Source organism: Syzygium oleosum, unplaced genomic scaffold (genome assembly GCF_021117445.2).
Source record: "Syzygium oleosum isolate NSW1041296 unplaced genomic scaffold, Sole_v2.1 Sole_v2.23, whole genome shotgun sequence".
NCBI classification, from domain to species: domain Eukaryota; kingdom Viridiplantae; phylum Streptophyta; class Magnoliopsida; order Myrtales; family Myrtaceae; genus Syzygium; species Syzygium oleosum.
The window spans coordinates 2736937-2862088 of NW_026607507.1; the positions used below are offsets into that span (position 1 = coordinate 2736937).

Consider the following 125152-nt stretch of genomic DNA (forward strand, 5'->3'; position numbering starts at 1 on the left):
TAAAAAAATATTTTCATTATCGACAGGTCGTTCATTTTTAGGAAAATATTTTTTTGAATCATTTATTATTCCAAAGCAAATAGAGCCTCGAACGTGGGTTTTTGTTGTACTGACGCCTTCAATCTAAAGAAATGTTTCCATCGTAATAGAATTTTTTTGCGAGAGAACCTTCAAATATATATGAAGGCACAATCTCTGAAACTATTCGAAATTATCCACATAAACCCTCTTTTTTAATTTTGAAATATGAAAAGGCTTAGATAGTTCACGACAATACGTTGATTGTACTTGTTAAACATATGAAATTCATTACGTGAGGTATGATATTACTTATATTCTTTACTGAGATATTTATTATCAAAAAGAATTGTATAATAAATTTATAATTGGTTAAGGAACATGTCTAAGCAAATCTATAATTGGTCGTTTACAAATATAGATATCACCGAGATTTATTTTTGGCAGAGTTTGCATGCATAAAAATGCTTCGCATCAGTGGAATGGCCGGAGGATGTCCATATTTATAACTTATGAATAAGTAATTAAGAGGAATGTTCTCCAATTAAGGATTAGGAAAGCATGACCAATTAAGATTGGAGAATTCGAGTTGTGAAGGCCTAGTGCTTAAAATGGACGCTACATTTCTCTATTCAGAATTCATGGAAGCTTTGTCCAATTAAGATTCCGATCCATGTGCTGTAAGTTGTGAATGATGGCCACAAGTAAATTTCTCCCAAAGTAATCCATAGGCATTTCTTTATAAGAAGAAATAAGATATAGAATTAATACGTCGAAAAATCTCAAACTGACACACTTATGACAATTTTATCCAAAACTAAATCTTTGACTATAAAAAATCCTAAATTGATACATTTATAATAAATTTACTTCAAATTAATTTTTTGACCATCAAGAACCCACAGCTAGTACATCTGTGATAAATTTATCCTCTATTAATTATGGATACACCTATAGGAGTAAACTCTAAATTGATACATCTGTAATTATCATGTGTCATTAAATTTAATAATGTGATGGTAAAATTTATGTCAAGTGTAATTGTTTGTGGTCTTTCACGATGTTATTAATAAAATATAACTTCCCAAGCTTGGCGACGTGTCTTGAGCAACTCCCCACCAAAAACCTAATCACCGAGCTGCCCCCACGTGTACCAGTGGGAACTTGGGGACCCGACAAGCGAGTGTGGGCCACCTGCAGACGTGACGTGGAGGGGAGAGGGTGGTGGGGGTGGGGTGTCAAAGGAGGTAATCGATGGGATGGACGACAATCGCTGTTTTTTCACTTTCTTTTTTCTAACATGAGGAATGAACAGTTCGTGCGATGATACCGAGACAAGGACACCAAGCCCCAAAAACCAATATGCTCCCTCCCGCCCTCCAGCAACTTGCACGTCAAGAGGTTAAAGGCTGAAACCCAATTTAGCCAGAAGAAAACCACCCCCCAAGAAATTGCGTTGCCCTTCAGACAACGAGACTGTTGTCTCCTCTCTCTCTCTCTCTCTCTCTCTCTCTCTCTCTTGCGCAGTGACAGTTCCAAGAAGGATTTGATCATATCCGACTCCTTTCGATTAGGCATCATAACATATCCAGCAATGGATACGAAGGCTGCAAGCAATGTGTGGTGTCGGTCTCTCTAGAGAGAGAGAGAGAGACCAGGCGAACATCAAGGTCGAAGAGTGAAGGGTCTCGAGCGCACGGCGTGCGTCGAAGAGATGAGTGACCCACGAGATTGATTTGAGTTCACTCGGGGATTAAGAATACGCGGGCGTTCTTGATTTCTGCATGTGTTTTCCATGACTAGGGTGCTCCATAAAGGCGTGGCAAAAGAGAAACCCTTCCGGCGTCGAGTCGGGCGCGATCTGCGTATGCGCGTGCAGTGAATTTAGGCATTCCCCGAACTGGAATCCGTGACTTTGCGGGTGGACGGCGGCGGCGGCAATGGTGATATGCAATTCCGGTTCGAAAGAGTCAGTTACGTATCTGAAGATGACGATCCTTCAGGCTCCGATGCTTTATGATTGTCTTTATTGAGCTCCCACCTTCTTTTTTACTTGTGGATGTTCTCTAGATCATCCATTTTGCTTAAAAACTGTCCTTTTTTCGAGAAGAAACATCTACTTCAACCAATGTAATTAATAACTAGATAATATGGTATCACGCAATTCGACGTTAAACCCCCTGAGGCTCGGGTGACATCCATTATCACCATCGATGGCGGGCACCGGAACATTTGCATTATGGAATGTGAATTTATAGACCAGCGTTTCATCTTCTTAGTCCCTTCTCCGTTCAAGGTCTTGATCATTCATGGAGTAACGAGAAAACAATCAAACTAGGCCTCAGCCTCTGACCTGATAGATGGAAATTTACAAGTTGTTGGCCTTCTCTTTCCCATGGATGTTCGATCTGTAGACAATTTTTGTTGCCTAAAAACCTGTCCTTTTGTGGAGAAGGAACACGGACACGAGCAGAGAATAATATGGCGACATAACAAAGATCATATGCATCTGTGTGCTGTGCGCGCGCGCGCGTGTTTGTGTGTGTGTGTGTGTGAGAGAGAGAGAGAGAGAGCGAGAGAGAGAGGGGTGGGGGCTAAGGAATGGACAAAAGTTAGTGTGGGTTTGACTCCTGAGAAGAAGCTAGAACTTGTAAAAGCGTGAAGAAGCATGCAGACCCCAATCCAAAGCCTCATTTGTCGCAATGCTTCACGATGCTTTATGCATAGGAAATGATATGTCCCCCGCGCTCCCCAGAAAGCATGGGTTCCCTTTCCCTTCCATTATCTTAATCCACCAACACGAACAGTAATCTTTTATGATTACTCCACGCACAGTTGGCTTAGGTTCAGAGCACTTTGCCAACACACTGGAGCGCGTTTCGACATCTGTGTCTTGCTTCGATCATGCACAGACCCATGCTCAATTACAAGAACACCCAGGAGGGGTTCCACTTCGCAGAGCAGTACCATAATTAGCTTGATCTGAGATGATGATGAAAGAAAAGTCCATTAAAGGACCTTGGAAATGCCAACTGTTTCGTGAATTCCTAGATTTAACTGTTCCGAAGAGATGGTTTCGAAGTGGGGGTTTGCGTTTGCAATTGCCAGTGGAGGGAACGAGGTTGTTCTGCCATCCTAACTAGACTCCTATAGCTGTGTACTTTAGTTCCTTCGCCATTTATTATTTCTGAAGCCATCGGGTTTAACTTAATTAATGATCCGTACGCTGCCCAGATTCCCGCCAAAAGCATGTGTTTATGGAATGCATAACAGATGATATCAAGATACGGAGCACACGAGAGGGCAAACATATATGTGAATGTGTGCTTGTATTTTGCTGATTGAAAAGTACATACAGAGAGAAACTATTTCACAGAACATTGGCAAAATAAGTCTAGACTGAATATATACCGCACTCCGAAAATATCATGACGTAAAATCTCGACATGCAAATGCATGGCAGGTCAACCCGTTATTATTTCGTGTCTTGTGACTTTTACTATTTAGAAATGTAACAAAGAATTCTCGTGGGAAATAAAAAAAAATTATCAAAACTAATTGTTCAAAAGGAAAGGAAATTTTAGTTAGGCTCATCTCGTGGACAAAGCGGTGGATAAAATCAACCACAATATTGAATTTTTGCGAGAATTTATGTCTGTTTTTGTTGAATTGATGTGAATCCCACCCAATTTTTTTTTTCAGATGTTGTTGATGTAGTCTAATAAATTCAGACTACCCAATAACTTCTCGAATACATTCACTCGGTGACGTGTCAAAATGAATAGTATGAGTATCCCAGCATCAAGATCGTTTGAGACCATGATCAAGTGCTTAAATTCTATATTAACCAGCCAAGCAATTAGCCATCAATCTACAATCGTATTTAAATGGTAGATATAATAAAAGTGTTTTACAAAATTAGGATGCTAAAGTGATGTGCCAAACTTCGATTAGTATCAGATATGCACCATTTGTTTAAATATTCACTTGTAGTTTTGCCACAACGCTCAATACATCAATTTTGTAAACCAGTCCAATAGATTCGGCATTACTCTATTCTAAAATTATGACGAGTTTTCTTTGTGATCCCAGTGCAATTAGGGCGTTTCAGCAATTTATAATCTAAAAAGTTTAATTATGCATATGCACGCACGCTTGTACATATATATGCATTGTCCCTAAACATATATATACCCAATGAAGTGAAATTAGGGTTTGGTTTTGCCTGGCTATATACTTCGTGGTCATCTTAATGTCGCATACCACATCATGAGCATCTTGAATAGGTTGGAAGTTTGGGATGATGCTCTTTTACATCTCTCAAAGTGATTTCTCCTTGCTCATGGGGTAAAAAAGGTTGAATTCCCTCTTCTCTAGATGGTCAAAGAAAAGCACCTCCTTTGATGGTCCTACGGGGACAGCCCATCCTTCCTAAATTCTGTACTTGACAATTGACCCATTCCTTAAAGTCAACCATATCATTTGACTTTCTGGTGAAAAAAAAAAACCATTTTCTCATTGATATTTCTTTCTTGATATAGTCATCCTTCCGCTCATGACATGAAGCAATGAGATGCTTATGTGTTTTCTTGTGACAATTGGAGGGAAACTTCCTCTTTTGACTAGGGGAAGGACCGGTTGGACTTGTGGAGGAATCCAAATGTATATCCTGTAAAATCTGCTTACCTTAGTCAATTCAACAATGGAAGCCAGATAAGAGACAATGCATGATGCACATTGATCTCTCAACAAAAATAAGCTCCTTGATTTGAACGTGTAATATATATTGATGGCGTATGAAGTGCTTAGTATGTACAATGGGTGACTTTGATTTGGTGATGCAATTTGTATCAAATTTGAATTATATCAGTTAACTTATATGTTAATTCAAATTAGGGCTGTTCGTCTAGATTTATCAAAAGTCGAAGGTAACTTTTTTCACTTTTCCGTCAAATCTTAAATATTATGTACATTTTAACAGATCAAGAAACAATTATAGGTCAATATCCATGTCTAAATTTTTCTATAACGAAAAAATTGAAATACAAGCCAATGTTTGATTTCCCATCTTTTTTGTTCTTTTTTGTTTAGACCTTACATAATTGACACAAATTGTACATCAATTTGAACCTAATAAGATATGCTTACTGTATCAAAGAAATAACACATTTTTCGAAGAATATACTTGTTTCATTTCTTTTATGGATAAAACGTTGAGAGCAGAGGCTAACTCAAATACTCTATACCGGGATTGGTATAAGTCTTTTGCATCAGTAATGCATGATTTGAGTCATAAATATCATCTATTAGGACTGTGAAGGTTTGAAGTTGACAAGCTTGTAATCACAGTTCAAAAGACAAAAAAAATGAACACCCTGTAAAACTTATCAAGAATGCATATTTTTTATTGATAAATTAGATAGATCCCAACTCTGTCCAAGCCCCATTTAGGAGAAAAACGATTATTAAAGTTGTGTTGATATGCAACCGGTTGATTTTCGTATTTAGTTTTATCTTTCCTTTCTTCTTTTTGATCTTTGATCTTTTCTTTTTTGGTACTAACAGTCGTTTCATATAAGGTCCAGCTGCACTGCCCCAATTTTCTCTGCAACTGGATGTATACAAGTCGTTAGGTTTGGGTGGAATAATTGCGTGGTTGAGATGGGCACGTCACTTTTTGAGATGGACGGTACCATCCTCTTCTCATTTCCCTTTCTGAATTTATGTCGAATGTGCATAGAGTTCGATTTAGCATGAAAGGAAATGATCGGAGCTCAATCATATGAAATGCTCGATTCGTAACAAGAACCTATCTCGACCAATGTGAATGTTCGATTTAGAATGAAATGATGATGTTCGATGAGTGGCGAATTGAGAGCGACGTGCCTTCCTATGTGTTGAACGTCATTGTCTTTTCTTATTCTTATCCTTATTCTTATGTCAAATGTCATTTTCTTCGTTTTCCTCTCAATTGGGTTATTGCCTAACTCTCCAAACAGTGAGAGCGAGTTTCACTTTCTGCTAGCAAAGCATCGGGCAATGATGCTTCAGTTAGGTAAAAGCGTCTCCTTTCATACGATCTCCAGCTTTTCTTAAAGATCGAAGAGACAGCAAAGATAGAATATATATAATGCCTCTAACTTTAACGACCAATCTTTCGAAATGGAAAAAGAAAAATAATCTCTCGCTTAACAAACTTCACCTAACTAGGTTTAAGGTACTTTAATGCCTAGCTGAAACAAAAGCCTTGATGGAGATGGAGGAACTTCAGATCCGCGACAAGAGTATGGCTCTTAAAAGATACAAGGTCTTCAATGGTATGTGCTGCATAATCGACTGATTGAGATGGAAGGACTTTTTTGTGAAAAATTAAGTACTACATGCGACGATCGGTAGAGATTAGTATGTACTAATTTAGAGAAATCATCGTTGGAAAGCACACACGCTAAGGCTACGATCATATCGGATTGGCGCCATGGAGAGATTGAAAAGTTGGTGCAAATGTTACCATGTTGGTCATCATTAGGTTAGAGAAAAAGTGTGGTATATTGGATAGTCTTTTTTTTTTAATAATCAAGAGAGATGGATGTGTAGATCTGACTACCTGAATGCCCATTAACCTTCAAAGAGAGACAATTGGGAAAGCTCTAAATCTCCGGAATGAGATTAGAGGTTAATGTACTCGGTATTTAACTGTACAAGCAGAGAAGCATCAGGAGTGTCTTGCTCCATTTGTTGCACCATATGCCTAAACTAGAGGAATTTAAACAATAAACAAAATGGGTAAGGTACCAACAATTTCCTAACAGACCAACCCACCCAATCCCACTTTTATTTTGGAGTTGCCATGGAAGATCTTTCCTACTTAGCAGCTTGCAAACCCATGAACAGGTTAAATATAAATCTTTAATCCATGCAAACAACCGTAACTCAAAGTAATTTGCATATAGTTAGTCAGATTCGAACGGGTGATATTCAATTTTTGGGTTGGAATTCCCTGCCCCAACCAATAACGCCCACTCCCAAAGTTAAGATAGTCTTGTTTTTCAGTCCGGCAAGCGAATAAGGTTTCTATTCTTGACAAATGCCGCTTGGCTACTTGGAATGCGAAATTTAAGGAGAAATAGATCGAAACGAGAATTGGGTACGCTAGAAAATGATACAAGACCCAAAAGACCAATCTAAGTATATATATAAAAAAAAGACCTGTTCAAATTATATGTATATTTAACAGCTAACTCCTAAATAATCGTGTTGGGTCCATTTTGCATTGGGGGCTATACATGTATAAGATCTGAGATGGATGATGTACTTCAGTCCATATATAATTTATTGCCCTACTTTACATAATACCTGCCTGAGCTTATAAAAAAAAGAATAGACGGTATATTTGAAAAGGACAGGACCTAAGTCATGGCTGCCTTATCAACGCACAAAAAACAAATTATATATTAATTAACCTTCGTAATCAGATCAATTAATAACTCTTTATTGTCACATCACACCTCCTTTTAAATAAAGTTTCTTCTTTTTAATTATGTGGCAATTCTGGTTTAAGAGTTAATTATTACAGTTTCCTTGGCCAAAGAGAATTCTGATTAGTAGGTCAGGTAAGATTGCTAACAGTCCTTTCAATAAAGAACCTTTTCACCTTTTCGTTCCCCTCAAAAAAGTTCTAGTGCCACCACTTGCTTTCAGTTTTCACCTATGCTTTGCCTAGGAATCTAGTATGCTAGACAGCCACTAAATGTCATTAAGTTCTAATTTTATCCCTCTTTTAGTTGTTAAGGGCTTGGAGGCAATTCTCGAATCATGATTTGTCAAACCAACATCACCCGTTAGCTTTAATAAAGCTTAAAGACGACGCATGTCGATCGTTCATGAGTTACGAGATTATTAGAAAACTTACATACTCATATAGATACTTGGTGTATTTGCTCACAAGTTAATTACACGTTGGGAGAATAATCGAGAGAGCTTTCTTTTGAAAAGTTGTGAATCAATTCGATCAATCGAGCTGCTTAATCATGTAAGATATGTCATCTAACCTGGTTAGGAGTTATGGAAGCTATTCATCTGTAGGAGTTATGAAACCAAGCTACACAGTTTGAACTCTCGATATGATATATACCTCGATCGAGGGTCGGTATGGCGATTGTATCGGTCAACCAAGTAACCTAATGGAAAGATCAATCTCTTTGAACGTTGATTATTAGTAAGGTCTAGATGACGATTGAGTTTGAGTCGCGTCAGCCTCGAATGAATTAAGCAATTTATTTGGTCAACCTTAAAAATCAAGTGTGTTGAGGCTTGATTTAGGGAAACCCATTTTAATAAATACTACCATAAGGTGACTCGACTTAGGTCATTCCTCCACATGTTGCGTAATTTACTACGCTTGAATATTTAAACTTGAAAAGGAACTTTCTAATATAATAACTATATCCTCCATACATGTTCATGTTGCTTTAGTTCTTTTTTCTTTTTAGTTCACATCACTATTATTTACTTTGCTCGTACATATTGAGCTAGAGAATTAAGGGTACTCAGGACCAATCTATCGATTCAACTTGATAAGTCCTTTGTGAAATTTATATTCTCAATGTGAATGGGCATGCCTTTCGAATCGGAGACCGGAGGGCACCATCCGGATCACAAAACCAACGAGAAGTAACGAGAACACATGCCGAATTCTTCTTTGCTAATGACTTTTTTTCGTTAAGTGATGCTATCAAAATACCTTGTTGGTCGTGGACCTATTTGTTTACACTCGAGCAAAAGCAAAAAAATGCCAAAACGTAACATTGTATTGTTTAGATTTTGGAATATTATGAAAAAACCATACATGAATTTACATGTCATGCGAACGTTTGGGGAGTTTCATATATAAAAATAGTCAAAGTGCACGGGTTGAAAGAGTTTTTTTTTTTTTTTGGTTAGAGTATTGTTTTTTGGTCGGTTGTCAGAAGGTATTTTTCTTGGTCGTAGTTAGAGGGTTGAAAGAGTTACATTAAGCAACAAGTAGGAAGTGAAAAATCAATCCAGACAAGCGGTTGGGAGTTACACTTTTTAGAGTACTCATCTCGACCATGTACTTCTTTAGTGCTCCCGTGCATCGCACGTTGGGCTAATTAGCATTTCTCCGGCATCGCGACATTTCCCTTTTTTATCTGAGTAATGCTAAAGATATAAAGATCGATTTCTGATTAATGTGATAAATTCTTGTAGAGTACATATATATGTCCACTAAATCAAATTTATCACGTTGCTCTGTACAATCATTCTCATCCTTAATCCTTATGCTGAAGTTTTCTTTTTTCTCCATACAGGATCGGCCCGGCCCACCCACCACATAGGTGATTTGGGCCTTGCTCGACATTGACAATCAAAAGCCCATTGGCCCTTCAAGCCCATTGGGCTTTCAATGTCAATGCTATTTTCGCCTTCACCACGTGAAGAGGTCGCCGACCACAATTGAATGAACGAACAGAGAAAACCCTGAACTTCGTGGTGGGTTTAAACATTACAAGGGTGAAATCACATTACAAAATATCGAGCTGAGCTAATAAGGACAATCCCGATACGTATCGATTGACCGAGAACACCTCACGAAACAAATGTTCCATATCTGCACGGCCGTATCTACGGCGCTGATACCGTGAAAGCAAGGATCGAGACGCGAGTTGCGAACCCGATCGGGATCGTGACTGAATCCGTACTTCCAATAAGCTGAGATCTTTCTTTTCCCGTGATTTAGGAAATAGGAAGAAGGGAAGAGGAGGACGACTCTTGTTCAATTCACAAATGAGCAATCTTCCAATCATATAACTCGAAGGCTGGAATTTACATGTTAAAGAAAACTTTCCAAGTCGATTACATGGCAAAAAGAAAAAGGGCAAAAAAAATAAAACATCGTCAAAGGACAAAAAAAAGTTCGATCAGTACAAGAAAAGAAAAAGAAAAAGAAAAAATAAATAAAAGAAAGCAATAAAAAGCCCAATAATTAAAAAATTATGTCTCTCTCTCTGTCTCTCTCTCTCCCAGTAGTTAGGGTTTCTCTGCATCTCTCTTCCCTCTAAGCTTCCCCCTCTCTCTACAGTCTCGGCTTCATCATCACATCGCTTCAATCTCTCTGCTTCGTGCATCATTAGGTTCACCCTCTCTCTCTCCAGGTACCTCTCTCTCTCTCTCTCTCTCGTGTGTGTGTGTGTGTGGTCATCTCCGTCGACGAAGTCTTGAGCAGTCCACGCGCTGCTGCGGTGCGCCGTCGTGAAAGGTGATGTTATCGGGTTGCTGAACTAGATTGAAGGACGGCGGGGATGTTAGTTGGAGCGTGTTTTTTCGCATGCCCTGTCGTCTCCGCAAGGTCGTGTTTCCCGTATTCCTCCTTGCCTTCCGCAAGCAGCCGAAGAAGGGCGCGCGCGCTGTTATGTAGCTCGCCGAGCTGAGGGGGAAGGCGGGGAAATTTCGAGCTTGAGGGTATTCCCATTGGAGGATGCCCTGTGATATTGTGATGATTCTGGAAAACCCATTTGGTCTTTCGTTTAAATTTTTCGACTTTCGGGTGTTGTTGTCGATCGTGGATTGTTTACGCGAATATTTGAACATGGTTGGTCGCTTAAACTGTTTACTTATGTGGTTAGAGTCTGGAAATGGAGATATGCACTGGTCAGTTTAGGCCAATTTTGGTGGAAAACTATGCGTTACTTACCTTCGGGATCAACTGACACGTGTTTCTGCTCGAACATTTTACGCATAACAATAAGTGTAGTATCTGTGATTTAATTCATCCAACCGAAATTGATTCACTTGTCATATTTTCTTTCGAGTAGATGCTGAGGAAATTATAGCACGAACTCGTTGCGGCTTATTAAGTGGGTAAGTATAAGCTATTTCTCATCATTGACTCACAGAGCAGATGGAGTGGGGGAAAGGATCGTAATTGACACTGCATTCATTAGCTGCGTGCTTTCCGTCTTTACATAGGACGAAGAATACTTTGCCCAATATGGAAACTCAAAATTCAATCGTTGCAAGAGCCGAAGAACTCAAACTTCAAGCGAATGAAGCATTCAAGGGTAGGCATTTGCGCTTGCATTTCGCTTTACTTCTATCGATAATATCTGTATACGGAGATTTGTGTATTATGTTGGGTTGCCAGTAGTAATTGTGGTTTTCTGCCTTGAACGGAATGTATCCGAATAAATTTTACGCGTCTTTCGCATTTATTATTGATTCTAACGCTAAAGAAAGTATTGAGGATGAAGTAATAGATAGAACGGGTACTAACTGGAAGAGAAAGGAGTTTTCACTTATAAAGAAAGCTGGAAGAAAATAATTCTTATGCTAGTAGAACCTTATACGAGTTTTATACCTTCCTCAAGTTTTGAAACTTATTTTTCCTCACACAATTATTAACTTGTATTCTTTGAATAAGTCAGAAGTTGCTTCTATTTTTTCTCTACTTATACTGACCTGTGCCAACTTCTTTAAACATGTAGCCCACAAATATGCACAAGCTATTGATCTGTATAGCCAAGCAATTGATTCGAATGGTGAGAATGCTGTATACTGGGCCAACAGGGCATTTGCTCATTCTAAACTGGAGGAGTATGGAAGTGCCATACAAGATGCTTCCAAGGCTATTGAAATCGACCCTGGATATTCAAAGGTGTGCATCAATCGAAGAATTTGGTGTTCTCCCCCTGCTATTGCACATGTTGTTGTTCTCTCTGCTGATGGCTTCATGTACTTTTAGGGCTATTACAGGCGGGGTGCGGCTTATCTTGCCATGGGGAAATTCAAAGAAGCGCTCAAGGATTTTCAGCAGGTATTTTACTCTTGTCAACTTTACTTTTCCATACCTCTTTTCATGTTGGGAATGTTGCAGTTGAATGCGTTATAGGTTCTTTCTCAACGATATATTAGTTCGGTAGATGGTTGTTTGTACTCTTTGGCTTGATTTTGTTGTAACTGATTGGTTCTTCATTTTTTTTTTTAATTGTGAAGAACGGAGGTGCTTTCTATGCTGCCTTTTTATAGATTATAGTTATTTATGACACATCCTGTCTTGGAACAGGTTATCCAGCAACCCTCATGCACAATCAATGACTTGATGAAAAATTGCATCACTACAAATTTTTGGAGCGTTTGTGATATATATGTGATTGATGGATCTTATCGTAAAATAATTTCTGACAGTTGAAGGTCATCTTTATATTCAAGATAGGATGAGTGACCCTCAACAATGATCCTTTGTTGAAGCTTTTGTTCACCTTGTTGATATCATCAGGATTAATGACCTATATATTGTTTCTTCTGTCGTGCATTTATTAACAAATTTTTTTCTTAGGTTAAAAGACTCTGTCCAAATGATCCTGATGCAAGCAAGAAATTAAAGGAATGCGAAAAGGCAGTAATGAAACTCAAATTTGAAGAGGCAATTGCTGTACCAGAATCTGCGAGGCACTCCGTAGCAGATTCAATTGATTATGATTCTATAGGTACTTTTCTTATTGAAAAACGAATTACTCTATATATACATTCGTATTTTTATCCCATTGTTTTTATTCTCTTCCTTCTGCTGAATTTGTCTGCGCATGTTTAATTTCGCAAGAAGTAGGCCTTTTCTTACGGTTAAGTTTCCTTGAAAATTGCATAGAGGCTTGCAAAGTTAAATTGGGCTTTTTCTATGGTCAAGCCCTCTGGATATTCATACCGGTTTGAATATTTGAATGCATCTTGCATATTGAAAAGATATAATATGTTTGTGATGCTGCTTGCCATCTGAAGGCGTTACTGAATTCTAAAAAGTAGGGATCCATTGCAATGGAGAGATATTAGGAATAATTGGTTGTCCTTTTTTAGTGATTGGTATAGTTTTGTGAGCAAGAGAAAATTTTGATGAGGAGCAGGGTTAAATTGGGGGAGTTTGAAGTTTCTCCTGAAAAATCACTTATGTAGAAGTCTGCCTTGTGTACTGTTAGCTGAATCTTTGACTCTTAGGAGAGAAGATTAGTTGGCTTGGTAGTTTAAGTTTAATACATTCTTATTTCCCTCCTTTCCCATTGAAGCCCAGTAAAGATTCTTCGGGACAAAAGAAGTAGATGAAGTAAACGTTCCTCTGATATTTCATTGAAAAGGTCATCTTTTTAGGTGTCATTTGACAAGTTAAGAGGTGAAAGGCACCATTAAAGTTATTTTGATCTACAAATGGATGCTGCACTACTTTACGGGTATGATCCTGCTATTTGGCCCAAAAAAGGGGCTTTGAGAGGGTTAGGTCTTTAGAATTGTGTATGAAGCAATTTCAGAACCTCTATGGTTTAGAAGTTGTCGAGAATTATGCTAAGTTTCTCTGAAGGTATGAGGAATGCATCAAGGTTATCGTTGGGAGTTTCACATTTTGGGTTTGCTGGAACACATTGTGGTGGCATAGTAGTGACATTTTTAAAGTTCTCACCGCCTACCAATGTCATTCTGTTTCTATCAGAATCATATTTTGTTTAAAGATTGAATCTTCGATAACATGGGGAATCATAGCTTTCCCTGTCAAGAAATATTGGGGAAGCACCCTATCTTGGTCAAGATCATCTAAGAGCAAAGCTTATTTAAAATTGTGGAATTCTTGGATGAATAATGGATGGTCAACATCTATTCTGGGAAACTTAGTATCAAGGAGACCATAAATAAAGCTTTCCTTAATTCGATGATGAAATATTTATTTAGTTGTTAAATCGCATTAAGGAGTACCACTAAAATATTTTAAATATTTTTATCATTATAGGAACGGTCCCCAATTCATCGTCTTTGCCCACCCAAGCGGCTGTAGCTTCTGTAGCAGTTGCAACTGTGGCGGCAGTGGTAGTGTTGGTGGGAACTGCAGCAGCTGCAGTTGTTCTGATGCTGCTGGTGTGTCTAGGGGCCTATTGGTGGGGTTATGGTGGTGGCCTCTTTTCTAGGAGTTCAGATGTTGACCTAGGTTTGGGTCCATTGAATTTTGAAAATACCTGATCTGTCATTCTTCTAACAGAAATATCGGCATATTTTTATGTTAATTGGAGGATAAAAGAGCGTTCTTTGAAATTAGCAAATGGAAATTCTCTTGTATGTTTCCTGTTTTTCAGTTTTTAGGCTTCTGATGTGATCATACTTTGAGAGGGATGATATGCTTTATACTAGATAGTTATGATAATTAGTGTCTTTTTGTGAAGCAAACAAGATACTTGTTTTATGTAAAGTGGTTTTCTATGCTTAGTTACAGTATGGAGAGGTTAGTGTCTGAGTAAATGATTCTTAATACCAAAGTAGAAATGCATATGAAAGGAGATTCGGGACATTCATAGTTTTTATTTTTATTTTTATTTTTTAGCTGCTTCTTGCTCCCAGGTAGCGCAAATAACAATTATTTTATTGGTTTTCTTTTCTTCCTTCCTTTCCTTTTGAAGAGACACTCCATCAATTCAGCCTCAAAGTTTGATATTGGCGAGGATTTCTGGAAAGTTGGAATGGTTCATTGTGAATGTGAATTTAGTCCTTCCAAAATCTTAGTTATGCTGTTGATGTTTCTGTATATGTAAACTTCTGTAATTTTTTAACATGAAATTGTCTTTTTAAATGTATTTCCTTTCCTGACTTTCTCACATTATGCAACTTTTAAGATATGACTGGCTGTAGTGTCTCGAGTTTTTGCAAAATATGCTGGATATGCAATTATCATGAATCCTATGTCCTAAGCAATTTACTTGGCAAATTAATTTTTTCATGGATGCAGACTTTAGCAACTCTTTTACTATCATTCTACATAACAAGTGTAATTTCTTCACTTTTCTTTTTTTGTTTGTTCTAATGCAGATGTGGAGCCACAGTATTCTGGTGCAAGAATAGAGGGAGATGTCGTTACGTTGGATTTTGTGAAAAAGATGATTGAAGATTTTAAAAGTCAAAAGTGCTTACACAAGAGGTATGTTTGGCGACAATAAATCGCTAGTCAAAATTGTTTCGGTATTTCCTGGGCTCAGCATATTGCAATGCTGCAGATATGCGTTCCAGATTGTCTTGCAAACAAGAGAGATGTTGCGGGCATTGCCTTCTCTTGTTGATATAAATGTTCCTCATGGAAAACACTTCACCGTTTGTGGTGATGTACATGGTCAGGTAATTTTCCTTTACATCAGCTTCCTTAACCTTAAGAATTGGCACTTGCTAAACCTAAGCATTATGCAGAAGTACTGGTGGCATGCCAGGTGGTTACTTTATGATGAGAATGCTCATATATTGAATGTGATTAGCTGCCGAGGTATTAGCCTTTCATGCGTAAAAACTACATCTCAGAGTTAGTGCTGGAGCTCTTTGTCCAGAATTGCTGTCAATTTACTGGCTTAAATTGTAATCTTCTTGATTTCACCAATGCCGCAATGAAGCCTGGATGAACAAACTATGATATATTTTCCCATAATTCATCATTATTGTTAGTATTACAGGGACGTCAAATTTGAAAATACAAATCACTGACAGAAAGGATCAATATAGTGCACTGTAGCAAGAACGCCTACTCTATTGAACTTTGGAGTTAATGACAGCCTAGTGAGAACTGTCGTTATGCTGAGTTATTAATTCGCTGTTCTTTGTGCTTGGTTGATTGAATTAATTGAACAAAATAATTACTGAGTTTTATATGGGTCAACAGCACAAGGGTTTTTCTTGTTTTACTGGTAGATTTGATGGGCCGAAACTGTATACAAAAAGTTAGCGTACAAGGTGGAGTTCATGAATATTTTTTTGGCCAGTAGAGCATTCATAAACATACTTTGGCAACTTTACTCCTGAGCAGGCAAGGGAGAGAAGAGCTGGGGTGGTGTTTCTGATGTCTCATTTACCTAACGGATGCAGTTCTGTGCCAGTGAACGAACCTCATCATGCCTCTGTTGGCATGAATTGCTTGGTCGCTGAAGTTTGCTGCGCTGCACGCACTGTCTTCCTTTCTGACATTTCTTAATGGTGGTGATGTTGACAGTGAGTAGGACATATAGGAATTTCTGACAGTAGACTGGTAGAGAAAAGTCACTTGCAGGAGAATGTAGGTGCTTGGTGAACCAAATGGATAGAAATAGGCATGTAGGGAATAAGTTTACAGTGTACTCAAATGGCCATTAGAAAGGATATGGAGATAATGTTTATATATCATTACCTGCTTTGGGGAACAGGTTTCTGATGCCTTATAAACCATTGAGCTTTATTATTCCACCCAAGTTGGTACTTATGTCGAGTGGAGATGATAGTTGATTGTGCACAGTGTGTAAGATTGATTCAGCACTCTATTGGCTTTTGCATTAGAAGGTTTCATCTACCCCCCTTTTCCTCTCCTTTGCTCTCTTCTTCTGCAGTTGGAAGCTTCATCCCTTTTTTTTAGTGGGGGATTTTGCCCCTCGTTATAGTGGCTTGAGTGCCGTAACATCTTCAAGATAATGTCTTTGATATCTTTATGTTGAACATTGTGTTGTAAGTCTCATTACTAGATTGTACCAAGTTACTGTTCATTTACCATCGTAAGTTAAATTGTACATTGAGTAAATATAGATATTTTATTCTCTTTTTCTGTGATCGCTCATACTTCTGGAATTGCCTGTGTTGCTCCTTGCTGAAAATTGTACTTCTACTTGGTTTACCAGTGCTAATTCATTCTTCATATGCAGTTCTACGATCTTTTGAATATCTTTGAGTTGAATGGACTTCCCTCAGAAGAGAATCCTTACCTATTTAATGGTGACTTTGTGGACCGAGGATCATTTTCTGTGGAGGTGATCCTTACCTTGTTTGCTTTCAAGTGCATGTCTCCATCAGGTAAATTCTCCCTAGTCATGCTTTCAATTTATAATAGTATCATTTTCTCTGAAAGAGTAGCTATGTCATTTCGTTTCTGTTCACAAAAGCACCTTCTTATGGACTCACACTTTCATGTTTTCTTCGTTTCCTGTCACCCATTGTATTAGTCTATGCATCTTAACCTCTATTGAAGCCTGTTATAACCAGTGCAAACTGCAAGGCATGTTCCTTTTGGTTGTCTTTAAGATCTAAGACTTTTTGAACTTTTTCAGCTATATATCTTGCCCGAGGAAATCACGAGAGCAAGAGCATGAACAAAATTTATGGCTTCGAGGGAGAAGTTCGATCCAAGTTGAGTGAAACATTCGTCGAGCTCTTTGCAGAAGTGTTCTGTTGTCTTCCTTTGGCGCATGTGATAAATGAGAAGATTTTCGTGGTTCATGGAGGTCTTTTTAGTGTTGACGGGGTGAAGCTTGCCGACATCAGGTCAATCGATCGGTTCTGTGAGCCTCCTGAGGAAGGTGAGTTGGCACATTTCATTACCTTTAATAGCCAGTAACAATCCTGTGTGCTGGGATTGTCTGTCACAGCCCCAGATCTCTCTCTGTCTCAGTGCCTGTCCCTCCTCACTGTCCCCCAGCCATCATTACCCAGCGTCTTCTATTTCACATGTAGAATAGGAGGTGTTTCAGATGGACCGTGCCATTTAGATTCCTTCTTGCTTTATATGTTATTATCTGATTTTGTCAGGTTTGATGTGTGAATTGCTTTGGAGCGATCCCCAACCATTACCTGGAAGAGGTCCTAGCAAGCGAGGCGTGGGTCTTTCTTTTGGTGGAGATGTCACCAAAAAGTTTTTACAAGAAAACAACTTAGGTATTATTTACCGTGCTTCAGATTTCTGTTTTCCTTGTCTGCTCGTGTGTCCTACTTGCTAAGCTTATCAAATTTATCTTATCATTTTAGTGACTTGACTGCCAATCTCCTCAACAGATTTAGTTGTGCGATCACATGAAGTGAAGGACGAAGGCTATGAGATTGAGCATGATGGAAAACTTATTACCGTATTTTCTGCTCCAAATTATTGTGATCAGGTACTTGGATATTCCGAATTGTTACGCTTTGTTCTGTTTGCAACAGTGGAGTATATGAACGGCAGTCCCATCTTTCTAGTACTGCCATAACTAATCGTTGAATCATTGTGCCTTTCTCTATCTGTTGATTTTCCAAAAAGGAAGAAAGTGTCTGTCTCGGTTTGTCATATGTAGTTATACATGTTATTAACCGTTGATTCGAATTTCTATCAGATGGGTAACAAAGGCGCTTTTATTCGATTTGAAGCCCCTGACATGAAGCCCAACATTGTCACATTTTCTGCAGTGGTCAGTTACTTATTTGACTTCCCCTTCTGTGGATTTTTGTCTTTTTCACCAGTGCATAGCTGGCTCGAGAAAGATTAGGTGCCCCAAGTTATTAATCTGAAAAGAAATCGAGATTGTTTTCACTAATTTGTTGGATTGCTTTGAAAAAAATTGCAGCCGCACCCTGATGTGAAGCCGATGGCATATGCAAACAACTTCCTCCGTATGTTCTCATAGTCTACGCATCTGATTGATTGATAAATGCAAGATCACTGCGAGTGGGACAGTATGAATCTGTATAAGCAGTAGTGCTCCTTGTTCTGGGTATATGAGGTGCGATTCATTTAGGCTGACCGGATGAAGAGATAGGTGCTATATTGGAAGCAGTTGTAGCTTGATGCGTTGACAAATTTTGCGCCCCCTTTTTTACATTTTTTTGAAACTCTCCCGGAGTCCCCGAGGCGGGTTTGGTGGAAAAAAAAGTCGGTGTACTGATGATGGCTGTCTCTTGTAAATTATATGGCTTCATTTTGGTCTTTACTGCCCAACAATTTGTGCTATCATCATGTTCTCTTTACTTTGGTCGTTTGAATGGGAAAATCGAATAAAGTTGCTATTCTTTGCTGGGTCGATGTTGTATTTTGTCCCCACAAGCGATTTTGTCTTCTCTTTGCTTAGGATTTGGACAGCGAGGAAACTGTGCAGAGTTATGATTTCCCTCGTCCAATGCAGCATCGGCTTGTGCTCGGGAGAGATTGTACATCGGCTCCTGGTTATCGTTAATGCAAGAACGAATCTCGGGGGGAATAGGAAGTCCAACATCAGGTCGGTCTAGCCGGTCGATGATGTTTGCATGGATCGAGAACATTGCGAATAATGAGGATAGCGTCTCCGTGATCTTAATGCATCGCAAGAGAGCATCATGTTTCGCCACGAACTGCAACGATACCGAGCACGCGGTTACTTACTATCGACGGATGAAATCCATCTCTTGGTCCGGTAAATTATCAAATCCCAAAGAATATTGTCAAGAAAATCGAAAGGCATTTGCAATTCGATGGCGCCTGCTTTCTTCCAAGTTTCGCATAATCGAATTGCCCCCCCCACAACGGCACAAATGTATGCGCTCAGCACCTCAATCAAGGGCACCCCGGACTTTTCACCCTAATCCGGACCCGGGTTGTCGTCGGATCTTTTGGGTCGGGCCGCACCCGAATCTGGACCCGTGGGCCTGCGCCCCCCGGGGGGGGTGGGGGGATCAGCAAGGCCCCAGTCGCATCGCTCCACGTGTAGCCCTCGGCATAAGCGAACCGTAATCCCGGTCCGCACCCGATCAAAAAGGGTCTCCTCCATCGTCGTCGTTTTGGAGGAAGTCGGGGGGCTTTTGGTTTTGGGGTGTTTCTCTCTCTTGCCTTCCCTGCTGCGCTCCTCGTCCATGGTTATAGCGAGCGAGGACCGGTGCGGCCCTTCTCCGTCGTCGTTTTTAGAAAAAAAAAGAACTCCCCCTCTTACATCATTCGATTCCAGCCAGGTAATCCCCTTTTTCGCCCTTTTTCTATTTTACTCCTTCGTCGCCGTCGTCGTTTTTGCGTTGGAATCTCTTCGCTTCGCACCTCTTCCCTCCCTCGCGCTGCGTCCTGTCTGTCTTGGCTTAGTTAGGGTTTCTGCAGATTTTTGGGGGGAGGTGGGGGGGGGGGCACAAAAACGATGGACGCTCGAATTGAGCCCTCCCCGAAAGCTCGGTTTTTTTTTTTATCAGGGGCTTGGGGACCTTAAGGCATAGCAATCCCTCGAAATGGGCTGGTCGATGAAGTAATTTTTGGGTTTTTAAGGACTTCATGTTGATACGGTGATTGTTGGGGATTCTGGTGAATTTCCATCCGGATGATGAGGACGACTAATGGAACTTAGGATTTCGATTTTTGGAAAAGCTTTTGAAATTGGGTTTGGGTAAGTGGGAGCCCAGCAGAAACGGGGGGGGGGGGGGGGTGTATTGCATATTTTTTCCAGAGCTTCCCATGTGCAAATGATTGGCTTTCTATACGTCCCCCCCAGTAGTTTACCTCTTCTCGGGTTGGCGAAAAGTTCGAACCTTTTTCCCCCCCCACTCCCTCCCTTTTCAGGTTTATGTGCTGGGCTTTTGGAGCTCTAATAAAGATGGCAATTTTTTTGGAAATGGAGTCGGTTTTGCCGGAGATTCTGGATATGCTTCATGCATTATCGAGGCTAAGATGTGTAATAATTGACTCGATTATGACTTAGCGCGCGTAAAAAATTGTCTTGGCTAAGATAGTTCGAGGGTGTGACTTTAACCAAGATTTGAAGTTTCCCACGCTAATTTAGCGCGATCGAAGTTCAACTTTGGAGCTGCTTTTGATGAAGCGGTACTTGTTAAGTCATTGGCTCCCAAGATCTTGCCATGGTGGACTCGAACGGCGGCGTCATAATACTTGACCGATCTGAGGTAGGAATGTGTGATTGGCAAATTTCTATCGATGCTCGGGGGATTGAGATAGGGAGGCACATCTTCCTCGGGTAACCATTTCCTTGAGTACCTATTTTTTGCATCAAGTGCACAGAAGATCCATTTTCAGTAAAGTATCGTCTCCGAAGATATTCATCCATTGAGGGTCTTAAAACAGACTCAACTAATCAACGGTCATTTGCTTAGATGCATTTAAGTAGCTCAATAGTTTTGCTCCGTACTTTAGGGTTGTCCGATGTCAAACAACTTGTGCTATCAAACTGTGGCAACTTCTGATGAACCCTTTCTCCTGAGGAGATTTGTGGAAGGAATTTTTTGTTTTCTGACAGAAATACAGAGGTTTGTGGACTCAAACTTTTGCAGAATATATCTTTGCCCTATTGCCCTTAGTCATGAAGGATTTTCAAATTTATTCTGCTTTTAAGCATGGATAACTTGGACCTTGGAATTTTTCCCTTCGATGGAATTCTGTGACCCTGGCAGACTTTGAGGAATTTCAGATATCTTGGATGAAGTAGAGAGCATGGAAAGGCTTTGCTGAGGGAGGGAGGGAGGGATTGTTCTGTTTGTTCTTATGCACCATGTCTATTTTGCTCACTGGAGTAGAATTGAGCTCCATTTCTCTAAGTTCAACTTTATGGTTATTCCAGTCAAGGGAGAGAGGAACTTATGTGCACTCAGAATTTTAACTGTGAGTTATATCCACGCATGCTCCTGAGGGTTGCAAAATCTTAGGATAGTTGACTTTAACTCAAAAGTCGTACTAATAGGCTTTACGTGCTGTGTCTGATTGGGCAGGAAGTTAATCAATGGAATCAATGGAAGCAGTGGTGGTGGAACCCAGTGCAATCAACCCCGGTCCGATTGATGTATCTGTTCTTTATGATCAAGATAAGCATGTCTCATCAGCAGTTTGGGATGGACAGGTGTAGTTCATAATATAGTCTTCACTGTCTGATGATGTCAAGTTTCCTAATGTTTTGCCAGTTATAATTAGTTCTTTTAAAAGCTCATGTCCACTAGATTGTGCTAATGCTACATTATCAAATGATGTTAAAATAAGTGAAAGCAATTTTGGAGGAATTTGTTGTAAGCAATAGACTATGATCACAGTTTCTTAGTAGAGCTCTTTAACCAAAAAACTGTATTTCATGAAGCGAGTGTATTGCATGGGGAGACGCCACAGCTAGTCATGTTTCAATCGGCTCCTTCTAGCATATGCCAAAGAAGCTAACTAGAAGGCTCCATTCTAGATGTTATAATTCTCACTTATAACGACTTTTGAAGAACTTTAGCTTGCATCTGTTGCAATTTTTACAGACTTGTAGCACATTGACGGACAATAGGATTTGGCACTTAGAAATCAGAAAATTCGTTCTTTGTCTTAGCAAATTTAATCTAAGGATAGTTGCTGGCAACCTGAGAAATTCCATCCACAAAGAAGCTATGGCTCCATTTTATGAATAATATATTTTTCTGTTTCATGTGGGTTTATCGTATAATTACATTTCTATTTAGGAGCGTGGTGCACTAAGATGTCATGAGCACACATCCAAGCTGGATCAGTGGAGACTCACCGCCAAACAGATAGAGTTAGTTGACAAGGCTGGATTTGGGTACTTGAGGTTAATTCCTGCTATCAGTCTGGACAATCCGCTTATCTCTGCTTTAGTTGAGAGATGGAGGAGAGAGACAAATACGTTCCACATGAATGTTGGAGAAATGACAGTAACTCTCAAAGACGTCGCTCTCTTGCTTGGACTTGCAATTGATGGAGACCCTGTCATTGGTTTCACATATACATCTTGCAGTATCGTCTGTGAAAAATTCCTTGGGAAAACCCCAGAAGCTGGGTATGCTAGTGGTGGCATGGTCAAGTTAAGTTGGTTAAAAGAGTTTTTCTCTGATTGTCCTGAAGATGCTCCTCTTGAAGATATTGAGCGCCATACACGTGCATACCTATTATATCTGGTAGGAAGCACCATATTTTCCACTACTACAGGGAACAAAGTCCCTGTAATGTACCTGCCATTGTTCGGAGATTTTGAACAATGTGGAAAATATGCTTGGGGTGCAGCGGCACTGGCTTTCTTGTACAGAGCACTGGGGAATGCTTCTCTTGCTTCTCAGAGTACTATCAGTGGCTGTTTGACCCTTCTCCAGGTTATTTGTAATTTCCTCATCTATTTCACCACACATTCCAGTGTTATGGCAGGTTCAACTGCTGGTGAAGCTGGAGATCAGTTTCATATTGTTGATAAATGCTTTGCTTACATCATGGATGTATATTCTCCTTAGACTTCATATGTGGTCATTTGACCTTTCTTAGTTTGACTTTGCAGTGTTGGAGTTATTACCACTTAAATATTGGGCGACCAAAGCTCAAACATGATCCAGCCCATGATTGCTTTCCTTACGTACTTAGGTGGAAAGGGAAACAAATTGGTCCAACAGCCAACCGTGATGTCGTTTTCTATCGAAAGGCATTGGATGCCTTGAAAGCATGTGATGTAAGTATCACTTTTGTTTCTTCCTCCTCAAACTTGTGCTATATGATTTTATCATTAATGGATTTTATGGAGTGAAGAGAATTCCAATTACATGGTTTTAGGTGGAGTGGCTCCCTTATAGACATATGGACAGTAGAGTAATACCTGAAGATATTAAAAACCATCTTAACCTGGGAAGATCGAAGACAATGTTGATATGTTTCGACAAGGCTGAAAGACACCTTCCAGATCGTTGCTTAAGGCAATGTGGAATGCCTCAGCATATTCCTGAGGACGTGCCGCAGTGGCAAAGGAAAAATCGCGGAGTTGATGGAGGTGTAGATTTATCAGGGAAGATGGAATTCGAGCTTAACGAGTGGGTGAATCGCAGCCTTAGTATTGCGGAAGGTGATGATAGCGTAGATGAGAGTGAATACATGCAGTGGTACCTAAAGATTACTCGTCGATTTGTGGGCAGGCCCATCTCACTTTCATCGGAGTTCCAAAGAACAGTAAGACCCTATCAATAACATTAAGTCAATTCTCATTGAACAGAATTTTAACTTTCTTGATTTGCTGTATATCTGCAGAATTCTGGTTTAAGGGATATAGCCCACATTGCCGACACATTCCCGATAGATGGTCTAGATCCCCAGCAGGTAGAATCAATATCAAGGATCAGGTATATTGCCCATGAATGTCTGAGGGGCCAGGTTGAAACCCCGGTCATTGGATCAGGTCTCGCAATAACAGAACTTGGTAAGAGGGCACGAGGTAAGGAAAAGGTTAGGAGGAAGAGCTTTGTGAAACGAAAGCACAAGGATGAACCAATGGACTGCGATGGAACCAGTGACGATGATCGGTCACAGTTTCATGGTGCAGTTGTAAAAGTTGATGAATTGCCACTAGAGCCTACCGAAATTGACAACACTTCGCAGCTATGTAATTTGGACACAGAGGACCATTCACAGATTTGTCTTGTATCTGTTGATGGCGATCATGTGCAGCTCTGCGCCGTTACGGATGGAGAAGCCAATCATCAACATCCATTTCAAACCATTGGTGAACTCACTGATGTGGAGCCATTCCATGGAGTTGAGAATGGTGGATCACAGCTCGATGCCATGTCTATGGAAGTTGAGGAATCACAATTTTGCAGTGGAAATAAGGAGGTCCTTGATCCACATTGCCAGAATGCAGCGGATAGGGCTGATGACTCACATTTGTCACATGTTACTGGCGATATGGAATCACACACCGCGGTGGAGGTGTGAATGCATCTTCCGTAATTGCAGTAAGTTGTTGGTGCTTTGCTTCTTCATCCATCACGACATATGAACAGTTCTTTTCATTACTCGTATTTGCTTTGGTCCGTCTTGGTGCATGACTTAACCCCCTCCCATTTCTATTTTTGATAGGAGGCATCACAAGACTGAGCGGGGCTTCTCATGTACTATCTTAACCACATTAACGTGAGGTGATGTCAGCCGTGAACGCTCTGATGTCTGCAATAAGTTAGTTTTGGCCGACTTATATATGTTCTGTGCAATACCTGAGGTCGAGATCCTTCAACAGTTTTTGCTGATAAACCATATCAGCATCAGCTTTATTTGAACGCCGGGGAGAAGCTCAAGTTTCAGTCTTGAGAGGGTAGTTTTGTTTTAATTTTTTTTGTTCTTTCATAAGCCACTATGATTGATTTAGTAAATGTTAGACAAACTTTTTGTAGGAGCTTTAGCAGCATGCATCCGCTTGTTTTATATTCAAGGCATGCAGAAAGGTTCTGTACAGAGCTCTTCTCTTGGCTTGTTGTGGTAGTGTGATATATTTGTAACATAGGTATGACCGAGGCAATCTTCCCTATTCATATTCTGATAAATAGATTCTAAACTAGTGATGAAGGATATATTTGGTTTCCGTTTTTTTTTTCCCTGTTTTTTGGTTTGGTTAACCAAAAGATTGCTTTTCATTCTCTCATCTAATTGTTTTGGTTTGGTCTTTATTTTTTGAATTTTTGCACTTAACAGCTAAATTAATAACTCTAAACTAGTGATCTTTATGTTTTTCAAGAGAGACGTTGCTCACAGTGATCTGTCAATTTAGGTACCTGGTATGTCTCTTTTCATCGGGCTGCCACAAAACCTAGAAATTATTGTTACTGGGATTTATGAAAAAAAAATGGGGAATTTGTAAGAGGGTTGAACGGGTCCCATTTCTGGGAGAGTGGTACAACAACGTATGACCATTGCAGGTTCTGCTAGATTTGTCTGGGGAAGTAATTCACTTGAATTCAAGTTCATCTAGTAAAAAAGTAAGAATGCGATCTAACGTTCTAGCTTGCATATGTTTTCTAGGAACGCAGAAGCCACACACATGCATATTAAATAAAAAAATAGTAGACATTTGGAAGTTTTGAACTTGAGTCGAGCTTGTGCCGACCCCGTGGTGCGCTCGATCAACGGATAGTTTTTTTTTTTTTTCCTCCTTTCCTGTTGTAGTTTTTTCAATAAAAATCGAAATCGGAAGTGTATAAGGCGAAAAGAACACCTGGTAGTTTACACATGAAAGTCGAAGAGGGATTCCGTATTGAATAGGACTATGGGAATTTAACCGCGGTAGAGAGACATTGGCTAAACTGATCTATAACTCCCAAAACTATAGTTTCGAAGTGAATTTTCACCATATTGACTACTATTTTGGAAAAGCTCAGCACTCAGAAAACCCCTGGCGACGCATGATCTCAACTTTTTGCCAGTGTAGAGAGAGCAAAAGAAAAAAATGTGCCTTCATCTGCTTTCGGAAGTCGGGCAAAATGAAAAGGTCTTTCAGTGAGTAGTGAAAGCAATGTGAGAAGGGTGAAAGAATTTGCGTGCGCTCGAAAGTTTGACTATGATGCTGTGGCATTGTTCATCTGAGAAACTCAAAAGTTTTCTTAATCTTCCATTAATGATCTCTCTCTCTCTCTCTCCCTCTCCCTTTCAGACACACACGTTCTCATGGCTTTAATCATGTTCACGTGTCTGCTGATGGAGTGAGACATGCGCTTTAAGTTTCCCATTCGAAACACCAGCTCCCTCCCCTCAGACAAGGGTGTCTAATTTTTCACATCCGTGCTGACCCTACCTTGGCTTCAAAATCTCACTCATGTCATATGACCCACCATCTTTAATCAAACTTGCCCCACCTATCATTTCAGTCACATCTCTCTCTCTCTCTCCTTGTTGAGCTCTGTCACTCACCCATCAGATGAAACCCACTTGGCTTCCAAATTCAGTCAAGCTTACTACCACTGACCACAGTTCAAATCCTCAGCCACCATGCTTTCGTCTCCCTCACTCTCTCCTCTTCTTCTTCCCTTCCTCGTCGTGTTCTTCTCCTTACTGCCTTCTTGTTTCCCTTCTCTGTCCATCAATGCCCCTCCGAAGACCACCGCGCCACCACCACCACCTTCTCATACAAGCACCAGCTCTGGACCAAACACCATGCTTCCCTCGGAATCTGAGATCCTGTTCAAGATCATGGAGTCCATGTCCTCGGACCAAAACTGGAGAGCCTCGTACCCACACCCATGTGGGACAGGCTCGTCCTGGCCTGGAATAGAATGCAAACCCGGCAATGACAACCACCTCCATGTCTCGAGGCTCGACTTCGGCACACTTCCTAACCCAACCTGCAAGCCCACGGCCACCTTCCCTTACCTCGTCTTCTCTCTCCCTCACATTCAATCCGTCTTCTTCTTCAACTGCTTCACCCACACCAGGACCACCCTCTCTGTTTCGCCGAACCGGCTCCTCAATTCCTCCCTCCAACAGCTCAGTCTCAGATCGAACCCTGCTCTCGTCGGTCCAATCCCACCCCAAATATCCTCCCTCAAGTCCCTAGAAGTCCTCACACTGTCCCAAAACCGCCTCACCAGTTTCATCCCGGTTGAAGTGTTCAGCCTGGAGTCTTTAATTCACCTCGACTTGAGCTACAACCTGCTCATTGGCACCATACCTTTCCAAATAGGCAATCTGAAGAACCTTGTGGGCCTTGATCTGAGCTACAACTCACTTGGTGGCTCAATCCCGAGCACAATTAGCCAACTGGGTCAGCTTCAAAAGCTTGACTTGAGCTCAAATTCACTCATAGGTAGAATTCCTGACACCATCGACAAGCTAAACTCTCTGGTCTTCATAGCCCTGAGCAACAACGGACTGAGAGGAAAATTTCCCACCGGAGTGTCAAAGCTGCAGAATTTGCAGTACTTCATCATGGAAAACAATCCAATGGACATACCTCTTCCCGTAGAGTTCGGTATGCTTGTGAAATTGCAAGAGCTGAGGCTTGCCAATTCAAGGTACTCAGGGACTATCCCTCCTAGCTTCACTCAGCTCATGAACTTGAGCACGTTGTCTCTCCAGAACAACCAGCTGACTGGTGAAATCCCCGTCGGGTTCGGGACTCTGTCCCACATATACCACTTGAACCTGAGCAGGAACTTGTTGACTGGTGTGGTCCCATTTGATGCCAGCTTCTTGAAGAGGTTGGGCAAGAACTTGGATCTCAGTGGCAATCCTGGGCTGTGCCTGAATCCCACCGAAGCATACAGTGTCAAGATTGGTGTCAATGTTTGTAAGACCAGCAAGAACGGCTCTTTGATCGTGCCAATGAAGCAATCTGAAGCTGCATCTCCAATTCTTGATTGGTTCTACCTTATTGGTGTCCTGGGTATTCCCCAAGTATTGTTTTCAGCATGGTTTTAGTGATTCGTCCCAGTTACCTCTTCATATTCCGTCTTTTCTGTCTGTCCATTTTATTTTTACTTGTTCGTTTAGTGGGTTTTATTTTAATTTGAAGGGCAGTTAGGCACTAGATTACTTAGATTCTACTCCATTTAGCAAAAAAAAAGAGATTTATACTGTAGAATTTACTTCTGTACTGCCCATACTAGTACCAATCTTGTGAAGCATTATCATCTTAGTTCATTCTATTTTGAATGGGAAGGAATCCTGAAAGTCTCCATTTTGCGCTTCGTTTACACTTGGCCCGGAAGAATTAATGAGACTGGCCATCTCATGCTTCCTTGTGTCCATCGTTTAGACAAGTTTCTTAACAATGCAAGCGATCCGACGCCAATCGCACACCAGACCCACAATGATCTAATATTTGGGGATGCAAGGAATTCCGATATTCTTGTAATCTTCATCGGCATCCATGAAAGCAAGATTACGTTAACTAGAAAGAGAAGTTCGTCCTCTAATCCTCATCTCCCATTTTATACAGCTAAGTCATTGGATAGGGCTATCAGTACAACTTTCGTTTCTTAACGGCGCAACGAACTCCATATATTATCAGCACTTGATTTCTTAGGAAAACAAAAGGTCATTGTAGGAGTTTATTGAGTTTGAATGCTGGCAAGAAATCAATACGAAAGTTGAACTAAAAGATTAAAGTAAAACTTCCCTGGAGATCTTTATGTCTGCCATGATGCGATCTCTGGAAAATTACACGAGCATGCCAATGAAAAAACACATCATCTGACACTGCTTGTGAAGGACGTGAGGTCTCCTGTCATAAAGTCGACTCTTCACACTTACGTGTCAATCAAATAGTCTCTTTGCTGGTCCCCGGTTCAACTTCTTTCCAAAAGAATTTCGGGCAGTTTCCAGTTTTCTTGGCTAGTTCATAATCCTAGAATTTCGGGCTAGAAAGAACCCAAGAAAATACACATCACAAAATAAATAAATAAATAAATTCAACAGGTGATGTATGCTGCCAGAATGATCTTTTCTTTAATGTGTTCTTGTGGTTTTTGTGACAAAACATGTTCACTCGACGCTTTCTTAGACCGTTTAGTAAGGAAATTAGCGTGATTAATCGGGATTTAGAAACGAGATATATAGATCCAGGGGGAGTCTTTCTTTTTAAACCGTATGCATTTCCAATTTCGCTTACAACTTTTACAAGAGTATGTTCACGAGCGAAACGAAAAGATCAAGTCTTGTTGTGAAAAAAGAATCAAAAGAATGGACAAAGCACTACTTGCCGAAACAGGGCAACATGATCATCGCCAGGGAACCAAAGCTCCAAAGACAAGGAGGCACAGGATCCTACGTACCATGTGTATACTAGGATTCAATGGCATCTTCAAGTTGGGGGGGTAAAATCCTGTGAAGCCTGCTCTGCAACAGTGGCGATCCATCATCCAAAGCGATGCGTCTTTCGATCAATGATCGGCCTAGATTGTGGCTCCTACAAGAGCTCGAATAATTTGATCACGATTTTTGGACCGGTGCAAAAGCCGAATGAACTTTTCCAAGGGTCGGCGAATCCGAGAATTAAGATGCATAATTCAGCGAAAAAGATCATGGTGTTCTCGTTAGCATTGGTAAACAGTAGCGGGTCCGCGGGAAAAAGTAAATGCATCGACAACCATTAGTTTTCTTCCTAATTTAAGTTGTTTAAGAAGTAATTTAACGGCACTCGATGACCAAATCGATCATTTGGATTTACCAGCGGTAAACAACAGTTGCAGGCGATGTGAGGGACAGGGGATTCGTGAAAAGATGGGAGAGGTGAAGAGGAAAACAGAAGGGGGAGTGTCCTTTGATGAAACAAGACCACCCACTGAGACTGAGAACAAGGACACCTTGAGAGAGAGAGAGAGAGAGAGTGCTGGAACCCACTCTTTGCATTGAAAAAGGTTTCAACTTTCAACTTTGTCAACAGTGCAGTATCTGTATACGTTTTTTGTCACCCATTTTGGATCATCTTTTGTAGTTATTATACCCTCACTTTTTCAACCTCAGCATTGCTCTCTCTCTCTCCTCTCTTCCAATGTGATCAACTCTCTGATCTCTTGGACTACTCTGTGGATTCATCAAATGAAAATAGTTATATGGACTATGTGCTATTTTGTGTGATGCCGGTTGAGATATATGCATAAAGTTGGTTAGAATTTGCGCCAGATTGAGTCGTGCGGCACACTCGCGCTCGAGTTTTACCCGGTAACTAATTTTCTATGGTCACTCTAGCAATTATAAAAAAAAGAGTACTTTGTCATACTTAATAAGTAAATGACATCGACACGTAATAAAAGATAATATGTTGATCGATACTCTTCGGGAATCGGGTTAGTACTTGAATATGGCTGAGATTATTGAAATCTTGAATTGAACTTCAATTACTTTTATGGTGTTAAACCCTCTTCATTCTGTCTCTCTCAATTTTGATGACTATGTGAACATATGATTGCCATTACGCTCTGCGCAAAAACGAGGTTTAAGCAGGTAGTTAAGGATATAGCAAAAGCATTCCACTCAGAATCCTAGTCACAGCAGTCACTTACTTACAAGAGATGTGGTTTTAGTGGTGTATATATACAGTGTAGACACAAGCTTAAACACTAGAGCTTGTGTCGGTCTGACGTTTCAAATCTCTTCCCAATGACAAGGTATCGCCTCGTTTTCTCAAACAGAATGTCAAGAAAACAAAAGTGGATGAAAGGTCTCATCTCATCTGATTTCTTCTTGTTTACTGTCTTGCATGTAGAGTGCAAAAGGACCCTCGCGATTTATCCGAACCCATGTTCATGTAAAGCCCTCCTCTTGCTTCAGGATCTGCTGAAAAGCATGTGCCTCGAGGACTTCAAATCTTTCGAAATGGGAAAATGACACAAATAGTCTCGAAATTTTGATCCAATATATTTAATGTCATCCCTCAAATTTTACTTTGCTCAATGTGGTCTTCGATATATTGGTCCGATATTCGGTGTAGTCCATGAACTTTAAACATTTTCATTTAATTTATGGACTACACCGTGTGTTTATTAATAGTTCATGGACCACATTGAACGAATTAAAAGTATACGGACGACATTGCGCATTGGACCAAGATTCAAAGACCATATTGCGCAAATTAAAAATTTAGGTACAATATTACTCATTGAATTAAAGTTTAGTAATCATTTGTGTAATTATCTCCTTCCAAAGTGTACCGTCGCTATGTAATTATTATATGAACAGGAATGGGGCAATGCTTGGTGGGCAACCATCCTCGGGAGAATCCATCCCACTCTTCCTCTTTAAAGAAAACAACAAACGAGCAAAAACAACCCAAAAGGAGAAGGAGGCTTCAAAACCTCCTCTCCTCTCGCCTCATAAAAGGAGGACACCAAAAACACCGCAGTAAATGCTCCCAACTTGGGTCATGTCTAGTCACAAAACAACACATTACACCCATCACACGCTGTACACCCATTTTTCATGTTGTCACAAGTGTTGCCACAAGGGAGAGTGAGGGAGAGATGTTGAGATTTTCCTTTTCTCTTTTGTATTGATTGCTTTTGGGCATAAAAGAAAGGAGAGATGAAATAGTGAAAGATGACTGCACGAGGAGGGGTTAGGAACTTAGGACAGCATCCATCCCCATCCCCAATTAAAGCAAAAAAAAAAAAAAAAAAACAGAAATTAATTTAAAAGAAATGAAAGTGAAATCAGTCGCTATCACGCACCTCCTTCTCTTGAGCCAATTAAAACAGAGTGTATCAGAGCCCCACGTGGAAAGGCCAGGTACTGCATTGCCTAGTAGTATAGTACGGCACATGTCAACAAGATCGACCCTCCATTCGTTGACTAGGCAATTGCGGAGAGATATTTGTGGCTGATCAAAAAGGGTGCATGTTCCTAACCGGCTTTTGCAACCATTCCCCTTTATATGTCCATTTGGTACAGCTTTGATTTCATTGCTACCGCGGTATGCAATAATTACGCCATCATTTTGTTATGGTATGTAAGGGCGATCGGTTTTCAAGAGCGGGTATATTTTCAACCTGAAACTTGAAAAGTACTTTATCATGGTTAATTTTTGGTTTTTGCAATCGGGAATTGACCCTATTGACCTTAGCTAGGACTTTTTTTCCCCTTGTTTCGTTTTATGATGTATACAACATGCATGTGTCAAATATGAATATAAATCTTATTGCTTAAGGACAATATGTCAAACATATTCAATTTTAGCAAATTTTATTGTTTTTTTTTTAAAAAGAGTAAATGAACTTTCTTAGGATTATGGACAATCCGGTTCCGTTCCAGGTTTTGCCCTGAAACAGCCTTGCAGGTTCCAGGTTCCCAAATAAAACCGACCAATTCGGGGTATAGAATCGGGAACCGAACCAATCAAGGCTGATCTTTAGTTTTTGAAACTGGAAACTAGATCGATCCTCTTATGAACCGGCCCGTTCAATTTCCGAGTTGAATCGGTCTGGTTGCTCGCCCCTAGTAGCACGTGTATTTCGCAACACGAATCATAAAGTTGTTGCAACATCTCGAGAAACTGTGCTGCATTTGTTGAAGGCATTATAACTTTTTCCTCGACAAAATAGTAGCATTCAAATTTGACGTAATTGCGTGAGCCATGACAATGATCGAACAGCCCATTGGGCCGGCTAATCCATCACGCAAACGGGCCTGGATGAGGCCCATTAACTCACCGGCCCCACGCGTCCCTCGCCGTCGCCGTCGCCGTCGCCGTCGCCGCCTCCGCGTTCTTTCTCATCGACGCGACGGCCCACCCACCTTCGCTCAGCCGGCGTCCCTCGCCGTCGCCAATCATCGAGTCGCTTGTGCGGTGGCAGAGCGCCGTGGCGGCGAGGCAACCTGAACCGGGTCCGCGCCGTCCCTGCTCGCCTGAACCATCCGCGGACGCTCTGGCGATCCATCACCGCGTTCACTTCTTCGAGGCTCCTCTCCGACGCCGCTTCTCGGCCTCTTCCCGCGGCCGCGACCGGCGACTCTCCTCCTGCTTCCACCTCGCCCGGGTCCTCGATCCTCCGGAAGCTCCGGGAAGTCCGAGTATGACGCGAAGAGTTCGTCGTCCATTCGCTCGTCTCTGAAGGATCCCGAGCTGGTCAAGTTGTCCGCCATCGCCGATACACGGTCAGTTCGTTGATCGTTAATTCGTATCTTTCGTAAATGGCGATTTTCCCGATTCAGCACGCTTGCTTTCCTTCACTTGAATCCGACATTGTGTTCTTGAGCTGAGCAATGTGGAATAGATTTCGGGAATGTTGAGCGTGATCCTCTGCTGCTATCGGCAACTTGTTTGCATGGTCAAGTTTTATTGCTTCAAGTGGTTTAATCACGGGATGTCTGCATGCCTGATGATGGGGATGAGGTTTCAAGTTCACCACGCTCGGTTGAATTCAATCGCTTGAGACCAAACCTCCGGCAAAACTGCAGTTTCTGCAATCATTATAGTCGATAGACATCTAGGATGCAAAAAATTCGCTTGTATAGCGTGGCTTCCATCTGATGCATTGAACTCTTCTCTTCTTTTGTCAATGGCTCTTGTTATTCTGATTGTTCTTGTTTGGATATCATTGTTTTTCTTCTGGCTGAGATTGTTTGGATATAATTGTTGTTCGCTGTGAAGCCTGCGATACTTTTACTTGATAATTAAGTACTAGGTCGATGCTGCAAGTCCTTTTAGGAGGGTTTTCCTGGTTGACATTTGAATCACTGGGTAAGATGATCCCATAACATTTGTTGTGTTGGCATAATTAAGTATAGTTCATTACAGATTTTTTTTTCCTGATGAACATATGGACTTGAGTGATCCAAGTGTAATGTCTTCGTTGACTGAAGCGACATTTGCTCAAGATCATGATCAATTTTCGAGTCTTATCTGGATGTTTGTAACATTCTTTATCAGCAAAGGATTCGCAATTCATATCGATATCAAAATCATCTATTCATTTTTCAGTTGGATCATGTCCCTCTGATGGGAGAACTCCATTTCTCTGTCAAGTTTTTAACTCGTCCACTGCTTGATAAGACTCCCCTCATGGTTATCGTTTTTGTCCATGTAAAGACCAAAATGTTCAAATATTTGATCTAAGAATGCCTAGCTGGAACTTTCAGAGGATAACATCACAACTGGTGATTATATTGCCATCAATCCTAAATGTACCACACATACTCTTGCAAGTCCTGGGGTCAGCAAAATATCAATACTGTGATGCGTATAATTCTCTTCCGTTCTCTTTTTGGATCAGATTCTTGTGTTTTTCAATGTTCTCCTATCTTGCAGCTTAAGGTCTTTGGATCACTATCCTTGGGGCTACAGTATCCGTTTAGCAGGATTATGTATCATTTTAAATAAGAGTCTGATGATTTACATGTGGAGCATATGATTCCAGAACTCCAAAAGTGACGGTGCAGAGAACACAGGGCTAAATGTGAGTATAACATTGGAATGATAGAAGTGCTATAGCCTTAATAAGGTACTTGGGCAGAGACTTTGGCTTACAGTTTGCAACGTTTCCAGGTAGGTGTAGTTTCGTGTCTTTGGCTCACATGCAGTTGCATCACAATGACATGATAGCTTGCTCACTTCTCATGTAATAAGGGTGCAAGGTAATAAACCCAAAAAGAAGAGGTGTTAGAGTCATGGTATGGCTCAAATGTATTCTGCTGGAGGTGGTTAGCCGCAAGTGCTGTACTTTGTGGATGTAGGTTTCTCGAAAATATGGGGCTAACCCTATTGGTGGTGGTTACAAAGTTGACGTCTAGATCAGCAATTCAAGAGTCCTCCATGTGTATCTCTTGGCCTTTTTCTTTAGAAGGGGAGGAAAAAAGAAGGACAATTATGTATTCTTATTATTCCATCAGCCAAAACACATAAGTGTCTTGAAAGTTCAAGTGATTCATCCCATCCACAGAAAAGCTTTTTGAAGAACAAAGGAAGTTTGACGCAGTGATCACTTTGGAGGTACCTATTCTCTGCCCACATCACACACTAATTCGTTTTGAAAATCTTTTCTGTAATGTTTAACTTCGATGTTCTCAAATTCTTTGAAGATAGATTTGCTTCATTACTATGCCATCCTTCTAATTTTCTGCTTTTCAATTGCAGAATGAATTTTAGGATTCAGCAGCACCATCCTACCTTGCTTGTCGTGGGTGCTTGGTGGACATCGTGGATACAATAGATACTGAGAGGGTTTTCCATGTAAGTGCACTTGTGAATGACTAAAGGTAATAGAGCATGTAGCAGAAGCTGCTGAGTTTTGTAAGTCACTCTTGGCCTTGACTAGTCCTGAGGGAGCTACAGTGATTTCGACTACTAACCGTTCTATGAGAGCATATGCAACTGCTATTGTTGCTGCCGTGTACCTCCTCCGTGGGTATGTTTTTTTTTCCTCTCTCCTAGTTTTGAGCTAGTTTCATTCTCTTCTAGATATGATGGTTGATTGATTAGCTGACACAATCACATGAATTCCGAATCAATTTAGTTCGGCGACATCACTCGTTGGTTAGATCTAACATTTAACAAGGCAACGTACAAGGTACGCATCAGTGGTTGAGTTTCTTTACCCATGAATAACTAGTGTTGATCCTACAACTTTCTTCTATTAGTTTAAACCGCAATTGCATGCTTTCCGATTGATGCATGTTTTCACCATGCCTCAGTTTTTCTAATGCAATCAATATACTTTTGCCGAATCTTGGTCGTCCTTCCTCGGATTCATCCAGGTCAAAGGGACGGGTGGATCTGTGTACAGCCCCCTAGACAGGAAGGTGGTGGTCTCTTGCTGGTGATATTAGCGTGAATTTTATTGCTCTGGGAACAATAAACAGCCGTTGAATGGAAAATTCATGAGAAAAATCTGATGCTGTATTTTCCATCATGTATGAAATTAGATGATAATATCATTTAATGTGACGTAATAATAGTAATAATTTTTTTAAATTTAATTTTTTAAGCTAAATGAATTAATATGGGATTTTTTTCGATCAGTTTTTCTTGGGGACTAAAAATGGGCTCATGATGACGTGCCCATCCCATCAACGACATTATCATTTGATCCCAGAGAAGATGAACGTTTGAGTTTCTCGAGACGCTTTGGTTGTGTCCTACACGTCTCTTGACGGCCACTCAACGCGCCGCGAATACCCGTCCCTGCATACTCGCGCTCTGAACGGCGATGGCTTCGGGGTTCGGCCCACGTGTCGTTGTCGAAGGGCGAGTGGCGCCTCACGCGACTCCTCCGCTGAGGGAGCTTTCCTCCGGTCTTAGGCTCCGTGTGGGCCCCTCCTCCTGGGCTAAAGGCTTTTCGGGGAGGATAATGTACCCAATTAAAATGCCCACATGCTGACGGAATTGCCCCTCTCTTTAAAAGTTATTGGATTAGTTAATACGTTTATAAGTAAATCAATTATACGCGATTAGTTAATTTGAAAAATTGGTAAAATACGGTAAAATTTTGCACAGCGCAAGATCGAAATGTCTGTCCAAGTGTATTGGGCCATTCGTTTATGCTTGTTTTTTTTTTTTCCTGAAAAACGTTTGCTGATTGCAAAAATACCAAAACATGCATACTTAAATTTTAAATTTCGTGAAAAGATTATACGTAAATTTAGACCAACATTCACGTGTTTGAAATGATTTTAGATAACCTTCACAGGAAATTGCGTGAGCTGTAAATCATGAAAAAACAAAGAACTAAAAATAAAATTCAATCTAGACAACCGATTTAAAGTCCACCTTTTCGGTTTCATTTAGCTCGAGCTTCTTATCAAAGCAAAGTTCTCCCATATGAGGTCTTACGAACGAAGCCATGCTCTAGGAAATAACCTGCTAGTTACTGGTTGATATATTCACTACCGTTGTCACTTCGGAGAATGCGAAATTGAGTTCCGAATTAAGTGGCTATCGTGCGATGAAACATACGAAAGACAGACCCGACCTCATCTTTGTATTTCAATAAATATAATCAGGTCATTCTGATATAGTTATCCACAAATATGACAAATCAACGAACCGTGCGAAACTCGAATTAAAAGAGCGGCTCATTGAATAACGATAGTTTTCTCTTCTTTTTGGTTAGCACAAATAATAGTAATAATAATTTCATTAACGAGTATTTGGAACACTTGTCGAATACCCATTTAAAGAAAAAAAAATTATATGCACCGTCTCTCTCTTGTTAATCAACACATTGAAAAATCAAAACTTCCCCTTATTTAATACCATAAAATTGCCTCTTTAAAGTCGCGGATTACAGGTTTTTGAGATCTAGTAGGTCGAAGAGATGGCCAAAATGACCGACTGAGCCCGAGTCCAAACTTTTAGGGGTTTGGAATTTTCACGACTACTTCAAAATGTTCTGACGGGAATTATGGGCGACATATGCTTATATTCTAAATAATTCTTGTAATTAAAGGAGCAGATGGTAAATATGGAGGTCGAATCTAACCTCAAAACCTCACTTTCTCTTTGTTAGGCTGAATCTCAAATTCACTTAAATTTTTTGACCCAAAAAAAAAATACCCTTAAAACAAAAACCTCGCGATCCACGATCGATTTCCCACACTCCACTCCAACATATATATATAAAACTCCACCGTTCGCCGTCAACTTCTCTCCCTTCCCTCGACCTTTCCCCTTCGTTCCATTTTGTTCTTCCTTTAGCTTCCACAGTTCCCGGCTTCAACCGGCCGTTAGCTCCCTCCCGGAAGATGTCGAGCGCAGATTCCCGGCTCTCGGCTCGGGGCCGGCTGGCCGTCCTCTCGGCGCACCTGGCGGCTCCCATCGAGCCCGCGGCGCCGATCGTCGAGCCGAGCCGCGTCTCGGCTCAGTACCTGGTCCCGCCCCCCGGGAACCTCAGCGGCTCGCTGGCCGTCGTCGACGAGCGCACCGGCCAGAAGTACCGGGTCCCGGTTTCGGAGGAGGGCGCCGTCAAGGCCACCGAATTGAAGCAGGTTAGCTTATTACGATGTTGTGCGGAATTCGATCGTATTCGTGGATTTATAGGTTGCGAGATGAGCTTGGTCCGAGCTCTGAGAGTGTCTGATTTGGGCGAATTTGAAGTTTCGGTCGGGTAAATCGCGCCTGATCGCGTTGCCGATGGGCTTTTTTAAGGACGTAGTTGCCAGCTCGTGTTGTAGCATTTGTCTTTTTGCATGTTTATTTTGGGCGGATGTTGTGTCCTGACGTTTCGATGTCGCGCTTGTTACCGGCGATTCGACAGATAACAACTGGAAAGAATGACAAGGGGCTCAAGCTTTATGATCCTGGATACTTGAACACGGCTCCTGTTCGGTCCTCGATTTGCTACATCGATGGGGACGAAGGGATACTCAGGTACAGGGGCTATCCGATCGAGGAGTTGGCCGAGAGTAGTTCCTTCATGGAAGTGGCTTACCTATTGAGTGAGTGTTCTTTCTGCAATTTCTTTCTCTTGAATATCATTTTTTTTTAAACCTAATCTGAAAGATCCCCCAGCAAGCATGTATTGTCTGTTCATTTGTGACCCTTTGATGGGCACGATGAATTTTCTTTCATGAGATTTTGATCATGTTATGTCGGTTGAGAATTAAGTCTGTTTCCCATTGCAGTGTATGGAAATCTGCCTTCTGAAAGTCAATTAGCAGACTGGGAGTTTGCTATTACTCAACATTCGGCAGTTCCGCAAGGAATTCTGGTTTGTGCCCCATTCTCTCTGTCTCACCTTTTCCAGAAGTTCAGTACTACGAAATATAATTTGTGTAGTATGTTTCTTTCACAGTGGATCCTGCATTGCCTTGTCGTTTCCATTCTCCCACTCACCCTTTTCATCTCAAAAAGCAAAGGAGGAACTGATACACTTTTGCTATGAAAACTGGTGGTTTTATGCTAAGATTCAACTGTAGGATGTAATTCCGACCAAACAAAAAAAAATCTTTAGGCTGTAATTTAGCTGGTGATGGTATTGCTAGTGATATGGATGTTTTTTTTTTTACATTGGAAAATGTTTTGAGTGCCAACATGGCGCATGTTGTCGTTGAGTAAAACAGTTTTGATAATGCAATTTTTTTTCATTTAAGTTCAATAAAAAAATTCGTACTCTATGCTTTTTCAATTACATATCAAAGTGTCTTGTTACCTTTAGTAAAATTTAATGCCCAGAGGGCAATTGTGATTGTGAACAAGACCTACATATGCTTTACTTTGTCAGTCTTTAGATTGGTTGATCATGCTTCTAGCGATGAAATGTTTTGTCATGTCTTCCAGGCACTCTCTTTCTGATTTCTCCTTCCATTTCTGAACTCTTGAAATAAAACTCTGGCTCTTGCCATAAGTAGAGAAGGCTAGACCTATTTTGCATTAGGTGGTTGAGAGTAAGCACATAATATTGTTGCTTTCCAACGAGTGAGCTAGAGGGTGAACAACCTCCTGCTCTCTTTTTTTCCTTTTGATATAAAGCAAGTAAAATGCAATGATCTCATCAAATGTTTTAGACTATATGGAACAGAGATCCTCGATTACTCTCTCTGTTCTCTTGGTTTCTTTTCCCTTTTCAGCTTGACTGAGGTCCTTATAGGACTAAGCTTGTTAAGAGGGTGTGCTATAACTCTTACTTAGGGATGCTTGTGACTCATTTGTGTTTCATTGTGGGATTATTATGTTTCACTGAATCACTCTAATCCATGTTCTTTATGTAGGATATTATACACGCAATGCCACATGACGCACATCCAATGGGTGTACTTGTCAGTGCAATGAGTGCTCTTTCTGTCTTTCATCCCGATGCCAATCCTGCTCTTAGAGTAAGTTACTTGCAGGAAGCGTATTTTATTTGGAAAATGCTAGTCCTTGCAGTACTCCGCTCTCTCTGCTTTGCCATCATGATCTTGTGTTTATCATGTGATATTACCTCTAGATATTGCCTTGTGTATCTGTGAAATACTGATGTGCTTGTGACATTCGGTGTCTGATATAATTGTTTCCGAAATTAAAATGGTAGGTATGTGTGCCTGTTGAAACTTCTTCCGTTGACTTTCGTTAGACATTCCAATTAAAATTTGAGTTTTTAAAAACTTCGACCATCTTTCCAGTTCCATTGACGTTCCAGTTTTTAAAACCCTGTCTGTCCTGTAAAAAAGCTGTTGGATACTAGAATTGACATGTAGTTCGGCTTTTGGTCTTCAGGCCAGTTAAATGTGGCTTGTAGTTTGAGTTTCTGAAAAAGTCAATGCAAAATATCAATCTAATTAGTTTGCTAAATCTGAATAAGCTGGTCAGACGTTTCCTTACTCATATTTCGATTTATTGTAAATTTTTTTTTGTCTGAATGTTCATATAGGTTAGGGAGCTTTCTTTTTCTTAAAGTAGGGTGGGGTGGGGGTGGGGGTGGGGGTTGAAGGCGGTTTGGTTTGCTTGCCTATGCTAAGAGTACCTTTTCTTGGGTTTGCTTGCCTATGCAAAGAGCACCTTTTCTGCATGAACAAGATCTGCACAAACAAGATTTAGTTTATCAAATTTACGAAATTATCATACAAGTTATGCTCTTCAGTTATGTACAGCCATTATTCAATTATTCTGTTTACAGGGCCAAGATATTTACAAATCAAAGCAAGTGAGAGATAAACAGATTGCTCGCACTCTTGGGAAGGTTTGCTCTTAATCTCCTATTTTGGCTTTTCTGGGCCCTTCTATAGCTTCTCTTTTAACTTCATCTTATATGCTGCATATGAAAGCCTCAGCCTCAGTTGTCTAAGATTCACTCCTCTATGTTTGGCTAATATAAAATATTCTGTGAATGCAGGCACCAACTATTGCAGCTGCTGCATACTTGAGAATGGCAGGAAGGCCTCCAGTTCTCCCATCTAGTAATCTTTCTTATGCAGAGAATTTCTTATACATGCTGGATTCATTGTAAGTGTTGCTTTGTTTTGCGCTTTTAACTAATAAATGTTCCTTATTAGAGGTGAAGATAGAAAAAGGGAAAATGGGACTTATTGATCAGAGGAGAATTTTTACCGAATTTCAGGGGTAATCGTTCTTACAAACCTAACCCCCGGTTGGCACGGGTGCTAGACATCCTCTTCATATTGCATGCTGAACATGAAATGAATTGTTCAACCGCTGCTGCTAGGCATCTTGCATCGAGGTATTCATCTTTCGAGTCCTTACTGCAAGGAAACTTAAGTCATAAATTGGATGTATAATATTCTGCAACTGCTTGTGTAGTGGTGTTGATGTGTACACTGCACTTGCTGGAGCTGTTGGAGCTCTCTATGGCCCTCTTCATGGCGGAGCAAATGAGGTACTTATCTTGTCTGTTATATTATGATGAAGTCTGAAAAGGTCTCCTTTAGTAATGACATTCACTTTAACCAAAAAAAAAAAAAAAAAGAGGCGAAGTCTGAAACGGCTAAGTTGGACGCTTCTCTTGGACTTACTTTTCCTTGGTTTCTGTTTCACGAAGTAATGAATTGCCATCAGCTGAGGCTACTTATATTCCTGTAGGCTGTGCTTAAGATGCTGAGTGAAATTGGAAGTGTGGAGAACATTCCAGAGTTCATAGAGGGTGTGAAAAATCGGTAAGTTCATGGTTGAAATTGATGATCTCAGATGGCACGAAACATTGTAGTTGTGTTCATTGTTTAATTTGGTTTTTTTTCCAGGAAACGAAAAATGTCAGGCTTTGGTCATCGTGTGTATAAAAACTATGATCCTAGAGCAAAAGTCATAAGAAAACTGGCTGAGGAAGTATTTTCCATTGTTGGTCGGGACCCTCTAATAGAGGTAAGTTGCTCTGAATTCTCTTTCTCGAAGGATGTGTACCTTTTCTGCTACTGTCTTTCGGTATTAACAAGGAGAATACACTTATGTGGTTGTGAAAGATCATTTACATCAATCTCCTGTACATAAAATGGGCTCATTACCTGTTCATGTTTTTCAAGTTACTTTCTATGATTATGCTGCTTGTAACCCTTCACTCCACAAATAGGGAAGAAGTATGGAGAGATCTTTGCTATTATAGTCCTTAACTAATGATGCACTACTTCATCTTTGATCGATTTGTTTTGACTGAGTAGAAAGAAGTGTGTTTTTTCCTGTAAAGACAAAAGGTAATTTGACAGTGAAATTCGTCTTTCTTTGAAGATCGACACTTTTGTGAATTCTTTCTGAGAAGGAAAGAAAACCGTCATTGAAGCATCTGCTTTCCAAAATATACATATTAAGTACTGCCTACACATTCCGCATTAAAAACATGGTTTCGGTTTGTTCTCTTCAAACTTAAAGCTCTCATAACTTAGATAACTCTATGCTTGCAGCATTTATTGCTGTTCATATCGCCTCTCGACCAGTTGATTGTGTAGGTGGAGACAGCATGATCTTGATGATAAGAATAGGTTAAAAGATTTGTTAATGTGGAACAAGATTGCTTTGAAGTAACAATTGCAGAAAGGAGTTTAGGTATTCTGGAATATGCTGATGTGTCTACTCTGACTTTCGCTGCAGGTAGCTGTTGCTTTAGAGAAAGCAGCTCTGTCAGATGAGTATTTTGTGAAGAGGAAGTTGTACCCCAATGTCGACTTTTACTCTGGATTAATCTATAGGTACGTCGATGTCAGTGTGATGTTGTCATGCCTTTAAGGTTTAGGATGGCGGAATAATTAATTAATTCTGAAATTCTTTTGCAGGGCAATGGGATTTCCGACAGAGTTCTTCCCTGTTTTATTTGCAGTCCCTCGAATGGCTGGGTACTTGGCGCACTGGCGAGAGTCCCTGGATGATCCTGATACAAAGATCATGAGACCGCAACAGGTTAGCTTCTCTCCACAACTTACGCCGTATAATCTCTGAACCTAACCCTAACGACTGTTTTCTCGTCTTTGGTGTTGATCAAGAAAGTCCCAACCCACTCAGTTTAATGCGATTTTGTCGTCTGGTTGCTAATTTTCTTCCGGTCTCCTTCTCAATCATTAAACTCCTGTGATCTCTCTGGTCATTTAGGTCTACACGGGAGTGTGGCTGCGGCACTATATGCCCCTTCGAGAGAGAGCGGTATCCACCGAAGCCGACAGGCTCGGTCAGGTGTCTATCTCGAATGCTTCGAGGCGGAGGTTGGCTGGATCGGGAGTTTAGCTTATTAGCCGGGAGCCTTGGATTTTCCTTAAAAAGCTGGAAGGGATAACCAAGTGTGTCTATGTAAACCTGTATGGAAACCTAGCGGTATATTTCTTGAAGATGCTCGTTCGTAGCAACGCAATAATTGATTTACACTATTGATGAATATGACTGATATATTACTTTAGTGATTAAAGTTGAGAATTATTTGGAAATTGATTTTGCTCAGAAATGATTTTTTTTTTTTTATATTTGGGAACTGATTCTGAGCATTTGAAAGCGTTTAGTAATGATCCAAAATTTCCATTTTTGGAATAGAAAAATAATATAATTGCGTTTGGTAACGATACAATTTTTTTTTTATTAATAATATTTTAATATTTTTTTTTCTCCTCCTTCTCAGTCATGGCCTGGTCGCCGGCCAGCATTGTGGCTCTCGCAACTTAAGTGAGGGCTGCCCTCGTCGGATTCGACGATGGCTGGACTCTCGCGGCTTGGGCGAGGGTTGCTCTCGCCGGCCCTTTCCAGCCCTCGCCCGAGCAGGCGAGGGCCGCACTCGAGGCTCGTAGCCTGGGCGGGGGCCGCCCTCGTCGAATCTGGCGAGGGCTGGATTTTCGTCACTGCCCTCGCCACTGGCGGCCTGGGCGAGGACTGCGACGCCCTCGCCAGCCCTCGTCGGTGGCCGAAGAATGAAGAACATAAAGAACGAGAAAGAAGAAAAAAAAATTTCGTTTTCAATTCTGATTTTTATTCTCATAATCAAGAAGATATTTTTTTTTTGCTTTTTGATTCTGTTCCAAAATTGATTCTGGGAATAATTTTTTGCAAATTTGTACTCGAGAACAAAAAGTTTACTAAACGGATTTCTGTTCCAAAATTGATTCTAGGAATAAAAGAACATAAATTTTTACTATTTGGCAAGTTGCCAAACGGGCTTTTATATACCCACTGGCACATTTGTAATAGAGAAATGATTGCATAACGGTTTTTAATTTACTGTGAGGATAATAATTTATCGTGGATCACAAATAATTAAATAATAAATAATTATAAATTGTTGTGAGACCTATTCGTTTAAGAATTTGTGATTCACAACATATTGATATTCTCACAGTGATCTAAAGAGTATTATACTAGCAAAATTCTTCGTAATATTTTAAGAATAGGGCTCGAAAAAGAAAACGAGGTTGAGCTAAGCAATTGCACGACCCTCGATCGATTGTCGATTTGATTGTAGCATTCGCCATGTGGCTACCCGTTCTCGCGTTGTGAAATCGAACGTGAGAACACCATATCAAATTCGTGGCCAAAAACGAATGTGAAATCGAGAATTTGTCTTAGAACCACCGCACGTTCCCAAGCTATAGCCAATAGCCATCGACTAGGATACATATAGCTAATCCAATCTCCTCATAAAAAGTTTTTTTTTAAAAATATACTAACCATATAGTATCAGTATTTCTAATTTCTATAATGGTTCGATGTGAAAACAATTGATGGACCCATTACTATTTTAATCACTTTGAAATTTGAAAAAAAAAACACAATTTTAGCAGGAACAAAAAATCCAAAAATTTAGATCTTTGCGTTTTTCTTATAAAAAAGAGCATCTTTTAATTTGATTCGAGATACTCTATTCTTGTATCATCAATTATATATTTACCTGTCGAGTTTCGACACATAAATGCAATCCATCTTAAGTACATTGACGTAGGTATTCATGTAGCTTTTGAAAAAAGAAAATTGAGCTGGAAATTAAAGATGAGATTACCTTTTATATATATATATATTAATTCAGTTACAGTTAATTTCTTTTGTCTCATTGTATTTATTACAGTACGTCTAAAAGAAATTTTTGTTTTATACAAAAAGCCAAGCTTTTGGGATTCCCCTCTCCTTCCTTTCGCTTCCTCCTCCTCCCCATCAGTGGAATCTGGAAATCTAGCGCCGATCTCCGCCGATCTCCGCCGCGGCCCCTGTCCGTCGCCGCCAGCACCGGCTGTCTCCGCCTCCTCGTGCTCCGATCTTCTCGTCGGTCGGTCGCTCGCTCTTCTTTGCCTCGCCTCATTCGCTCTCCGCGTCCGTCCTGTCTGCTCGTCGGCGCTCTGCCTCCGATCCATTCTGCTCTCGCGGCTGCTCGTCCGCGCTGCTTCGTCGCCTCTCCGTCGTCGTCGCGGCCTTCGTCGTCGTGATCTGCTCCGTTGCCTCTGCTCGCTGAATCTCGTCGCGATCTGGTTCGTATTATCCGTTCCTGTTTTTTTCTCCTTTCTTTCGGTAGGATTTGGTTGTTGATCACGGAATTGAATCGATATATGCACTAGCTCGTACACTGAGTGGCATTTGGAGGCGTATGTTCTTAGCTTCAGTCGTTAATTTTGCTCTTTGCTTCGTAGGATTTGTGTTCATGATGCTTAAATTTTCTTCCCTTGATAAGAAAACGATCTCATAGTTCGAAGCTCCAAAATGTGGAAGGAGCAAGTCCACAACGATCCCTCATACAGACTCTCTCTGCATATGTCTCACCGATTCTGAACGAATCATCTATAAGCCCTCTATACATGTCCCCACCAAAAAAATGAAAAGATCGACGTCTCCAAACAATGAAAATTGATGTCTGATCAGCAACAATGTACATCTCCAAATCTAGGATTTGTCGGTTCCTTTCGGCCAAATCGGCAAGGGATCCTCCGATTGTGACGCAGCTCAGCAACCTCTGTAGATATCAACCTGCAACCATCTTGGAGTGAGGGATTCAGAGGAAATCCTCACCGGAAAAAGAACACTGGCAATGACTCTACTTTCAAGAGGATCAGATTCCTCATGTATTTGTTTCTTTCATTCCACTCCACGCCAACTTTAAGAGTGTATCCTTCATACTTTGCCTTAATGCACTGCAGAGCCCGAGGCAATTCATCCTCCCGGACTCCAATACCTGTAGAGACGCCACAAAGCTGCAAAATATAAGTCCAAACCTGCTTGGAGAATGAACATCTGAGAAACAGATTGCCTCTATATTTAGGTAACTCCTTGCAAAGAACACAACCGTCATTCACATCACACCATTTCTGCATTTCTGTCATGTGTTGGAAGTCTGCTTAGTAAGACTAACCAATTGATCAAAGCTACTTTAGGTACATTAGGCTTGACCCAGGTTACCCGATGCCAAGCCACTTTGGGTCCTCTTCTTCTAACAAGTTGCCAAGACCCAACTTGACCAAAATAGTCACCAGCGGATCCTGTCAAAATCAGTCTATAATCTGCATCGAAATTTGGAAAGACACAGGCAAACAAAGCTGCTTGTAAAGCAACCAGATGGTCAGACCTAGCAGCAGCCCATTTCCAGTCATTGCTTTTAATAATTGCAGCCACTCTAGCATTAATGCCTAATTGGTGTCGTATAGTACTTTGGCAGGATAAGAATCGAGCAAGACATTATGCGGATGCCATTTACCAAACCATAGGGAGATGCTTGTTTTGATTCCTAACTATCAAACCATAAGGAGATGCTTGTTTTGATTCCTAACTATACATCTGATATGTGGCTTGAGCAGACCCCTCACTTTGAGAAGCTTCCTTCAAACAAAAGTGCTGTCACTCCTCACCTGAATAAACCATATACCAGAATCTTTTTATACTAGAATCTTTTTAACATGAATATGTAATACCAGTTGTCTTGTCTGGTTTGGGATGAGATTGGGCACCCGCTAATTCTAACGAGACAGGTTTGGGATATTCCCCTCAAAATCCGTAACGGGTTTGGGGAGGGCTTAGCTTTTCCCAAACCCGTCTCACTTTTATGCCTACTTTTTCCTCTCTTCATAACCATTTTATCCTGTTCATTGCTCATATGAAGCTGTTATGAAAGCCCATTGTTAGGCAGTGACAAATCACGAATTTTTTTTATGTTTTTTATTTAGTACTGAATATTTCTTTTAGTTCTTCCCAATGAAGATACAGACAAATCTTTCTGTCCAAAATCATACATTTTCTTATCTTCATGTTGCAGTAGATTTTGTAAAGATGTCTGGTCAGAGCCAGCGGTTGAATGTGGTTCCTACTGTCACGATGCTTGGAATTGTGAAAGCTCGCCTTGTTGGTGCTACAAGAGGCCATGCCCTACTGAAGAAGAAGAGCGATGCTTTGACTGTGCAGTTTCGTCAGATCCTGAAGAAAATTGTATCCACAAAGGAATCAATGGGGGACATTATGAAAGCATCCTCATTTGCCCTGACTGAGGCCAAGTATGTTGCTGGCGAAAATGTCAAGCACGTTGTTCTGGAAAACGTCCAGAATGCTTCTTTGAAAGTCCGATCTCGACAAGAGAATGTTGCTGGTGTGAAGCTTCCTAAATTCGAATATTTTACCGATGGGGAGACCAAGAATGACCTGACGGGATTAGCCAGAGGTGGTCAACAAGTTCAGCTTTGTCGGACTGCTTATGTGAAAGCCATTGAGGTTCTTGTGGAGCTTGCTTCGCTGCAAACCTCTTTCCTGACTCTTGATGAGGCTATTAAGACCACCAATCGTAGAGTGAATGCGCTGGAGAATGTTGTGAAGCCCAGGTTGGAGAACACAATAAGTTATATCAAGGGTGAGTTGGATGAACTCGAGAGGGAAGATTTTTTTAGGCTGAAGAAGATTCAGGGATATAAGAAGAGAGAAATAGAGAGACAGCTTGCATCTGCCAAGAGATTTGCGGAAGAGCAGTTTGCTGAGAAGGTTTCCTTGCAAAAAGGGGTTTCACTAAATACAGCCCACAACTTGTTATCGGCAGCAATGGAGAAGGATGACGATATCATTTTCTGATTTGCCTGCGTTTCTCGGGTATTTGATTCGGCTGTGCTGATTGTTTTGGCTCGAAAATTTCCCAAAGCGGCCATGGATTAAAGCTTTCTCCATAATTAGTCTTCATTTGGGCGTCTTCTTCTCCTTGATTTGTTGATTTAAAGCCTCGTCATGTCGAGTCTGTAGTATTTGTTCATCTAGTGGCTTTATCTATTAGTTCGCTGCTAAGCTTGTACTTAATCGGATCCGTTCTCCATCAATAAATTAATGTCATGGTGTTGATTTTTCCTGTCCTTTGCCTGAAGGATAGCAGTACATAGGTGTAGTCCCTTGCGACAAACTCCTTCTCAGGAAACTAAAGAACATGCGCAACAGAAAGCACCTTGTCAGCTTTGCTTTTAGATAAGACAGTGGGTATCGTCTTCGTAACAGGAAGATCGGAGGTACTGTCAGCACATAAAAAGAATAACAAATTTCGCTAATTATCTGGATTAGGATGGATAAAGCACCAATGCTGGCTCCAACCCTTCCTGGGATTCCCATCCTTACTCTAGTTTGGTAACAGGAGGCGATTCAGAGTCTCAGTTGATGCCTACCTTTTATGAAACATATCGACGCCTTCGTATCGTGAGCTACAGCAATCCACTGATATCCCATATGCGTTACTGCTTTTGGGTTTTCAATGACTCTTGGATTGCGAGTTTTGGGTAGAAATGCAAAGTGCAGGCGACATATGATACACACTGATGTCAAGTCGGAACAGATAACACACGTAATTGTGCGCCCATTCTCACATGAGACGTGATCTTTCCATTTACAGAGGTCAGATCAATGGTCAAGGACAATATATACAAAGGAAATCTCTGGTTTGCTAGGACAAGTCACAATGCCGCTGGCCATAACCATTTCTTAGAAATGAGTCTGTTTTGCTTCTTGAAGTGACTGAGAATGGAAGAAATGCTGAGTTTTATTTCACAATTCAACGTCGCTCGACATCGCTCCTGGTGTACTTGAAGGAACCTTTATCACTCAAATCATAACTAAATGTCTTTAAATAATTCATGAGCAAATAAAGTTACACACGGGGTGGCCGAAGGATAGTGAATAGGCACGGAGGCTCGCACAAACCCGGTGAAGAAGACGAAACATAATATAATTCTGATATGCAAATCTTTCATGTATGAGTGCTATCCTGTATTGCCGTTCCTGGCAAAGCCTCTGAACAGAAGCAAGCTTCTAAATTCTTCTCCCCATGGGTTTCGTCACTTTAGAAGATGAAGCAGAGTCTCCACCGGACGGCCCTCGTGGCCTTATCAAGGGAGAAATACTGTGCGATGAGACAGAGGTACGGTTAGCAGTGGAAGTAAATCAATATTCGAAGACAGTGGACATACGATTATGAATACCTGTATTCTCTCTGGATTGCCTTTTTCCTCATGGCTGCAATGTTTTTCACCTCTCGACTGTAGAAAACGCGAAAAAAGGGATCGCCAAAAATAAGTGTGGTTCCTTTTCAAAAGATGTCCAAACTCGTGCAAGTTAACATATAGTAAATTTAGGTGCTGCAAAGCGGCGGGAGTTAACCTATTAAGAGTCTCTATCTTTGCCTTCTTCATTATATTGCTCTTCAGATTGGATACGTTGTAAGATCCGCAACCTAGAGATATGATTAACAGCGGTAAGGCAAATAGAGAAGACAGTGCTTGACAGGTCCGCTTTTGTGCGTCAGCAGTTCAACGTGCTGGCGCCCAGAAACTGCATTCTTAGTGAAACTAGAGGAGAGCAAGAGCAAAGCAAAGTTTTTACCACCCACCGAAACTTCTCTTATTGCTTGATGGTGGCACCTTTGAGCAAAGACGAACTTGCCGGCTTTGTTTATCTGCAGATGTAAAAAAATAGCAGATAAGGCCAATTTTGTGATGATGCCACAAGTTCAATTTTATAAGACGAGGCCAGCGAGCAAATATAAGATCTATCAGTTCACACCGCAGTGCCAAGAAAACATAGTTCTGTTACCTACGAACAAGACCAGAGATTGTATGGCTTCTGACAATAAAATCAATTCTATCCTATTAATAGACCAGACATCCTGTGATTCAAACAGATGCACAGATAGTTTTTGGTATGAGCATAACATCAATGTTTAATAGAAGGCTGAAAAGAAATCTTTATCTAGCTCGGATAACGTACGGGCATCCGTTTCCTTGTATAGTTGCCTCATCCTATCCAGCGACTTATTCTGAGCCTCCTCGATGTCCTTCAACTTTGCCTGGCGCAAAATCGATACCCACTTCAATATAACTCAATACTAAATATTGATGCCAAAAACATGTATTTCCAAGCGTGATTGACGTAAGATTGCAGACAGTCCAGTTGTTTGCTCACAGGAGAGCAGCATGCTGAGAAAGTCAGACATCTGAATGTCGGAATGCATGTTTTAGCTAAATGAGCTGAGAATTCACCTCATACAATTGTAACCATCTGAACGAAAACTTCTTGTGCTTCATCCTCTCGATGACAAGATTAGCGCTCTGACTACCGAATTGTTTCTCATAAAAATTCTTCCACAGATCATCGGTGACCGGAGTCAAGTCTCTTCCCTATAAGAGAACAACAAGCATCATTCCACATTCATCAGTGACGACATGCCCAAATCGGGAAAAAAGAAAGGAAGGAAGGAAAAGGAAACCATCGGCGATCCTAATCAAATCGCAGATATCAAAAGGATCCTTACTTTCGAACTTTTCTCTATGTGCATCAGCTGATCAACCGTACAGTGCGGCAAGATTCTCCCAAGAAGCTCAGCATCGGTCTCGCCGACGTCGCCTAGATATCTCAGGTTATCTATCGCGGTCCTGACGCAGAGATCGACCAGCGACGGAGCTTTGCTCCTCATCGGCATGTTTCTACCGAGCTCGCATCCTGTTCTCCTACCGCCGAGTTCTAACCTCATCGAGCTACACAAAAGAGCAGATATTACTGAACATCACCAGACCACAGTTCAACCTGAATCAACTCGATTTCGAACCGCAAAAAGGCGCCGCGGCCGCCGCGCAGGAATCAAGAACAGAGCCTCGAATTCGAACGAATCAAAGACCGTCGGTCCCCAGGAAACGCGCACGACACCGATCCAATCGAAAAACCACAGACGCCACGCATATCTCAATCGAAACACCCACGCATCAATCGGCGAAGGCGACGTTCGACATCATCCTACGCAGGGTCCGCCAATTGAACGTTCGTACGAGGAAAGAGAGGGTGTGACGGAGCTCACCGGAGCGATCGACGACGGAGGGGGAGGGGAAGGGGAGGCGCCGGCGGGGCGGGGGGCGGTGATCGGGGGACAAAGAGGCCGGCGATCGCCGGCGGGAGGGAGAGGAATCCGGTCGGTTCCCGACGGGGGGCGACGCGATCGGAGAACGGCGGGATGGACCGATCAACCGGTCATGCGCTCGACCCTCCGGGAGGAGGTCAAAGGGGATTGCATGAAGGAGGTGGGCGACCGAGAAGGGAAGGCGGAGAACATTTATCAGGTGAGCGGCGAGGCTCAACGGGGACGAGCTCCCCCGTATATATATATATATATATATATATATATATATATATATATATATATATAGAAACAGAAAAAGGAATATGTAGAAGAGATGATGAAGTGCACTCTTCCAAAAACTTATGACAACAATTGAATTCTTCAACTTTGGAAAGATTGCGACAATTGAGAAAATACCGACGGGCTCAAATTAACTAAAACATAGAGCATAAGGGTAAAATAATAATCGATTTGACTCAAATCTTTAAACTTTTTTTTTATCCCAAATCTAAGTAAATCGACACTCTTTTAAAGCAATTTAACTAAGAATCGAGATTGAAAATTAGGATTTGGGCCGAAACGAATTTCGTTATCTTTTATACTTTATGCTGCTTCGGTTAACTTGACGCCGTGTATGATAGTAGGAAAAATAAAATAATAAAAAAAGCCACATCAATATTTGTCGTTAGCTGAATTAGTTAGAATTAACGTAAGGATTTGATTACACTAATTCGATGGACTTCGACTTTTAAAAGATTCCAAAACATTTGGTGCACTTACTCCTATAACGAAGTAAGGAAAAGAAAAAACAGAGAGAAAATTTTAGCAAAAAAGAAAAATGTATGAAAAAGAAAGGGAATTACTCCGCACGCGTGCTTTGGGTAGGCGAGGAGTTGGGCAACTGGCGAGTACGGTCGTAACTGTTTGTTTCGCTCCTCGGAGTTTGTCCGGGTCGAACTCTTTCCTGTCTCTTCGTCATCATTAACTACTTCTACATATTGCTCTTTTTTTTAGAAGCTGGAATTGAATTCACAAATCGCGCTAGCGATCGGAATTATCTTGCTCACATTCCGAATTCCAAGCTCTAATATCTAATTTACCTCAAGCACGCTTTGGATCTCTAACCTTCCGATTGAGGAGATTTTGTATCGCGATTCGTTTTAAAGAACTCCTCGAAAGGATTCGAAATTCCCCAAGATGGGACTCACTTGAGATTTCCGTCTCAATTTCACTTTGCGCGCGCTCCATCACTAGGTTTTTTCTTGAATTATCCATTCGGTATGCTCGCGTTCGTGTTCCTCCTTGCTGTCGAGACACCGGTTTTGCACATGGAGTGCGGAGCAAAAAGCTTGGTATGCATGGAAGACTCGCCTACTGGCATTTTATGAGATTGCCGGTCTCCTCTTCTATGCTTTGAAAACTCAAGGAATCGCGACAAGGACCATTTTAGCTAGGGTTCCGTCGGGAGCAGGTTACTTAGGGCCCTTATATTTCGCATTTCGTACTGGAATTCCTCGGCCGGAGAAGAAGCCCTTAACCGCAGTTCGGGCTTCAAGCATGCTTACCGTTTGAGATTTTCTTAGATCTCACGGTAGGAGATGCATAAGAGCATTTAGCTTCGACATCGCTTTCTCGCACTAGAATTTTTTAGGCCCGGTCTGGATCTACTACCAGCTCCAAAAGACAGCCTCTCTCCTGTAGAACACAACCTAGACAAAAAAGAATTAGGAAGGACAATTCACACTGAGACAAGATAGATCACAAGAGGAAAGCTGAATAAACAAGAAGATGATAACATAACCTTTAATGGAAGTGCTTAAATTAGATTTATAGTACTTTATGCCTCAGAGAGTATCACGTAGTAACAGTTCCAAACTACGAAAACGAAAACCAGGTACAAGATAGCTAACAAAAGAATTTCAATAAGCTTTAGCATTGCTAGGAAACTAAGACACATGACACCGGAACATAAAGGTAATATGCACTATGACAGAAAAGGAACAAGAGTTTTTACCCTGCGGTTTCTGTTGCTCCATCAATGACCCATTCCCAATTCGACTACTCCGAAGCTTCACATATCTGCCTCGTCCAAGATAACAGCACATTTCCTACTCTGAAGCGATATAGCCACTGCAAGAATACTTTAGCTTTCTAGCAAGTAGGGATCAGGAAACCTACAGTCATGAGGCTCTACCTCCTCGTGTTGGTCCATACATAATTCCAGTTGGCAGTAACCCTTGTGCTGATTTACCGGCTTCACTGAGCTTTGCCAAACCAAAATAGAGATCTGACCATTGAGGCCCTTATCAAGCAAAACATTGCTACTCTTGATATCTCTATGCACATCTTCAATCTTGATTCTTCATGGGAATAGGCAAAACCACTGGCTATACCTAGGGAAAGTTCCCATCTAGGGGACCAGTCCAGTTTTAACTTGCTGGTCGCATCCTTCCCTACGATCAAAATTAACGGAAGATTTTGTCAGTGACCATTTATCATGGAAAAAAGTGCATCTTTAAACAGAGAAAGTATTAAGCTCACCATCGTGAAGTAAGACAGTTAATTTTCCATGTACCTGTAAATAAGAAATGGCTGATTCCCTTCAACAAAACATCCATATACTTTCACGAGGTATTGATGCTGTAAGCCAGAGATCATTCACAAACTCATGATTTCCTTGCTGAGATTTTGATCAGAGCTGCATCAAAGCAATGACAGTTTTATCTGATACTTGACCCTATACCAAAAAAAAGCACTTTTCCCAACAAGGAAACCTTCTACCCGCTCTGATAAGATGACATATTTCCGCCAAAGAAAGCAAAGAGTCATTCACTAGAATAGCACTGACTACTGAAGTTTCAAGCTTATAATGGTTATAGCACTAATATGGTCCGTATGAGTTCTATGTAGTACACCTCTTATATTTAATAGGTCCCATGTGGCTTAGAGGGGATCCACATATGTTGGGCTTACATGCACCCATCACATGCATCATCTTTCTAGGTACACAGAAGATTATGATGCTTATCTCCTGGTTAGTCAGCTTAGGATGCCACCTTTGGAAGAGGAAATAAATGCAGAAGCTAAGTTGATAACGAAAGGGAGAAAAAAAAAAACAACCAGTAGCAAAAGGACTGAGCTGAAACAGATACTCTCGGCACCCAGAAATTAACATTTGTTGATCCACAATTCCTCACATTAACCATGAAGAATCATATACCATGTTAATAAGTCGACGAATTTGTAGTGAAAATACTAATTCAAATAGCAGGAGAACAGAAGATATTCAGACATAAGAAAAAAGAAACCTGTGGCCAGCATAAGAATGCAATTGGGACAATCATGTGCCCAAAAGTATAAATGCATTATGATCTCATCCATGGGGTGAAGAAATCAACCAGGACTCAGGGATCTCTCACAAAGGCACCAAATTTTCATTGCCATTGATAGAGACTCTGCTAAACCGACAGTTGCACGTGATTTGCTCCAACCTAAATAGTTACTGTTCCATGCTAAAAACTGAGGTCAAAAAATCAGACCGCGTTGTTTTAATATATACAAACCACATGCCTTCAACTTATGTAGTCGAACTATTGATTATTGACAGGCCACCGCTAGCCACAGGGCATTTGCCTTGAAATTTCCTAATAAGATACAACAAATTCATGAAACCTATGGTACACTGCAAGAAGAATTGTCATGTTCTAATAACAGGACCCTTGTACAATCCTCTTCGAATCACAAAGTTATCAGGAGGTTGGAACTCTTCTAACCAAGTTATATTGGAGACCGTTGTCCCATCCAGTTCAAGTTCCCCTTCAAATCAAAAGAAAGTTAAAATCAGAATAAATGCACACTGAAAAATTAGCAACGGAGAAAATATCAATTAGTACCTGGTAGATCCCTTCTCGGTGATTTCCTAAAATAAGTGCAGTGCCTTCCATTTTCTGATGAATAAGGTGGAGACAGGATGTCAAAAATAGCACAGGGAGTGATTGCTCTAAAACAATGGATGTTGCCACCACTTGTGGGGTAAAGAATGGTCGTTGGACATGGTGCTACCATCTCAGCATCTTTAACGAGCTTCGCTGGTCTTGCTGCAGAAAGCAATAACTGCGAGTTTTAGTAAAGAAGTCCTGTTCTGATCTTTAAAGGCTATGACCAATTTCCTTGAGTCGGAGATAATTAAGAAAAAGTGGCATGATAAATAAGCACAAGGCATCAACTTCATTAGGAGCTTCTGCTTCGCAGAAAAAGTGAAATAAGTTGGCATAGCTACTTTAGGTATATATCTTTTCAGTTTCCTCTGCTATGCAATAAAGTATCACAAATCGCATTCATGTTGTTTGAGAACATATTGTTTAAGTACCACAAATCACGTTCACAAATCGCATTTATTTGCAAAAATAAGCAGGCACAACGACTTTAAGTACAAACTATTCTAATTTCCTTTGCTTTGCAAAAAGTACCACAAATCGCATTCATTTCAAGCTATCCGATCATCTCCAGATAATAACAAGTTGCATTTTCGAAGCAATGTCGAGAGTGCGATATGATGTCATTATGTCACTCCAAGAATATATATCCATTGACCTAGCTAACACCTTGGCATGTCTATCATCTTATAAATCAAAAAACTTAAAAGTGTTTGTTACACGTGAAATAAGGTAGTGCAATCACTATGCTAAGCAGTATGCCATATGTAAGACCCAAACAAAAGAATTTTCATCTCCCAAGGAAGAAACTAACATGCTTAACCTCAAGTTATCAAGGAAGAAGCAGAATATGGCCAATGGTAAAACAGTCTAAAGGTATGTTACATCTTCGTTCTAGTGGCAGGATAAATTGTCAATTCTCGGTTGGCCAGACACTTTCATCTCATAACAAGTTGAAAGATTTCATTGCATGTGCAATAAGGAACAACTTAAATAACTTGTGCCTCCATGCGACATCCGCAAATCGATTAGACAGAGAGGCTAAAACCACTCAAGATATTAGCTTGCTCAGCTTAACTAGTTTTGGAGCTGCTTCTTTTTTCATTTGTTCTTTTGAATTACTAAGACCATCTTTGGCACCTACATGATGCATTCAGTAAGGGTAAACAATTTAATAAGCCTTGTACGCTTATAGTATAAACTAAGTATCAGGAACAAAAATAAGAGAGAAAATCAACTCTTTCAAGCAGAGCAGTTTTAGCATGTTCCTCGCCCGCGCGCCCCACCCCACCCCCCACAAAAAAAAACCAAATACATAGGGCAAAGACCTTTGGTTTTATTTCCTGTTAGGTAGCAAGTGCATTTAGCAATTCTCAAGCTCCGGACATCTAAGGAAACAATTTGCAAACTAAATCACTACTCCCAAATCATAAAATGTGTAAAGTCAGAAATAAGCTCTTAAAATTATTAGCAAACACTGATCAGTGAAATCAGTCATTATATAATGGTGTTGCGTGCTCAATGGCACATTTTGACAATTATATAAGAGCTAGTTGGGTCAGATCAAGTGTTATAGGTCCTCAAAGACCTATCAGGGGCAGTCTGTGATATCAAAAGCAAAGTTGACTTTGAGATCATCTTTTAAGGACCTATCTAATGACCTCTCACGAAACTCTCTTCATCATTTATTAATCAGAGTATAGTACCATCGCTAAAGTATAAACAAATCCCTTGTCTACCAAAAGAGAGAAAAAGTGATCCAATATTAGCAAAAGAGAATAAATGTGAGAATCTTTTGATCACTGTTCTATCATTGCAAATGAACCTTCGCCCTGTCTGGTAATTTTGTCAAATCATGCATACTGCATTTTTTTTAATCATACTTAACTTGAGTATTTTAATCCTCCATGTCCATCTTCAAAAGTAAATCAGTCAAACCAGAATAAAAAAAACAAGAGATCTTTAATGCAAGTCCAACTATTGACATGTGTACATTGACACTCAATCTCTCCACTTTTAACCTTCAAAGAAGTCAATATTCATTAACAGACCGGATGGGGGAAGTTCCATACCTAAAAGCATACTTCTAAAAGGATTTTCAACAACAGGAAACTATAAACAGTTAAAGATGAAGATACACACAAAGACGAACCTTGCAATGGATCAACAGGTGCAACTGTGTCAACCCAGTCATATGATTTTACATGCATGGACCCATATACAAGCTTGCTGAGCACAGTCATTCCGGGATGATTGTGAAGAGGTATGATTGAGGAAGGGGGCATGCAGAAGATTCCAATCTACACAAGACAAAAGCAACTACAATAAGGAAATACAGTTTAAAATCAGGAGTATAAGAGCCTGCAAATTCAAGTCATTGATCTCTAAAAGCCAGGTTTCGTACTCAAAACTAAAGAAAATTAGTGGAAAATAAGGGACACATTCTCACAGAGAAGCTATCAGATTCATGTAAATGTAGGTATTTGATAGGTGGAAGTGACTGACGACTTCCATTTCTTTCAGGCACTGAACCTGACCGTGCACGTACTAACTGCGCCTCTTGCTCAAGACCAACATCAGAGGGCTTGATTTTATCTGAAAAGAGACAAGATCATAATTAGAAGCTACATCTCCCATTGGCACAATAGCACAAAACTTGGTTTAAACATACAAGTATATCCATGAAAAGATTCAGCAAGTTGCAGTCACATTTACAATATGCTAAAACTACTCAAGCCCACGAAATTAACATTCAAAAAAGAGAATTCAATAATGTGAATCTCATAAAGGAAGAAGAGGAGAAAAACAAATGAATGAAAAATTTAGCCTATGAAGACCACTGTGCATGAAATGACAACCAAGTGAAACTTCTTATAAATGTAAAACTGCTCCTAGTCCCAACCACATTGACACAAAATAAGCTTCAGCAGATAGAGAGGGGCGGGTATCACCTTAAATACCAACAAACCTGCTTTGCAAACAAAGTAACCAAGGTAGCACTACAGTTGAAGCTGACCCAAATACATAGCCTACCAAGGATTGTTCAAAAGTATGAAACCGAATGACTAGTCGAGAGCTCTAAGAGCACTTGACACATCAAATCAGGACTTTCCTCTAGGAATAAGCAAATAAGTACCATCTTGGATATCCTCAAGCAGTAAAGAGCAACACTTAATAATGTCACACAAATTGGATTTCGCAAAGAAAATTGTCATCTCCACCAAATAAGACTAACTATGAGAGTTCATATAAGAACACAGACCACAATTGTCTCTAGATAGTGACGACATTCTGCAACGCTCAAGAAGTAAGTCATAGTTCGTTTCCGGGTAATGGCAATTATCATAGTGCATAGAGGATGCAAATCAACATCTAAATTTGGTCAGTAAGGAAGTCTTCGGCTAAAAGAAAATAAATAAGCATCCATCCACGTAATTGGCTTATAATGAAGCATAAGTTACAAGTAAATATCTTTTCTCACCTAGCATAGCACGAACTCTTTCAAGAGCTTCATCTGAGACAGGTCCATCTGATGAAAATGATGCCTTGCAGATGTTATAAAGTCTCTGTATATAATATGGCATGACGCAAAGATGATACCAGCTACCCCACCGAACAAATCCCACAAGTCACTGCGATTATAGCGCCTACTCAAGGATCTGATCAAATCGCGTAATTTATCAGTAACTCTATTTCATTCTGCAAATGAAAGACCCACTAATAGGCCCACATTGTAGCTATGCAATCCTCTCCAGTAATCCTTCTTAAGAGCAGCTGCTGTGACTATAAAAAATCGAATTATGCAGGTATTGGACCTGCAGACATGACATGTTTTCAATTATTATTACAGACACCATACATTTCCAATGTCTATTAGGAGAGACCTACAAATCTCAAAAGTAAACAATGGGACAAATTGCATACTCAAAATTTGTCACAGGAATCAATTCACTGAGTAACAATAAAATCCACAAATTTTATTTTAATTTATACAGAACAACAATTTCTTGAGAATTAATCTAAGTAACATCATTGCCCTGACACTGGCAAGCTGCTTGAAACCAGGGCCTCACACAAAAATCAAAACTGGTTTCCCTAATTCGAGCTCCCGCGTTTGCTTATCCACGATAGATTAACAATGAAACAAATTAAGGACCTACAATGCAGCTCCAGAAGTATCCGATTCTCTCTTTCATCATCGCCTCAAAAAAAAAAGTCTAATGTCGAGTAAGAAGCACAACGATTATCAATTTACAAAACGGATGCCGCTAGGAATCGAATCAATAAGCGCCATAAACCACGAAAAAAAATAAGCGATCGACGAAAACGAAAAATCGCACAGACGGGGACCAGAAATGCGCGTGCGAGCGAAGACAAAGTATCACATGTCTGAAGGAACACACGGTGCTAGAGAGAGAGAGAGAGAGAGAGAGAGAGAGAGAGAGAGAGAGAGAGAGAGAGAGAGAGAGAGACGATCATTGCCTCAAATAGTCCCTCATTCGAGCTACAGAAAAACCCAACACCAATCCCTCAACGACGCAACCGCCGGAAATCCGTACAAAGACGACGCGACACGCCCCGACCCCCGTGGCTAAACATGAATCGGCGGAAGACACAGCGTTCGCATCCTATGCAGATTCGGTCGTAGGCCAGGGGCGCGCGCGACCCTCGCGGCCCAATCGACGGCTACACAGGTGGAGAACCGGAGGGAGCTCTTACCGGGGTGATCGGAAACACGGGGGAGGAGACGACGACGGCCCCGGCCGCGGGGCGAGGGTGGGGGGGGAGGGAACCGGGTCGCCGCCGATCGGCGATCGCGATCGGGGACGGTGGCGCCGGCGGCGACGGCGGCGCCGGCGGAGGGATCGACTAGCCGGGAATCGCGAGATCTTTCGAGGTCGGGAGGAATGAGAACATCCGACGAGAGAATTGGTTTTCAGCGTGCGCGCACGTGTGCTTGGGTTTTCAGCGTGCGCGCGCGTTCTCTCTCTCTTTTTTTTTTTTTTTTTTGAGTCGAATATATTTTTTTTTTGTTACTTTTTGAAAAGTGGGAGTTGAATTGGAATTATTGTTCGACCAAAGAGAAAATTGAAATTATTCAAGATGCTAAAAGATGGAGTTGCCGTTAATCTGATTGGAATCTTCTTTTGACAGCTACGTATTTTAAGATTAATTCAGATAATGGGATTGCAAATAATACCCGTAATGACCAATAAATACTTTTAGCAGTATTCTTTGATATCCTATCAAACTCAATATGAAAATAAGTTAAGGTTTGGAAATAATATTTTTCGTTGGAAATAATGTTTTTCGAATATTGATAACGCTTGAACACTCGAGAATGTAATGCGGTTGTATTTTCAGGTAGAATTTGCCCATTTTACACTTCCAATCGTATGCAAGTTCGAGCCTAGCCTTGTATGAAAACAAACGGAACATGGACATAATTAAGTCGGCATAGGATGTGGCATCACCACATTGAGAATCAAGAGAACGTTGAATCGATGGGGTGTGCACAAATTGGTATGACATCACATTGTTGGTGAGACGAATAATGTTGATGATCAACTTTGACAGAGGGGATTACACGAAATTGCGTAACTCTGGTACCAAATTATGAAACATGACAAACCGTGTATTACTTGATAATACTGAAAAAGTACTACAAATATATAGATGTGACTCCCAAAAGATCTTGTGGGAAGAAGAAATTATGCAAACTATAGATGGTAGCATAACATCACATAAAATCTCTAATGTCTAATGATATCTCTATCAATACTCTCTGACGAGGAATTTCAGGTTATAAGAAGAGAAACGCAATGTAGCGATATGTAAAAATTCACAAGTGAAATGATGAGCAGAGACCTCAGAAGATGGCCTTAGTTACGTTGGATGTGATCACATTCACATCTTTTCTGCCTATAGACTCCTTACCAAAGAAGAAAAAGTGTGAACCATAGGGCTGATGATGGGACTCCCTTGTTGAGATGTTACACTTTTAAGACACTTTAGTGTCCTAATTGCTAAACAACAAATTTACTTTTTACTGATAAGAGGCAAGCTTTTCCGCATGATTGATTTGAATAATGCAAGTCGGTAGAGCTTGAATTTTGTAACTAAAGAAACCAAGAACTCATGATTATTTGGGGGCTGAGAAACAGGAACATCATCATCGTCATCACATCTAGATATTTACACTTGCACAACAGTAGGACAAAAAGATATAAGCAACTCAGTCATCTAGCTCACCGTTTGATCTTTTTGAGCGAACTTTTATCAGATGACCAGTCTCTTCTATGTTTGAAATGGAGGAATAGTCACTGCAAGGACCATTAGTGGACATGCTCTGGCTGGGGTTCTGCCAGAAGTGGTTTCTTATGGCCCTGTATTTCGCGTTCACGGTTGAGATCCCTAAGTCGGAGAGCAGGTCCTGAACCGCGGTCCGGCCTTCGAGCATGCTTACAACTTGAGACATTATGGGCCTCAGAGTGGGAGACGCGTTGGTGCACAAGAGCGCGACATTGAGCATCAGCATCGCGTCCTCGCAAGAGAATTCCGAGCCCAAATCTGGATCAACCAGCTCCAACAGACACCCTCTCTCTTGCAGAACGTATGCCTAGACAAGAAATTGGGACAGATAGAAACAACGTCGAGAGAAGAATGTCAATAACAGGAGATTCGAACAAACAAGAAGATAATGACAAAATTTACAATGCAAGTGTAAATTTGATTCAAAGTTACTCATGCCTAAAAAGGATCAAATAGTGACATTTGGCAGAAGAATCAGAAAATCAGGTACGTATGACCCTTAAAAAATTTCTTGTATGCTATAGCATTGAGAGGAAGCTAACTTTACTTAGGCACACCACACTAGAAAACAGAAAGCATTTCTAAACAATAACAAAATAGAGGGAGAAAAATGCAGCTCAAGGGGAGGTTTTTACCCAGTCAAGAAGATACACAAATTCTTCCTTTGGCCTGTAGTTTGTGTTGCTCTTTCCACTAACAATTTCCAGTGCAACTACTCCAAAACTGTACACATCTGCCTTGTTGGTTAGATAACCGCGCATTGCATACTCTGGAGCCATATAGCCACTGCAAGAATTGGAGGCCCACTGCGTCAGCTCTAGCTGGTAGAAACTGGAAAAGGAAAACTACAATTTTGAGGCTCTTCCTCCTTATGTTGGTACTTACATGGTTCCAGCAACTCTTGTGCTGATGTGGGTTTTACCATCTTCACTGAGCTTAGCCAAGCCGAAATCAGAGATCTTAGGGTTTAGATCCTTATCCAACAGCACATTGCTAGTCTTGATATCTCTGTGCACAATCCTCAATCTTGATTCTTCATGGAGATAGGCCAAACCTCTGGCTATGCCAAGGCAAATTTTCCATCTAGCACGCCAGTCCAATTTCAACTTGCTGGCAGCATCCTTCCCTTTAATATGAGCGAATTTAGTGAAGAAATTTGTCAGTGTCCATATATAATGGAATTAATGCATCTTTGAACAGATAAAGTACCTAGCTCGCCGAAAAGGGCACGAGAAAGGCAGTTGTTTTCCATGTACTCATAGATAAGCAACAACTGGTTCCCTTCGACACAGCATCCGTATAATTTTACCAGGTTTGGGTGCTGTAAGGCAGAGATCATGCCTATTTCATTCACAAACTCGCGATTTCCTTGCTTAGATTTTGACGAGAGCTGCTTCACCGCAATGACAGTTCCATCTGATAATTGACCCTATACTCCAAAATGCAGATATAACAGCAAATGGTTAGAACTGGAATAACGGAGCTACCTTGTGCTTGCTTTGTATGATGAATTCCACATACCTAGAAAGGAGAAAACTCCATGTTCATTTTTTCAGAAAGCTAAGCATAGCTTATCCAAAGGACTAAATTCTAAAATCTGGCATTGCTTCAAAGAATGGAATATGATACTGGACGATCATAACTGGTGTACAGAGATGCAAGTTGCACTCATGCTTTTCACATTTCTTCTATTGCCAAGTGCTGCTCTAGCACTTAGAGCTTTTATTCATAGAAATAAATGTATAACTAAGGTCACAAAAACTGACAAAACCCAAAAAGCCGCCTTAGTGAAGGATAGATGGAGCTGGCTGTCAGCTCAGCATGTCTTACAGAGAGAGACCGGTCACTCGGTAAGACTTACAATATTCACGGTGTAAGAAAAATCAGACAATAGAATGAATGTAAAGAAATCAATAATCATAACCAGGGAGGATCATGGATTTACCTTATAGACTGTCCCAAATCCACCCTCGCCAATTTTATTTCCAACATCAAAGTTCTTGGTAGCAGCTTTGATCTGTCTTAAGGTAAATACTCCTGTCTGTAGATCTAAACCTTTAAGTTCTGCAAAAGGCAACATAAGATGTTACAAGGGTGGACACACTTACACTTAATGAGTACCCGTTAGACGAAAGTTTCTGTTATTATTCGGTTCAGTTATCTTCAGTTTCAAGACAACTTTATGACCGCACTATACAGAGATATCTATAAAGAATTGTGATATATTAATGAGTTGTGGCAAACTTAAGAGGTGAAGTCACAAATGCAGCGCACAGGTTGCATTCTTGATTTTGGATATCTTGTGAAGCATTGGAATCTCCACACTGATTGAACTTGTCTAAACAATCTATATTATTTGCTCTTATTCCTACAGGGAATGTAGAAGACCACCAGTTCTTTTAAGAACAAATGAGGAGTAAGCATATAGAAATGGCTTTTAAGAGATCACTTTCCAAAGTAGTAAGCTATAATTATCAGAGAACAAAAGCAACTTACGAATATGAAATTCAAACATCATAAGATATACTTCAAGCTGGATCATAGTGGTTCTTAATGCAACCTCATACCTAATTTGGGTGAACCAAATACTCCAATACCATTCTCCTGAATTTATAAGTTAGATCAATGACTTTGCTGCTGGAATCGAATGCAAGAACGGATTAAATAACAAAGTGGAGGACATCAAGTGCTCTATTTTAATTAAGTGCCCTTGCAGAGTTTGCTTTGTGGGAAATTGTAATATGAAATTAATTTTTTTAGTTTTTCTTTTTTTCTTTTAAGTGCTGCAGTAAAAGGAAATAATAGTTCAGATCCAGTGTACCTTTATCGGGAGATAACTCGCTTCCCAACCAGCCTTTTCTCCACATAATACCAAGAATGAGGATCAAAAGAACTACAGCAATGGTAGCAGATCCAGCCACTACGTTGACAAGATGCCTCCTTTTCCCATCAAGTGAAGGAGGTTTAAAATCTGCACAAGTAAGGGTAATTTTAGGCATATGAAATTTATGTCGCATTGAATGTAACTAGAAGCGGTAATTGCTCAACATAAAAAGAATCACGGACCAGTGCTCCTCTGTCAGTCAATGAAATTTCGTCATAAGTTCACAATTTCAACCCAGATCTCGCTATAGACTTAGTGAATCTCAATTCATATATCCTGTCATATTCCACAAAAGCTCAAAAGATTCGCTTAAGAGCATTCCGAGGCATGATGACACCATTTTAATTACTGTATTACAAAGCATACAACTAGGGGTTATAATGGGTAGCCACATCCCTGGCATCATAATTTTAGGCCAGGAGAAATAATGCACGCTTTATGCATGCAGCTAGACATTAATATCTTTAGTTTGAACAGTAAGGGGATCAAGTTACTGTTACACAAAAGAGTGAAGATAGATGCAGCTCTTAGACAAGACGTCGTATTAAAATTTAGGATGCTCGTGTAAGAGTAAACCAAGAATTGCATTGAAGAAAATAGATCCACTTACTAGGATCTACTGATATGGCTGATATGAGAGGTCCGTAAACTCCTCTAACTGGAATTCCTGTTGTACCTCTCCCAGCCCAGTAAAAGTGGATCTTTAGAGTGTTACTTGATACCACAGTGGCAAATGTCTTTACAATGGTCTTGCCAGTACCACCGGCTTCATTTTCAATGTTGAAGTCTTTTAGGACCAACTTCTCCTATGGTAAAACAATACAAATATAAACTTCATTTACATACATGCCACAAAGAAGAGGAACCTCTTTCTCTTTCTCCACTAAGTAGTCACATTACCTGGATATAGACATCAAATATGCGCTTTCCCAGGCTGTTGAAGGAGCTGTCATTTAAGTACTTAATCTCTGCAAAGTGGAGCCTGACTGTGTAATTTCCATTGAAAAGACAAAGCCCATAGTATGTGAGTGAAAGAGGAGAAGCACGTGCTGTTGTGTATAGTTCTGAATCACGAACAGAGATGCTCGAAAGAACAGAAGTATTTCTCTCGAGATAATCATCTGAATCAATGTCATTATCCATGAAGTTCCCGGTGCTGCTGAATGCCCAGCTCTGACCTGAGTAAAACATTGAAGCCCCTCTCCCTTCATCATCATGTTGATATGTCATGCCCGCAACATTTGTTTCCTTACCTCCACAATTGATGTACAATGAGGATTTATCTGTCAAAGAAACCTACAGATTAAATTAAGAAATGGAAGATTTACGGTTCTTTTTAAATCAACCCGAAGTGTAACCAAACGATTAGGTGAAAACGAGGAATTTATTTATTTGCAGACCGATATTAACTTCTGTGAGCCCTAGCCATGCATTAGAAGCATCATGGCAGAATTCTCCGTCGTCAAATAATCAATCAAGGCAAGAAAGCACACTGCTTTTTACCTCATTAAAAGCAGTTGTAAAAGGCAGTAATTAAAATTAAAATGGAATCAGGAAATTCATTCACCATTCTAAGGATACGTTGATACAGCAGGATTCTAAGATAATAAGAGTGTCTCATAGCATATCATTTCCATAATTTTGACGTTGCACACAATAATTGCTAAAAGGGATTCTTTTTTGGAATTGTTTGCTTACATTGCTTCCTTGATGCAGCACATGGGAAGTTTCTCTTTAGGCATGGAGGAGCTTTATTTCTGCAGAAAATGGAACAAGAATTGCCTGTGCATAAGCTTTTAGGTGCAAGCTCGTGAACAAGAGAGGCTAGACTAACAAAAAATCTTGAGCCAAATGTAGCGACAAGGAACAAGCCATGCCACATAGACAAATGATCTCAGTTATGAATTGTCATTACTTACAGTTTATTTGTTGATGAAGAGTAGCTTTCCACTAAGTTCCTATTAAGCGAATAAAAAGCTGCTGTCAGTCCAAATTTCCTAACGTGCAAGTGTAGATACATGACATAAAACTTACATTCATACTTACACGCTCCCTCGAGGGCATTCGGTGGGACTTGAGCTTTCCCAAGTGAAGTTGTTGTACGATAGATCCCTGAAATGAAGTCGAGAAAAGCAAAAAATTTTTGTAGTCAGTAGAAGTTACTTTCAAACAACATAGGACCAAACTTCCAGAGGAGATAGCATCATATAAATTGATTGGTGCGTCAGTTTTCCTCGAGACCGATGTGTTCACTGTTCACAAATAATCACTCATGAACCCTACTTGAGTGCAATAATGACTGGAATTGTAACATAGTTCGTTTGACCTATCATCAAACATGATCCACAACACCTCCATTTACTTTAGGGAGACCTAGAGATCTTGAAAGTTCAGATTAAAGGAAATTCTGCATACACATTTTTGTTTCTTTGAAGGACCCATGAAGGAATGGTACCAGTGAGCTTGTTCCCAGTCAGATACCTAGAAGAAAGGAAAATTTTTGTTATAGTGACTATTTATAGAGACTAACTGAGTTTGAGAAGCTAGAATTCGGTCAAGTTAATTGCTTACATGAAATCCACTCTGGTAAGATGGACAAACGATGATGGAATTTTGCCAGTCAAATTATTGAAGCTCAAGTCTCTGCATTTATGTGGAATAAATAAATTAGAATAAATAAATTGGTCTCAACATACGGGTCAAAGAAAGCTCATAACATGTATATCTGATAATCCTATAAAGTCAACAAAACTTAGCACGCGAGTACTCTTTTTCTGCTTTGTTAGCATGCGAGTACCGCTTGTTTTTCTATTTTGACTTGTTCAGAGAAAGTCAAAAGCTTTAAATGCAAGTATTACTTCAAACGTATCATGAAGTATGCAAATTGTCATTGCCTGAAATAGTGTATAATTATTTTCTCAAACTCATTAAATTCAGGAGAATGAGAGATACGCCAACATAAATTGAAGTATCAAAGAAACAGCCAATTTTTGTAAGTCTATGACTGCATACATTGAACTTCAAATAAGCTTATTCATGTTTGCTGATTATATGACAGCCTTCGAGATTTCAACAACAGCAAAACTCATCTAAGTATGTGGACCAAATACTTACAGGTTTTTAAGCTTTTCCATGTCACCAATATATGCAGGGATCTGTCCATCAATTAAGCATTTCCTAAGTATCCTGTATTGCAAAAGCACAGTAAAACTCTTATCCTCGAATGCTATCATTCAGTTTAAACAAAATCAATGATAATGTAGTTCCACGGCAATGGACAGCAACTAGGATATTCAACTCAATCAACTCACAAGGTCTTCATGGATTTCATATTGTTCAACGGCGGGAAAGAGGATATTCTGCCTTTTAGATCACTGATCCTCCTAAAATTTGAAAGAAAGAGCCCCATCAATCTTCTAATCCAACTCTTAGGAAATGAAAAGCACATAAGTTAAACTATCCTCCGGATTTCTGTTGAAAATTTGATATTAAATGCTGTTTGAATATAATAACAGAAAAAGCTTCAGTGATTTATAAATATGGGAATACCTTGAGGATACCCAAAATTTCTAGAAGTCATGATAATAAAGATACTGGAAGAATCCATTACAAAATATTTTGGTTGAGAGGGAATATCTATAGTCCTCTTATGTGAATATATCTCATCGAATATCACAGCAGATGAAAGTAAATAACTTGCTTTAAGCGAAATAATTTTGGTATTATCCAATATAGGCCTGTTTCCAAAAATAGTTGTAAAATTCGTAACCAACAGCATTGTCTATACTGTTAACATATTTTGAGAACACTTGTAATCATGGTCAAAGAGTTGCATACAAATCACTTAAGCTTTTCAATGCAGAGATACTTGAAGGTATATGGCCCTCCAGAGAGCAACCTTCCATTTGTCTGCGAAGTCAAGACAGAGATGGACTTAATCATAGTTATGACCCAAAGACAATGAAATCACAATAATAGACGATGGACATGGAGAAAGCAGACTTCAACGTCAAAAGTAGGAAGCTTACAGTTTCTCAATGCTTGTCCAGTTTCCTATGAATTCCGGTATCTTTCCAGAAAAAAAATTGTCATTTATCCTCCTATTGATCAAAAGAGACAAATACTTTATATTAGTTCGATTCATTAGATTCCTAGCACAAGATTATGTATCCAAGGATTGAATTATGATCTATGGAAACTCTCTATCAACAAGACATGCTATAAATCATGCGAAAGGTAGGTGTTGATTATTGACATGGTCCAGCAATTGAATTTTTCATCAACTTAGAAAGGACCGAATGAAGGTAGTCATCAGTATGTTGTCTCGAGCATGTCTAAAAATACGAGCAGAATTGAAAATGACCCACTTACTTACATGTCGTTCAATTTGGTCAACTTGGAGAGCTCTACCGGCAGTTCCCCTGTGAAAGCATTGGACGATAGTATGCTGTAATACAATAAAATTCGAAACAAATCTTTCAGATAACCAAGTGAGACTGCAAGGACATTCTAAGCTTAAGGACAACTTTAAAGAAAGTGGAGAGGAAAAAAATTACAGTTTCTGTAATTTGATCAAATTCCCAATTTCTGGCGGAATTGGCCCCGAAAAGTTGTTTCCTTCAATGCTCCTGGAAAATTTATGTACAGTTTTCTGGTGAGGCCTAACAATAAACTAATATCCCAGACATAGATAGGTAAGGTCTGCTGCTGGCCAGACAAAGTTACGAGATTGACAGAACATTGAGCAGCTTCTTGGCTGTTTTATCTGCTGTGTTCTGGTTCTTTTAGTTTCTTCCTTTTCATGACCAAAGTTAAGCAATGACAATGCAAAATTTCGTCCTTATCAATCTTGATGAACAGGGATAGGGATATTGAATTTCACATCTGAGCTGCGGCGCTCGAGTAAATTGCTAACTAGCACTATTAGTGCCAACTAGACAGTTCAAGTGCAAGCCTAGATCCTGACCACCATCAAACCAATCAGCATCCGCGGAGCTCGCGTGCATGGACATACTATGCAAACATGATACACAACAGAATTAGATTCACATACAGATTTCTGAGGGAGGTGATCCTTGTGAGGGCCTTGGGAAATGGCCCGGACAATAGGTTCCCCATAAAAGAGCTGCATGAAAAAATTCCACCAAAAGCATAGGATTCATGACTTTCTTTAATAATACAATACAACAGAAAAGCAACCACGGAATGTGAAGCGAATTTTGAGGCACATACAGCTCCTCCAAGCGCATGGAAGCCCACTGGGAAGGTATTGTGCCAGTGAGGCAGTTCCGACTCAGGTCCCTTCAGAAGCACACAAGTTCAATGCTACGTTAAAGACTTGATAGATCATCACGTTCATCTCAGACTGTTCGAAGAGAAACAGAACAGTGGGTCATGGCGTTTACTCACAGCGACTTGAGGTAGTGAAGCTTGGAGAACTCCGGCGGGACAGTTCCAGACAGATTCTGCGCCTTCAGAGCTCTGCATCAGCGTCCGCATGGGCGGGTCAGTTTCAGATCATATCAAATCAATCCTTGATAACTTTCAAAATAGTCATCAATGACACTCCAGTGTGACTGTGTACGGGACCGTCAAACAATTCCGAATCTTTGCCCAAGTCGCAAGCAAGTTCGGTTCTTGCAATGGCATTTGACGCGATAACATAGAGAACATTGTCAATGAATTCAGAGAGAGAGAGAGAGAGAGAGAGAGAGACATGGTGACGACGTGGCAAGTGGTACTGTGGTTGAAGGAGCAATCGCAAGTGACATTGCTCTCGAGCCCTGTTTTTGCACCGGCACCACCATCATCATCGACATCATCAGGATGCTCGACCCAATTGCCACGGCCACTGCACGGGTCTTCCTCGAAGTCCCAGTCCGTCTTGCCCAGTTTCCTGCCTATCTCTCTCAATGCCTTCACTGCAAAGTGCAAACCGACGAACACAGCCCACTCTATTTACTTAGTAACTCTGAATTTCACTTCCAATGCTGCTTCTACCTTCTTTAGCAACTAAAAAGCAAGGAAGGGAGGCACAATCGACTTTGTTACCTTCCGTTGCGTGGAGCTTCGCCGCGTCCGAAATTGCCGAGGTCGAAGGCAAGTATAATTCCACCAAACAGATGGAACATGCAAGAATCAGCAGCTTAGGAGGCCCCAAGCCAGCACCCATTTGAAGTGCCTGCCTATATATTTGTCTGTTTCAGCTCAAGCTCTCTGTATGTATCCAATTAACCTCTCTATGCTAGAGAGAGAGACAGAGAGACAGAGAGTGAAGATCGATGGAATCTATCGGAAGATGTTTAAATAGACGAAATAATCGTACTGTCTAGGACCACGTGATTTGCTTGCTCTGCCAATAAGATCAAACGAGAAAATGAAACTAAACATTGACGTTACAGGAGATGTGGACCCACGAATTTTGGAATGTTTCTGCATATATGAACACATGCATATATATTAAATATACAACTTCGAAAAAGATGCGCTCGTCGTTCAAAGGATGAGATATGATTTGTGTCCTGTGGATGATGTCGATGGCTCTGCGGCGTAGTGGAGTTGACTGGATAAAATTTCCGGGCAGCTGTATTGTGACTTTCAACGTAAGCGATTCCAAAAGTTTTGACCATTGAAAGCAACTGCACTCTCTATGAACTGCTGTGAGCTTGATCTTCCATTGAGTATGAGAAATGGGAGCAACTCCAACTCTATGAGTAAGCAAAGGCCTCCGCATGAGATTCAGTCGAGATCGGGCATATCATCGTCATTTTTACTTTGAATCAAGCGAAAACAGTAGAGTTCGACCAGAAGCGCTTGTTCTAGGAATAAAGCCATTAAGCTGGTTACCGCTTGTTGTCGCGACTTATTCGACGAGAGATCGGTTTTGCCAGTGTGCATCGAAGAGCGGCAATGATATGAAACTAATTCCACAGCCATTCATCTGAATAGACCAAAGGGGAAAAGAAAGCATTAGGCCCAACAGCCATGAGATGCTTTCTTTCCTTAGTTGCAGCCAGCCTCGATTATATATATTAAATCTTGGAATGGGATTTCTCTATGGGATGAGCATTTGTATTGACCTAAAGTGGATCGATCCTTAATACTATCCCTGTGCTCTTCGACAGATGACGAGCGACCAACTGCGCTGCTAAATGGAGTATTGAAGTTTAGAGCTGAGCAATGCATTGATGAGTGATTCCACAGTCAAAGTCCACGCCTGATGAAGGACTCTTAAATTCTTATGCATGATTCATTAAGTACTCTGTGGGTCCTCCACATAATGATTTTTTTTCCTCATACATAAAGAAAAGTAACGCAAAATGTCACCTTACATATCCTCCAATAACCACGCGTTTTGGAGCAGTACATGCACCAGCTGCATTGAGAGCGAAAGGTTGGAGAGAGTTCATATACTTTTCTCCTTCCCTGTTGTTCTTGTCTTCTCTTGTTTTGTTTACTGCTGAAGTTGCGAACCTGTGAAACCGGGAGAGACTGTCTTACCCTTTTTCACGATCCTCGAAAACAATTAAGAGGGAAAGAGCGGTGAAGGATTAAAGAGCCATAACGCGTGATGCGCTGATTTAGTGAAGATTGGAGTGCCATACTTGGTTCATTCGCTATGCGGTGTCTTGGGAGGTGCATGACAAAACCTCGTCAAATAACACAACGTTGCTATTTAACGACTCCCGAGCTTAAGGGTCGCGTTATAGCGAGGATATGACACGACATTACACAACTCACGATCCATCCACTTGATTAAACGATCCACAAGAACAATCATTCACCAGAATGACATAAAGAGAAAGATAATCATGTGGATGCATGGATCCAATAAGAGGAAAAACCAGAGGACGAGCTCTAAGAACGTGTGGGGACGCATGGAAAGTAATTAAAGAGGCGGCTTGGTGCACTTGGAAAACGCGTGGGTTTAGGTAGAAGTCTTCCTCATGCAGACAAAATTGGATGGTCCATCTTTCTGTCTGAATCTTTTTTGATGATGGTGATAATGTTTTCTTCCCCCAGAGTACGAGACAGAGAGAGAGAGGAACCTTCCATGCATGCTCCTGCCAAGTTGTCTTTTAGACACACACAGACACACAAATCATTCACTTGCAAGCTGGCATTCAAACGTATCTGGTCCAAGAAAATCTGAACCCAAGTAGATTAGTCTCGGCTAGTGGCCAGTCATTTCACTAGCATGATATGATTGTTGTGTAGAAAGCAAGATAAATCATAAAAGAGGAAGTGTTTTTGTTCCCTTTTTCACAGTATGCATGTCAATCTCATATCCATTGAGAAATTAATCTCCTCTTTTGGTTCCATACATGATGATCTAACTTAATCTGAATAGGTCCTTAAAAGACTTGAGGAAAGGCAGAAAAAAAAGGAGTTTCCCTGTAAGTTCTCTCCGTATGTTTTTCTCTATTGGAAAGAAAAAGATTAGGAAGGAACTGAGAGGACCTACAGGTGGAGAAGGTAAACTCCACGTCAGTTTCGGTTGGTTACCGCTGAATTAGTACTTATAGTAGTTTCTCGCGCCTGGGGTGATGTAGAGGAGCTTCGGCTCTTGCTTGATTGGCATATGCTTCGTACAGTGTCTTGCAACCGACTCGCCAATCAAGTGCCCCTGGTTGCAAGACACTATAGGTTGCTTAGTGTCTGTACGTAAATATCAGTGGCTGATTATTCTCTATCTTATGTCTATCTTACTAGCATGACTCAAGGATTCCGTCTAGTATTGATGAACTTTTGGTTGCCGTAAGAAGGGGATAATGTCATCTTCATCCTTTTGGTGGAGGAGACTATTTTTATTGAAAAAATTATTCAAAAAGTCTTAAACTTTTTATAGGGTGGCCAATTTAGTCCTCAATCTTTCAATTGTGTAGGTCTTAAACCTTTTGACGATTTGTCAATGTAGTTCTTTCGGCCAATTATCAAAAAATAGATTTAGGATTGAAGTGACAATTTTCGAAAGGCTTAGGATTAAATTGATACGACCGAAAGGTTGAGGACTAAATTGGCAAATCTTCAAAAGGTTTAATACTGAATTAGCACATTTGAAATGTTTAGGACTGAATCGGTAGTCGTACAATAGGTTTAGCACTTTTTGGACAATTATCTCTACTTCTATTACAACCACGTATTTAAGCGATGTGGGATTATAGTTAACAATATGCATGGTCCCTAGACCTCTAAAAGAAATGCTCATTGTCCCGACTATGAATGGTACCCGACAATTGAATTCGTAGAAAGGAAGTCGATTTCCCCAAAAATATTTCCATTACCAATGAATCTATGTCGTTCTTGGTATAGTGTATTTTTGTCCAGTATTACATTATTGGGGGTGTCCAAGATACGTATGTTTCTTCGTCACAGAAGGTAATTGAAACAAGAAGTAAAAATTCCCAAGAAGCGATGCTAAAGTCTAAGATTTTAATTGGAAATGCATGTTCTTGCGTCATATTCTTTTTCTTTTGGTCCAAATGTTCTGCTTCATATTCACTATGATGAAACATGTTTAAAATCAAACGTGTGCCGTACCATGAGACAATGCAACTTCACGTGAGTTGGTTTGACTGGTGTGGCGCTCTAACTTTGGTCATCGTGGAATTTTTTTGTCGGTAGAATATGTCATCTGTCACGGTGATAAATTATTACGCTAATATATTCTTTCTAATAAGTACATTGATTCTTCTAGCAAAAAAAAATAAAAAAAGGGTGTGTCGATTTATTGAAATTATTTGTGCCGAACTGTTATTAGGCACTCAAAAGTGCAAAATGGGAAAAGGGTGACGCTATTTTCACTCTGTACGATTCATTAAAGAGATAACTATATCGTTAGAGTTAAACATCACACGTCGCACTTCAATGAGCTTCCGATTCTCTACTCAAATATGAGATCACCTCTACCATTTATATCTAGTGGGGTTTCTCTTTTACAATTCAATTTTGTATCGCCAACCGTTGGTACTTTCCAAGTCTCGTTTTGAATATATGTAAATCCAATCTCGATAGATGTGACCCGCATCTATAACAATTCAAGAAAACAAATCTAATCGTCGAAAGTTGTTAAGAAACGATCAAATAGACTATGTTGCTTCTTTATGAATCATTCTAAAAGAACGGGCGAAAATCATCCACTGAGCGACTGAATTAATTTTGAATGAGAAATGCATACAGAAGCAAGTTCCAAGTATCAGGGACCCCGGGGAGACACCAGTGGCTGCAATCTATGACTTTGGGTCCTCCATACCCAAAACCACCTATATGCCCGTCTTTCCTTAATGCCGAGAGCATCGTGATGTTGAGCAACTGGACCGGCCTCGACATTCTGCGCAGCACCTTCTCCACGACGGCCTCCGCTGGGTTCGTACCTCCCGAGTAGCTCGACCCGTGTAGCGGCTGGGTCTGCGCTCGACAATCCTTCGCTCTCGAGTCCCCCCACTCTCTCGAACTGTCACATATCAACATCAACAGTCATTAATCCAAAGCATGACTACCTAGCTAGGTTTGACAAGCCGGAAGTTTCGACAGGGCTTCCTGATGAACTTTTAGCCGATCAGCCTCAATATGCTGCTGTCATCTAATTTCCTTTTATGGCAGAGCATATCTTGATCTACCGATGGAAGATGTTATGACACTTATGAATATGAATTGGTGCTGGATGTTTCCCTTACATTCGCTCTAACAATGCAACACGTATGAAATCAATCGGGGGCTTCATAAATGCACGAACTTACTCGGTGTGAGCTGGCGAGACACCTTGGAAGAAGACTTTGGTGGCCTTGGGATCTACATTCAAGCCTACCCATTTCGCCCATGTAGTCAACCCCTTCTCGAAAGCCACGAACCGATTCATGTCCGTATAAATACCATTCTCGTCTTGAACAAAATCCCATCTGTCACATCAAGGAGACCATATGATTAGTGCAACTTTCAATGGGCTAAAGCATGCTCAAATCAAACAATGTCCAATGCAATCAACTGAACTTTAAGATAATGACACAAATGGTCTCTAAACGTGAATCTTAAAATTTTAATTTATTTAATATGATCCATGAACTTTTAATACATATTTAAACTAGTCCTTAAATTATATGAAAATATTTAATGTTGCCCCTTAATTTAAATTAATGGAATGACAATATTAAACGTTTTCATATAGTTCAGAGGCTGGTTTGAACATGTATCAAAAGTACTAGGACCATATTGAACAAATTAAAAGTTCAGGGACCACATTGCACGATGGACCAGAGTTCATGGACCATCCATATCATTTTCCTTTGGACTTTCGAAACTCGATTTAGGAATCATATCTGTCTTGTCACTGAGAATACTGATGGAAGGCTTACATTTGTTGACTCCCCTTGTGGGTCCACCAGTGCCACGTGTTGAAGACCAATACGTCCATCCCTCTCCACAAGCTCCCGCCACTGATCGAGTTCAGTTCTAAGACCCACCCGTTTTTCTCCTTCGCAACGTCCACTAAGAATGCACTCCGGTGCAGTATGACGGAGACGTTGTACGCCTGCATAACCATGTTGTGGTTATAAAGAATGTAAGAGATTGCCTCGTAATTGGAATTTGTGTCATGCTTTTATGACCGTGAATCTTGGGATATATGCTCGCTTTTACAGTTCCAAGTGCAACGAATTAATGACCACGTGAATATATTTCGTGCAGGACACAGACCGGTGGCAATCCTATTAATGATCGAATTTCGTATTATGAGAACTCTGTCAACCAAGCCAATCTGATTCTCTTGGATAACATGTCCCACGACATGTCTAAGAGTTTTACTGATGTGAACTACATTGAATGAGATTGAAAAAAATAGGAGTTGGTCTAATAAGGTGAGATATAAATGTTATTAATTTGTCTAATATGAGACTGATAAGTGTGGGCCGAGTAAAGTCCAGCTTGTAATGAGAGGGCCTATGGCTGAAACTCTATGAATAGTGCTTAAGTCTCTTCTCCAACCTTGATGCACAAATAACCGCACATAGAAACAATTATGGAATGAAACTAGTGAAAGACGATAAGAATAATGGATTTCAAGTCATGTGCACAAATCCTTATTCCTCGATTACCGTGTTCTAGTTTTTTACTATAGAGATCTCGGGGTGCCGTTTTTCGTGGCTTACAATGTGGTGATAACATTACTTAACTCCACATACTAGCGAAATTGCTGCCAAGAAACCCTAGCTTGACTCCTCATTAATGCAAGTATCAATCGATTGACAAGGACAGACCAAGTAGGCATCCAAGGAGTTCTAGCTGAAATAAATCTCCGTCACATGGCTTTGTAACGTAGGAAAAGATGAGTGTGGCAATATTGCAAATGACCAGAGACAAGACCTTCACTAGATGTCATGAGGACGAGGAGATAATGAGTGTATTAACACCACCGCGAAACACTATTTTGTAAGCTAGACATGAAAAACGGAGGAATGAGATTGTTAAGACATGACGAACCAAGAATAGCGAGGCCGGCACAAGTTCAATGTAAGGATCTCCAAAGTGGAATGATCGAGCAAAAGTAAAGAGATGACCGCGAAAGAGGGGTTTTCTGATTACCGGGAATGTTAGAGTGGAGAGATCTGCCGTTCTAGAGAAGGCGTATTTTGCCTTGGGGACATAGGCATGAAGCATGCACGTAAGCGACTGCCATTGATTCAGGCTGATCGAGTCCCCTACAAACATGATGCGCTTCCCTCTGAACTTCTTCAAGAACTTTCTCCCACTAAACCTGCATCAAAACCATGAACTTTAATTCAGACCAAACAAATCATGTTTCCAGACTAATATATTCCGTCATCGTTTATTGCTAATTGAAGGGCTAATCTGAGAACTCGATGCAACTGGGTATATATCATATAAATACCGGAAAATTCGGACAAAAGAGCGAGGAGATTTACGAAATGAAACCAGCATTGTTGATGATTAATGAGAATATATACCTAGGCAAGTTGCAGGAAGAAGGTTGCCATCTGTACTTGAGGTAGGACAGGTCGGGTCGGCCGTTCTTCTGGCAATCGAACGCCCGCTCGAGGAAAGGGCAGTCGGACGAATTGTAAAGAGGATAAGAGGAATCATACACCCACCTCCCTTGGAACACATCACACCCTGTCTTCTGATCTTTCTTACTCTCCACATTGTCATGAACATCAGCATCTTCACCCTGCACTCCCTGCAGTACGAAGATGAGCAGAGCCCAAGTTATACGAAACGAAGCTTCCATGCATGCATGCATTGAACAGTGTCCTCGTGCAGGTCCCAGAAGCCACAAGTGCAAGAGAAGAAGACAAGTGAATGGCCAGAATTGAAAGAGAAAGAGGAAGTTATATAGGAGAAGAGACGTGTGTTTCTACTGTTGTGAGATGGAGTGGAGATTTACTGAACAGATTATACAGATTTTTAGGTGGACATTTGAATAATATTAGTCGCATTCAACAGTGTCACCAGCACGAGTTTTGTCATATATCATCAATTTATTATCATTTTTTTTTCTTTAAGCTGTCGGTGCGCTTAACAAAAACCTACTCGTGACCACGTTGTAGTCATTCATGGCTGCTAATTGACTGTCTTTCTTAAAATCCCCTAAAAAGGACAGTTCGTCCTTAGATCGTGCTTAAGCAAGTTTTAAGAAGGGAATCTGACGCTGAAGATGAAGGCGGGAAGCAACCGCAATCCCAATAAGATCATTTATTACCAGAGTCTTAAACAAGTTTTGTTGTCTCCTTTGCCAATAATTATGAATAATTATGAGACGGTCGCTACTCCCTCTGGACAGTAAATAGAATCTCAGATCTGAGGGCGAATTTCGCTCACCAGGAAGATATAAAGAAACCGTACCGTGATGAAGTTTCATACTTTAATTGAAATCATCAAAAATCTCAAATCAGTACATATATATCACATTTATCTCAAATTAATTTTCGTATCACAAAAAAATTCAAGCTGTTATACTCGTGTCGCATTTATCCCATACTAATTTTTGTGTAAAAAAAATTCTAAACCGGTACACACATGTCATATGTGTCACAAAAAATTAGAAATTTTAGTAGGTTTTTCTAACTTGAGAGAGCTCCTACAGCAAAATTAGCAAATTTTCCAATATAAGATTTTGGTGATTTGAGATTTTTTTGTGAGATGAAAAATTAGTTTAGAGTAAATGTGGCACTAGTGTACCAATTCGGGATTTTCAATGATACAAAAATTAGTTTGGGATAAATATGACATAGTAGTTTTTTGTGACATGAAAATCAGTTTGGAGTTAATGTGGCACAAGTAAACCAGTTTGAGAATTTTGGTAGAAAAATTATAAAAAAAGTCCTAAACATATTGTAGTTGTGCCAATTTGGTCATAAACCTTTCGATTATGCCAATTCAATTATAAACTTTTGAAAAATTGCCAATTTAGTCAATCTGGCCAATTTTGTAGGAAATTGTTAAGGCGAATGCCAACCGTTCTACGGGGCACGTCCGATACTGACATGGACAATTTTTGCAATTTTTTTATCATTTTTATTTTCATTCTTTTTCTTTTTCCACCTTCCTCCACTTGTCATCAACACTTGCCGACCCTCGCCTATGGCTTGTCGCGAGCCATCCCCGATGCCCAGCAACCACCTGTAAGAAAAACTATTTCTCTTCCACCGTGTCCAAAATGCTTACAATAGAACGAATTCTACGGAAGAGAGAAGTCGAAGTATAAGGCGATGACGCTTTTAATGAAAGAGAGAGATTCAAACTGACTCCATGATCCGAACATGCCAAATTATTTTTTCTTCTTTGGGCCATGTGGGTAACACAGAAGGGCCATAACATTAGGTAGGGGATCTTTCTCCGTACTTCCTCGTGTTTATGTTGATTTGGTTTTAAGCAACCAAATGGACAATGCTCACTTGGGTGTTTGGAGTATTTCATAAGGAATAATGCCTTGTGCTTGAAGAAATCTTATAAAAGCTCCCTTTATCGAGTCACACAGTAAACCCATGTTCCTCGTTCATGCCAAATTACCTAGGATCTGGGTTTCTCCATGAACTAATTCAATAATCAAAGTGAAGCAGGGTATCAGCGTACGTAGCACGCTCTTTAGGTGTTTTTTGTGCATTTGCTTTTTGTACCTGTTTGGTTCCTGACTCCTGAAAACCAAATCTTCTGTATATGGACCACCTAATGGTAAAGAAGAAGAAAGCAAGGGAGGAAGAAACACCAGAGACAGGGAGGATAACCTGTGTATATCGAGCACTTGATTGGAATTATAGGGAGATAGCTCATGTATCGTACATTTTGAAGTAATTAGGCATTTAACAGCAACAGAATGACGCGGTGATACAAGAAGCTTACAGAGTGCTAGCAAATTTTCTATTATATACTCGAAGAGCATGTGTAGAAGGTTGTCCAATATTGGCAACTCAGTATTGATAATGACGATATTGGCTACTCCGTATTGATAATGACGTAGTCATTTACTCTTCTAGATGCTGCTCTCTGGCTGTTTCTCAAAGCTTAGGAACAATGATCTGTAGAAATCCCTCCCTGCACCAAACCACCACAACCCATTAGATGATTGTTCTCCCAATGTATAAGAAATGTGAGATTGAGCATTCTCAATACAGAAAGAGATGAAGCAGATGTGAATAAACATGCTCAGTGAGTTTATGTCCAGGTATAAATGCCTAATGAAGCCGAACTAGCAGCCGAGAAAAGCACAAGTTGTTGACATGAACTGAGTGGCTGAATGCAGTTTATGCCAGGTGCAAAGGATCAAAAAATGATATCCAACTAATGCAGCAATTACATGTTCCTATGATCAAATCTTGATTCATACTTCAGGGTCACATGTACAACTACATTGAAGTGCGTTAGACTACCTCTCTCTGGTATGAGTAAAACTATTCTTTGACCTCTATACTCTTCATACTTTACCCTCAGAGAAGTGCAAGCATGAAATCACAACGAATGGTTGAGAATATAACTTACACAAACTCTGCTGAGACACTATCCTTGTTTACATTGGTGGGAAGCGGCCACGTGATCTGGTAGGGTCCTTGTGTGATCTCTCTCTTGTGATACGACATAATCGAGTCATTTGAAAAGCCAGATACTTTCCAAGCCTGACGCATTCCCGTCACAGTCAATCTGTTTGATCAAAACAGTTATTACTTATTGGGACTCAAAATTCTGTATGCCTATTAAATATCTCATTCGTCTATCTGCAACAGACTTGGCCTTATCTTGCTCTAGCAAACAGGACAAAAGTTAAGTTCTACTCGTGCTTCATGAAACGGGAAAATACTATCTTACTTTTGGTCACTGACTTCCACTCTGATATCCTTGCTGCTAACTCCAGGAACTTCCACAGTCAGAACATAATTGCGTTCTGATTCTACCACATCCATTCGTGGGGACCATTTAGCCCCTACATCAGTTAGAAAGAGAAGAAAGGTTATGCATATCCAATTCAAGAGCGAAAAAGCAAATTCTCCTATTTAAAGCCCATTTTTCTTGCTTCTAAATAACAGCATAGCTGATATTTAGCTGATAATAGCATAACTCCATTCACGACCAAAAAAAAAAAAATAACTGCATAGAATTTCATTAGATTCGAACCCATAGCTGATGATAGAACTAGAATAGATATTTTATGTTTCCTATATGGAGCTTATTGTTCAAACTATTATTACATATGTTGTGCGGCAACTTTTTGCATTCAGTTTTTTTCCAACTATGGCTTGAGTTTTGAAGATATAAATGAACGACATCTGGCACAACTAGAGAAATCTTTTCCTCGTCAATGGTAGCGATTTCTCTGTGAATGGGAACCTGTCCCAACAAAAAGCCGATTGTCATCTCCCCAGTTGATTTGCTCAAAGGATGCAGCGCAAGAGCAAGGGCCATTAGACAATTAATGAGCATCATTTAGTGCATACTGAATATCACGATGTTTTTATCTCCACCTCAACAAAAGGAAGAAAAAGTTAAGGAACAGTTATGGGTAGACACTCAACTAACCCCTGGAATTTGGAGGATGGACTTTCTTCTTCAAATTGGATTGCTTTTGTCTACTCATTCTTCTGTCTGGCTGAGCAAACCTAGGTGCTGGTTCCGCTGCAGTTAAGTTGCAACACTGTGCTGTAGGTTGTACTAAGCCAAAATTTGGCAGTTTTTGTCCAGTTCTTGAAGGCCTAGAAAATAATGGAGCCTCAAAAGCGTTGCTAGAGCCCTGACAAGTGCCAGGCTGAGTTGGTCTCACCTGCTGTTATTATTCCAATAGAAACAAAATTAGTAATTGGAATGCAAACATATATAAGTTCTGGGAAAGTGATGCGGGCAGTTTAAGCGGGCGAAGATACCTGATTTATTGAGGCCTGCCTCATGAAACTACCTTGCGAACTAGACCCTTGCCTTGCAAAATGCATTCTGTTGTCACATCTCCGGATCACAGAGTTTAAACTAGCACTGCAGTTCTGTGAAGAGAAAACGGATTGAACATCTTGAACAAAGAGAGAAAAGAGATCTTTTGAAACAACCTTACCCAAAACAGGAAACTAAAAGTAGAACTATAAAAACAATATATGTTTTTTTCGGTTTAGCATGCAGATATTAGTTCAATGCTTCTGAGATTAACTTCGAATTATGAGAGTATCGACTCAGCCTTTACATAGCAGAAGACTGTTGGTTAAATTATATTACAAGCGTTACTAATGTTAATAACTTACAGGGACTACAGGAGATAAGGTAAATAGTTATAGGAGAAGATGAAAGTAGCTCCAGTTTCATGGGATCCCCAGCACTACGTCTTCTCATGTAAAACTACATACTTGTCAAAGTTTTCTATTATATGCTTCTGTTTAGGATAAAAATAGCAACAAGCAAAGAAACTCTTATGATCAATTCACATTCATGACACCATAGACAAGTCGGTTGCGTCGTCTCAATTGTATAAGAGATCAAATGACCTAGAAACTTATCCCTATACAACTGAAAGTTCTACTGCATGGACCCAAATTGAAGAAGGCGATTGTTCCGTTACTCCTAATTTACTAAACTAAAATTGTGGCTCCAGCACCACCAATCAACATAAATGTCACTGTATCAATGATTTTGTCAGGTAGCATAGTTGGGCTCTTCTACAATCGAACTGTTCCACTAAACTGGTGAATCAAGATAATGGATCACAGCCTTATGATTGAAAACGATTCAAGTTCTTGCACGTTCAGGCATTTTGTGTTGGGATTTCGACAGACTGCGCCATGATTACAACGGGTCGTGATTGCAGAATGGGCATCTCGAGGGATCATAGGATCACCCAAGCTAGACAAAGAAACTTCCACGTTTTTCAATTCCCTCCCATGTTGTGTATTCAATTTTCTTAAAAGTAAAAATTTCTCCTCGAATGCCAACGACAGAGCAGCCACCTCCTTAATCTCTGGAAGCTCCATAAGTAAACAACGCACATCGACATAATTAAATACAACTTAAGAATTCGTCTTGGTCTATCAGCCTGTGAGTATTCTATGATGCCCGTGAGCCGCGCGTCCAATTTAACGCGGCAAATGCAACATGTGATCTTTGGCGATGCCAATTCCTTAATTCTTTACGCCTAAACTATCGGAACACGCCATCGTCAGGATTCACATGCGCCACAATTCCGATTACTTAAGCCCACGAAAAAGATTTGATAAAAGATTCGAGCTTTGCCTCAACGTGCCAACCAAGTTCCCTTCTTTTCTTATCAAATTAATTATTCTCAACAGCCCGAATGTAGGAGAATCGATTGCAGCTCTCACCAGAGGCACGACGTGGGCGGCGGCGGAGATCTCTTCGCCGGCGACGAAGTGGCCGGCGATCGTGCTGATCCTGCGCCTCGCGACTTGACCCTCCATTCCTCTCTCGCGCGCGCCTCAACGAAAGCCGGCAACTTTCCGAGCCGCGGGAGCTCAGGAATCTCGATCGCTTGCGATGACGATGACGAAGGCGACGACGGCGATCTTTGATAAAAAAGGGAGACGCTGTGGAGTGAGCTCCACATATTTTGCTCATGGCGGGGCGGGGGGAGGATGGGTGGGTGGGACCCATGGAGATGCAGATATCTGAGGAGCAGCAGAGATTTTCTCGAGAAAATATCAGTGCCAATGCGAAGCGGAGCAGATAAAACTTTCTCGTCCACGTGGCGGAAAAGCGGGCGCCTTCCTGTCCACGTGGGATTTGTCGGGACTCGTCCAGAAATTTTGTGGGGACTCGTCGGAAAAATTATTAGCACCCATGTTCGATTTGGGAAAAATCTAGATATTTCTCTTTCAAAAATCACCATATGTAAAGACTGAAGAGCGTGTTTATGTCCGTTTAATTTCTGCACTCCCGCCTTACACGTGCCGTCATGTCGTTTTAACGTGCATGCGCAATCCATCGTTCCCTCTTTCGCGACACGCCGAAAAGTCAAAAGTTTGATTTTCTAGAAGGCACGGTCCGAACAGAATTTTCAATCTACAATCGTTGCAACCCGTGCGAATCGAAGAGCTGAGTGGTCGAGGATTTCTTAAAGTATGACTTAAGAGCGTGAACGCATGGTCGATCCAACGTGAATTGTTCAAATTAAACGTAAACCGAGGAAGTTCACCGAGTCAACACGCCATCCTTGCACGATTAGAAACAAAAAACCAGAAGGGGGCTCACCTTTTACATGAAGAAAGACAGAGAAACAAATTAAAGTTCGAAGCTTTTAATCCTCGTGCCCTTCCTAACCCCGTTGAGCTTCTTAGGCCTTGACAAAATTACATCACGCAAGACAACACTAAACATTGAACAACAGGTACTTATTAAGCAACAAATATACTTAATTACTATTTTTTTTTCCTGTTTTTGCTTTCCCGTGCGCTTGACTTAAATTTCTAACTCCGTCGCCATCGAGCTGCCTTTATCCCGCCGCCGGTGTGGAAAATTCCACGACCGCGTCGGGCCCCCCCCCCCCTCGACCTCGACGGTCCATCGGCTCCGCCTCCACAGAACAATAGGAGAAAAAAATAAAAAAATATAATTAATTAATGAATGGTGTCAGGACATGCTCTGGCTTCGTTCGGAGGGCGGAGAACAAAGACCGGTCAAAGATCCCCAAAATTCCACGCGAAGAACAACGATATTCAAACCGGTCAGCCAATGCACGCCAAAAAGCCTTGCGCCCTTTGGGCCATAAAAGTCAAACCTCCTTCCTTCCCTTGCTTGCTCTGACTCCTTCTCTCCTTCTCTCTTTCTTCGACCCACCAGCAAAAAAAGTTTTCCAAGTTTCAAACTTTGAACAACTTTGCTTAACAGATCCTCTTCCCCTTTTGCTCTCTCTGTGTCTCCACCTCTCTGTCTCCAAGTTCACGATCGGTCCCGTCCGCGAGCGCCCTTTAAGCTTGGCCTGCCTCGAGGATATTGCGTACCGTTCGTGTTCTTTTCCGAGGATTCTTGATTGGGTCGTTCGCGAGTCAATCTTGTCGGAATTTGGACCCGGGAAGTTGGTTTCGTGCCATTTCCGTTGCTGTTGCCCACCTCGACGCGGTTTGTCCCGATCGTTTTCGATCTGAATCCGATCCGAGGTGGTTGGTTTCCGGTCCGGCGATCCGGCTTCCGGGTGCGGGAACTTTTGCGAATTCGGATTCGAGTTTCTCGCGATCTTGGCGATCCGATTCGATTCGGGGAGCTTGTCCTGTTTCCTGTGCTCTGAAGTTTTAGCTTCCTTCGCTTCTGAATTCGATTCTTGATCTCCCCACGATATCGAATTCTTGAGAATTCAGCTGACTTCTCGTGTTCAGAGTTCGAAATCTTCGGGATTCGGGGCGCTTGATAGGAAATTCGTTGGCTTCGAGCTCTTGGGGTTTGCGCTTTGGATGTTAAGTTGGTAGAGAGTCGATCAACGATGGATGGTTCGCAAGGAAAATCAAATGCTCCCGCTCCATTTCTGGTCAAGACCTACGAGATGGTCGATGATCCTCAGACGGAGTTCCTGGTGTCCTGGAGTGAGAGTGGATGCAGCTTCGTGGTGTGGAACCCGCCCGAGTTCTCCAGGGAATTGCTCCCCAAGTACTTCAAGCACAACAACTTCTCGAGCTTCGTGAGGCAGCTCAATACTTATGTAAGATTCGATTCCGAACCCCCCGAGTTCCTGGTTCTTTTTCGTTCCGCAATGTTCTTCACTTGGTTCGATGTTTGCATATGTTCCTGCTTATCTTCTTAGAGTGGCTGACTGAATTCTCTATGTGCTTATCTTCTTAGAGTGGCTGACTGAATTCTCTATGTTTGTGAACAAAAACTAAAGACCTCTCCAAAAGTCAAAAGATAGCACCTGGTGTACTAGAGATTCTCGGTTTCACATTTTATGCTGAATCAAGTTATGATTTGCTGGTTAGAGGTTCTCCATCCATCTCCAGTATTTACATACTTTCGGATCGATTGATTCTTGGCCACGGGAATGAGGAGTGCTCGATCTGGTCTCTGAGTGCTTTCAACAAGTCTCCAGATTTTGGTAAATTGAAACCTGTGGTTGTCAGTGGTTTCCTTTGAACTTTTTTTCTTGGTTGGAGATGCAGTCGAAAGGATGAAACTAAAATTTGATGGGAATTCTTCTACCACTCTTTGGTTGCCGTGACCTGAATAATGCCTTTCTGGGTTGATAGATTGCAGGTCTTTGTTTCCCTTTGCCCTCTCGTCTTGCTGTTGGCTGTACTCTCATCATTTCTGTTATTGTTTGTGGGTTGTCTTAATGCCGGAGCACGCTAATTTGGCAAGATGGTTGATTTATGCACGTACGTGAATTTCCTAGTCTGATTCTTTGATTTTGATTTGTTTCTTGAACAGGGTTTTAGAAAGATAGATCCTGATCAGTGGGAGTTTGCAAATGAAGAATTCATAAGAGGGGAGAAACACCTTCTGATTAATATCTACCGACGCAAACCAATCCATAGCCATTCAGGGCAGAGTGTTCGATTGACTGATACGGAAAAACAGGCGTATGAGGAGGAAATCAGGAGACTGCAGCACGAGAAGAGTTTGCTTCAGTCGGAGCTTCAAAGATATCAGGGACAGAATCCGGATGTCGATTTCCAAATACAGCTACTACGTAAGCAATTCCAAAGCATGGAACAAAAACAGACGCAGTTGATGGCATTTTTGGCTAAATTAATGCAAAAACCGGTATTTGCTTCTCTTCTTACACAACAGTTGGATATCCCTAACAAAAAGAGAAGGTTGCCGGAACTGGATCATTTACATGACTCGGATGACATGAACGAGCGAGAGAGTTTGAAGTTCCACAATAAAAATCCCTCTGGAGTTCCCTTTTCTCTAATAGATATGGACTCCGTTGAGAAATTGGAGCAGTCTTTGCACCTTTTGGAAAATCTCCTTCAAGGAGTTGATAATACAATAGGCGTGGACCATCACGACTTTGGTGCATTATCATTGCCTTCGCCGGCTGGTTTCACCGGGAGAAAAGAATCTTCGGACGATTCTGACGGGCATATCCACCTTTGGTCACCTGGGTCACCTCCATCTTCGAAAGACATCGCATCGTCACCGGAGCTAGCACTGGGTACAGATCACGTCGAAAGCCCGGAGACATCATCAGTGTGTCTCAACATGGACATTAGCCTCAAATCATCGGTGATTGACGTGAACGTGGAGCCACCCTGCATCCACGACGTGGATAACTTGAAAGAACAGATCCTCGAGAAAATGCCCGGCGCACCGACCGCCGTCAACGATGTGTTCTGGGAGCAGTTCCTCACCGAAGCCCCTTGCCCGACCGACTCTCAGGAAGTGCAGTCCGAAAGGAGAGAAGGGAATGGAAGCAGGAGTCCTATGGAGCCAGCTAATCGCGGGAAGTTCTGGTTGAACTCGCATTACGGAAACGACTTCACAAAGCATGTCGGGAGCCTTGCTTCAGAAGGAAGAAGTTGATATTTTTGATGCTTTAGGAACACCATAGTTTTTTACACCTTTTTTCACCTGCATAGGATGTTGGGTCATTCATTTTCCTTGGTGGTTGTCCACATACACGATCCCTCTGTGTCTTTCCATTGATATTACAGTATCTGCTCCTAGGTATTAGTTAAGAGATGTATTCGAACGAACTGATGTATTCTACCTGTCCTAACTAATGATCATGTCGCACGTTTTACACTACCCAAGATCATGAAAAGGGCTTAGTGTTGAGAGATTTGATAATGCATTTGTCGCTAGGAAACGCAACGATTCTGCAATCCCGCAACAGTACTCTTGAACGTGGCCCTTGTTCGACAAGGGTGGCATACATTTCTGTCCGGCCACTGGGAGTGTCGCCGCGCGAGTCCTTCACGCGGTTCAATTAATACGTAGGAACATGTGGCGAGCATGCGCCAAACTTCGTTTGGAGTTGGATATGCATTTCAAAGATGGGTGCCAAATTTTGATTGCCACATAGAAGAGAAATTGCAATTAGATCATTTTTTCCGATATATAACAGTTAGATTCGACATGATGAATCATTTGATTAAGAAGAAATGGATGAGAAATAAGACGTAAGACGCTATCAAACTTTTTTGAAAAAAGGGTTAATATCACGAAAATCTCCAAACTGATACACCTGCGATAAATTTATTCCAAACTAATTTTTTGACCACCCAAACCTCCAATCTCGTACACTTGTGATAAGTTTACCCTTCGTTAATTTCCGTTAAATTTTACTATCAAATTGCTGAATTAGATGACACGTGGCAGTTAACGAGCGTACCAGTTTTGGGTTTTACCCTCTCTCCGTTTGTCATGGTTTGTGATTTTTCGTGGTATTAATTCAATTTAACGAAAATTAACGGAAGGTAAATTTATCACAAATTTATCAGTTTATGGTTTTTAGTGATCAAAAAAGTTAATTTGAAGCAAATTTATCGTAAATGTACTAATTTGATATTTTTGGTGGTATTAATGATAAAAAAAATGTTTAATTATGTCAGAAAAACAAATGATGTACAATTTGATGTGTTGTCGCCATGACCGGTGGCTCTCCATTGAAAATCAGCACTGAACATAAATTTCTTTTTTTTTTTATTTCCGGAGTAAAAATCGAGGAAGGCCCATTTTTTTTACATAATATTCATTGAATATAATTAGACATAAAGGTAGATAAATCAAAAGGGTAAAAAAAGATAAAAAGGGAAGAATGTTTCTTCAGATCTACGATTAGACCAACGAACGAAGGCGATGGCGCAACAGCAACAGACAACTGCACCAAAAAACCGAAACACCCCGAAATTTCTCAGCGCGAATAGAAGGAGACGCCGAAAGACCGAAGTGCTCCGCACGCCATTCCCGTCTGGAAAATTTCGCCGGCTCGGCGGCTCCACGCACCAGAAGAGCATCTCCATCTGATTCGCGAAGCCTCTCGATCTCAGATCTCTCCGCCGCGCGTTGACGGCGGCACCGTCAAGGTCAGCGTCGATCCCACGCCTCTCCTCCCTCCTCCTCCTCTCGCGCATTTCGATCGTCGCGATTCAATGGCGGTAGCTCCGGCAGGCCGTGGTGGTTCTGCCGACATTGCATCGTCGTGTTTAGCTCGAGCTTGTTCATGGCGATCGGTTGTTCCCTACGCTCGGAGCGTGTAGAAATCATTCGTCGGTACTTTTGTTTTTTTTCGGATTTCGTTCGTTCGGCGTCTTCTCGCGTGAATAGGCGATTCTTTGCCTATGGAGAATTGTCGCGGGGAAGAATGTCAAATCGATCTGTTTTTTTTTTTTTTTGCCTGATTAAATCGAATCCAGACTGCTGTCTTAGCTTGATTCTGATTACCAGAGATGCGCCGGAGAGGTTGAAGCGTTCCAGTTCATTGTTTGGTTTAATGTCCTGAGCTCGATTTTGCTTCCAATACCTGGATTGTTGATGACAGCGAAGGAAATTGTCTTGAATGTATTTTTGGTTGTTGAATGGTTAAACTTGTTCTCATGTGTGTTACATATGTTCTCTAGAAGCAGGGAAGGTCGCTCGGATCAACTTTTCCGGACATTTGGAAATTGGCTGTGGCAGAAAAGTTCAAACTCTTATCTAAGTATCTGTTGCTGGTTAGGGTGAAGTACGGCAGGCACCGTTTACTTCTTCCGAGTTTCGTTGGCTTACAGACCAAATCGGCTACTTTTTGAATGAGAGACTGTGTGTCTCGTAGTTTTGCTGCTGGACCCGTATAGTTTGCTGTCTTGTTAGATGTGAATCAAATGAAGCTGATATCGGCAATATCCTGTAGTGTTAATGGCTCAAGTCTAGTGAAGGAAGGAGATGTTAGGCAGTGATTTGGTTGCAGAAGAGGTTGAACACACTGTTAGAAGCTGCACTCAAAGTGGAAGCCAGGCCGTTAGTCTACGGCGAGAGCCTTCTTTCTCACGATGGTGCAATGAGGATGCTGGAGTTCTTTTGAATATCCAGAAAGAAAACTCTGATGAATCGATCGAAGAGCCTGATTTTGAATTGCCGTTTCTCCAGCAGAACGAGCAGGGAAATGGATTTCTAGGCCACAGTAGATATCAGTATAGTAAGTTCCAGATGGATACTGTGCATATGAATGGAAGCAGTGTGGACAATCCTTCTATACATGGAGAAGGAAGTGAATCTGAGAAGTATTCTTCCCTAAATATTGAAAATGGATCCGTTAGTGAGAGAAATCTCTCAAATGTTGGTGCAGATGGCCTTAGTTCTATTAGTGGTCATGAAGTATCTGCACCAAATTCCGAGAGTTCTATCTCTGCTGCTAATGTGCTGAAGACATTGTTTTTCATACTTGTATGGTACACTTTCAGCACCCTTTTGACCCTGTAAGTCTCTCCATTTTCTAGTCAATCTCGAGAAATACCCGTTTCCCTTATTTAAGTGGCATGTTAACATACTCGTTCATTGTATTCCCCCCATGATGTGCGTAGGTACAACAAAACTCTACTAGGAGATGACATGGGAAAGTTCCCCGCTCCCATGTTGATGAATACTATCCACTTCACTATGCAAGCCGTTTTATCAAAGGGCATCACTTGGTTTTGGTCTCATAAATATCAAACTAAGGTTACAATGTCATGGACAGACTACTTTGTCAGAGGTAAGCTAACGGACTATTAATTCTTTTTTTTTTCCCATAAAAGGTCGCCCTGGTTTTGCATTATAATGGAATCTCTTTTAGATACTTGATGTCTTAAAAATGTGTCCAAGTTACAGTGGTGTTTAGCATGGATACCGTGATGCATGTCCAATTTAAAAGCTTACATTTTTGGCTTCAGAAATATATCATCAGGGCCTCTTTGCTGAAATAAATGCGACCAATTTGATTCTTTAGTTCTCCTAGGGTTGGTTTTGTTCACAATCACTGGATATTTACATTTCTTCCTGCAGTACTTTAAAAAATTAGTTAATTAACTTTCTATCAACTAATGCGACAGATGGAATTTGCCTTTCACAGTTGTACCGACTGCCCTTGCAACGGCCATGGATGTGAACCTCAGCAACGAATCCCTTGTTTTCATCTCTGTTACATTTGCAACAATGGTTGGTTGTTATCCTTTGTATGTTAGAGATACTTGCTCATGCTTTCTTAGTTTGCTTGATTCTATGTTTCATAGGCTCATTTATAGTTCTATTAATTATCTCTTGCTACTCGGTCAACTTCAACTCTGTTTTTTTTTCCTTTTGCAGTGTAAATCAGCAGCTCCTATATTTCTTTTATTGTTTGCTTTTGCTTTCAGGTGAATTTCTCTTCTTAACCTTTACCACATCAAAATTTCTGCAACTTCTGTTATTTTGCTAGGATGTTATAGGACTAGCATTACCATCCTGCCCAAAGAGTCATTATGATTTATATGGCCCATAATTGTGTCTCACACTCCTTTAAGATCTCTAATTATATTGGAATTTCTTGTTTCAGAATAAATGTTTAGTATCTATTCTCTGTTTTAGTAGTCATCTAGTTGAATGTCTGTTTCGGTCTGGTAAATTTTTCATTGTTGTATGTGTATACCAAGTATTGATATTCTTCTCCTGGCTCTCTTTTCATTCCTTCAATATCTGTTGGGAGTGGGATGGAATCCTCTATACTTAAGAGTTAATTTTTTGTGTTTGACCAAGTCGTCTTGGACAGCAACATCCTCACAGAGTCATGATATCCCCTGTTAGCTAGGTTGTGCAGTGATGGCTGATTTAATCCTGCTCCTTGATATTAGAACAAAGAAGGATCAATTTTTTTGCATAGTATAGCAGAGTTTCATTATATATGCATTTGCTCATACCATTCCAAATCCCTCTCCTTTGTCCTTTATCCATGTCCTAGTGAAATCTCCTTCATTCCCTGTTCTATCTCGATGTTATGTTTAAAGGTTGGAGTCTCCCAGCATTAAACTCTTGGGTATAATCACTGTCATTCTCTGTTCTATCTCAATCTATACTTAAGAGCTAATTTTGCGTTTGACCAAGTCGTCTTGGACAGCAACATCCTCACAGAGTCATGATAACCCCTGTTAGCTAGGTTGTGCAGTGATGGCTGATTTAATCCTGCTCCTTGATATTAGAACAAAGAAGGATCAATTTGTTTTGCATAGAATAGCAGAGTTTCATTATTTATGCATTTGCTCATGCCATTCCAAATCCCCTCTCCTTTATCCTTTATCCATGTCCTAGTGAAATCTCCTTCATTCCCTGTTCTATCTTAATGTTATGTTTAAAGGTTGGAGTCTCCCAGCATTAAACTCTTGGGTATAATCACTGTCATCTCTGTTGGAATCTTATTAGCAGGTATGTAGTGGACTTTTATTTTGTTTGTTCTATTTATTTATGGATTATGCCTTGCCAGTATTTTACATAAAAGGGCCAGATGCAGTAATCTTTTTGAGTTACTGCAGGAAGTTTCTAAAATATATGAGTCAAGATGTCTTGGCCTTAATATTTTTTCTGGGATGTCATGAATTTTCCTTTTTTTCCTTGGCTTTTTTTATTTTACGCTCCGCAGTTGCAAAGGAGACTGCATTTGAATTCTGGGGTTTCATTTTTGTTATGCTTGCTGCTGTTATGTCTGGATTTCGCTGGTGCATGACTCAAATACTGCTTCAGGTACGACATACATTGTGCTTCTTTCCTCTCTTCTAGCAAAGATACACCAGTTGCTTGGACTAACTTTATTTCTGTTTTGAAAAAAATGAAAAAATCGTTGCATCCTGATGCCATTATTGATCTGAAGAAAGAGGCGTATGGTAAGTGTTTCTTTTCTTTCTTTCGCAGTAGTAGAACAACATCAATGGCCTACAGCTCCTATGCAATGTTATCTGTTTGTTGAGTGCATAAGTTTTTTTTTCGTGATGAAAATACTGATCCATTCATCTCCGTAAAAGTAAAATGTTTCATACACAATGACGGGTGAAATGCAGAACATAATGTTAATAGTTGTACAAGAACATTAGATATTGATGTGGAGAGTTCTATCTGGACAGTGTTAAAGTTTCTTGAAAGCTTGGTCTTATTGAATTGTTTTTGTGGATTTTTGGCATTTGTTCGATGACATAGGAGTTCTAAATCGGAGTTTGTTCTGCTACATAGATAGTAGTTTCTGCTGTACAGCTTCTATAAAGAAAGAAGTGAAAATTACTATTTGAGCCAGCTTATCTAAAAGAATTTACTTAAGCTTGCCATTTAATCAAGGTTATACTTTATGTCTTTGGAATTCATTGCAAATTATAGATAATGATGCACACACCTCTTGACTTTTGTTTCAGGTTTAAAAGATCCACTGACCTTGATGAGCTACATAGCTCCAGTGATGGCGCTAGCAACTGCTTTTCTTTCCCTTTTGTTGGATCCATGGGACGAATTTAAAAATAATAATTATTTCAATAATTCACGTCATCTCACACGAAGTTGCTTATTGATGCTTCTGGGTGGAACACTGGCCTTCTTCATGGTAGGTACATTGTGTACATGGTGGAACTTGTTTCATTTTCAAGCTGGTGTGTTATTTTTATATATGTATATGAACACCATTTTCTGGTTTGTAATATCATAGTTGAGTTGCTAATTGCTGCTACTATATAGGCTTTTTTGCTAGTTGTTACTGTTTTAGAGGTTTTACATGTCTTCACATTGTCCTTTCGTTGCAGGTTTTAACTGAGTACATTCTTGTCTCAGTGACAAGTGCTGTCACGGTTACGATTGCTGGTGTTGTCAAGGAAGCTGTTACCATTCTGGTATGGACTTCTCTCTGGGTCATTCTTACTAGTTTATATGGACATGTATCTTCAGAACTATGTGCTAAAATTTTCTGTAAAGGTTCCACTGTTTTCTGCAAAAGCCCATTGTCATCCAGAGAGAACTTAATTCTACAGTAAAATGTCCATTAATGAAAAAGAACATGAAAAATTTCCTTAACTCTTGTTATCTTCTCCTGTTTATTCAATACTGAAATACTAACTGGGTTTTTAGCTAGCTATGTGGGAAGTACTGACCACACTGAAGTACTTTATCCAATAAAGATTATGTGAGTTATGTCTGGAGTGGCCTTCCATGATGTCAGCTACGAGACAATTATTTATGTCCAACTTGTTAGTTAATTGGTGGCTAGGCTTTTTGGGTCCTGTAGAATAATGCTACTAACTCCGTTTGTTTTGCGGAAATCGATGATTTGGAAAACATTTTCCTAAAATCGATCGCTTGTATCGCTTGAAATAATTAGTCATCAAGAGTTATTTGCATTATTGACAACAATTTATGTCTTGATATTTTTGTGGATGAACAAGTGACTATTTTTAAGAAAATGTTTTCCAAATCATTCATATTCTGCGAAATAAATGGAGCCTGTGTATCTTGTTTCTTCGTCACTCACACGCTTACATTGTCGTTGTCAGATGTGCAGTGCTAGCAATGACACTTTACATAACAATAACAGTGCCTTGGGTTGTTGAGTTGTACTTTGCGTTGAATTTACCTATGAGTGGACTAGCTTGCGTTTTTTATTATTTTTTTGTTGCATGTTATTATTAAGTAAACCCTAGTCATGTGGAGTTGCAAAGTCATTTTATTTCATACTCTATGATGTTTTTCAGGTTGCGGTGTTCTATTTCCATGATGAGTTTACCTGGTTAAAGGGACTTGGTCTCTTGATAATTATGGTCGGCGTCAGTTTATTCAATTGGTACAAGTAAGTTCATGGTAGATGCAGTTGTATGTGTTCTTTCAAAATTTTCTTTTCTTCATGCATGATAAGTAAACCATGTAGTTATATTTGGCACTTCTTCGCTATCAGTTCAAATTTTTGGCTTTAATGCTTTGTCACTCGTAATGAATATACACAGATGACTAGGATATGCATTTCTTGCTCTTCAATTATTTTGATGTTCATTTTCCTCAACAGTGTAGAGTTTTTCTTCTGGGGTGCACATTTTACTATATTAATTTCATGTGAACTAAGAAAAAATTAATGATGAAACGTCGGTGCCGATTTGTTTAACAGACAGTAATAACATACCAAAGTTTCAAACTAATTTTGGATAATCGCCAAAAGACCCAAAACAGGATATTTTACTTTGAGAGCTCAGTTTTTTACCTGCCAAAAGTAGGTGGAGGAACAGAATAAGCTTATCTTTTCTTGTTGCGAGAAATTTGAATACGCTCTTATGTCTATAATTCCTTGTTGCGAGACCTACTATGGCCTGACCATGCAAGGCGTGCAATGTTACTTAAATGAGTCATAATATAATATCATATAATAGCTAGGAGAACCATGTTTGATATCAACCATGCAATGATGCAAATTATTAGAACTTGCATAAAAAAGTCCACAAATCTGTACTTTGCTTATTGTAACTTTGAGATACTCTAAGGCCAAAATAGTGTCAAAGAGGCACAAGTCATTTGAATTCTCTTTAGGGTTCTGGCTTGCCTTTTCTGTCAGTTTTTAGCTTGTTTAGGCAAACTAGGGGACTACTTAGTCCATTGGCAGAAGCAATCTAGAATTACACAGGTACAACGCTTTCTGTGCTAGTTCATCACTAGGTTTTTACTTAGCTCTTACATGTCTTTCTTCAATGTGATGGTAAATTGAGTTTATTCTGTGAAAGTTTTTCTCCTGATGAGGTTTTGCCTCTGTTGATTGACTGTTATGATTTTTAGTCCCTCGTCTTTTTGTACGATTTATTAGCTAAATCACCTGTTTAGTTCCTTGTTTCCAGTGTGGTGTTAAGCACTAATTATCTTCTTTGTTCATTGATTCTGCAGATATCAAAAGCTACAAAAAGGGCATCGTGCAGATGATCATTCGGGATCACCTGCAACAAATGCTTCGGCAAAATATGTTATTCTTGAGGAGATGGATGATCAAGCTGATGAAACTTGATTGCTGCAGGAATATGATCTAATACTCTTGATACGGCTCAAGTAAGTTTATCCCCACCATAGCTGTTGATACCTCATGTCTGTTGCACTTAATAAAATCTGTGGAGCTGTGCTTTGATGTCATGCTTACAAATCTTGCCTGCAAATGCATGACGATGCATAGCAATTACATATTTTTCAGAAAGCATCTTTTATGTAAGTCTTCCATATCTGTATCGATGTCGACCAGAAGTCTGTCAAAGTTTGTGAAAGTCCTTCATTGGACCCAAAGGTCTGTTAAGGTGAAAGTATGTAGCCTTACCATTGCATTGCAAATATTCTGTGTCTTAAACTTTTTGCCTTAAAGTTACAGTGAAACATCCTAACCGTTGTACCAAAGCTTAGCCACATTCAGGAATGAATATTGAAATTTCCCCTCAATAGAAAGGATAGAAGTATTTGTTGATCCTTTTTGAACATGACGAGAGGGGTCAATGCTTGCCAGGAAAACAACGCAAGAGGGTCCTCGACGACAAATTTCTTGGTGATGCCACTTTCTTAGGACCCACCACGAGTATCTTGAGAATACCTTGAGGGGAATGTGCTATGACCTGGCGCCTAACTTACAATTAATCTAACAGTTGGAGTCAGCATGCGCGGAAATAATGTCGAGTAGGGCTGTACCTTGATCACTTGAACTTAAACTCCCATTTTGCTCAATTATTTGGGAATTAGACTAACATAATGATTAAGCAAGGCAGTCATCTTAGTTGTCATGAAAATGCAGTAAAAAAGAGAGGGAATAGCTTTTTCAATTTTGAACTTTAAGACTCGCTTTAACTCGTGCTGAATTTAAAGACAACATATTAGTCAGATGGATGAGAGAGAGAGAGAGAGAGAGAGATATATGCTTCACGTTTGACGTAACAAATAACTCATTGATTTTTACCAAAACTTCGTAATGGTGATATCATCTCTAATGATTCCTTACTTGCCATGGCTTTATTGTTTTCAAGCAACCACTGAGCCACCAACTAGTTTAATTTGCTTGGGAACGCTTGTTGACCTGTACCTTTTTCATTCAGGTCAGCTTCTTGAAGCTTGTGAAATTGTCTCATCACTTCTGGTGTTGAGTTTGGTTTCTCCACAACGGTCATTTTAATATGCAAGGCCCTGTCTGTTTTTGATATGAAGATATGCATTTCGGGATGTCAGTAAGACTTAGGCTGCGCATCCTTGTGGTTTGATTGCCTGCAGTCAATTAAAAGGCAATGCTCTTTTCTTGAGCATCTGTCAGAGGTTTCCCATAAGGCAGATTTTGTCTCTACGCATCAAGACTGCTAAGCGGCAAACCTTTATTTCTTGAGATATAATTCCAAATTGGATAGCCTTTTTGCCCTAGATGTTAAGCATGTAGACGACCATTGTATACTAGAATTATTCCGAGCATTCTGCCTTTTGATTTTCTCTGTTTATTTTACTATTCCATCTAATTTGGTCCCACCGTGGGATTGTTATGGCTGTAACATGTGAACCAAATTCCGTGGCATGTACAGTGGAAGCCGGTTCTTTGTTTAACCAGTTTCGTTCTTTTGATAGCACGTTCTTTTTCCTTGATCTAATGATGTAAAATCGTTCCTGCTTGTGAAGCAAATTGTCTTTGATGCTTTGCCTCGACCCAGGTTTTCACTCTATTTTAGGTCAAAACCAATGTATATCGTCACTGAGAGCGGTTGTTGTCAATCCAAAAGGAGTTGTGATATTTCACACTTTGGTTAGTGGTTGCCATTTGAAATGCGAAAGCGACAAGAAATAAGATGGATGTTAGTGGAATTGAACTATGTTGTTGCGAGGCATAAAATCCAACCAAAGCGTGTTATTCTTTACGCTCTCACATTCTTTTAATCATTGAAGCTCGCTCAAGCGAGTAGAGGCGCAAGGATTGAAACTGACAACTGGAAATGTGCGCACAGAGATGTTAATGGATAGTTATAAATACTGGAAAGAACCTGTTCTTCTGGAGTTCGAGCACGTCCCCTTCTTGACTTGATAACTATTTGCACACATGAAATTGATTCGTATTTCCATGTCGATCTGAGTAACTGAAGCGCTGGGGATACTGAAAATTATCAGCGAAAGACACGAGGAAAATTCTGCTAACTCCATGTCTCTATAAAGAGAGAAGTTATAGAATTATTTTGTCCTTTGAATTGATACTATATAGCGCAAACTGGAGGTTGCCATCGTTCTTGGGAATTAGTGTATAGGCACTTGGTATTAATTTCTGTGGAATCAATTATTCTTCACTAGAAGCCGACATGAAGTTAATAGGCATGAATGTCCTATGCTGACTGGATTTATGAGGGGACATTACCAAAAAAAAAAATCCTAAATCTATTGCATTTGTGCAATTCAGTACTAAAATTTTCAATTTTATCAATTTAGTCCCAAACTTTTTGATAATATGCCAATTGAGTCCATCCCGCTAAGAGTGATGGTCCGAGCCTCAACCAACTGTGATCAAGGGCCATGAGCCCTCGCCCAGCTTTGAGCAAGGGCCGTGAGCCCTCGCCCAGCTCCCTCGCTGGGCCTCTGACGGCCTCAACAATAAAAAAAAAAAAAAGAAAAGTAAAGGAAAAAAGAAATAAGAAAAGAAAAAAATTAATAAAAAAGTTTAGAAAAATTCAAAAAGTTCAAAATTTTCCACGCCTGTACCATGTAGGACGGCTGGCGTCCACGTCATCAATTTACGGCCAAAATTGGCCGGATAGACTCAATTGATAAATTATCAAAAGGTTTAGGACTAAATTGGTCAAATTGAAAAGTTTACGATTGAATTGGCGCAAGTACAATAAGTTTATAACTTCTTTGGTAATTTTCCTGATTCACAAAGTTGCATTCTTTGTCTTATGCAGTTATTTTATCGGATGATGACTGAAAATTTTCCCAAGAAAATGTACCCTCTCTAGATATATACTACATCGTAAGTGTATGGCAGTTGATCTATCCATTTCTTCGGGCCTACTTTTTTGTTTTTTGGTCAAAAGAGATTTTTATTCATTATTAAAATGATATATGAAACTATCAATAGGAAATCTCAAAAGTTACCATAACAAGACAAGCCTGTAAAACTCCAAAACAAACTAAAAACCAGAAATCAAGGTACATCATCAAAGCATGGTTGGCAAAGATAATCACGTGCTCGTCCTTCAAGAACATATCTGCGACTGCATCCAAGCGAAAGGATCGGCGGCCGATCACCGAATCACACATCTTCATTAGTGATGAACATACGTTGGGATCTCCATCTGCAGTTACGGTTTTACTTTTGGGCGGTGTGTGCTAAGATTCGGCGTCTCCAACACCGTCGCCGTATGGAGACAATATAAACATGTTGAACAAGCTTAGATCTGACACCTGTGAAAACAAGCCCTTTAGCAAGTGCGAGACTCCGAAACTTTTAACAAAAACACGTTGAACGAGCACAAATTTGACACCAAAGATACTGTGAACATTATTGAAATTGGAGACGGAGTACTTATTCATCAAAACTCCTTAATCTAAAATTAGATAGGAGAGAAAAGCTCTCAGATCTAATATCGGGAGAGCAAAACTCTCATATCTAAAACTAGATCGGGAGAGTAAGGAAAGAAACAAGAAGAAATTAAACGAAAAAATAACGAGGCAGGGGAGGGAGAGATCTAGGTCAAATCCCTCTCCTGCAGAAGTTGAAGAGACGAAGAACGGATGAAACGCAAGAGAGGGAGAGAGACGGAGGGAGACGAATTTCTACTCTCAGATCTGGCCTACTTGGTGTGTCCAATGATGATGCCCCACACTCTATGGTCGAGAAATTTCAACACTCCTGTATTTGTGGCGACAACCCAAAGACAGAAATTCAGCACCGTGTGAGATTAGCGAAGAGAAGACGTCGAAAAAAAAGTTGCAGTCAATGACATCATCCTGTTGTTCCTGAATTCATGACTATCCCTCGGTCGCAGATAATATCTTGCAAGAGACATTCCTCGCACAAAGCTCTAAATGGTCTCTGGTGGGATAATTTCTTCTTGTTCCTGTGCTCCTTCTCCCACTCTCCTCGTCCTCCTCGTCCTCCTCCTCCTCCTTCCGGTCCTCCTTCCATCACTAACTATGGCCGAATCCTGGAATGGACCTTCATCGGTTAGCCTTCCTGCTGAGTGGACCGCTGGTAGACCTTACGACTACAATCTAACTCGAGCTGACCTTCAGGTAAGCATCAAGATCGTGCTTTACAGGCAAACCTCGGGGCCAAGTTTCTTTTATGGCTTCACATGCTATTATGAAAGTGTCTGCTACTTTGGCCTGTTCATTTTCCAATTGATCGAGGACATGAAGAGCATCCAGCCAGTGATCGTGTGGTCAGCTAACCATGGTAAACCCATGAAGCACGCCGCCCGGCTGCAACTCACTGAGGAGGGCGATTTAGTCTTACTGGGCGACGATGGCAACAAGATTTGGTCCACGGATACTAAGCGTAAGTCAGCCGTGGGGTTAAACTTGACTGAAGCTGGAAACGTCGTGCTCTATGATAGAAGCAACGCTGTCATTTGGCAGTCTTTCGATCACCCTGCAGATTGTTTACTTCCTGGACAGGCACTACGTCCCGGAATGAAACTAACGTCGCCAGTGCCAGATGGGAGGGCACTGATCTACACGTTCACCGTTGAGGATCACGTAGGCTTTGTTGCATCCGTAACAACAACCAGTTCTTCCCAAACTTACTACAGAACGAGTGATGTAAGCAAAATGACAAGCAACATCGGACAGGTTGCAGCACTTTACGGAAATAAAAGCTTCGGTGAGTTTGATCTTCCTGCCACATCATTGGCTCAGTTTATCATGCTGGAGTCTGATGGGCATCTGAGACATTACGTTCACGATGGGAACTATAGCTGGAACAAGGAGGATCTTCTTAAGGATAGGATCAATGATTGCGGTTATCCACAGGTCTGTGGGAGTTATGGCATTTGTTCAGATACGTCTATAGGCCCTCAATGTGATTGTCCAAGTGAGACAGGATATTTCAAGCAAATTGAAGAGCGTCAACCGGCCAAGGGTTGCAATGCTAGCATGTCTATCTCTTGCGATTCTCCGAATCACACTTTTGCAGCAATTAGTAATATCTACTACTTTGCTTTTTCTGATGTTATTCGTGCCGATATCTCAAACACAACTGTAGAGACTTGCAAGGAAGCTTGTTTGAGTAAAGGGTGCTCATGCACAATGGCACTATTTCACAATGAAACTGCTTTCTTTGGTGGAGACTGCTATTTGTTATCAGATTCATTTTCGTTGATGGATAACACTAACATGGGCCATACTCCTAATGCCTTAGCATTGATTAAAGTCGACAATGCTTCAGGACATCCAATATCATCATCGACAAGAAGGGGAAGGGCACGGACTATGATCATAATAGGGACTACTGTTGGAGTCGTCTTGATGTGTTTAGTTAGCATTTATTGCATTTTTGTCCGATGTAAGGTCAAAGCAGATGATGTCGAGGATGATGATCCAGACTTACAGAGGCTGCATCTAACTCGATTCCCTTATGAGGACTTGAAGGCCATGACAGGAGATTTCAACAACAAGCTTGGGGAAGGAGGATTTGGCTCGGTGTTTCTAGGAACTTTACCCAGCGGCGTTAGGATTGCAGTCAAGCGCCTTGATGGTTTTGGTCAAATAAAAAGGTCATTCTTGGCCGAGGCCGGAACCATTGGCACTATCCATCATGTCAATCTCGTAAGACTACTTGGATTTTGTGCTGAAAAATCACATAGGCTTTTAGTCTATGAGTACATGTGCAATGGTTCTCTTGATAAGTGGATCTTCCATAAAGATCAAGAGTTTGATATCCGTTGGCAAGTGAGGAGAAAGATTATCCTCCACATTGCCAAAGGACTAGCCTATCTCCATGAGGAATGCCACCAAAAAATAATGCACTTAGACATCAAACCCCAAAATATACTACTGGATGAATGTTTCAATGCGAAGCTAGCTGATTTTGGGCTGTCCAAGCTAATTGATAAGGACCAAAGCCAAGTCATGACTACCATGCGTGGAACACCAGGTTACCTTGCTCCAGAGTGGTTAAGCTCTGTTATCACGGAAAAGGTCGATGTGTACAGTTTTGGCATTGTTATGTTAGAAATCCTATGTGGGAGGAAAAATGTGGACCGCTCTTTGCCGAGTGATGAAGTGCATATGTTGACCCTTTTCAAGTGCAAAGCAGAACAAGAACAACTACTGGACATGGTTGATAAATACAGTAGTGACATGCAACTACATGGCCAAGAAGCTGTCAAGATGATGAAAATCGCAGCATGGTGTTTGCAAGATGATTATAGTATGAGGCCTTCCATGTCTGCAGTAGTTAAATGCTTGGAGGGCTTGGTTAGTGTAGCTAGTTCAAGTTATAGCTTCTCAGTTCCTTTCGTTCACGGCAAGCAAATTGTTGATGAAGTTACTGAGCTATCAGCCTTGCAATTATCAGGTCCTCGGTGAAGAAAACTACTTTCCTGGATAAGCTCTGACGCTTCGATGGAGTAACTCCTAATAGTGCTGAGCTTCTCAGTTCGTCCAGATTACAGTGATCACGTTGTGATCAATTTACCGAGCTAGCTAGCCTTGCAATGACCAGGTCCCATGTGAGCAGAACTTGTTTCGCTTATAAGGTCCTGCATACTAATTCTTTAAGAGCTCTTATTGCATCATTAAACCTTCGGTATCAAGTCTTCCCATCGGATAATGATATAAATGGGGCAAATGTGTTTCATTCCCAAACACAGAGGAGCTGACGTAATCTCAAAGGACAAGAGGATGATGAACATGGTCAAAGGCAGCATTTAAATGGGGTATTCAAGTGAAACTTTTTCTTTTTCTGCTTTACATGCATCGGTTTGTTGTTCTCGAGCAAAATGGTTATGTCTTGGTTTCTTGGGCTTGCCTTTTTAATCACAGCAAGGCCCAAATTGCTTCTGATACGAAGACGGGCAACTTGGAATACTAACAAGAAACTGCTAAACCGCACATCTTCATATAATCAGATGGACTTCCAATGGGGCGGCCGTTTTTGCCTTTTTTTCCAAGATGTTAAGCATGTAGAGGGTCACTAAGAGACTGCTAAGCGGCACATCTTCATATCGTGAGATGAACTTTCAATGGGATGGCCGTTGTCCCTTATTTTCCAAGATTTTAAGCATGTAACTGTAAGCTAGAATATTTCGAACATTCTGCTTTCGCATTTCTGCCATATTCTTCTACTCTCCCTTCTCATTTGGCCCATTGTAGGATTTTTATTGCTGTAACGCGTGAACACATTAGGAGTCATTCATAGTGGAAGCCATTTCTTTGTTTGAGCAGTTTCCTTCTGTTGATAGTAATGTTCTTGTTTGTTTTTCTAACAATTTTTAATCTTAACGCAAGCGAACATGCTTTACCTTGATGGTTGCCTAGTTCTCTACTCTCTTTTTTCCCCAGCATCATCGCTGAGACCTACCTGAGTTGTTGTTCAGTTCATCAGCTACTAAAGCAGGCTGTGAAGAACCTGCAAAAATTGCAAATCAAGTGCTTCTGGAAGAACTTAATGGCCAACAATCAACACAAAAGAGTTGCGACATTTTCTCCAATTCAGTTTAGAGATAAAGAGGTGATTGATTTTGCCTTTTGACCGTAGAAGAATCACCGTCGCCCCGTAGGTCATGATCACACAAAATTTTGTGATACGACAGACATTGAGTCGAACGTTTTAGGTCAGTATATTTTTTCATCAGGATAAAACCCAACGTTAGTGAAAAGTATGTACATCTCGAAACATGGAATTCCTCAGCTGATACGACATGACCTATAGACTATATAAACCAAGATTATCATCTGGGACAACTTTTCTTGATACACGACATCGATGTATGTAGTGAGGAGAAAGCAAGAAAGGATGAGTGAAGTCATATCGAGCCAGCAGCACCATGTCTAGTTAATCAACTATATAAAAGAAAAAGAAAAAAGAACACCATTCAAAGCCTAAAGGTTGAGAAATGGCAGCATTACATCGCGAGTCTCTAACACATCTCTCGTTACGGTTTCTTAAATCCTTTTTTAGTAATGGAAACGGTGGTCATCGGTGAACCCCCTTCTCTCAACAGAAAGTAAGTACACCGAATATCCATAACAAAAATCTATATAAAATACAATCAAGAGCTAAAATTTATTGTTCCTACAGTAAAGTTTTAGAGTTTCTGGTTAAGGATCAATCAAGTCATTCGCTTCGTTAATAAAATTGCCGGAAATCTCACGTGGCAATACCACGCAATGTCAATTGTCATGTATGGGGATGCCTTACATTCATGACAAAAGGGAACATTAAATGTTTTCAATACAATTAATTCTTTTTTTATTCTATAGACTCAATATTTGGAAATTGAACTAGTTCATATGAAATATGCACAGGCACTTGTTAACATGGCCATGGCCCACTTACGTAAATGGAGAAATTTTATCACTCAATTGATCTTGTATTTGCTTGATTTCACAATCTTTTCCGCTAGTAATTCACCCATTGATGTTTATATAGTTAATATTGGCAAAACTTCACTTTAGTTTAGTATTCTACTTCAGCATATTTTACCCAAAACTTACAAGTTTAGCATAAGGATTGAAGAAAATGCTTGGATTATATAGACTTATGAGTGTTCTTTCTAAATCTAAAATAAGCTATTCATCGATTGAGAAAACATGTTCATTACATGCAAAACAAAGTTAGTCTTTAACCTCACCGACAGGTTTGGTTGACTAGCCGATGGTGTGTGTTTCAGTCCAAATCAGGATAGCCGACCATCTTTGACTTTAATCAAAAAGATATTCATGGAGATAGAGCTGGTCTGAGGTAAATAGTAGAGTTGACGGAACAAAGGAGCCGGACAAGACTCACCAGTGATTTTCATTTCGCCAATGGATGAAGTTGTCGAAGGAAAATGGAAAAGAATTCTAGTTTCTTTAATTTAACTAGCATTCTCTTTTACCATACTCAGTAATGCCTATTAATGTTCATGATGCAAATAGAGTACTTATTCATTTGAACTCACAAATTTACCAATGAATAACTTGAAATACGACATCATATTTCCAACGTAGAAAGGAGTGGAAGACTTGCTTAGTCTTGGTCAATAAAGGAGGGGACAGCAAAATTAAGGCCGTGTTCGTTTTCGAAAAAATATTCTCCCGAAAAATATTTTCCGGGTTTTCCGGTGTTCAGGGGACGGAAAACGTTTTCCGTGGAAAAACATTTTCCTTCCCCCCTCACAAAATAGCCTAAGTCTATGGAAAATGACTTCCGCTTTTTCAAAAGCGGAAATCATTTTCCGTAGCTGCTGCTTCTTCTTCTTCTTCTTCTTCTTCTTCTTCTTCTTCACCATTTTTTTTTTCATTTTTTTCGTTCTTCTCTTTCCTCAGCGCTGTGGCCGGCGACTGGCCAGTGGCGAGGCCCGAGCTCGCCGGCCTCAGGCGACCTCGGCCTCACGGCCGTTTGGCGACGTCGGGCGAGTCTCGAGCCTCGACCAGGTGGGCAGATCCGGCGAGGCCGAGCTCGCCCGAGGTCGGCGAGCTCCAACCTCACCAGATCCGGCGACCTCGGGCGAAAGCCTCGCCCGAGGTCGCCAGACGTCGGCGAGGCTCCGGCGACCTCGGCCGAGGCTCGAGGTCGCTGGATCTCGCCGATGCTTTGATTGTTTTGTTTTACGGGTGTTCTTGTTTGTGGGTTCTTCTTCTTCTTGTTCGTGGGCGAGGCTCCTCGGGCTGCTTGATCACCAGCGGCGACTTAGGCCTCGCTAGATCCGGCGACCTCGAGCCTTGCCCGAGGTCGCCAGACATCGGCGAGGCTCCGGCGACCTCGGGTGAGGCTCGAGCCTCGCCCAGGTCGCCGGATCTGGCGAGGATGGGCTCGCCGGCCTCGCCGGATCAAGCGAGGCTGAGCCTCGCCACAGGCCGGCGAGGCTCGACCTCGCCGGAATCTGGCGAGCTCGAGCCCTCACCGGCCTGGGGCGATGCTCGAGCTCGCCTCCGGCCGATCGCCGGCCGCAGCCGTTGCCGGCGACCTGCAGGGGAAGAAGCAAAAGAAAAAGAAAAAAAAAGAAAATATTAAAAGTATTGCAAGAAGGAAAATCATTTTTATAGCAAACAACAGAAAATATTTTCCAAGACTTTTTCAGATTTTAGCCGAACACCAGAAAATTGTGTTCCAGGAAAACATTTTTCAGGAAAATGACTTCCGAAAAAATATTTTCCAAAATGAGAATATTTTCCGTCAAACGAATGGAGCCTAAATGACAGAAGAAGAAGAGAAGAAAAGAGATCAGATTACAGAGGGAGAGACAGCCCTCCTTGCTCATATCTCTCGTCAAGGGGCGAGGGAAACAGGAAGGAAGGAAAGGAAAAAGGAGAGCACGCGCGCCCCGAGCTCTCGAGTCAAATCAACTTCGTTTGCTAGTGCCTGATAAGGATTCAAACTCCTCCTTCATTTAATCGAAATTAAATCTAGAGTTAGGTAAATTTTGAATTGTGAGACCCGATTTTGAAGTTGTTAAGTTGTGAAATTTCATGTAAATCATGAATTAGGGAGAGTGGAGCTATGATTTGACGGGAGTCGATTTGAAGTAACGACTTAGTTGGATGCGAAATTTCAGAATTTCGCGTGCGAGCTCCGTGTAGCATATAGCTTTAAATAATCGCTTTAGACAAATCATTTGTTGACGTGTAGGAGATATTTTGTTAACAATTAAGCTTAATTTAGCCGATTCGTGATTGAGATATTATTTTACTTGATTTTGTCGTCCATTCTCTCTCTCTCTCTCTCGCTTTCTTCTCCTCCTCTTCTTCTTCTTTAGTTATTTAATATTGTTGTCCCCACCTTTATTGACCAGGACTAAGACTCCGTTTGTTTCGTGAAAAATAACTTTTCGAAAAAACGTTTTCTGGATTTTTCGGTGTTCGTTTCTCGGAAAATAACTTCCCACGAAAAAAATTTTCCTTCCTATGGATAAAATACCTTCACTTTTGAGGAAAATGACTTCCTCTTTTTCAAAAAAAGAAAACATTTTCCTCCTCCTCCTTCTTCTTCTTTCACCATTTATTTTCAATATTTTTTTCCTTTTTCTTCTTCTTCCTCAGCCGGTCGCCGACCACCGCCGTGGCCGGACACTTGCCGGAGAAGAAGAAGAAGGAAAAAGAATAAAAAGAAAAAAAAAGAAAATTAAAAATATTTTTAAAAAATAAGAAATTAAAAAAATAATAAAAGTATTGCAAGGAGGAAAATCTTTTCCACACTGAAGAACGAAAAATATTTTCTGAGACTTTTTCAGATTTCAGCCAAACACTGGAAAATTGTGTCATTTTCTAGGAAAATGACTTCTTCGAAAATATTTTCCAGAAACGAACGGAGCTTAAGTCTTATACTCCTTTCTTTTTTTTTTCTTTTTGCTTTTTCCCCTCCTCTTCTAGCCATTACCGAAGCCCAGCGAATGGCGGAGGAAAATAGGGGAAAAAGAGAAAAGAGAAAGGAAAGAAAAAAATAGAAAAAAATTATAGAAAAAACGTCCCCATCGGTGTTGATGCCATGCCACGTAGGACGATTAGTGTTGACTGAATTGCCACGTCAGCAATCGGTTAAAATTAACTTGGAAGACTATATTGTTAAATTGTTATTAGATTTAGGACTAAATTGACATAATTAAAAATTTTAGAATTGAATTTGTCGTCGTGCAATATATTTATGACTTTTTGAACAATTTTCCCTTTTAACCGGTCAATCATGACGTTAAAACACAATTTGCAGCGTCACGGGAATAGGTACAGGAGCGCGTTGCAGGTTTTAGTAACCGTGGTCCGCAATAGAAATTCGTGCAATCTGAAGTATGAATAAAGAAAGAAGGTTTGAGATTAGCTTTTGTTCTCATTATTTCCAGAAGGTCGACTTCGTCAACAAAATTGCTGCAAATCTAACTGAAAGTGAACTAGTTCATGTTAAATTTGCATAAGCACATGTCAAAATGGCCACGACCCAATTCCATGAACGGGGAAGTTTCGTCACTCAATTCGTCTCGTATTTGCTTGATCTCACAATCATTTCGGTGATTGTTTTCACACGTTGATGCTTATATAATTAATATCGGTGCATGTTCGATTTGGTCTAGGATATCATATTCGTGGGACCCAGCGATTTATGTGCGACCTGTGGCCCACGCCTCTTGACGGGATTCCAGTATTATACGTGAATATATGATCCCACTACTTCCCACTTTCCTCGTAAAAGCTAGAAAGAGCCAATTAGCCTCATCCAGCTTTTTCGTTTATTAGATGAATACAAAACATGGGTTGGTCTTAACCTACCGCACGTTTGGTGGATTAGAAGAACGTGTTTTGGTCAACTTTTGGTGAAGAAAAGTGATCATGGAGATAGTGGTGGACTCGGGTAATGGAGGTGTCGATTGAATGAAGGAGCCTATTAATGCTTGCTAATGATCTTTATTTTGCTAGCACATGATGTTGTCGGAGGAAAACGGAAACGAAGTCTAGTTTTTTTTTATTTTATTTTAACCAGCATTATGTGAGTTGCAAATACTTTATGCCACGTTCAATGTATGTTCAACTTCACTATGTACATTCTTCAGGATTGGACTTCAAATTAAGGATAGAGTACTTAATTATGCATTTGAACTCATAATTTTACCAATGAATGATTTGAAAGTAGAGTACTTGCATATCTTACTAAGAGTGCGTTTGATTCAACATTTTCAAGTGGCTTTCGATCTCGAAAGCCCATTGAGAAAATGCTGAGGCGTTTGGCGAGCATTTCCAATTAGCTTTCAGCCGAAAGCCAACATTAGGAATGCTGAAACCAATTTTTTTCTTCCTAAATTATCCTCACTAATTCTTCAATATTTTAATTTTGCCCATCATGACTGTTCATCTTCTTTGGGCTGAGAGCGGCCGGCCATAGCCACCCGAGGCCAGATCGGGATGGCAAAGCGCCGGCGAGGTCGCCTGACCCCGGCGACGGTCGCCTGGGTTGCGCAATGGGCTATGGCCGTTGGCGAGCCAAATCTGGCGCCGGCGCCGGCCGTAGCCCATCACTGGCTCTCATGAATGGTAAGCTTTTTGTTTTAATAAAAAAAATCCCAAAGCTTTTTGCAAAATAAGATTTGCCAAACACTACTTCCCAAGGGGCTTTGAGTTAAAAATATTTGCATTCCCCCAAAGCTCCTTGGGAATGCTGAATGAAGGGTAAGCTTTTTGTTTTAATAAAAAAAATTCCCAAAGCTCTTTGCAAAATAAGATTTGCCAAACACTACTTGGCTCAAAGTAGCTTCATAAAGGATTTTTTACCAAACGCAATTTGCATTTCCCCAAGGAGCTTTGAGTTAAAGGTATTTGCATTCCCCCAAAGCTCCTTGGGAATGCTGACCAAACACATCCTTAAGTCTTCATTTTTAAGAAATAAATCAAGAAAAAAGAGTTCATAATTTTGAATACACTTAATTTTTCTTGTATCATGTATCTTCAATATTTGAAAATTGAACTAGTTCGAATTAGATATGCATAATAAGCACTTGTTAACCTGGGAATGAATGGATTACATGAACGAAGAAGTTTTATCACCCAATTCATTTTGTATTTGCTTGATTTTACAATCTTTTCGGCGATTGTTTTCTCTCATTGATGTTCATATAATTACTATTGGTGTGCGTTCGATTTGGTATATGATTCTACTTTCAACATCTTTTACCCAAAAGTCTTGAGATTCGTACAATGGGGAAAGAAAGTGCTTTCATGAGTGTACCAGACATACGGTAGAAATATGATCTTTCCGTTTCATATTTGGGCATTCTGTTTGGGTCTAGACTCATGATTTACTTCGTTTATGGTATTTCATTGACTTAAAGTTATCCGTGTAAAGCAAGCTTTTTTGACTTCAAGAAAACATTATCATTACGAACAAAAGAAGTTAGTCTTATCCTATCTGCACGTTTAGTTGATTAGAAGATGGCTGTGTTTTTTGTCCAAATTAGGATCACCGACCACCTCTAACTTTTGTAAAAAAAAAATAGTCATCGTGGAGATAGAGCTGGTCTATAGTTAATAGAGGAATCGATGGAATAATGGAGCCGAATAATAGAAGGCTTCCAACGATTTTTATTTTGCTAACAGATGATGTTGTTGAAGGAAAATGGAAAAGAATTCTGGCTTTTTTAATTGATAAAAAGCAACAAAAAACCCTAAACTATATTGACACATCTATTTTAAACTTTTTTTATATCACTAAAAACTCAAAATTTGTACCTGAATGACACACCTAACCTCCGTTCGGTTCTGTTAAAAATTGCCGTTAATAGTCTGATGTGGATCAGAAAAATTAAAATAAAAACTAAAAAGGAGGAAAAAATTCGAAATTACTGTTCATTGTCTCGCTCAGCCAAAGCTTCTCTGCACTTGTCCATTGTTGCCCACTCCCGCCTGGACCTCTCCAACAACCTTCGTCGGCCCTTGCTTGACCCCCGCCAAATCTGGCCATGGCGGCCGCTAGCTTCGAGGTCGGATTAGGCTTCGAAGCTTGGAGGGTTTAGTTAGTATAGATAGCTCAAGTTATAACGTCCGGTCACAGCAGGCAGATTGTTGACGAAATTACCCAGCTACCAGCCTTGCAATTATCAGGTCCTAGGTCAAGAAACTCGGTTTCCAATATAAGCTCTAACGCTTCTTTGGAGAGATCCCTTTGATAGTGCTGAGCTTCTCAATTTAGATCACATCGATCACCTCGCAATCATCAGATCCTGGGTGAACATAACTTGGTTCGCTTATAAGCTCCTACACATTAATTTAAGAAAACCAATTTTAATTAATGAAAAACATAGCATAACAGGTAATGTTGATCAATTAAATGGACCGACTCGTCAAGACAGGACGGTCTTGCTATTGTTCTTTATGAAGAAAATTAGGGATCGAAATAAATATAATCGCTCATCTTATCTTTGTTGGTATAGCAAAATTAGAAATTTCAGAAGATATTATGAATTTTCTGTATCAAGATTTAAGCCGTTTAGATTAGGAGAAATATTTCTATATAGATGTCAAATTTCGTCGGCCAATTAATAGAAGATGAACACCATATAATTTAAGCAAATCACACTTTATCTTATAACACGCATTTTGGAACATCATGAGAGCAGACACGAGTTGCGCATGTTTTAGCCTGACCGAGGTCCGCAATGGAAATAATGCAAATCTGACGAAGTATGAATAAAGGAAGAAAGAAGCTTTGAAGATTAGCGTTTGTTCTCATTGCTTTCAAGAAGGTTCGACTGCGTCAATAAAGTTGCTGCAAATCCCACGTGGTAGTAACCCCACCACCACGTACGTCGATTGTCAAGCATGGAAAATGCCTCCAACTTTTTTGACATTGCGGAACGTGGAATTTTTGTTAACTGATTTAACCCTTCGTTTCATTAAGAAATAAATCAAGAAAATTTTCATAATTTTGAAAACACTTACTTTTTATTGAACCATGTATACTCGATATTTGGAAATTGTACTAGTTCGTATTAAATGTGCATAAGCACTTGTTAACATGGGCATGACCCAATTACGTAAACGGAGAAGTTTTATCACTCAATTTGTCTCATATTTCTTGATGTCACAATCTTTTCGGCGATTGTGTTCATACATTGCTGCTTGTACAATTAATATTGGTGTGTGTTTGATTTGGTTTATGATTTTGCTTTCAACATGTTTTATCTGAAAGTCGTGAGATTAGTATAACAATAAAAGAAAGTGCATGTATGTATGGAACAGACACACGGCACAAATTTAATGTTCTCATTTCATATTTGGCCTAGCCGTTTGATTTTGGCTCATGATTTACTTTGTCAATGGTATTCAGTAGACTTAGAGTCCATGTAGTAAAGGAGCCGAATATGACTTGTATTGATTTTTTTTTTTGCTAACATTAAAAAGAATTCTATTTTTTTTAATTTAACTAGCATTTTCTTTTATCATACACAATATTGCCTATTAACGTTGATAATGCTAATGCTTTTGGTGAAAGATAATATTATCGATTGATTATTTTTATTTTAGGAGTACAAGAAACAGTTAATACTTATTTTCGCATAATTTCAAAAATCAGCTTAATCTCGCTGCCCACGATTTTCTTTCTCCCGTATTTATTCTTCAAATCCAACAAAAAATTGCTCTCTTTCCATGAAAATTAACTCTCCGTTGTTGCATTTAATCTTTCCAAATAACATCTTATCACCTCCTCAGGATTAACTTTATACGCATTTGAACTCATAAATTAACCAATGAATAATTTGTAAATAGAGCACTTACATATCTTATCAACGTTCTCAATACTCCTGCATTCAGCAAGCTTCTTTTCATTTTTATGTATTTATATTTATTTATTAGTGACCCTCTTGTATCATTCTCCGGAAGTAGTTACTTTCGTGGACCATGGTGTTGCTCATTTAGCACGGGAACGATCACAAATGAAAATTAAGGAAGAGAGATTTTTCGCGGTACGAAGCAGGAGTAGACTTATTCCAAACTTTGAAGTCTTTGAACAGGAAAGAGACCTCTTGTATGTTGTTTTTTGACCATGAAAAATCTCAAACTAGTACATCTGTGATAAATTTATCCCAAACTAATTTTTTGACCATAAAAAACTCCGAACTGGTATATTTGTGATAAATTTATCCTCTGTTTTTTTTTTTTTTGGTAAGGTAACATTTACCCTCTGTTAGTTTCTATTAAATTGAATTAATATCACAAAAAATTATAAACTAGCACGTCTGTGACAAACGGAGGGTAAAATATAAAATTGGTACATCCGTTAATTGCCGCGTGTCATTTAACAAAATAATTTGACAGTAAAATTTAACGGAAATAAACTGAGGGTAAATTTATCGCAGGTGTACTAGTTTGAGGTTTTTAGTAATCAAAAAATTAGTTTTGGATAAAATTGTCACAGGCATATCAGTTTGAGATTTTTCGCGGTATTAACCATTTTTCACGGTATGAAGCTGGAATAGACTTATTCCAAACTTAGAAGTCTTTCAACAGGAAAGAGACCTCTCGTTTATAAAAGGCATCATCATTCGCAGATGTCTCTAGTAGTAAGAGGCATTCCTCCTCCTAGTTGCCCACTCGAAACGCCTGACCTTGCTTGCGCACAACTCAATGGTCCTACCTGGCCAGATAATCCCTTCTTGTTTCCCCGCTCCTTTTCCGTGCCTCCTCCTTCTCCTCCTCCTTCTCCTACTTCCGCCACTAACTCTCGCCAAATTCAGGTTTGGACCTTCATCGGTCAGTGTTCCCGCGGCATGGAACGCCAGTAAACCTTACGACTTCAATACAACCACCAATTTAGGTATCAAGGTCGTGCTTTCCAGGCTAAACTCGGGACCAAGTTTCTTTTTTGGCTTCGGTTGCGTTAATGGCAGTAGCTGCTATTTTGGCCTGTTTATTTTCCAACCGAGACAGGACATGGAAAACATCATTCCAGGGTTAGTTTATTCGGTCAGTCCGGAACCCATGAACGACACTGCCCAATTGCTACTCACCCAGGAGGGCGATTTAGTTTTACTGGGTGACCATGGAAAAAAAATGTGGTCCACAAATACCGCTGGCAAGTCAGTCGTAGCCTTAAACTTGACTGAAGTTGGAAATCTCGTGCTCTGCGACAGAAATGACGCCATCGTTTGGCAGTCTTTCGATCACCCTGTAGACACAATTCTTCCTGGACAGGAGCTACGTCCCGGCATGAAACTAACGGCGACATCAAGTGCGCCGGATGGGACAGCGCGGGTCTACACGTTCACCACCGATGATCAGATAGGCTTTGTCGCATCTGTAAGGGCAGCCTATTCTCCCCAAATTTACTACAGAACGAGCAATGTAAGCGAAATGAAGAGCGACAATGGACAGGTTGCAGCACTTTACAAGAATGGAAACTTCGGTGAATTTGAATGGCCCCTAACATCCTCGGCTCAGTTCATTAGTCTGGAGTATAATGGGCATTTGAAGCGTTTTTATTATGATGAACACTCCTATTCTTGGAAGGAAACGGATCTTCTTGAGGTTCAAATTGGAAATTGCGATTATCCACTTGTATGTGGTAGATATGGCATTTGTTCATCTGACTCTGTTTGCGTGTGTCCAAGCGAGACAAAGCCAATTGAAGAGAGGAATCCGTCTTCCGGCTGCAAACCTATCTCACCTATCTCTTGTGATTCCCACCATAACACTTTCGAAGTTGTTGAGAATGTCACCTTCTTTGCTTTGTGGAATGATTATATTAGTGCGAACATCTCAAACACAACTGCGGAGAGTTGCAAGGAAGAGTGTTTGAGGAAAGGGTGCTCATGCACAGTGGCACTATTTCGTAACCGAACTGGTGGGGACTGCTATTTATTATCAGAGCCATTTTCCCTTATGGACGACGATTCCGGGTACTATTCCACCTTAGCATTTATCAAAATCAACAATAGCACAAACACACCAATGCCATCATCAATCTTTGGAAGAACGAGAAGGAGACGATCAGTCTTAATCGTAGGGACTACTGTTGGAGCAGTTTCGATATTCTTAGTAAGCGTATTTGGGATTTATATTTCAAGTAAGGTGAGAAGAAAAAATGTCGAAGAGGATGATCCAGACTTAACAAGGCTTCAGATAACTAGATTCCCTTACGAGGACTTGAAGTCCATGACAGGAGATTTCAACATCAAGCTTGGGGAAGGAGGATTTGGCTCAGTGTTTCTGGGAACTTTACCCAGCGGCGTTAGGATTGCAGTCAAGCGCCTTGATGGTTTTGGTCAAATAAAGAAGTCATTTTTGGCTGAGGCCGGAACCATTGGCACTATCCATCATGTCAATCTGGTAAGACTACTTGGATTTTGTGCTGAAAAATCACATAGGCTTTTAGTCTACGAGTACATGTGCAATGGTTCTCTTGATAAGTGGATCTTCCATAATGATCAAGAGTTTGACGTCTGCTGGCAAGTGAGGAGAAAGATTATCCTCGACATTGCCAAAGGACTAGCCTATCTCCATGAGGACTGCCATCAAAAAATAATTCACTTAGACATCAAACCCCAAAATATACTTTTAGATGAACATTTCAATGCGAAGCTTGCTGATTTTGGGTTGTCGAAGCTAATTGATAAGGACCAAAGCCATGTTATGACGACCATGCGAGGAACACCAGGTTATCTTGCTCCAGAATGGTTAAGCTCTGTTATCACGGAAAAGGTAGACGTGTACAGTTTTGGCATTGTCATGTTAGAAGTCCTATGTGGGAGGAAAAATGTGGACTGCTCTTTGCCGAGTGATGAAGTGCATATGTTGACCCTTTTCAAGTGCAAAGCAGAACAAGAACAACTACCGGACATGGTCGATAAGTCCAGTGGTGACATGCAACTACACGGCCAAGAAGCTGTCAAGATGATGAAAATCGCAGCATGGTGTTTGCAAGATGATAGTAGCAAGAGGCCCCCCATGTCGCAAGTGGTTAAATGCTTGGAGGGCTCAGCTGATATAGAAGATGGCTTGAGATACAGCTTCTCAGTTTCTTCCGGTCATAGCGATCATAGTGCTGATGATGCTACTCGGCTATTGCCCTCACAATTATCAGGTCCTAGGTGAACAAAACTAGCATTGGACATAAACTCCGATGCTCAGATGGGGTGACTTCTTTTTGCGTTCCTGCCATATTAAATTCTCTCTTGTAGTCGTACCTATGATCCAATAATTTTCATGTAATTCTAAGTCGCTTGTCATTTTCATTTAATTTGTTCAAAGGTCATGGTATAAATAATGATTCAAACCATAAATCAGTTGCAGTAGACAATGCTCAATTCCATCACTCTTTCTCATTGCGATCCAAACACAGAATGGACATCAAGGCAACCTTTCTTGTAAGATACCTTTTGTAAATCACCATACTATTTCTTGCTGTCGTGACTACGGTATATGAATTTTCTCGTTTCCAAACAAAGGAGCAGGTTGACACACAAAGCACTGTCCTGTTTGAAGTGTTTCCAGGCCTCATTCGTATCAAAGATAGCGTAATATTACTCAGAGATGTAAACTGCAAGTTTTTCTAAACCAGCCCCAGTAAACTAACACATTGTCGAATAAGCAAAACGTTCCTCTAAAAGAAAGAAAGATCCTCTCTCTAAATCAAGATGTGTAACGCATCAGATGTACTCATTAACATTTTGAACGCCGTAATTTGAGTAAGAAGTCTGACAGGGATGGATCTGAAACTGTATATAAAACGGGTTGCTAGTAAAAATTGCTACGACACCCAACTTCAGAGATGTACCACATTAATAATTTCAATTCCAGAAGAAAAATAGGTAAATTGGCTAGAACGGTGTATGTAAATTTCGCCATAGGAAGGGATTTTCCAGAGGAAAGATGATTTCGCTCTCAGTTGGAGAGAGGAATGAAGATTATCCTGAGCTTAGAGTGGCTGAATTACAACTACAGGATCTACATTATTAGACCATTAGAAAAGAACCATGGCCAACACACAAGGCGAAGATTACAGCTCGGTATGGATCACATTGTTACTCAGGTGATCATAATAGACCTTCAGACATAGTAAAAAAACTGCGCAGCTGTTAACGAGGAGTCATCAAGGGCTGACATTGGCGCCTGGATTTGTTATATGAGCTTCTGCCTTCAGATTATACATTATGCAGACGATGACAGAAGTAACCAGTGGAGATAAGGAAACTCATTACCTTGAGAAGAAATGAGTACGGTATGGGCGAGGCACTAGTAAAAGAGTCGATGAACTTTCAGGGAACGAAGCTCAGAACATAATAAGGGATCCGTCCAGCCAAGAACGGAATCAGTCCCGAGTTTGGAATTTATGGTTTAGCAATCAGGGAGACGCACACAATCATGCAAAAACACAATCGAACTCCTGGAGATGCTACTGTGGCTCTGGTCATAGCATGTGTATCAAAGGAGACATTTTAATCATCTTCTCGAGCAAAATATCAACAATTAAGTGAAGACATCACAGAGATGGAAAGACCTTTGAGTTAAGAAAAATGCCTTAACTTGCATCCATCTACTCCCAAGCCAAGGAGGAGGTTCCTGAATAAGCCGCAACGACGGCGAAGTTGCCGACGACACTAACACTGGAATTGATTCTTGACTTCATATTGGCTGCATCTTCTTTATCTTCAAAGCACCAGCTACACCAGAGGAAGAAAAAAAGCAGAGCTTCAAATTGGCGGAAGCAAACAGAATCACTTGGCTCTTTTGAACCAGACACAGATGTTAAGGAAACTTCCTCATAGATTTTGAAGTTGACAAAACTATCAATGTGAATTTTGTAAGTCTGGTAAATACTCTGAAGTATTTTGATCCAGATAGATATATTCTGGAAATGACAATTCCAATACTTCGAGAGAATTAGACTTTCTGGACATTTAGACTTTACGAGGAACAAAAGGAAGACTTCAGACTTTACTGCAAAAGTCATTCAAACTTTATATTTAGCAAATGAAGAACTTCAGACTTTACTTCTAAAAGGTTCATACCTTACTGAACACCCACACTAAATTTAAATTCTGGGTGTGAAGCAAGAACCATAAGTTATCCAGGTTCTGAAACTAATCAGAACATACATAACGGCTAGTGGTCTGGTGTGAATTTCACAAAAGAAAATTTTTGATTGATTCGATCTTAAAAGGCTATTTTGCAAGGAAAGTTTATAATGCAAAATTGTCCTAAATCAATTGACAATCAAACATTAAGGCAAGTATACCTCACAACGGATAAAACTCTACTTATAAATATCAAGTTTCTGATTATATGAGCAACCAAGTTCAACGGGATTTAGATTTTGTCAACCAACTGCCACTCAATCAATTTTATACAAATATGTCCAAGTTGAAGATTGGAAGAACATCCTCTGAAAAATGTCCAACTGCTAGTTTGGAAGTGGAGGAGTATAAAAAAAGATTAACGAGGAGTATAAGGTAGAACGAAGATTAGAATCTACAAGTCCAAAGTCTGAGCATACTCTGATTCTACTACTTGTCATTCTTGAGTCAAACACTGAGATTTTGAGGAACATTTTGTAAAAATGATTGTGTGAGATAGAGAGTTCTATCATTCACAGAGTTCTACTACTTGTTATTCCTGAGCCAAACACTGAGATCTTGAGGGACATTTTGTAAAAATGATTGTGTGAAATAGAGAGTTCTATCGTTCACAGAGTTCTACTACTTGTTATTCCTGAGCCAAACACTGAGATCTTGAGGGACATTTTGTAAGAGTGATTGTGTGAGATAGAGAGTTCTATAATTCACAGAGTGATATCACTCAGAACTTATAATCTCTTTTGATCATATAGTGAAATCCAGCTAGTAGGCTGTCAGCGTGGGAGAGTGAACGTAGGTTTGATTTAAGTCGAACCACTATAATCTCTTGCGTGCAGTTTTTCTATCCCTAAACTCTTATTTTATCTTTTATGCTGCACATTAGCACATTATATATATATAGACTATTCAAAATCTGAATGTTTTTTAGACTTTAATCTTGATCATTTGTTTCTGCTTTAAAAATTGATCAAAAGTTTTTAGATCACTTATTCACCCCCACCTTTAGGTGATCCTTGCTAGCCACATGAACAGGCATAAAATTGACAATAGCAAAAGCAAATACTACGTGCTTATTCCCTCGAGCTTAAATCCATCACATTCAGACACGGCTTCCAATCCAATGGCTATAAAATTTCACGCCCGCAAATTTGAAGTGAGCAAGCAAAGGATCGTCGGAGTCGGCCGGGAAGGACGGTTGGAGGACTCCATGAGTGGCAGCGCAAGTAATTTCGCTCCAGTGCCGGACCAAGAGTCGCCCCCATGGGACTACCTCTTCGATGTTGCTCCTCCGAGTCCCACTGTACTTCCACGTTCTGTTTCGTACCGAAGGACTCCACCAGTAATTACGAAGCGATGGGATATATAGGCTCGGGCCGTGTAGAATGTGGTGATTTTAAGCCACACACAAACAAGTGTTTGATTAAATGCCTGACAGACACTCGGAGATGAGTAAAACGAGTGCGCGTTCTTGCTTTTAATTGTTTTTGTGTGCTGAAATAGACAGTGGCAACCACGGACGATTTGATCGGCCTGGTGTTTGCAAGAGCATTTTAGTGAGAGCCCTTCCATGTCTGCAGTGGTTAAATGCTTGGAGGGATTTCTTTAGTATAGGTAGCTCAAGTTATAGCTTCTCAGTTCCTTCCAGCCACAGCAAGCAGATTGTTGACGAAATTACTTGGCTATCAGCCTTGCAATTATCAGGTCTTAGGTGAAGAAAACTAGCTTCCAATATAAGCTCTGACGCTTTGATGGAGAGACCCCTTTGATTGTGCTGAGCTTCTTAGTTCGTTCGGATCACAGCAATCACATTGTCGATCAATTTACAGAGCTAGCCTCCCAATCATCAGGTCCTGGGTGAACAGAACTTGTTTCGCTTATAAGCTCATACGCATTAATTCTTTAAGAGCTCTCATTGCGTTATTAAACCTTTGGTATCAAGTCTTCCTGTCAGATAATGACATGAAAGGGGTAAATCAGTTTCATTTGCAAACATTGGAGCTAACATAATCTCAAAGGAAAAGAGGATGAGGAACCATGGTCAAAGGCAGCATTTAAAATGGATTATCCAAGTAGAACAATTTCTTTCTCTGCTTTACATGCGTTGGTTTGTTGTTCTCGAGCAAACACTGAGCCACCAACAAGTCTAAGGTAATTTATTTGAAGATGCTTGTCGACCTGTACAATTTCCATTCAGATCAGCATCATTGAAGCTTCGTGAAATTGTCTCGGGCACTTGCTTTTGATGGAGTCTTGGTTTCTCGGGCTTGCTATTTTAATCAAAGGAAGGCCCCTTCTGCTTCTGATTCGAAGACAGGTAACTTGGAATGCAGACAAGAGACTGCTAAGCGGCACATCTCCCTATCGTGGGATGGACTTCCGATGAGATGGCCGTTTTAACTTATTTTCCAAGATGTTAAGCATGTAGAGGGCCACTGTAAGCCAGACTATTTCCAGCATTCGTCTCTTTCATTTCCGCCATATTCTTCTACTCTGCCTTCTCATTTGGGCCATCATGGGATTTTTATTGCTGTAACATGTGAACACATTAGGAGTCATTGATAGTGTTGGCAATTTCTTTGTTTGAACAGTTTCCTTCAGTTGATGGTACTGTTCTTATTTGTTTTTCCAAGAATGTTTAATCTTTCCTGCGTGTAAAACCGAACTGTGCTAGATGCATTGTCTTGATGGTTGCCCAGTTCTCTACTATTTGTTTTCCCATTATCATCACTGAGACCTGCCTGAATTCTTGTTCAGATCATCAGCGACTAAAGCAGGTTGTGAAGAACCTACAAAAATTGCAAATCAACTGCTTGAGAACACAAAGTAGTCGTCATATTTTCTCCTTTTCAGTTTAAAGGAAGAGATTAAGAGGTGTTTAATATTACTCTTTGTCCTTAGAAAAACCCGAACGTCTTGGGTCTATACATTTTTTCATCAAGATTAAACCCAAGATAAAACCCAATATTGATGAAAAGTATGTACATCGGGATATGGAATTCCTGAACTGATATTGCATGATGCATAGACTATATGAATTAAGATTATCATTTGGACCGTTGTTGATGTTGAGTTTGGTTTACGTGGTGTAAAGATCATATAAAGTCTTTTCGAGATTACCATTGATGTAGTATATTGAAACGATCAAAAGGTTTTGAATGATTGTTCTCAAGAACTCACATAGTTAGAGATGAGCCGTCTATCGCTCTAGATGGATTCCGAGAAAATTACCATCCGATTCGCTTGCAAAATACATCATATGTGATTGGGCAATTCTCATACCTCTAATGAGATATCTAGTGACTTTAGTTTCAAAGAAGTTTGACCCTTGATATTCAATCACTTAAAAGGAAGAAAATAAAACCTGGACCAGTAATATCTAAGGAAAAATTAAGAAAATAAATTTTAATAATGGAAAATATAGCATAACAGGTATTGTTGTTCAGTTAAATGCATCAGCTCATACTCATAGATAGAGGGCGGATTTGCTGTTGTTCTTCACGAAAAAAAGAAGAAGAGAGTATTGGTGGCTCCAGCAAAATTCACAAATTTCAGAAGAAATTATGAATTTTCCGCTTCAAGGATTAAGCTGTTTAGATCAGCGAAAATTTTACTAATTAGATGTCAAGTTTTGTTGACCAATTGACAAAAGATGAAAACCGTATAATTTAACCAATCACACGTGATGTTGTAATGCGCAATTTGGACCGTCACGGAAAGAGACTCGAGAGCGTTGCGCAAGTTGTAGCCTTGCACACGTGATGTTGGCTTTTGTCCCCATCACTTCTAAGGAGGTCGATTTCGTCAATAAAATTGCCGGGAATCTCCCGGGGTAGTACCCCAGGATGTCTATTGCCATGCATGGGGATGCCTCCCACTTTTTGACATAGGGAACGTTGAATTTTGTTGACCGCTTTAAGCCTTCGTTTATTAAGAAATAAATCAAGAAAAAAAGTTCATAATTTTGAATACACTTAATTTTTCTTGTATCATGTATACTTAATATTTGAAAATTGAACTAGTTTGAATTAGATATGCATAATAAGCTCTTGTATTCATTTGATTTTACAATCTTTTCGGAGATTGTTTTCTCCCATTGATGTTCATATAATTACTATTGATGTGCGTTCGATTTGGTTTATGATTCTACTTTCAACATCTTTTACCCAAAAGTCTTGAGATTAGTACAATGAGGGAAGAAAGTGCTTGCATGAGTGTAACAAACACACGGCACGTTTAGGTTTGGACTCATGCTTTGCTTCATTTATGGTATTTCATCGACTAAGAGTTATCCGTGTAAAGCAAGCTTTTTTGACTTCAAGAAAACATTATCATTACGTGCAAAACAAGTTAGTCTTACCCTATCTGCACGTTTAGTTGACTAGAAGATAGTCTGTGTTTTTTGTCCAAATTAGGATCACGGACCACCTCTAGCTTTTGTCAAAAAAGAAGTCATGATGGAGATAGAGCTAGTCTAAAGTCAATAGAGGAGTCGATGGAATAATGGAGCCGAACAATAGAAGGCTTCCACCGATTTTTATTTTGCTAACGGATGATGTTGAAGGAAAATGGAAAAGAATTCTGGCTTTTTTAATTGAAAAAAAGAAACAAAAAAACCTTAGACTATATTGACATGTTTACCCTAAACTTTTTTTGTATCACCAAAAACTTAAAATTTGTACTCGAATAACACACCTACCCTCCGTTAGGTTCCGTTAAAAATTGTTGTTAAAAGTCTGACGTGAATCCGAAAAATAAAAATAAAAACTAAAAAATAGGAAAAAATTCGAAATTACTGTTCATTGTCTCGCTCAGCCAAAGCTTCTCCGTGCTCGTCCATTGTTGCCCATTGCCGCCTGGACCTCTCCAGCGGCCTTCATCGGCCCTTGCTAGACCCTCACCAGATCTGGCCATGGCGGTCGCGAGCTTGGAGGTCGGATCTGGCTTCGAAGCTTGGAGGGATTAGTTAGTATAGATAGCTCAAGTTATAGCATCCAGTCACAGCAAGCTGATTGTTAAAGAAATTACTCGGCTATCAGCCCTGCAATTTCAAGTCCTAGGTCAAGAAACTTAGTTTCCAATATAAGCTCTGACGCTTCTATGGAGAGACCCCTTTGATAGTGTTGAGCTTCTCGCTTCATTCAGATCACAGAGATCACATTGTCAATCAATTTACCAAGCTAGCCTAGCAATCATCAGGCCCTGGATGAACAAAACTTGGTTCGCTTATAAGCTTCTACACATTAATTTTAACAAAACCAATTTTAATTAATGAAAAACATAGCATAATAGGTAATGTTGATCAATTAAATGGACCGGCTCATCAATAGAGGACGGTCTTGTTGTTGTTCTTTATGAAGAAAATTGGGGATCGAAATAAATATAGCCACACATCTTATCTTTAGTGGTTATAGCAAAATAAGAAATTTCAGAAGACGTTATGAATTTTCTGTTTCAAGATTTAAGCCGTTTAGATTAGGGGAAATATTTCTAAATAGATGTCAAATTTCGTCGGCCAATTGATAGAAGCTGAAAACCATATAATTTAAGCAAATCACACTTTATGTTATAACACACATTTTGGAACATCATGAGAACAGACACAAGAGTTGCGCATGTTTTAGCCTGACCGTGGTCCGCAATAGAAATAATGCAAATCTGATGAAGTATGAATAAAGGAAGAAAGAAGGTTTGAAGATGAGAGTTTGTTCTCGTTGCTTTTAAGAAGGTTCGACTTCGTCAATGAAGTTGCTGGAAGTCTCACGTGGTAGTACCCCACCACCACGTCGATTGTCATGCATGGACAATGCCTCCCACTTTTTTGACATTAGGGAACGTTGAATTCTGTTAACTGATTTAAGCCTTCGTTCATTAAGAAATAAATCAAGAAATTTTTCGTAAATTTGAAGTCACTTACTTTTTCTTGAATCATGTATACTCGATATTTGGAAATTGTACTAGTTCGTATTAAATGTGCATAAACACTTGTAACATGGCCATGACCCAATTACGTAAACGGAGAAGTTTTATCACTCAATTCGTCTCATATTTCTTGATGTCACAATCTTTTCGGCGATTGCGTTCACCCATTGATGCTTGTACAATTAATATTGGTGTGTGTTTGATTTGGTTTAGGATTTTGCTTTCAACGTATTTTATCCGAAAGTCGTGAGATTAGTATAACGATAAAAGAAAGTGCATGTATGTATGGAACAAGCACATGGCACAAATTTAATGTTCTCATTTCATTTTTGGGCTAGCCGTTTGATTTTGGCTCATGATTTACTTTGTCAATGGTATTCAGTAGACTTAGAGTCGATATAGTAAGAGCCGAATATGATTTGTATTGATTTTTTTTTTGCTAACATTAAAAGGAATTCTTTTTTTTTAAATTTAACTAGCATTTTCTTTTATCATACTCAGTATTGCCTATTAACGTTGCTAATGCAAATGATTAAAGATAATATTATCGATTGATAATTTTTATTTTAGGATTACAAGAAACAGTTAATACTATTGGCGCTCATCCGATTTGATTTATGATTCTACTTCAACATATCTTACCCAAAAGTCGTTAGTTTAGTATAACGAGGAAACAAAGTGCTTGCATACGTGGAACAGACACCGGCACGAATTAGATGTCGCGATTTGTTGATCAATTGATAAAAGATGAAAACCATATGAATTATCCAATCACGCGGTGATGTTGTGACCCACGAGGGCGTCGACTCACGATGTAGCCTTTCCGGGGTCCGCAATAGGAATCGTGCAATCTGAAGGTTTGAAGATTAGCTTCTGTTCTCATTACTCTTAAGAAGGTTGCCTTCGTCAATAAAATTGCAGGGATTCTCACGTGGTAGGACCGCACAATGTGTTTTGTCATGTATGGGATGCACTTGCTTTTTCGTTAATTGATTTAACCCTTCGTTGATTAAGAATAAATTAAGAAAATTTCGTAATTTTGAATACACTTAATTTTTCTTGTATCATGCATACTCAATATTGGAAATTGGACCAGTTCATACTAAATATGCATAAACGTTTGATAACACGGCCATGACTTAATTACATAAACGGAGAAGTTTTATCACTCAATTCGTCTTGTATTTGCTTGATCTCACAATCTTTTAGGGATTGTGTTCACATAGTGATTCTTATATATTTAATATCGCTGCGTGCTCAATTTGGTTTAGGATTCTGCTATTGACATGTTGTACCTGACAGTCATGAAATTAGTATAACGATAAAAGAAAGTGCTTCTATGTGTGAAACAGACACACGGCACAAATTTAATGTTCTCATTTCATATTTGGCCTAGCCGTTTGGTTTGGACTCATGATTTACTTTATCAACAGTATTCAGTAGACTTAGAGTCGACACAGTAAAGGAGCCGAATAAGACTTGCAATGATCTTTATTTTGCTAACACATTAAAAGAATTCTAATTTTTTAATTCAACTAGCATTTTCTTTTATCATGTTCAGTATTGCCTATTGCCGTTCATGATGGAAATGATTTTGGTGAAAGATAATATTATTGATTGATTATTTTTATTTTAGGAGTACAAGAAACAGTTAATACTTATTTTCGCATAATATCAAAAATCACCTTAATCTCGCTGCCCAAGATTTTCTTTCTCCCGTATTTATTCTTCAAATCCAACAAAAAATTGCTCTCTATCCATGAAAATTAACTCTCCATTGTTGCATTTAATCTTTCCAAATAACATCTTATCACCTCCTCAGGATTAACTTTATACGCATTTGAACTCATAAATTAACCAATGAATAATTTGTAAATAGAGCACTTACATAT

General features: G+C 40.2%; 14 protein-coding genes and 2 long non-coding RNA genes across 36 annotated transcripts; 11 read left to right on the forward strand and 5 right to left on the reverse strand.

Annotated features, from left to right (window-relative positions):
* Positions 1-10062: 10062 nt before the first annotated feature.
* On the forward strand, positions 10063-18833 carry LOC115682756 (serine/threonine-protein phosphatase 5). Of its 5 annotated transcripts, none has more exons than XM_056302316.1 (15): positions 10063-10169; positions 10851-10896; positions 11005-11096; positions 11520-11689; positions 11777-11848; positions 12371-12521; positions 13805-13999; positions 14872-14980; positions 15057-15174; positions 16713-16860; positions 17115-17363; positions 17593-17718; positions 17836-17936; positions 18150-18224; positions 18381-18833. In XM_056302316.1, exons 3-15 carry the CDS (start codon positions 11027-11029, stop codon positions 18438-18440), a joined length of 1644 nt encoding a protein of 547 aa, XP_056158291.1. In that variant the 5' UTR covers positions 10063-10169; positions 10851-10896; positions 11005-11026; the 3' UTR covers positions 18441-18833. The 5 variants fall into 5 exon arrangements, with proteins under 5 accessions (XP_056158291.1, XP_056158292.1, XP_056158293.1 ...); XM_056302317.1 differs by having other exon boundaries at positions 10076-10169; positions 10980-11096; XM_030607083.2 differs by having other exon boundaries at positions 10102-10190.
* Positions 18834-19592: 759 nt separating this feature from the next.
* Positions 19593-25093, forward strand: LOC115682718 (protein MAIN-LIKE 2-like). 5 transcript variants are annotated; one of them, XM_030607019.2, is made up of 7 exons: positions 19593-19734; positions 21487-21614; positions 22207-22851; positions 23031-23198; positions 23300-23689; positions 23768-24471; positions 24596-25093. In XM_030607019.2, exons 2-6 carry the CDS (start codon positions 21498-21500, stop codon positions 24449-24451), a joined length of 2004 nt encoding a protein of 667 aa, XP_030462879.1. In that variant the 5' UTR covers positions 19593-19734; positions 21487-21497; the 3' UTR covers positions 24452-24471; positions 24596-25093. The 5 variants fall into 5 exon arrangements, with proteins under 5 accessions (XP_030462879.1, XP_056177588.1, XP_056177586.1 ...); XM_056321613.1 differs by lacking the exon at positions 19593-19734 and adding an exon at positions 20218-21379 and having other exon boundaries at positions 23768-24482; XM_056321611.1 differs by lacking the exon at positions 19593-19734 and adding an exon at positions 20219-21027.
* Positions 25094-26385: 1292 nt separating this feature from the next.
* Positions 26386-28181, forward strand: LOC115682721 (receptor like protein 29). The gene has a single exon (XM_030607025.2). It carries the CDS (start codon positions 26495-26497, stop codon positions 27920-27922), a length of 1428 nt encoding a protein of 475 aa, XP_030462885.1. The 5' UTR covers positions 26386-26494; the 3' UTR covers positions 27923-28181.
* A 4515-nt stretch (positions 28182-32696) lies between these two features.
* LOC130140985 (uncharacterized) lies at positions 32697-34581 on the forward strand. The gene is made up of 2 exons (XR_008818942.1): positions 32697-34395; positions 34485-34581. It is a non-coding gene; the product is annotated as an uncharacterized LOC130140985 (long non-coding RNA).
* Positions 34582-34831: 250 nt separating this feature from the next.
* Positions 34832-36385, forward strand: LOC130140986 (uncharacterized). The gene is made up of 2 exons (XR_008818943.1): positions 34832-34928; positions 35085-36385. It is a non-coding gene; the product is annotated as an uncharacterized LOC130140986 (long non-coding RNA).
* Positions 36386-37570: 1185 nt separating this feature from the next.
* LOC115682719 (citrate synthase, glyoxysomal) lies at positions 37571-43238 on the forward strand. Its single transcript, XM_030607024.2, has 13 exons — positions 37571-37921; positions 38191-38371; positions 38558-38643; positions 39644-39748; positions 40531-40593; positions 40747-40856; positions 40972-41091; positions 41172-41247; positions 41451-41524; positions 41609-41729; positions 42450-42547; positions 42632-42755; positions 42945-43238. The coding sequence occupies exons 1-13, from the start codon at positions 37679-37681 to the stop codon at positions 43074-43076; spliced, it is 1533 nt and encodes a 510-aa protein (XP_030462884.2). The 5' UTR covers positions 37571-37678; the 3' UTR covers positions 43077-43238.
* A 1683-nt stretch (positions 43239-44921) lies between these two features.
* Positions 44922-48132, forward strand: LOC115682750 (V-type proton ATPase subunit D). 2 transcript variants are annotated; one of them, XM_056321593.1, is made up of 3 exons: positions 44922-45292; positions 45956-46077; positions 47065-48132. In XM_056321593.1, exon 3 carries the CDS (start codon positions 47079-47081, stop codon positions 47862-47864), a length of 786 nt encoding a protein of 261 aa, XP_056177568.1. In that variant the 5' UTR covers positions 44922-45292; positions 45956-46077; positions 47065-47078; the 3' UTR covers positions 47865-48132. The 2 variants fall into 2 exon arrangements, with proteins under 2 accessions (XP_056177568.1, XP_030462930.1); XM_030607070.2 differs by lacking the exon at positions 45956-46077 and having other exon boundaries at positions 44923-45292.
* Positions 48133-48850: 718 nt separating this feature from the next.
* Positions 48851-51403, reverse strand: LOC115682751 (uncharacterized). 3 transcript variants are annotated; one of them, XM_030607073.2, is made up of 8 exons: positions 51118-51403; positions 50578-50800; positions 50306-50443; positions 50034-50112; positions 49657-49722; positions 49428-49500; positions 49250-49306; positions 48851-49170 (listed from the first exon to the last, which is right to left on the reverse strand). In XM_030607073.2, the coding sequence occupies exons 2-8, from the start codon at positions 50794-50796 to the stop codon at positions 49080-49082; spliced, it is 723 nt and encodes a 240-aa protein (XP_030462933.1). In that variant the 5' UTR covers positions 50797-50800; positions 51118-51403; the 3' UTR covers positions 48851-49079. The 3 variants fall into 3 exon arrangements, with proteins under 3 accessions (XP_030462933.1, XP_056177566.1, XP_056177567.1); XM_056321591.1 differs by lacking the exon at positions 51118-51403 and adding an exon at positions 50941-51060; XM_056321592.1 differs by lacking the exons at positions 48851-49170; positions 51118-51403 and adding an exon at positions 50941-51074 and having other exon boundaries at positions 49265-49306; positions 49650-49722.
* A 3098-nt stretch (positions 51404-54501) lies between these two features.
* On the reverse strand, positions 54502-60028 carry LOC115682732 (plant cysteine oxidase 4-like). 3 transcript variants are annotated; one of them, XM_056302390.1, is made up of 6 exons: positions 59811-60028; positions 58573-58750; positions 57541-57686; positions 57244-57391; positions 55050-55253; positions 54502-54972 (listed from the first exon to the last, which is right to left on the reverse strand). In XM_056302390.1, exons 2-6 carry the CDS (start codon positions 58673-58675, stop codon positions 54854-54856), a joined length of 720 nt encoding a protein of 239 aa, XP_056158365.1. In that variant the 5' UTR covers positions 58676-58750; positions 59811-60028; the 3' UTR covers positions 54502-54853. The 3 variants fall into 3 exon arrangements, with proteins under 3 accessions (XP_056158365.1, XP_056158364.1, XP_030462907.1); XM_056302389.1 differs by having other exon boundaries at positions 58573-58874; XM_030607047.2 differs by having other exon boundaries at positions 58573-58906.
* A 1174-nt stretch (positions 60029-61202) lies between these two features.
* Positions 61203-70559, reverse strand: LOC115682731 (probable LRR receptor-like serine/threonine-protein kinase At1g07650). The gene is made up of 24 exons (XM_030607044.2): positions 70339-70559; positions 70004-70208; positions 69697-69768; positions 69520-69588; positions 69341-69412; positions 68844-68915; positions 68663-68734; positions 68316-68387; positions 68125-68196; positions 67599-67670; positions 67402-67473; positions 66859-66930; positions 66703-66768; positions 66334-66399; positions 66207-66245; positions 65986-66044; positions 65188-65570; positions 64898-65093; positions 64225-64374; positions 63349-63467; positions 62613-62832; positions 62289-62529; positions 62039-62189; positions 61203-61710 (listed from the first exon to the last, which is right to left on the reverse strand). Exons 1-24 carry the CDS (start codon positions 70457-70459, stop codon positions 61327-61329), a joined length of 3117 nt encoding a protein of 1038 aa, XP_030462904.2. The 5' UTR covers positions 70460-70559; the 3' UTR covers positions 61203-61326.
* Positions 70560-74439: 3880 nt separating this feature from the next.
* On the reverse strand, positions 74440-77558 carry LOC115682819 (protein trichome birefringence-like 38). Its single transcript, XM_030607170.2, has 5 exons — positions 77247-77558; positions 76864-77035; positions 75639-75814; positions 75027-75185; positions 74440-74740 (listed from the first exon to the last, which is right to left on the reverse strand). The coding sequence occupies exons 1-5, from the start codon at positions 77537-77539 to the stop codon at positions 74440-74442; spliced, it is 1101 nt and encodes a 366-aa protein (XP_030463030.2). The 5' UTR covers positions 77540-77558.
* A 1954-nt stretch (positions 77559-79512) lies between these two features.
* Positions 79513-83230, reverse strand: LOC115682820 (small heat shock protein, chloroplastic). Of its 3 annotated transcripts, none has more exons than XM_056321467.1 (6): positions 83090-83230; positions 81648-81763; positions 81307-81550; positions 80599-80713; positions 80275-80433; positions 79513-79830 (listed from the first exon to the last, which is right to left on the reverse strand). In XM_056321467.1, exons 1-6 carry the CDS (start codon positions 83178-83180, stop codon positions 79794-79796), a joined length of 762 nt encoding a protein of 253 aa, XP_056177442.1. In that variant the 5' UTR covers positions 83181-83230; the 3' UTR covers positions 79513-79793. The 3 variants fall into 3 exon arrangements, with proteins under 3 accessions (XP_056177442.1, XP_030463032.1, XP_030463031.1); XM_030607172.2 differs by having other exon boundaries at positions 81307-81547; positions 81648-81761; positions 83085-83227; XM_030607171.2 differs by having other exon boundaries at positions 81648-81761; positions 83085-83227.
* Positions 83231-84586: 1356 nt separating this feature from the next.
* LOC115682807 (heat stress transcription factor A-4b-like) lies at positions 84587-87459 on the forward strand. Its single transcript, XM_030607145.2, has 2 exons — positions 84587-85411; positions 86134-87459. The coding sequence occupies exons 1-2, from the start codon at positions 85196-85198 to the stop codon at positions 87232-87234; spliced, it is 1317 nt and encodes a 438-aa protein (XP_030463005.1). The 5' UTR covers positions 84587-85195; the 3' UTR covers positions 87235-87459.
* A 1043-nt stretch (positions 87460-88502) lies between these two features.
* LOC115682707 (probable sugar phosphate/phosphate translocator At1g06470) lies at positions 88503-97248 on the forward strand. 5 transcript variants are annotated; one of them, XM_056321642.1, is made up of 13 exons: positions 88503-88739; positions 89280-90110; positions 90216-90385; positions 90743-90828; positions 90976-91025; positions 92000-92067; positions 92282-92382; positions 92510-92522; positions 93042-93226; positions 93423-93509; positions 94365-94459; positions 95536-95694; positions 96137-96470. In XM_056321642.1, exons 2-12 carry the CDS (start codon positions 89578-89580, stop codon positions 95651-95653), a joined length of 1506 nt encoding a protein of 501 aa, XP_056177617.1. In that variant the 5' UTR covers positions 88503-88739; positions 89280-89577; the 3' UTR covers positions 95654-95694; positions 96137-96470. The 5 variants fall into 5 exon arrangements, with proteins under 5 accessions (XP_056177617.1, XP_056177613.1, XP_056177614.1 ...); XM_056321638.1 differs by lacking the exon at positions 96137-96470 and adding an exon at positions 96717-97248 and having other exon boundaries at positions 88504-88739; XM_056321640.1 differs by lacking the exons at positions 88503-88739; positions 96137-96470 and adding exons at positions 88765-88926; positions 96717-97248.
* A 1963-nt stretch (positions 97249-99211) lies between these two features.
* On the forward strand, positions 99212-103031 carry LOC115682735 (G-type lectin S-receptor-like serine/threonine-protein kinase SD2-5). Of its 2 annotated transcripts, none has more exons than XM_056302335.1 (2): positions 99212-102317; positions 102459-103031. In XM_056302335.1, exon 1 carries the CDS (start codon positions 99673-99675, stop codon positions 102172-102174), a length of 2502 nt encoding a protein of 833 aa, XP_056158310.1. In that variant the 5' UTR covers positions 99212-99672; the 3' UTR covers positions 102175-102317; positions 102459-103031. The 2 variants fall into 2 exon arrangements, with proteins under 2 accessions (XP_056158310.1, XP_056158311.1); XM_056302336.1 differs by having other exon boundaries at positions 99214-99682; positions 99880-103031.
* Positions 103032-112847: 9816 nt separating this feature from the next.
* LOC115665172 (G-type lectin S-receptor-like serine/threonine-protein kinase SD2-5) lies at positions 112848-115434 on the forward strand. The gene has a single exon (XM_030587060.2). It carries the CDS (start codon positions 112894-112896, stop codon positions 115357-115359), a length of 2466 nt encoding a protein of 821 aa, XP_030442920.2. The 5' UTR covers positions 112848-112893; the 3' UTR covers positions 115360-115434.
* Positions 115435-125152: the final 9718 nt, after the last annotated feature.

What these genes read in the sequence shown, in the direction of transcription:
- LOC115682756 (XM_056302316.1), top strand. Translation starts at nt 11,027, where the DNA reads ATGGAAACTCAAAATTCAATCGTTGCAAGAGCCGAAGAACTCAAACTT. An exon ending in CTGTGAGCCTCCTGAGGAAG is followed by an intron (nt 17,364 to 17,592) that starts GTGAGTTGGCAC and finishes TGATTTTGTCAG; the next exon opens with GTTTGATGTGTGAATTGCTT. An exon ending in TTTACAAGAAAACAACTTAG is followed by an intron (nt 17,719 to 17,835) that starts GTATTATTTACC and finishes TCTCCTCAACAG; the next exon opens with ATTTAGTTGTGCGATCACAT.
- LOC115682707 (XM_056321642.1), top strand. Translation starts at nt 89,578, where the DNA reads ATGTTAGGCAGTGATTTGGTTGCAGAAGAGGTTGAACACACTGTTAGA. An exon ending in TTGTTTGCTTTTGCTTTCAG is followed by an intron (nt 91,026 to 91,999) that starts GTGAATTTCTCT and finishes TTATGTTTAAAG; the next exon opens with GTTGGAGTCTCCCAGCATTA. An exon ending in GAACACTGGCCTTCTTCATG is followed by an intron (nt 93,227 to 93,422) that starts GTAGGTACATTG and finishes CTTTCGTTGCAG; the next exon opens with GTTTTAACTGAGTACATTCT.
- LOC115682820 (XM_030607171.2), bottom strand. Translation starts at nt 83,180, where the DNA reads ATGGAGGGTCAAGTCGCGAGGCGCAGGATCAGCACGATCGCCGGCCAC. An exon ending in CCGCCCACGTCGTGCCTCTG is followed by an intron (nt 81,762 to 83,084) that starts GTGAGAGCTGCA and finishes TTCTCTTCACAG; the next exon opens with AACTGCAGTGCTAGTTTAAA. An exon ending in CCATCCTCCAAATTCCAGGG is followed by an intron (nt 80,714 to 81,306) that starts GTTAGTTGAGTG and finishes TAACTGATGTAG; the next exon opens with GGGCTAAATGGTCCCCACGA.
- LOC115682807 (XM_030607145.2), top strand. Translation starts at nt 85,196, where the DNA reads ATGGATGGTTCGCAAGGAAAATCAAATGCTCCCGCTCCATTTCTGGTC. An exon ending in TGAGGCAGCTCAATACTTAT is followed by an intron (nt 85,412 to 86,133) that starts GTAAGATTCGAT and finishes TTTCTTGAACAG; the next exon opens with GGTTTTAGAAAGATAGATCC.
- LOC115682721 (XM_030607025.2), top strand. Translation starts at nt 26,495, where the DNA reads ATGCTTTCGTCTCCCTCACTCTCTCCTCTTCTTCTTCCCTTCCTCGTC.
- LOC115682731 (XM_030607044.2), bottom strand. Translation starts at nt 70,459, where the DNA reads ATGGGTGCTGGCTTGGGGCCTCCTAAGCTGCTGATTCTTGCATGTTCC. An exon ending in TCCATGCGCTTGGAGGAGCT is followed by an intron (nt 69,413 to 69,519) that starts GTATGTGCCTCA and finishes TTTTTCATGCAG; the next exon opens with CTCTTTTATGGGGAACCTAT. An exon ending in GAATGCCCTCGAGGGAGCGT is followed by an intron (nt 66,246 to 66,333) that starts GTAAGTATGAAT and finishes TTCGCTTAATAG; the next exon opens with GAACTTAGTGGAAAGCTACT.
- LOC115682751 (XM_056321591.1), bottom strand. Translation starts at nt 51,002, where the DNA reads ATGCGTGGCGTCTGTGGTTTTTCGATTGGATCGGTGTCGTGCGCGTTT. An exon ending in GATGGTTACAATTGTATGAG is followed by an intron (nt 50,113 to 50,305) that starts GTGAATTCTCAG and finishes ATTTTGCGCCAG; the next exon opens with GCAAAGTTGAAGGACATCGA. An exon ending in GCAATCCAGAGAGAATACAG is followed by an intron (nt 49,171 to 49,249) that starts GTATTCATAATC and finishes CTCATCGCACAG; the next exon opens with TATTTCTCCCTTGATAAGGC.
- LOC115682732 (XM_056302390.1), bottom strand. Translation starts at nt 58,675, where the DNA reads ATGCCATATTATATACAGAGACTTTATAACATCTGCAAGGCATCATTT. An exon ending in ACCTGTTGATCCATTGCAAG is followed by an intron (nt 55,254 to 57,243) that starts GTTCGTCTTTGT and finishes TGCTTTCTGCAG; the next exon opens with CAAGACCAGCGAAGCTCGTT. An exon ending in ACCGAGAAGGGATCTACCAG is followed by an intron (nt 54,973 to 55,049) that starts GTACTAATTGAT and finishes TTTGATTTGAAG; the next exon opens with GGGAACTTGAACTGGATGGG.
- LOC115665172 (XM_030587060.2), top strand. Translation starts at nt 112,894, where the DNA reads ATGGTCCTACCTGGCCAGATAATCCCTTCTTGTTTCCCCGCTCCTTTT.
- LOC115682719 (XM_030607024.2), top strand. Translation starts at nt 37,679, where the DNA reads ATGTCGAGCGCAGATTCCCGGCTCTCGGCTCGGGGCCGGCTGGCCGTC. An exon ending in CAGTTCCGCAAGGAATTCTG is followed by an intron (nt 38,644 to 39,643) that starts GTTTGTGCCCCA and finishes TTCTTTATGTAG; the next exon opens with GATATTATACACGCAATGCC. An exon ending in TTCATGGCGGAGCAAATGAG is followed by an intron (nt 41,248 to 41,450) that starts GTACTTATCTTG and finishes ATATTCCTGTAG; the next exon opens with GCTGTGCTTAAGATGCTGAG.
- LOC115682819 (XM_030607170.2), bottom strand. Translation starts at nt 77,539, where the DNA reads ATGCATGCATGCATGGAAGCTTCGTTTCGTATAACTTGGGCTCTGCTC. An exon ending in TCTTCCTGCAACTTGCCTAG is followed by an intron (nt 77,036 to 77,246) that starts GTATATATTCTC and finishes GTTTTGATGCAG; the next exon opens with GTTTAGTGGGAGAAAGTTCT. An exon ending in CACAAGGGGAGTCAACAAAT is followed by an intron (nt 75,186 to 75,638) that starts GTAAGCCTTCCA and finishes TTGATGTGACAG; the next exon opens with ATGGGATTTTGTTCAAGACG.
- LOC115682718 (XM_030607019.2), top strand. Translation starts at nt 21,498, where the DNA reads ATGGAATCAATGGAAGCAGTGGTGGTGGAACCCAGTGCAATCAACCCC. An exon ending in CAGCAGTTTGGGATGGACAG is followed by an intron (nt 21,615 to 22,206) that starts GTGTAGTTCATA and finishes ATTTCTATTTAG; the next exon opens with GAGCGTGGTGCACTAAGATG. An exon ending in CATCGGAGTTCCAAAGAACA is followed by an intron (nt 23,690 to 23,767) that starts GTAAGACCCTAT and finishes GTATATCTGCAG; the next exon opens with AATTCTGGTTTAAGGGATAT.
- LOC115682735 (XM_056302335.1), top strand. Translation starts at nt 99,673, where the DNA reads ATGGTCTCTGGTGGGATAATTTCTTCTTGTTCCTGTGCTCCTTCTCCC.
- LOC115682750 (XM_056321593.1), top strand. Translation starts at nt 47,079, where the DNA reads ATGTCTGGTCAGAGCCAGCGGTTGAATGTGGTTCCTACTGTCACGATG.